Source organism: Rana temporaria, chromosome 1 (assembly GCF_905171775.1).
Source record: "Rana temporaria chromosome 1, aRanTem1.1, whole genome shotgun sequence".
NCBI classification, from domain to species: domain Eukaryota; kingdom Metazoa; phylum Chordata; class Amphibia; order Anura; family Ranidae; genus Rana; species Rana temporaria.
In genome coordinates this window covers 203456959-203592743 of record NC_053489.1, presented here as the reverse complement: position 1 = coordinate 203592743, position 135785 = coordinate 203456959, and the positions used below count along the sequence as shown (strand labels likewise).

General features: G+C 44.5%; 1 protein-coding gene across 4 annotated transcripts; it reads right to left on the bottom strand.

Annotated features, from left to right (window-relative positions):
- Nucleotides 1-22921: 22921 nt before the first annotated feature.
- Nucleotides 22922-80895, bottom strand: CHFR (checkpoint with forkhead and ring finger domains). Of its 4 annotated transcripts, none has more exons than XM_040347779.1 (18): nucleotides 80787-80895; nucleotides 75514-75646; nucleotides 70664-70763; nucleotides 66239-66348; nucleotides 62404-62463; nucleotides 59265-59432; nucleotides 56273-56431; nucleotides 50078-50228; nucleotides 48124-48278; nucleotides 43804-43966; nucleotides 37778-37917; nucleotides 36297-36416; nucleotides 35998-36081; nucleotides 32471-32541; nucleotides 30267-30354; nucleotides 27058-27165; nucleotides 25893-25965; nucleotides 22922-23327 (listed from the first exon to the last, which is right to left on the bottom strand). In XM_040347779.1, exons 2-18 carry the CDS (start codon nucleotides 75632-75634, stop codon nucleotides 23285-23287), a joined length of 1914 nt encoding a protein of 637 aa, XP_040203713.1. In that variant the 5' UTR covers nucleotides 75635-75646; nucleotides 80787-80895; the 3' UTR covers nucleotides 22922-23284. The 4 variants fall into 4 exon arrangements, with proteins under 4 accessions (XP_040203713.1, XP_040203718.1, XP_040203717.1 ...); XM_040347784.1 differs by having other exon boundaries at nucleotides 50078-50225; XM_040347783.1 differs by lacking the exon at nucleotides 80787-80895 and adding an exon at nucleotides 80135-80699.
- Between the last annotated feature and the right edge of the window lie 54890 nt (nucleotides 80896-135785).

Sequence of the window (135785 nt, the reverse complement as noted above, 5' to 3'; positions counted from 1 at the left end):
ACACTGAACAAATGACACCTTTACTACAATGTAAAGTAGTGAGTGTACAGCTTGTATTGCAGTGTAAATTTGCTGTCCCCTCAAAATAACTCAACACACAGCCATTAATGTCTAAACCGCTGGCAACTAAAGTCAGTACACCCCTAAGTGAAAATGTCCAAATTGGGCCCAATTTAGCAATTTTTCCTCCCCGATGTCATGCGACTCCTTAGTGTTACAAGGTCTCAGGTGGGAATGGGGAGCAGGTGTGTTACATTTGGTGTTATCACTCTCACTCATACTGGTCACTGGAAGTTTAACATGGCACCTCACGGCAAAGAACTCTGAGGATCTGAAAAAAAAGAATTGTTGCTCTACATAGCCTATGCTATAAGAAGATTGCCAAGACCCTGAAACTGAGCTGCAGCACGGTAACCAAGACTATACAGCAGTTTAACAGGGCAAGTTGCACTCAGAACAGGCCTCACCATGGTTGACCAAAGAAGTTGCATGCACATGCTCAGCATCCTATCCAGAGGAAATAGAAATATGAGTGCTGCAGAGGTTGAAGGGGTGGGGGGTCAGCCTGTCAGTGCTCAGACCATGCGCCACACACTGGTCTGCATGGCTGCCGTCCCAGAAGGAAGCCTTTTCTGAAGATGATGCACAAGAAAGCCCACAAACGGTTTGCTGAAGACAAACAAGGACATGGATTAATGGAACCATGTTCTATGGTCTGAGGAGACCAAGATAAACTTATTTGACTAAGATGGTGTCAAGCGTGTGTGGCGGCAACCAGGTGAGGAGTACAAAGACAAGTGCGTCTTGCTTACAGTCAAGCATGGTGGTGGGAGTGTCATGGTCTGGAGCTGCATGAGTGCTGCCAGCACTGGGGAGCTACATTTCGGGGGAACCATGAATGACAACATGTACTGTCACATACTGAAGCAGAGCATGATCCCCTCCCTTTGGAGACTGGGCCGCAGGTCAGTATTTCAACATAACGACCCCAAACACACCTTCAAGATGACCAGTGCCTTGCTAAAGAAGCCGAGGGTAAAGGTGATAGACTGGCCAAGCATGCCTCCAGACCTAAACCCTATTAAGCATCTGTGGGGCATCCTCAAACGGAAGGTGGGGGAGCGCAAGGTCTCTAACATCCACCAGCTCTGTGATATCGTCATTGAGGAGTGGAAGAGGACTCCAGTGGTAACATGTGAAGCTCTGGTGAACTTCATGCCCAAGAGGGTTAAGGCAGTGGTGGAAAATAATGGTGGCCACACAAAATATTGACACTTTGGGCACAATTTGGACATTTTCACTTAGGGGTGTACTCACTTTTATTGCCATAGGTTTAGACATTAATGGCTGTGTGTTGAGTTATTTTGAGGGGACAGCAAATTTACACTGTTATACAAGCTGTACACTCACTACTTTACATTGTAGCAAAGTGTCATTTCTTCCGTGTTGTCACATGAAAAGATATAATAAAATAATTACAATAATGTAACTCATTGTTGTGAGATAGTGTACATAACTAACTTTAGTGTAGGATTCCTCGCTGGTACAGTGACATATTGGGGGGGGGGGGACTCTTCTCCAATGCCCAAAGTGTAGCCAAGGTAAATTAGGGGTGGACTACTGCTGTTGACTCCTGCTTCTGAAAATGCTAGTTGCCTGGCTGTAATCTTCATACAGTGGCTTCAATATTCTCTCATTCGCTTACCCAAAACAAGTATGCAGGTCAGAATTTAGCTTGCTTCAGTCTTGAAGCTAGTATTTTCAGAAAGAGCTTCGTAATAACAGCTTCCTTAAAGCGGAGGTTCACCCGCACATGACCCTTTTTCCCCTTAGATGGATGCTCGTTTTGTCTAGGGGAATCGGCTAGTTGTTTTAAAATATGAGCCATACTTGCCGTTTACGAGATGCATCTTCTCCGCCGCTTCCGGGTATGGGCTGCGGGACTGGGCGTTCCTATTTTGATTGACAGTCTTCCGAGAGGCTTCCAACGGTCGCATCCATCGCGTCACGATTTCCCGAAAGAAGCCGAACGTCGGTGCGCAGGCGCAGTATAGAGCCGCACCGACGGTCGGCTTCTTTCGGCTACTAGTGACGCGATGGATGCGACCGTCGAAAAGCCTCTCGGAAGACTGTCAATCAAGAAGGAACGCCCGCTCCCGAAGACCCATACCCGGAAGCGACGGAGAAGATGCATCTTGAAAACGGTAAGTACGGCTCATATTTTAAAACAACTAGCCGATTCCCCTAGACAAAACGAGCATCCATCTAAGGGGAAAAGATAAAAAAATATATAATTGGGTGAACTCCCGCTTTAATTTTTTCAGCACAGGTTTCAATAAGAGGCATGTTTATAAAGCACTGAATGTTGCATTTGCACTGGTGAATCATTCCCTTAAAAAAAAAGGCATTTACCAGTAAGAGTCCCCTAGCACATTCACAGGATCAATTAACATTCACCAACATCTGTTCCTCAGTGGGAAAATAGTGCTTTTTACTATGCTGGTCACTGTTTTTTATAATGCTGTGAATGTGACATTCCTCAGAAAGATCCTTCATTTTATACATTCACTATTGTAAAGTGGTGATTGTGCATTTTGAAAAATATTTTCAGGAAGGAGCCAGGGGAACCAAGAAGCATATTCTGTTTTGCATTCTTTGAATTACATTATTGCTGCACAGAATACTTCAAAGCTCATGTAATAATGGCTTTTTAAAAATGTGTAGGTTGTTTAAAATATTCTAATTAATATATGGAAAGGTTTTTTTGTTGTTTTGTTGTTGAACAAAAGCATTATGATTTTAATTTTATAAATTCAATACAATTGCTTTAATGTAAAATTGAATATACACAGTGCCTTGAAAAAGTAACCTTTGATCTACATAGCTCCCAACTGTCCCTGATTTCGAGGGACTGTCCCTCATTTCTCCTCATTCGTCCCTCATTTTGGTTTGATCTATATAGATGTAAAAATCACTTTTTATCTATCAAAAAGTGTTTTCCAGTGCTAAACCTTTCATCTGAATTCTAAATTCTCCTTTAAGGGGGTCGTGGCAAGGGGTGTATCCTATGCCTACACACATTTGCTGATTGGTGTCCCTCATTCCAATCTCAAAAAGTTGGGAGGTATGGATCTACATCTGAACATGAATGGTTATGGAGAAAAGAAGACTGCAGATAAACAGGTACAACATGTGTAGGAGGATTTGTTTAATCTCTATGTATCACTTGGGGCCAGCCACTTCACTAGGTATACAGTGCCTTGAAAAATTATTCATCCCCCTTTTTCCACATTTTCTCATGTTACAACCAAAAACTTAAATTTATTTTATTGGGCTTTTATGTAATAGACCAACACAAAGTGGCACATAATTCTGAAGTGGAAGGAAAATTTTTTTTTATTTTTTTTACCAATATCTGAAAAGTGTGACGTGCATTTGTATTCGACCTCCCTGAGTCAATACTTTTGTAGATCTACCTTTCTTTGCAATTTTAGCAGCAAGTCTTTTTGGGGATGTCTCTACCAACTTCGTACATCCAGAGAGTGAAAATTTTGCCCATTCTTCTTTGCAAAATAGCTCAAGTTCTGTCAGATTAGATGGAGAGTGTATGTGATCAGCAATTTTCAAGTCTTGCCACAGATTCTTAATTGAATTTAAGTCTGGACTTTGGGCCATTCTAACACATGAATATTCTTTGATCTAAACCAGGGGTCTCAAACTGGCGGCCCTCCAGCTGTTGTGAAACTACATGTCCCATCAGGTCTCTGTCTGTGGGAGTCATGCTTGTAACAGTCAGCCTTGCAATGCCTCATGGAACTTGTAGTTTCACAACAGCTGGAAGGCCACCAGTTTGAGACCCCCCTGATCTAAACCATTCCATTGTAGATCTGGCTGTATGTTTAAAGTCGTTTGTCCTACTGGAAGGTGAACCTCTGTCCCTGTCTCACATCTTTTGGCAGACTCCAACGGGTTTTCCCGCTAAGATTGCCCTGTATTTGGCTCCATCCATCTTCCCATCAACTCTGACCAGCTTCCCTGTCCCTGCTAAAGAAAAGCATCCCCACAACATGATGGTGGGTTCAGGGTGATGTGCAGTGTTAGTTTTCCGCCACACATAGCGTTTTGCTTTTAGGCCAAAAAGTAAAATTTTGGTCTCATCTGACCAGAGCACCTTCTTCCACATGTTTTCTGCGTCCCCTACATGGCTTCTCGCAAACTGCAAATGGGACTTATTATGGCTTTCTTTCAACAATGGCTTTCTTCTTGCCACTCTTCCATAAAGGCCAGATTTGTGGAGTGCACGACTCAAGCCCCGTACACACGGCCGAGGAACTCGACGTGCCAAGCTCGTCGAGTTCTGGGATGAGGCCGCCTTCTCCCATAGAACAACGAGAAAATAGAGAACATGTTCTCTATTTTCTCGTCGAGCTCCTCGGCGGCTCCATCGAGCCAAAACTGTACAGACGACAGAGTTTCTCGGCAGAATCCGGGTTTTGACCGAGTTTCTCTGTGAATTCTGCCGAGAAACTCTGTCGTGTGTACGGGGCCTAATAGTTGTCCTGTGGACAGATTCTCCCACCTGAGTGAGCTCCCCAGTTACCATGGAACTTTTGGCTGCTTCTCTGGTTAATGTTCTTCTTGTCGGGCTGGTCAGTTTATGTGGACGGTCATGTCTTGGTAGGTTTGCAGTTGTGCCATACTCTTTCCATTTTGGCATGATGAATTGAACGTGAGATATTCAAAGCTTGGTGTGTGTGTGTGTGTATATATATGTGTGTATATATATATATATATATATATATATATATATATATATATATATACATACACATATATATAATTTTTTTTTCCTGACAGACTCCATGGCAGACTACGTGTGGGTTAACCCCGCCTCCTCTCCTACTATAGGACCCCCTACCCATAAATTTGAGCTCACCTCCATGGACGGTGTTCCTTTTTTGTCCTCCTCACAGGGACCACACTTCACATCTTCTCTGTGCATGTCGTTCGGATTGGTACCAGCTGTGCGGTGCACCCAGGGCCCAGCTATGAGCGGGCGAGCGGTTTGGGCGATAAGGAGTACCCCTATGGTGGAAGGGAGGTAGCCCAGGGTACCAGGAGGAACGCTTTGGTCGGCTGGCAAGGTCTGAAGTTTCATCTCTTTTCTCACATGGCAGACAAGTTTTTATATGTCCTTTTTTTGTGTCCCTTGTCTTGTCTGTGCCTGCCTGTTTACTATTGTCTTTTCCCCCACGCTTCTCTGGCGTCCTGTGGAGCGCTTCTGCGTTCCAGGACGCCATTGTACTTCCTGGTGGGCGGATTGCCGTACGTCCGCGCATGCGTGAAACCGAGGCTTGGTTTTCGCGCATGCGCAGTACGGCTGGTCTCTTCGGCGCAGGTGCGCATCTGAGGACCGGCCGTGACGTCATTCCGGCGGGGAATTTAAACCGCCGAGGTGCCCTAGACAGGTGGGATAACCTGTGGGCAAGTCGGCAGCATCCCGGAGCCTCAACGTCCTTAGGGCAAGGTAAGCCCTATACCATATGACACCTGCTGGTCCTCCTTCTTAAAGGAGACCTTTTAAAAAAAAAAAAAGTATATGGTGCTTGCGTATGTGTATGTATATATGTATGTATGCATGTGTGTGTGTGTGTGTATACATATGTGTATATATATATATATATCAATTTAAAGGGACGGTACATTTAAAAAAAAATTTGTCTGTTTTAGCCTAAGTGTCTGATATCATTGGATTATCTTGGTTCGTTGTATCATCATGGAATCATCTTCTCCGCCGTGTGGCCAGCCCTCCCGCACAAGGTATGTGCGGAAGGGGAGGGGGATGGTGCGGTGTTTTTTTTTTAAGGGTGATTACTAAAAATCTGTTTTGGCCCCCCCCCCCCTTTTTCTGTCTATACTATGTGTATTACAGCCCGGCTAGATCTGTTCATCGGTTACAAGATAGGGACCTTGCAGGCCGCAGCACCGTCATTCAGTATCCAGGACCAGACGTGACTCTCCGTCTGGATCCCACCATCACAGGGGACGCTCACATTCCCCCTCTAAGTATAGGAGATGTTCCCATTCCTCCTCAAGTCACCGCTACCACCACGGCGATAGTCGCTCTGACCATAGAGCATGCTGGGGATGTAAAACCAGAATCCCGGAGGGGAAATCGCTATGCGATCCATGTTATGCTCAAGCGGTCGGTGAGAAAGAGACTGAAAAACAAAATCTAGAGTCTCTTGTTAAACGTGTGGTGCAACAATCCATGAAAGATTTAGACACCCCCCACACGAGGAGCCAGTCCACCACCTTTTCTGGCTCCCTGGCTGACGAGGCCCAGGAGGATCCCAGTCAATTCCAGCCTCATGATGCCTCCCATGACTCCTCGCATAGCGAGACGGAGGGAGATGATTACTCTGTGGGTTTTGACTACGCTTTAGTCTCCCCATTAATTAAAGCGGTCGAAGAGACCCTAAAACTGGAGGATACTGCTGCTCCCCCAGAGAAACAGAGAAAACTGTTCAAACAACTGGGAAAAGAACGTTCCAATTTTCCACTTCCCTCCGAACTGAAAGATATGTTTGAGGAAGAATGGAGCAAAGGGGATAAAAGAGTTTCAATGTCAAATAAAACTTCAAAACTTTATCCTTTCAAAGCTGAGGATATTAAACACCTGGAAAATGCTCCCCTTGTGGATGCAGCAGTAATGCGCCTGGCGAAACATGTCACTCTTCCGCTAGAAGATTCAGTATCCTTTAAGGATGGCCTGGAGCGCAAAATAGATCAAGATCTTAAAAGGATCTATAACTTGGCCGGAACGGCCTGCAAACCAGCCTTGGCATTGGCAGTCACGTCCAAAGCTATGGAAGCCTGGATTGAAGATGTGGACTCAGTTCTGAAAGGAGTGTCAGAAGATCTAGCTCAAGGATCGGCAGTTCGAGCTTAAAATGGCAGTTGCCTTTTTGGGGGAGGCATCGATTGACCTTGTTCGCCTGTTGGCCAGAACTATGTTGTCGTCAGTCACGGCCAAGCGGGCTTTATGGTTGCGCCCCTGGCTTGCTGATCCAGCCTCTAAACAGGCATGGTGTAAAATTCCATTTGAAGGGGCATCATTGTTCGGTAACAAATTGGATAATGCCATTTCTAAGGCCACAGGTGGGAAGTCGGGGTTCCTCCCCCAGGACAGGCGTCCATTTAACCAAAGACGACCTCGACGTAGGCGCAGTACAGAGCGCTCGAGGGAAGCACGCTCCTATAGACCAGGCCGAAATTTCAGGAGAAACTGGAACTGGAATCGAGGACAATCTTCCTTTCAGAAGTCCGCCAACAAGCAAACATCTGGTGGGCGCGAGCCAACAAAATCTTTTTGAGATTGGGCCCGCCCAGGCGGGTCGGGTAGGGGCTCGCTTACATCAGTTCCGGCACGTCTGGGTGGCCTCAATCTCGGACTATTGGACCATCAAAACGGTCTCCACAGGCCACACTTGGTCCTTCGTCAAAATTCCTCCTCACAGACCAATGTCCACGAAACTATCAAGGTTGGAAGAAAAACGACAAGTTCTACTGTCCTACGTAGATACGTTGAAAAATCAAGGAGCAGTAGTGCCCGTTCCGAAGGAAGAAGAATTCCAGGAAGTATCCTCAACAAGTTCATAAGGCACGAAAATGGAGTCACTTTCGACCATCCAGAAGATAGTCCAACCAGGCGACTGGTTAATCTCCATAGACTTGAAGGACGCTTACTTCCATGTTCCAGTGGCGGAAGCTTTCCACAAGTTCCTTCGGGTTCAGGTTGGTCAAGAGCACCTACGGTTTTTGTATGCCTTCCATTCGGTCTGACAACCTCTCCAAGAGTTTTTTCCAAAGTCCTATTGGCGGTAGTGTCCCTTATCAGAACGAAAGGGGTGCGACTGTACCACTACCTGGACGACCTGCTAGTTCTATCTCAAGACAAGCAATTACTTCTAGTCCACAAGGAACAAGTAATCTCCACACTTTTGGAATTCGGATGGCTCCTAAACCTAGAGAAGAGCCAATTCGAACCAACCCAGTGCCTAATTTACCTCGGAGCTCAGTTCGACACCATAGAGAATACGATCTCTCTTCCAGAGGAAAAAATTCCAGTCATTCGGAAAAGAATCTCCTTAGCCCTAGATTCTTCACACCTGAGAGCTTCACAGTGTCTGAAGATAATCGGCACAATGGTGGCCACAGCCCCTATGGTCAAATGGGCAATGTGGAGGCTTCGTCCCTTCCAAACGGGCTTCCTTCAACAATGGAAGTCGGAAGACATGAATCAATGGATTCGGATTACTCTATTGATGAAGAACAGTCTTCTTTGGTGGCTCCAACGCAAAAACCTACGAACATGCCACTCAATTGTCCCCATCCAATGGGTGCCTGTCACTTCAGATGCCAGCAATGCGGGCTGGGGGGCCCATTGTGGTCAAGAACTGGCGCAAGGGAAATGGGATGCTCGGCTCCACATTCCAGGGTCAAATGTTCTAGAGCTTCGTGCGGCATGGTGTGCCCTTCAGTCGTTCCCTCATCTCCTGAAAGGGAAATCCATTCTACTCAAGATGGACAACACCACGGCTGTGGCGTATGTGAAGAGACAAGGGGGCACTCGGAGTTCCGCTCTTCTCCAAGAGGTCGAGCCCATCTTGACCTGGGCTCAAAAGAACCTGCTCAATCTGTCAGCGGTCTTTATTCCAGGAGAGCAGAACACTCAAGCGGACTTTTTGTCTCGCAACAGCCTAGACAACAACGAGTGGTCACTGCATCCACAGACATTCAAGTGGATCCTGTCATTGGGAATCGATCTCGAGGTGGATCTGTTTGCGTCTCCCTGCAACCACAAACTCAACAAGTATTACACTCGAGTCCGTTGCAGTCAGGCCTTCGGAATAGATGCCTTAACGAGCCAGTGGAACTTCAGCAGGGCGTATGCCTTTCCTCCGCCTCCGATCATCCTAAAATTCCTTCAGAGGCTTCAATTGGAGACGATCGAAGTGGTGACAATAGCACCCTACTGGCCGAGCAGGCCGTGGTTTCCCCTCCTGATCCAGATGAGCGTCAGGGACCCGTTGCCTCTCCCTCTCAGACCGGACCTTCTTTCTCAGGGGGCGACCCTGCACCCCTGTCCAGCGATACTGAGACTGATGGTCTGGTTCTTGAAAGGGAGAGGCTAGAGTCTCTCGGGTGTGCTTCGAGAGTTATTTCTACCCTCATGAGTTCCAGAAAGCCTAATACCAACAGAGTCTATAGTAGAATTTGGACTAAGTTCGTTAACTTCTCTACTTCTGCAGGAAGATCATGCAGAGATCCTGGGGTCCAAGACGTCCTCAGTTTTCTCCAGTCTGGCCTGGACCTTCCGTTATCCGTTAGTTCTCTCAGGGTGCAAGTTTCAGCTTTGTCAGCATTCTCAGGAACATCATGGGCAACTCACCCACTGATACGACAGTTCTTTCGAGGGGCGTCAGAGGAAACCTAGATTCCCCAAATGGGATCTTCCACTCGTCCTTGATGCATTGTCAACTCTCAACAACAAAGATCTTTCAGTTAAGGACTTGTCAATCAAACTGGCCTTCCTAGTGGCCATCACTTCGGCTAAAAGGGTATCAGAAATAAGCTTTTTGGGGTGTCAAGAACCCTTTCTGACTTTTTTTCCAGACCGGGTGGTCCTTATTCCCATGCTTGGGTCCAAGCCAAAAGTTACCTCCGTGTTTCACGAAAACCAGGAGATAGTGCTTCCCACTTTCAAATCTCCGGAATCCACAGAAGTACATCCTTTGGATGTGGGTGAAACTCTGAGAGAATACTTAAGAGTCACTTCATCTTTCAGATGTTCCAATCCTCTGTTCTTACTACATTCTGGCAGCAATAGAGGAAAACGTGCTTCTTCAAGAACAATAGCGGCCTGGATTGTTCAAGCTATTCAGCAAGCTTACAGGGCAAAGGGCTTGGCTCCTCCAGAGGCGGTGACGGCTCATTCCACCAGACGCATGGCGACCTCATGGGCAGCGGCTCGACATGTGGCTCCTGATGTGATATGCAAGGCAGCCTCGTGGTCTTCGATCAACACTTTCATGTCTCACTATTGTGTAGAGCCTGCTTCCCTTTCTTCTGTTAATTTTGGTCTAAGAATCCTGTCAGTTGACCGGAGAAATTAAAATATTTTGTTCAGCATACCCTCCCGTGTGGATTGGCTAGTTATTTCCCACACGTAGTCTGCCATGGAGTCTGTCAGGAAAACGGAAAATTTATTACCAAATACTTACCGTAATTTTCCTTTCCTGATAGACTCCATGGCAGACGGAGTTCCCACCCATGAGCTATAATATAAGATTGGACTAAGAGTCGGCTAGTTACGGAACACCGTCCATGGAGGTGAGCTCAAATTTATGGGTAGGGGGTCCTATAGTAGGAGAGGAGGCGGGGTTAACCCACACGTAGTCTGCCATGGAGTCTATCAGGAAAGGAAAATTACGGTAAGTATTTGGTAATAAATTTTCCGTTTTTTACAACCTAACCCGCTTAAAACTTCTCCACAACTTTATCCCTGACCTGTCTGGTGTATTATGAATAAGTGCAGCGTCGCTGTGTGAAACACATCTACCTGTACCTGTTTGCCTGTCCTGTGGTGTTATTCATGTTATGGATTTTACAATAAAGAGATTCATCACTACTTCGGTGTGCAGCAATCCATTCCTTTTATCCTGTCTGGTGTGTTCTTTGGCATTTGACTTAATTTTACCACAGGACGCCAAACTGCACACTGTGCTCTGCTGGACCGGTCTTATTCCATACAAGGTTCCAACATTCCACCGTTGCTGAAATGGATAGCACTAGCTAGACAGGACAGTCTATACAGTCAGTCTGCACTTCATTGTCAATCAAGAGGTACTTGACCTACTGCAAGCTGTGGGAAGACAGAAATGATAGGAGGAAGGCTGAGCCTGGGCTACCATTACTGAGGAGTGGTGAGAGACCCCAGGAACCTGTCTCCATACCTCCCCCTTCCCTCCCCCACTGGAGCGATATGTAGAGTCATTGCTAATCACTGTGGCTGCCAACGTGGTTTTGGAGTGTGTATACCACTTATTACTGTACCCCCCAACATATAGTACTCAATAGTCCACTACATCAGTCTGTATCAGCAACTGTGTTACCTGTGATTGGGCTTTGATCAGCATCTGGGCGCTAACCGCATACTAGGGGGGAGGGGGATCATCAATAGTTCCACTTCAGTCCTGACACAGACTTGCACCCCAATTTCAGGCTTCAACCTCGGTTCCATTTAAGAGGATATGTTCGAAAACGGACTGTACTGCCCATTTAGCCATCTATTCAGCTGCTATTCTTTATCAGTTAACAGCTAATTGTGTTTTCTTTCCATAATATTTATAGGCCTGTGAACCGTATTGATGGCAGTGTCTAAAGTATTTCAGAGATGAATAGTACCATAAGTTTACAATTTAGCCCTGACTGGGACAAGTAATGCCTGGTGCCAAACTATCATTTACCTAGATCCCTAGCTAAGATATATAAGTTTATTGTGGAATGTTTGCACATGTGAGCAATGTCCTGTGTGTATTGTAGTGACAATGTTGTCCCTTTTTAACCAATTTAAATGGTATTTGAAGGGTTGGGCCATTGAGCCTATTTGTAATTCATCTTTATGTATCAATAGAGTTCCATCACTGACTATATACCGTGTTTAGTCTTCCTTTACAACTCATGGGGTGGGATGCCTGGTTTGGTTCCCCCTACTTTTTACCCTCTGTTCCTAAATTTTTGATATTGTGGCGGTACCCTGTCCTGTGGCCGAATCAGTTGTAAGTATTGGTTGATTACCCAGTAGTCTGAGATCTACCTTTTTGCATGTCAGGAACCCGATCGCCGCCGGTGTCCTGCTAAAAAAAATGTGTCAGATGTATCCACCATAAAGTCACAAAAAAAATCACTGATCGCCAACATTACTAGTAAAAAAAAAAAAAAAAAAAAAAAAATATTAATAAAAATGCCATAAAGCTAGCCCCTATATTGTAAACACTATAACTTTTGCGCAAACCAATCAAACGCTTATTGCGATATTTTTTTTTTTTTTTACCAAAAATATGTAGAAGAATACGTATTGGCCGAAACTATTTTTGGGGGATATTTATTATAGCAAAAAGTAAAAAATATAGAATTTTTTTTAAATTGTCGCTCTATTTTTGTTTATAGCGCAAACAAAAAAAAACCGCAGAGGTGATCAAATACCACCAAAAGAAAGCTCTATTTGTGGGGAGAAAAAGGATGTAAATTTTGTTTGGGAGCCACATCGCCATGACTGCGCAATTGTCAGTTAAAGCGACGCAGTGCCGAATCGCAAAAAGGGGCCAGGTCCTTTACCTGCATAACGGTCCGGGACTTACGCGGTTAATTGGCAACAAGCCAGTAAGATTATTGGGTGTAAAATGATCCTAGCGAGTCAGTGTTACTCAGAAGTAAAGATGGGCAGAGGTTCAGCGATCTTTGAACAGCTGCATCTAAAAAAATTAAAAAATATTTAAAAATATTTTTTTTTCAAGGAAAAATGGCAAATTACTTTATATCATCTATAGTACATAATGGGGTCGATTCAATTAGGCCTCTTTTTTTCTTACAAATGGCTAATGAGTCATCGGTTGTTAAGGATGCAGCAGCCGGCTTTTCTGGCCCACTTTTTAGCAACCAGCTATTTTTCAAAAAACAGCCTAGGGTTCACCTGTATGTCTACTTGCTTTCCAGGACCTACACCAATCAACCAGTACATAACTACTGACATGTAAAGTGAATAACATTGATTATACTATTACAATCGCACCTTAAAGTTGGTGGTATATATTAGGCAGAAAGTGAACATATTGTCCCTGAAGTTGATGTGTTAAAGGCAGAACAAATGGCAACGTGTAAGGATTTGAGTGATTTTGTCAGGGACAAAATTGAAATGGCTAGACTACTGGGTCAGCGCAATGCCAAAACTGCAGCTCTTGTGGGATATTCCCAGTCTGCAATGGCCAGGACCTACCAAAAGTGTTCCAAGAAAAGAAAACTGGTAAACAAGTGGCCATGGCTCACATAGGGGAGGGAAGGTTGGCCTGTGTAGCTTAAATTGCTGAAAAAAAAAAAAAAGTTAATGCTGGTTTTGATAGAAAGGTGTTACAAAATGCATTGGCGTTTGTTGTGTATGTGGCTGTCTAGCTACAGACTGATCAGGGTGCCTATGCTGACCTGGAACTGGACCACTGAGTAATGGAAGAAGGTGGCCTGGTCTGATGAATCATGTGTTCTTTTACATCATGTGTGTATGTTGTGTGTGTTTACAGGGGGAAGAGATGGCACCGGGATATATTATGGCAGGGATCTGCAATTAGCGGACCTCCAGCTGTTGCAAAACTACAAGTCCCATCATGCCTCTGGGTGTCATGTTTGTGGCTGTCAGTCTTGCTATGCCTCATGGGACTTGTAGTTCTGCAACAGCTGGAGGTCCACTAATTACATACGCCTGTATTATGGGAAGAAGGCAAGTGTGGTGCTTTGTAAAGTGGAGCACATGCCTCGATGGGTCAGAGCTGTTTTGGTGGCAAAAGGGGACCTACTCAATATTAGGTGGGTGGTCATAATGCAGATCTGTGCATATATACTTTCGATGGATAGCAAGTGATTAAACTACAAACTTTCTGCACCGATTGATGACTAACCTGGTACAAGACTCTGCTACAGACATTGGCCCAGATTCAGAGAGCAATTGCGCCTGCGTAACCATAGTTACGCAGCGCAATTGCTGACTTGCTCCGGCGTTACGAAAGCTCCTGATTCAGGAACATCGTAACGCCGACTGCAGCCTAAAATCTGCGTGGCATAAGGCTCTTATGCCACGTAGATTTTAGGCTGCATTCTTGCGATGACCGCTAGGGGGCGCTCCCATTGTGCTCAGTGTATAGTATGCAAATTGCATACTAACACCGATTCACAAAGTTGCGCGGGCCCTGCGTACGCAAGTTACGGAGTTTCCGTACGGTAGGGGCAGCCAATGCTAAAGTATACCCGCCGTTCCTGCGTCGTGAAATTTGAATTTCACGCCGTTTGCGTAAGTGATTCGTGAATGGCGCTGGATGCCATTCACGTTCACTTGGAAGCAAATGACGTCCTTGCGACGTCATTTGCCGCAATGCACGTCGGGAAAGTTTCCCAACGGAGCATGCGCTCTACGCTCGGCGCGGGAGCGCGCCTAATTTAAATGATTCCCGCCTCCTACGTGATCATTTACATTAGGCGCCCTTACGCAGGGCAATTTTAAAGAGCGCACACGCAATTTACGGAGTTACTGCTCCGTGAATCCCGTGCAGCGCAGTAAATTTGCAGGGGCGCAGGGCAAAAACGCTGCCCTGTGCCTCCGTAAAAAAGGGGCAAATTCTACCTGAATCTGGGCCATTGTCTTGTGAATGCTAGTTGGAAGAGCATCAGATGCAACAAACGTTGCGCTGCTTTCTCAAATTCAGTTAAAGCAACACTTACTTTCCTTTGACAATGTTTACTGAAACCACATTCCAATGTAAACGATTCCACATACATACTCTTTGAACAAAAACTGTTCCAGTCTGTTTCCTGATACCTAGTCAATCCCCCTGTTGGGTGTTGCCAGCTTACCTCTAATACGGCAAAGAGAAAGTGAAGCCAGACTGTCAATCACAGTCTGTACATCAAAGACTAATAAGTCACGTGTCAAGGACCTCTGCAGGTAGAACACAACAAGTGTAACTATGGCAAAAATAAAAGAAATTACAATATTAACACAGCTGTCTTTGCTTTTCTCAGTCTTTCCTGTAACAATTTTATTACCTGGTGATTCTGATAGTAAGTCGGTTGTATTTCAATTTCCTTTAACAGCCCAAGCTGGTCAGCAAAAGTGGCAGTTCAGAGAGTTGAGACAAACCATTTTTCCACTGCCAGGGGTGCTTAAAATGGTATTTTTTTTTATTTATTCACGTAAAACCGAGTCTGGCATGTAATGGGGCACAGCGAGTCTGGCATGTAATGGGGCACAGCGAGTCTGGCATGTAATGGGGCACAGCGAGTCCGGCATGTAATGGGGCACAGCGAGTCCGGCATGTAATGGGGCACAGCGAGTCCGGCATGTAATGGGGCACAGCGAGTCCGGCATGTAATGGGGCACAGCGAGTCTGGCATGTAATGGGGCACAGCGAGTCATGTAATGGTGGCACCGTGAGGTGAGGCATGACTAGTAGGAAGGGGGTAGTCTTATACGGCGATTATATCCCAAAACCAACATTTTAGCTGGAAAATTAGGGGGTGGTCTTATACGCCCAGTCGTCTTATATGCCGGCAAATACGGTAGTTATGCTTTAACTTAAAAAGGCAAAATCTGGCTAGAAGTAACAGCACTTAATCTACCTAGGCTATACATTTTGAAGAAATCTGAATTGAGTTTGAAATAGCTAATGGAGGAAATGAAAAAGGTTTACATTCCTTCACTGTTAAAAAAAAAAAAAAAGTTTACAAAGGTTTACACTGTTGCTTGGGAAATGTAAGCCCCCTTCAGCTCCAGTCTTGGAGGGCATAGCTCTTTATATTGTGAACTGTTTCACAATTCAACAATTTCAAATGAACAGAAAAGAAAAATAAACAATTCCCTTCACAGAGGGGAATAATTGACAGTTCAAAGCTGAAAGAAATCAGAATATCAGCATGGGGGAAAAAAATTGCATTTCCATGTACACAAATCAATAAGATATTTGAAATGGAAATAAAGACCTGTGAATAAAAGGTCCATACATTGTATGTCAATTAAGATGTTATACAGCATGTCTTAGATTATCTACAGAAAGCCTGTATCTGTGTATTGCAACAAAAGGGAAGTGAAGAGGAGAATGTAACCTGTAGAAGAAAGTGGCAAAACATGGAACCCATGGGTACAATATCTGGCTACGGATTAGCAAGACCTTGGAGATTTCCATTTTCTCTACAAATTTCGTTTGGGTATTATTAACCACTTCCCGACGGCCGTACGACTTTATACGGCCGCAGGGTGGTTCTACTTCTCTGAGCCGCCGTGTTTTTACGGCCTCCGCTCCTCCTGGCCACTGGGGGGCGCGCGCGCGCCGCATCACTGTGATGCCGATGCGCGTGCCTGGCGCCGCGATGTCCGCCAGGCTCCCGCGATCGGCGGTTACAGAGAGAAGGACATGGATCTGTGTGTGTAAACACACAGATCCATGTCCTGTCAGGGAGAGAGGAGACCGATGCTGTGTCCCTTGTACATAGGGACACAGATCAGTCACCTTCCCCCACAGTTAGTAACACTATATAGGGTACACATGTAACTCCTTCCTCACCCCCTAGTGTTAACCCCTTCAATGCCAGTCACATTTATACAGTAATTAGTGCATATTTATAGCACTGATCGCAGTATAAATGTGAATGGTGCCAAAAATGTGTCAAAAGTGTCCAATGTGTCCGCCATAATGTCGCAGTACCGATAAAAATCACTGATCGCCGCCATTACTAGTAAAAAATAAAATAAAAAAAAATAATAATAATTCTGTCCCCTATTTTGTAGGCGCTATAACTGTTGCGCAAACCAGTCGCTTATTGCGATTTTTTTTTTTAACAAAAATATGTAGAATACGTATCGGCCTAGACTGAGAAAAAAAAAAAATTTTTTTTTTATTTTTAGCTATTTATTACAGCAACAAGTAAAACATATATATATTTTTTTCAAAATTGTCGCTCTATTTTTGTTTATAGCGCAAAAAATAAAAACCGCAGAGGTGATCAAATACCACCAAAAGAAAGCTCTATTTGTGGGAAAAAAAGGACGTCAATTTTGTTTGGGAGCCACTTTGCACGACCGCGCAATTGTCAGTTAAAGCGACGCAGTGCCGAATCGCAAAAAGTCCTCTGGTCAGGAAGGGGGTATATGTGCCCAGTAAGCAAGTGGTTAAGAGCGTCATGAATCATAATCCAGTTACATTTTTGTTTAACATAATCAGAGACCACTAGTTCTAGTTTGGTGAAATTGTGTTTCTGGCTGCCAGAATTATGTATGATACAAGTGTTTAGGAAGTTCAATATCCTCTATGTCAAATTTTTGAAAAAAAGGGCAACTTCTGGAGCTCTTGGTATGTTCACCCCTGTTACCAAGTGGATTAGATTAAATCATCTGAGCCAAAATCTAGTTACTTTAGGGCATTGCCACCAAACATAAAACATTGTATTGTTTTCCTGGCCAAATAGATACTAAGACATTTTCTGGGCACACTTTGGCAACCCTAATAAAGACCATGTACCATCTAAGTTATAATTACATTCAACCAAGGTTGTATTGGGGGAGGCGTTGGAGGTAGAGGTGTACTGGGGGAGGCGTTGGAGGTAGAGGTGTACTGGGGGAGGCGTTGGAGGTAGAGGTGTACTGGGGGAGGCGTTGGAGGTAGAGGTGTACTGGGGGAGGCAAAACAAAACTGAATACTGAATAAAGCATTAAACAGTGTAATTTCATGAGATAATTTACGAGGGCGTGTATAGGGGCGGAATTAGGGGTGGGACAAGGTAGGGTTTGGATCGGGAAGCTGGTGGCGAGTAACTTATAAGACCTGGCTAGTAGCTCAGGACTTGAAATTTTGAGCCCTGCTGTAGATGATCGATTATCATGGAAAGGAGATCAAATTGTTTGTGTGTGTGTATGTGTGTGTGTGTGTGTGTTGGGGGGGGGGGGTAACACTATTAATGAATTAAAATGGAGAAAGGAAGAAAAAATGCGGTAATGAAAGGGATAATAAAAAAAAACAGGCGCGCAAGTAGGAGAGACACTGCTTGAACCTAGTACATGGGGAATCCTCAATCAAGAGAAAACAGTTTGAAACCAGGTAGAGCGTGATAAAGAATATCCAGATACACCAAGTGGCCATGCATGTGGAGAATTTGTCATGATATTTTTCTACCAGCTCCTCTACACATTGTATACAAGTAAGTTGAGCAATCCATTCTGTGACTGTGGCAGCATCCACTGATTTCCATTGCCTGGCAATTACATTTCTGGCTGCAAGTAAAAAGAAATGTAGTAACCCTTTTTTGGCTGAGGAGATAGGGATGAGAATTTAACATCCAAATCCCTCTCCTATGCTCTAATATACTACAGGGGCCTGAGTCTAGTCTGGCTAGGGAAGTATGTAAAAGAGGAGAGAGGCATACAAGTGCCAGAAGTTCACTGGGATATGGATGCCAAGATATCGTATGGACTTCATGGCCCTGAGGAATGGGAAGGAGCTCCATAAGTGCAGAACCTTGCCTTACTAATCTCGAGTAAGTGAAATATTATGAACATGAGAAAGACAAAGTCCATCTTATTAATTGGTTAAAAAAAATATATATCTGCCAAATAAAAAAGAAAATAGAGATAGAATGACTTTGCCATTCACATGTTCACCTTATTTCCCTTATTATACAGGATTTATATAACGCCAACAGTTTGCACACATTGAGCACTTTATCAATACATATATTTATACCTTAGCGGGACTTTGAGGATTTATCCATAAAGATGTTTTTTTTTTTATCACAAATTTCTCAGCCTGTTAATATATAAATACAAATCCAAATATACTATCACATAGTTGAGGATCAATGCCATCTTCCTTTTGTCTCTGAAAAACCCCTTTAAAATTATGAACAATCTCAAGGCACCCCATTCTAAAATGTAAAACAAACCCCAACGAATAGGTTTACATAATGTAGCGGCCTCTACACGCATAGGATACCTAACATTTGAGGTGACAAAGCAATATATTGTTTGGGGTCAATATTTCTGCATGTCTCTTCTTCCTCATTTTCTCTCCCTCATTCAGCCAATGATGACAGAGGAGTAGGGGAGCGGCAAGCAAGGATGTCCTTAGGCCCCTGATGTACTCATCATCCTTTAATGACACTGGTTGTTAGGAAGCTGGCCACACAAGGTGCTCAAGGTTGTAATGTTGCACAATAAAACCTGTGGCTTTGTGCAACAAAAAAATGAGGGTAGGCCTGCAGCATGTTGACAATGTTGGGGGATTTGTCAATGCACCCCTGAAGAACCCAAAAGGCACCCTGGTGGAAAAAGGCTGTTACAGACCAACACCCTAACAATATATTTGAAGCAAGTAATAAGAAATATAACCAAAACCACACTTTGCCTTGAGGAAATCTTCGGTCTTGGACTGCTGTCACACGAGTCTTGCACTGTAGCAGGATAAAAGAAAATCTGTTTTGTACTCTGCATTCCAGAGCCTCAAGTAAAGGTTAAAGGGTCACTAAAGGAAAACATTTTTTTAGCTGAAATGACTGTTTACAGGACATAGAGACATAATAGTTAACTGATTCCTTTTAAAAATGATTAAAAATAGATAAAAAAACAATCATATAATGTGCCTGCAGTGTAGTTTCGTTTTTGCTGTTGTTTGCTGGTTCTCTGATGTACAGAGAGCCACTAGAGGGCAGTCAGCCAATAGAGAGCAGTGATACTTTGTCTAAAACTCCTCAGCACCAATCCAGTTTCGTTTTACACACAGCTCCTTGATTAGTGACCACCGTGAGAAATCTCCCAGTACTGTGGTTATCAGGAAACAGGCAACCAGGAAGTGTCCAGAACAGAGAGGATTTACAGCAACATCAAAGCAAAAACGAACAATGAGGACATGAAACCAGGACTGCAGTAAGGTAAAGGAAGCTATTTAGCAAAAAAAAAAAATTCCTTTAGTGACCCTTTAAATGGTGTTTAGTTCTGCTGATTGGGGATGATAGAATGAAAGAATTTTGACTTCACCCTGGTATTCATGAAATCACTCTTGGAAAGTGCGTTTTTGAATATGGAATATCGGGGGGGGGGGGGGGGTATTCTTAGGGTTCTTTAACTACTTCAGCTCTGGAAGGTTTTATCCCCCCCCCCCCCAAATGACCAGGCCGTTTTTTGCAACACGGCACTGCATCACTTTAACTGGCAATTGCACAGTTGTGTGACACTATAGCCAAACAAAATTGAGGTCCCTGCGGCGGCGGGTCGGCAAAAAGTTAAAGCACCCTCAGTTTGCTTGGCCATTATAGAACTATGCAGAGCAATAACTCAGACATTATCACCCCTACCAGATAGCCGTCTATATCATTATGATAAACATTTGGCATCATATACAGATATGCTCAAAAGTTTGCATACCCTGGCAGAAATTGTGAAGTTTTGGCATTAACCCCTTCCCATCTGCACTATAGCTGTATGACAGTTACAGCGCAGATCTACTTTGCCGGGAGGGCATCCACAGACATTGTCCTGTGCTCAAGCGGCCTGCGCACCCGCTGCAGAGCACGCTCTGATCGGAGTAAGGCGTTGATCCCGACTCCTTACCACATGGTCAGCCAATGACAGCTGATCAATGTGATGTAAACAGAGCCGTTAATCAGCTATTTTTCTCCTTGCAAAAAATAAAATAAAAAATGCAGTTCACTGGCAGATGTCAGTTGACACATGTTCGCAAACACCTGTCGCCATCCAATCCACCAAAAACAGACAGATGGTGGTCTTATTGCCCCCCCATCTGTCTAAGGGATCAGAACGGATAGAAATAGACACATGTTCGCAGACACCTGTCGCCATCCAATCCACCAAAAACAGACAGATGGTGGTCTTATTCCCCCCCATCTGTCTAAGGGATCAGAACGGATAGAAATAGACAGGCGGTCCATTTTCATCCGATTAGCCCATGGAGGAGAAAGACTGTATCCACGTCCACTCTGCATAGCGGAGCAGACACGGACCTGTCATCCACCGCTCAGCAGGAATCAGCGGAGAGATTCCGCACTGAGCAAGCAGATTCTGCTTCACAGGGGCCTTAGTGGAGTTCACCCCAAAAGATCATTGTACTCCCCCCTCCCCTTCGGTGCCACATTTGGCACCTTTCAGGGGGGCACAGGATACCTGTCTTTCACAGGTATGTTGCTCCCATTTCCAGGAGCCTCAGCCGTGGGTAGACGTCACTGCCAGACTCCCTCCTCCTTCCCCGGCCGCCGGGGCAGTAGGAGAGAGGAGCGGAACCTTGCGCATGCACAGTAGGGTTCCCAGCGTGAAGCCGTAAGGTTACACTGCTGGAATCCCTTACTCGCAATAGAGGGGCGGTAGCACCCGGCAGCTGATGGAAACATCAGCTGCAGTGCCGACGTCGCTGGACTCCAGGACAGGTAAGTGTCCGAATATTATAAGTCAGCAGCTGCAGTATGTGCAGCTGCTGGCTTTTAATTTTTGCAGCAGTGGGCAAACCTCCCCTTTAAGGGTTATTCCCATTAAATTTACTCTTGCAGCAGTGTGTTCATGCCTGTTTATGCTGTCATTGTTGAAGCCATGTCAAAAAATGTATTTACCTGCATTTCATGCAGAGTATTTGGACCTATGTGGAACTATAAAATAAAAATATGCAACTCCACAAAATTCTGACACCTCTTTCATAGATCATACACACTGCTAGTTGTCAGCATATTATCAATCCACTTTGTAGCTGAGCTTGTAATTTTATTTAATACATTTTTTTTTATGTGGGGATTCTGTTATTTTGTCAACCCCTGGTGTGACCAATTATAGGCTAGATCTAGTAAGTGTATATCACCAAGGTTGTGTGATTTACTATAGGCTCCCCTCTTATGGCCCGTACACACAACCCTCTTATGGCCGTACACACAACCCGAAAAGCGGACGGAAAACACCGCTTTCGATTGTACGATAATCAGATCATTAGTACAGAGCTTTCAAGAGCCGATCACGACAATTCATCCGATAGTATTTTAACGAACGAGTGCAAAACTTTTCCTTGTTTGATTCCAGATCGTACGATTTTCGTTCGTCAGTACAGTTGTCGTTCGAAAATACAATACAAATACACAACACGACATCACTTCCGTTTTTTTTTTTCTGTCGTACGAGAATTTTCGTGACTTTAGCAACCTATTCAATTTCTACTTGCGACTATTAAGCGAAAAAAGTCGGGCGATCTGTCGTCCTATTTTCGGATCGTGTGTATGGGCCATTAGGCTAGTCCTGCTTTGTGCACTCTAGTGAATCAATTGGCAATGCAATCTTTCTTTTTTGTTTTGTTTATTTAAACAGCAGTAGGGGCCACATCTGGTATGTTTTGCTCTTCGGGGCAAACATGTCACAGTTGACCCCTGCAGCAATTTAAATAAACAAATAAAATAAAGTTCCTGAAGCCTGCACAGTGTGGGGATTCATTTGGTTGCTGACTGCAGTCTAGAGCTACATGGCCAATTTTAATCTCTTGCTACCAAGATTAAAATTACCACTTGTTGACATTCATCTCATTAGCAGCACATGAAATTCAGTGAGCCGCAAATGAGATGACTGCCAACAAGTGGTTAAACTTTTCCAGAGCAAGAGATTAGAACCATCCATTTAACTCTAGCCTTACACAGCAAGTTTGTTCTCAATTGTAATAGAAATTAATCTATGCATTTCTGAAACTAGGAATTGCAACAGTGAATTAAAAAGTAAGGCATCAGAAGGAAAAAAAAAAAAAAAACGTATAAGCAGATCACACCACACACAGCTATCCATAAAGTGGACCTTTGGAGTCTAGCAGACTCATTCCACAAGCAACAACAATTTTCAGCCATGCAGGTCACATACACAGGAACCTCAGTACAGGCAGGATGTTTCTTCTCACTCAAGTCCCTATCGTTAAAAAAAAAAAAAAAGAAAGAAGAGTGGACTGATTTAATCATTATCATGTAACTAGTATGTAAATAGTATATTACTTGAAAAGACCACACAAGCAGACAGTACTGAAACTGAATAATGTAGCCAAAAAAGTATTATAAATAAGTAAACAAACAAAAAGCATCATGTACAACAGTATATTGTTTACCAACAATAGCAATGCACAACAAAAAGCTGTTAAACCATTATGTATATGCATTTAACTGGAAGAAAGGCATCTTGCATTGCATAAAGATAGCAGTTTCACTGCCTCCAAACCATCATAACTCAGCATTTATTGAGGTGACTCCACTCATGTGCTACAAGCATTTATCAGGAAACAATAAAAGTGGAAGCAGCCTAGCAATGTAACACTCAGAGCTGCAAATTACACCATGAGGTCACAAACTGTTGGCCAGGTGAGGCTCCTATTGCTCTGAGAAGGGGCACACAAGGCCAAATAGACTTTATTCTCCCAGATATCAAATTTATCTCCAAGTCAGATCTTCAGTTCTTGAACCTTGTTTGTTCACAAATGTGGTTGAATTTCCTAAAACAAATAAAATACATAAGCTATTAAACCACATAAAATGTAATTTTTTTTTTTAACGAACCAAATATAAAAAAGTACAATATTACAAAACTTCTTTGCCTAAAGCTTAAAGCAGTGCTATGCTCATCTTCTCTCCAGCAATGGGAATTCCCAGTGCGTTTTAAGTGGCCGGGCCAAGATGAACTGTACAGTGAGGACAGGTAGATATGCAACTTAAATGCAGAAGAGCAATGTCATGTCTCTTTTAGATTAAAAATCCTGTGTCAGCAATTTTATCCCCATTAAAGATCCACTTGAAATTCTAAAGCCAACTGCATCTTTTACCTGTGAGCGCACATTGGGCTAGTAGTGTCAGATGCAGTTGGAAAACATAATTCAAAAGAACTTGCCTTCTTTGCATATGATAAAATCAATACAACTTTTTTTGACATTTCAGTTTTGGATAGATGCTGTAAACTTAAAGTGTTACTAAACCCACAACAGTAAAATCAGTCTGTATATGCAGTAAAGCAAGCTGATTGTATTAACTGTGGAACCCAAGGGGTTAATCCTCTGCCTTGTGTATTAAGGCTGTTTGATCTGTCTTCTCTGATCCTCCCCTTCTTCCACTGTCCCCAAGCTATCTGCTGATAGAATGGAGGCACTCTACACATGCAGTTTGTTGTGTATTGCTAGATAGTTTTTTTTGTTTTCTTAAGAGGTTGCATGTGATCAGCACAGGGCCAATCAGCACTGTCCAGACAGAGGGTCAGGGGTCCAGCAGCCTCATAGGTCAATCAGGGGATGAAAACCCCTCCTACAAGCTCTAACCATACACTGATTGAAGTCACAAGACTGCTATATTCTGCCGATGAGAAAAGGTATTTATCAGATTAGATTTACTAAAATGAGTGCATTTCCATGTTGTGTGTACTGTGGGAGACCCGATATAGGGAATGCAGGGTCCCGAGTTTAGTAACCACCTAAAAGATACATGTGTCATTTTGGCACTTAAAATAAAAGTGTAAGCAAACCACTAAAGTTATAGTTGAAATAATTGAAAATGAATGTGAACTGTCCAGAAAGAAAATGTAATTCTGTTCCGTCAGTTTTCCAATGAGGACATTCTTGTCAGACAGCACAGCCAGGTTCTGACCACACTTTTATTTTCTACAGTTAAAGCAATATAGCTTGGTCAATGAGGACTTCTGCCTGCAACTGGATAGTGAAGGAGCTGCAACACACCAGTGAGAGGGAAGAGCACAGGGTTGGTCTCATCAGACAGCTCTGTGTATAGTTCTGTTCCTTCCCCTTCCAGTCTAAATTCTGCTGTAAAGAGAATTACAGGAAGTTGATTTAAATCAAACTACATATATAGGTCTTCTGTGGGCAAAAAAAAAAAACAAAAAAAAAAAAACACTACAACCTTGCACAGATGTTTTTCTTACAACTTTGCATTTCTTAGGATTTTTACAGGCCTTTGAGAGTTATAGTAAATAAACACATTTGCTAATTTTCCCTTTTTGATTCTATTTAGGGAGTGCAGTCATCCTGGCACACTGACAGTGTGTCAGAAATGTAAATGGAGCCGCACATGTTCAACTCTGTACATTTTGCAGAGGATTGCAAACAGGCAGGTAAATGTATTTTATTGCAGAAGAGATGCTGCAAGTCCACAATAAAGAACCTCAAAGTAGCAAAAAGCAGGGTGCGGAGGTTAACACCAAGTCCAAAAACACCTTTATTGAACGCAGCACACTAACATGTCAGAAATCAGCAATCCACCAGTGTTACTACAATGAACCAGTGTTACTACACAGCAGGTCGAGACACCAGAGCTGATCAGCAGAAGATACACAGAGACGATGGGTGGCTGCCAAGCATGCAGCATAGGCTCCAAAGCTCCAGCAGGTAGTGTGGACTGGCTGTGTCTCCAGCTGCACTGTTAAAATGACAGCTGGTAGAATCCTACGGTTATGTCAGGAGGGGAGAAGCATAACACGTTTCAAGGGACATGGCCCTCTTTATCAAATATTTTTTGTCTGTGTAGCCCAGAGCCTTTGCTTCTTGTGTCCCTCACCAGCGCTTCAGACCACTTCATCTTGCCGAGTGCCCCCACAGCAAGCAGTTTGCTATGGGGGCACCTGAGCCAAGCCTCTGCCGTTTTCATTCAAACGCGGAGCCGTGCCTCACCCCCACCCCTCTCTTCTCATTGGCTCACTGACTGAGTGACAGAAGCAGGAGCCAATGGGGCCTGCTGTGTGTCTCAGTCAATCAGGAGGGAGAGTTGGACAGCAGAGTCTCTCATGCAACATCGCTAGATCAAGATGGGGCTCAGGTAAGTATTAGAGGGGCTGATGCACACAGGTGAAGATGAAACAAAACTTGTTGCCTTTACAACCAGTTTAAGCCTTTAGTTCCACTTTACTTGAACAAGCCGAGATAGAATATAAATTGGTTACTATACACGGTTGCTCTAGATTGCGTCTGCTCCCGTTTTAGAAAACGACTTTCTTTGCCCCTATAACCACACCTCAGTACTAACACAACATATAACCAGATTCAGCATAAGGAAATACTCACATGGCGTGGTGGGCTTTCACCTGAGTTCTGCAGTTTCGTCCCCAGTAGCAATTCGGTCGTGATGTCACTGTCACTGTAAAGAGCACACAAACATAAATAGTAGTCATAGGGGGAAAAAAACAGTTACTCAAATGTGAAACAGCCAATGCTAGTGCTCATTCAAAGCTATACAATTTCCCATTACTACATTAATTCAAATGCATTTAAATCTCTTCCAGGGATTGGAGCAGTTCATACTTGGTGGCTTAGTTGTTAGCATTGCTGCCTTTTTTTTAGCACTAAAGGCACTACCTTGCATGAAGTTTGCATGAAGTATACCCCACTTCAACCTAAAGTGGAACTTTAGTCAGAAAATTAAGTCCTGCTAGGTCACTTCAGTTTGGCCTCTTTTGCAAGTATAACTATGTAACACACAATGCCTATACTGTTTAAAGCAGTAGTAAACTGCATACTAGCACATTATGACAGACTTATTTGAACATGAAGTCCTTCATTCCGTGTTCGCAGGCTTCCGTCCGAGCTGGCGATGTCACTCCAGCACATGCATGCAGGAGTTGATGTTCACGACATGGCCCTGTAGGAACGGCATGGGCATTTCATTCCTTCAGAGCGCATGCGACGGTGATGTTACCAGCTGCGTCTAAAGTAACTATCCCCTAAACAGTGCACATTTAGGAGACATTTCCTGTACCCTGTACCTACAGGTGAACATACATGGGAGTTTACTCCCGCTGTTTCACCCTGCTCTGCACATGCTCAGTTGCGTTCCATTTTTAGATTAGATTGGTGCTTGTAACTGCCCGCACAAATAGAGCCAACTGTCTTCAAGTCCACCGTTTTAATTGCCTGGCCATTAAACTGCTTCTCTGGCTTAATAGTTTCCGAGCCACTGACCTGGAGCAAGTATTTAGATAATTGAATACTTGTTTTGGGCGAGTGACTCAAAGCTGCTGAAGCTAGACAACTAGCATGTCAGCAATAGCAGTCTCCATGTTTCTCTCAGGAAAGGCAATTGTAAAGGAATCCTAGGAATTCTGAACCAAGAAACCTGCATGTATTGAGCTATAAGGAGGCTTTAATCACCGATCTTGAAGGCTGTATTTTCAGAACTAGAGAATTTCTATACATCAGTTGCATTACAGAATATCAAACTAGGAACAGCTACCTGGAAGCTCAGCAGGTGGTATGTTTTGCCTGTACTGGTAGGTTAGATCTCTAAAGTTACGCAGCCCACAGAAGTAGCAGAGAACAGTCGATCCATTAATCCGGTAATCTGTGTGCACAAGCATTCGAAAAGAAAAGCAAACACATTATGTAAAATGGTCAGTTTACTATAAATGAAGCTGTAAATATAAAGACCTAAATTATGCAAGATGCTGATCACCACATTGATTCTGACCATAATTGGTCAACAGAATTAAACCTTTTGCATTACTTTATAAAACTCTCAGAATACAAAGTGAGAAAACTTTTGAATTCTGTAAAATGTTTTGTTCAAAAATTAAATTCAGAACTCTGGGATCGGCCAAAAGAAAAAAGAAAAACAACAATAAGCACACCCCAAACAGGTATTATCCACTCCTCTCACTCCACTATAATGAAGTTTCACTTTCCATTGTACTTTGTAAATTGCAGTGAATGTGGAAGGGTACGCTAGGCCTGTACGTGTTAAATGTGAACAAGCCCACATCAACAAAAATCACCCCCTTCTGCAGCCAGCCAGCCACACAACTCACACAACAGGATAGGTAGGTTACAGCACTATAAATTCAAAGCATGTTTGTGCTCTCCCCCTCCAGCCACAACAGGAGATAAACATATTGCCCTAGCTTGCTTTATGTAATCGTTACCAAACTTTAGACACGTGCCCATAATTATATATTTTACCCACTGTACTCTGCTGTAATTCAGTATTAGAAAGATTCCTCCTCCTGCTGTAGCTTTGAGATCTTTCTAACAGCAATCAGTGCTTGTATGGTGTATATGAGCACATCCCTATCTGCAACACAGAAAGAAAGCCAGGCAATGCTGCTTTACATCAACATGTGGCACTGGTAAATATTGGCATGAGAGAAAAAAAAAAAAAAAAGGAAGGGCAGCGCTAATTTACTAATCAAGAACGAAAAAAAAAAAAAATGTTGAAACCCTCTAACCTATGGAAATCTCAAACTTCAATATCACCACAATACCGGTCTCTGTGATATGTAATGTCACATATATTACACATCAAGCTGAAAATAAGGAAAAAAACAACAACACTTTACAGGGATGGTGAAAACCCCTCCTACAGATATTTGGCAGTGGATGGAGTTAGTGCGGCAGTGGAAGGTGTCCAGTGCTCATCAGTGCAGCAGGGATCATTAGAAGAGCCGGTCGGATGACACAGAACGGGGATCTCTCGCTGTGACAGATATTGTAGGTGAAACGCTGGTTGCTGTAAAGTCCCGCCTCCTGAACCAGAATTGGACCAGTGTGCTTTCTATCACAGGAGGCGGGACTTTACAATGACCAGCGTTTCACCTACAAGATCTGTCGCAGTGGGAGATCCCCGCTCTGTGTCATCTGACTAACCATCCCTGGTAGATCAGCAACAAGGACATGGAAAAAAGTTTTTGCCTGGAGTTCCCCTTTACCATTAGCTATTAGGTGGGTTATTGTAGTGACCCTTGCAATGTACAGTGTCACAAAAAATAGACAAAATTAGGATAAAAATTATTATTGCTAAAAAATACATCTCAGAAGATGGCTGTTTAGATTAGAACGGAATGACCGTTTGGGGAATGGGCCAAAAATAATAGGTCTCTAATGATTCTGTACAAAATTTGCAGACGTATGTTCCCCTCAAATCTGAGTTCAAAGACAGAACAAAGAGCTACTTGCAAGCTATTCCCCGAGTACTGGCTGCTTTTGGGGGGGTGGGCTGCCTGGGACATGACTGAGATAGCTGTTGCCGATCACTGGGAACAGGAGATCTGACACATCCCCTGTCAGAACGGGAATCCACCTTGTTTACAATGGCAGATCCCCGTTCTGCCTCGGTGTACAGCGATCGCGGGTGGCCGCCAGACCCTATGGTGTGCTCCGGCGGAGCAATCTTACATGCACGGACCGACGTACATGTATGTCGGTTCACGCAGGAGAGACAACCAGTATAAGTGCGACAGCTGGTCAGAAAGTGGTTAAATCCTTTTAAGTAATGTTATTATATTTTCCACCAATCCAAAAGAACAACTTCTGCATGTATACATTTTACATTTGTGATACACCCTGCCTGAAGAAGTAGCCATGTGTCTGCAAAGAAACATGTTGCTGGATCTATTTTTGTCCACAATAAAGGTTATACTTGATGATGGCACCTACCTGACAATGCTTGACCTCAGACAATCTCTTAAAAAAATGATACTAAACACACACACTGTTTAATTTAAAATCCATCTTCTATTTCTGTATGTGGATGATGGATGGCACTGTAATTATTTTAATAAAAAAATAAAAATAAATCCAAGCACCATTTTTCCTAATCCATACACAGCCATCACATGACACACATCTTTCCCAGCCTGTCTGCAGGGAAACATAAGCAGGAGGAGCTTAGTTGCCACCACAGAGGCAAAATCCCTAGCTGAATTGGGGACATGAACAGAGGGTGGAGATGGAGGACAGCAGGATCAACCAGTTTTTTTGCAGAATACTAGAAACTAATCTGAATTATGAACAGCATGTAATACAGCATTTATTCATAGTTTATGAGACTCAGAGACTTTAACTCCATTAAACCCACCAGCACCAGACCTCTTCAAAAGAACACATGGGTTCTAGACCTCAACAAGCATCCAGTCTGACAAAATAGCAAACCAAAACGTTCTGCATGGAGCCAGATATATTCTCCATAAGTGCAATCTTAGGCTTAAGTCACTCAAACCAATTCTAGCAACATCTAGTAGAAGCAGGAAAAACAACGCTCTACTCTACAGTCAACCAGTGATCAGTAATTTATTAGTGCAGCAAGGATGAAGAGAAAGAGAAAAAGAAAAAGAAAGAAGGAAAAAAAAAAAAAAAGAGAAGAAGAAAAAAAAAAAGAATTTCTGTTCTGGCAGTTTTTTTTTAACAAAACTAGTTTTTAAAGTTCATACAGACATAATAAATGGTGTTAAAAAGTCTATTTGACGCTAAAAAGATCAAAACAAATCATAAAATTGACAAACCCATGTTTACACCTAAATGGAAAGAGGACACTTCCATCTGCATGATTTGCATAGTATGTAGCAGCTGTGAAGCTGCCGAAAATGGATATTAAAGCGGTAGCCCCATCTTGTGGTCATGTGCTGCAGTTACACAGTAAAAATAAATTCTATTAATATTTAGAAGACTTACCAGGAAGCATAAATACTCCTCTCTGAATTGCAGCAAGACTTTCATGTACCAAGTCTTTCCACGTTAAACCCCTGGATGCCAGGTAATTCTGAACACATGAAGAACACATGAGGTTAAAACACAAAATAATGTTTTGAATACTTATACTTTGCTTACACAGATAACGGAGGCCATTGCAAACAGAAAAAGCTTTTAAAAACTACAGGTGAAAATTTTTTTTTTGATGCCTAAATTTATACACCTGTACAGCTATATTATGGTGTTCAGTGAGCTTTTTATGTTAACTTTTAATATACAGGCTGTTTCATGGCCTTTCAATGGGTTTAGTTGAGTGCCATCTACTTTACATGACCTGAGCATAACACTCAGTTCAGTCAAATATAAAAAAATCCAGGATGTTATAAGCCGTCTGTGTTTCTGTTTGGGCGATTCACCCTCTCTATTTATCTGTCGTCTTTACCGTCATCACCAAGAGTGAAAGTAAAAAAAATCTCAAAATTTGGGGTTGTCCCCAGAACTGTAAGAGAAAATCTTTCAGTGGGGAAACTAGTTGTGACCCTGGTGAAAACCAGGGATTCTATATTTTTGGAGGGATTTCCACTCACTTCCTGTTTTGGCTATGGGACAGGAAGTGAAGGGAAAACTCTCCCCAAGGATGGAAAAAAAAAAAAGAAAGTCTCCTACACTCTATCCAAAAATAAATAATTTGCCTTCAGTTCTACTTTAAAGCTTCTTAAGCTATACTGCTTGCAAAGTATAATTTGAATAGATGTCACACTGCCATGCTTCTTCTGAAATATGTCCAACCACCTATCAGCTCCAAATATTAGAGTAGCAGTAGAGTGCAACAGTGGCGTAGCGGTGGGGTATCAGCTGGGTGCAGTCACATTTAGAGGGGCACAGACAGACCATTCTAGCACTTTGGCAGCGATTTTTACATCTGCCCCTGAATGTGCGTTATGGACACACTGTCTGTATGCTGGCCCAACAGTTGCTCCACCTCCCCTGTCTTCCTAAGCCAAAGGAGAACCGCACTGTAACCTGCCCCCTTCCTCAGCCCAACACATTTGACTCCAAGAGGAGGCGGCACCTGGAAACTGATGTGGAAGGAAGAGGATAAAAACCTGCAGTGCTGGGAGTCTGGGACCGACCTAATAATGCCACTGAAAAATGTAGAGCTAGATGCATGTAGTCAGCAGCAGGGCTTGTTAGGAGCACGAGACATGTAGCCATTGTCTCCCTCTGATGTTTAGGACAAAAAAATAAAAATAAAAAAAAGAGTGGCTGGGTGGCAGCTGAAGACAGAAGGAGTGGCTGTGGGGGAGAGAAAGAGCTGTGTATCTAATGTTCTGAACGTGAATAGGGAGATGCCATCTCCTGACACAGGAATGTCATGCCTAGCTTACATTGCTTGTCATTCTGTAGCTGTGCTGCTCCTATATTCTCTTAGCTGTGCCTGGCAATGGGAATTGCATTTTCTTGACTTTGTGCTGTAAAAAATGCATAGTGAGAGGCAATGCGAGTCTCAGAATTCCCTGTGAGAGTGATGTCACAGTGAGTCTCCTGGGTGAAGGGTCTGTGTAGGGAGTCTGGGAAGAAGACCTGCAGTGAACCCTGCTGAGTTATGGTTGTCAGTGTTGATATGTGAATTAAGGTGGCTACTCATGCTTCCTGGGCTGAGGGGGGAGGGAGCTCTACTTGTAGGGTTCATTAGCCAGCAGTAAAGCACAGCATTCCAATGATCAGCTGCAATACAGCATAAAAACTCAATCTGGGCACTAAACTGACTTGTGGATGTCCAAGAAACGTATACTTTATCTTCACTATGATGTTCAGTGCTTGCACTATTACTGCCTAAGCCTCCGTTTGGCTGCCCACAGCCTTTTATGATTAGTTGACTCAGAGAAGATATCTCTTTGGACTACTATAGTCAAAGATCTCAGATTCAACTAAAAATAAAAGGCTGTTACCAAAATATGGTTCAACATGTTACAAAAGGGGAACGTATCCTTTAATGTAGTTTTAAATTAGGAATCAACTGCATTTTGAGTAAAATAAAACACTAAAGGAGGCGAAGAAAAGTCAACAGGAGTTTCTCATTTGCATGGAAAATGTAAGAAGAAATCAAATCAGAGATAGGCATATAAAAAAGGAAGAAAAAAAGGAAGAGGGAAAGAAAAAAAATGAAAAACTTGTAAACTTACTTTTAGAATGTCAGACTCATAATTATTGTTGTTTAAAACAGAGTCTAAACATTTTTCTCCAAGATTTAACTCTGTGGAAAAAGAGCAAAACAATTAATGTACTTAATAAAGTATGCAAATTGTACAGCGAGCCGGTCACTAACAAGCATCTAAAAATCACAGAAGAATTCCAGGTACAGATATTTTTTAAAAAGGGAAAATTGGTCCAGCATAGATTATAAACTATGCATACACCATACCTGTGGGATCCCTCTAGAAGCTAGAAATCACTGTAGTCGTAACCCTTACTCCAGCGATCTCTGCTAGCTTCCTGGTCTTGTTCAAGTAGCTGTCCTGTTGCACTGTCAAGTCAGGAGGTCACTTTCTAGGCATGGGCAACCATTCAGAGAACGTTTCGCATTTTCTCAAGGAATGCTAAGCATTCTCTGATTGGACAAGGTGGAGAGCATATCATCCATCCAATCAGAGATCTCCTTACCTGACACGGAAAACCCTGCTAAATAGTGATATCTACAGCTCATGCTACATTACAATGATTAGCAAGTTGTAGATATAACAAAAAAGGAATGTGGCAAACCTAGCATAATTTGACAGCTTAGATAAATTAATTCTCTACTTTGAACCGCTTGCTTTCGATGGGATGATAAACACTTGTGCCATTATGATGGGATGATCTGAACCACCTTTTAATTCTATAGGCCCCATACTTCTCATCTCTCCCGCTGTCACTAAAAGGGATACCATGGGGAATCCACTGCCGGGATAGCAGATGCCAAATTGCCCACAGTAAAAAAAAAAAAAAAAAAAAATTACACGTGGGTTTATGGCAGCTAGCTGCTGCCATAACCCCAGTATTGAATGCCAAAGTAATGAGGTATATATACTGTGGGTGATCGGCAAGTGGATATACAGTTAGGTGGGACTTTTACAAATGTTCAAGTTGGTAATGCGTATGTGAATAGCAAAAAAGGTGCAAATTAGAAAAGAATGTCTAGCGGTAAAAGGGTTGAAAAATCTGTAGGAGCTGTTGAATGCAACAACAAATCCATAAATTACCCTGAAAAAAGCAAAAAAATAAATTGTAGTAGTTTTCTTTATAGCAATAGTAGTAAAGGCAAGGCATATTTACTGAGTGGAGTGGAGAAAGTTTGAATGGGTTTCAATACTCATTTTAATCAAGCAATCATGCGAGAAAGCAAATTCCTGTTTGCCAATTTCATTTGCACATGATTTGATAATTAAAAGTGAATATTCACAGAAATCAGTCTTAAATTTAAATGTGTAACTACTCACTACTTTTCATCCCTAAGAACTTGAATGTCACATCAACAGCTAAATAAACAATATAAAGAAATACATGTGTACTACTTTACTCAACCCAAGACATTTTAATTTCTACCAGCAAGTGATATACTGAACACATCTAACGAACAACAGATTGCAAAAGATAGGACAAACCCCCAATAATTCTTCAAATATATTAATAGTAAAAAAGGGTCAGGTCTGAGAACGTAAATGTGGAATTTGGCTGCAGTAGATGAGTGTGTTGTCTGTATCTAAGCTTTCCAATATTCATGTATGGTTGCCATACACCATTTTTACTTTATGTTTTGTGTATGTACATATGTGTACATTGTGTATTACAGTTTGTAATAAAATGTGATATTTTTATAATTCTTACTACCTCTTTGACTTTAATCTACTAGTCCCACCCCTTAAAGGATTTCTCCATTTCCGGTCTGAGCATGTAGGCCCTTTACAAAATAATCTAGAGTGGGTGACTGGGAACAAAGAGAAGGCAAATTTATTAAATACTTTCTTCAGCTCTTTAAAAAGGGATCAAAGTCTTTACCAAGTAACTATAGACCTGTTAGTTTAACTTCTATAGTCGGGAAGATACTGGAGAGGTTATCAAAAGACCACAGATGAGTTCTTGTTGGTACATAATAATTTCTGGTACAATTTTCTATTGAAATGTATGAAAAGCAAAAATAGCCAAGATGAGCCCACACATACACATTGAAAACATGTTTTGTAGAATGAACTGTCAAGCAATAACCTCCCGGGGAGTTCAGCTATGAGGAAAGATTAGAGGAACTGAATCTATTCCCTCTTGAGAAGAGGAGATTAAGGGGGAATATGATCAACATGCAGGGTCGTGTGAAGGAATTTGGGGGCCCCAAGCAAAATGTCTGCTTTGTAAATTTTTGCAAAAAGCATTAATACATATTACCTGATTCAAAAAATGGGTGATGACTGGCTCCCCCCTTACCCCCCCCCCCCATGTTCTTTTTACCCCCCTCCCTACCATGTACCGCGCGGCAGGAGACTCAGTTTGCTGTTCCCGGCCGCAAACTGAATGGAAGTGAGCACTTAGTGTGTGCACTTCCTGTCAGTCTGCCCGGGAACAGGAAACTGAATCTCCTGTACTGCGCATTACCCAGCCAGACTGCAGGAGGTGGGATTCAGGAAGAGGCGCTCGGCCACGCTACAGGCTGCAGCATTTATAGGAAGCGTTGGCGCGGCAAGGGCCTGCCCTGCTGGGGCCCCAAGCAATTGCTTGTTTTGCCTGTCCTGTCGCGACAGGCCTGTCAACATGTACAAATACACAAGTGGTACAAGCAAGGAACGTGGTGCCAAGTTATTCACTTTAAGGTCATCACAGAGGACAAGGGGTCACTCTTTGTGTCTAGAGGAAAAAAAGATTTAATCTCCAAATACGGAAAGGTTTCTTTACAGTAAGAACTGCGAAAATGTGGAATAGACTCCCTCCAGAGGAGTTTATGCTTTAAAAAAGGCCTGGATTCTTTACTAAATGTACATAATATAACTGGGTACTAACATTTATAAGTAAAGTTGATCCGGGGAAACTCTGATTGCCTCTCGGGGGACCAGGAAGGATTTTTTTCCCCCTGCTGTAGCAAATTGGAGCATGCTTTGCTGGGATTTTTTGCCTTCCTCTGGAACTGTGGATGAGAGATTGTATATATGGGAGTGCATTAAATATTTTTTTTTTGGGGTTGAACTGGATGGACTTGTGTCTTTTTTCAACCCGACTAGCTATGTAACATCTCTGCTAGTCAGAAAATCACAAGCATCCCAGCCACATTTTACAGTTTCTAGGGTCAGAAGTGGTTATGCAGATTCATTCATTCCACTGAGCAGGGTGGGGCAGAAAAATAACATAGGAAACTACACTACTGAACCAAAGAGCACAATTACCATACCAGAAAAATAAATGTGTCCCCTGCCTAGCCTTGCAGCGTGGCAAAGGTAAATAAACCACATGGCTGGCAAACAATTACAAATCCTATAGCAGGTAAAGCAATAACAACTGTATATTTAACCATTTGTGTGGAGTTCCCATTTAAATTTTAATTACTAACAATACACATTAATCGTGAATAAAAAATATTATATATATATATATATATATATATATATACATACATACATACATATACATACATATACATACACACACACATATACATATACACACACACACACAGCCGAAAGCTGCTTACCACAAAATGGAGCCAGACAACCAAAACAGCCAAGTCGGGTGCATCCCCAGTACATGTGACAGAAAGACTGCAAACATACAGTGCCTGTGAAAGCAAAACAGTGAGATGGAAAGTAGAAAGTTGGTGGAAATCAGGCTACAAGTAAAAGGGCATAGAGAATAATACAAATAGATTAGTGTGTTTTGGTGACAGGGCCAACCAAGGTATATTATGGAAACAATGGCACCCAACATGGAGCCGCTGAAATAGACACCTTTCCAAATTAAAACACGCCAATTTATTTAGAAGTTAGATCTTACATTGCTGAGGTGGCACATGAGGGGTCTGTTCCCGCTCACTCCTCCGATCAGGCATTGGCTGAAAACAGCATGTACAGATCACATGACTTCCTTGGGAAGAGCATACATATTCCTGTGTCACTAAAGAAAAAAACATAGGTGATAGTCAATAATTCCAGAACAGCTTTTACAAACTAAAAACACTTTTTTTTCTACACAAAAGAGCAGGGAAGGGTTTAAACCTATAAAATATATATATATATATATATATATATATATATATATATATATATATATATATATATATATATATATATATATATATATATATATATATATATAAAGTTCAAGATTTGCTGCACTTAAAATTGTTTTTTTTTTTCAAATCTTCTCGTAAAGGTTACATACCAGAGTATTCAGACATGGATAGTCAGAACATAACAGATATGTTCTGACTATCCATGTCTGAATACTCTGGTATGTAACCTTTACGAGAAGATTTGAAAAATAAAACGATTTTAAGTGCAGCAAATCTTGAACTTTTTCTCTTATATATATGGTCGGTGGGAAGACCTGTTTGCTGGCACTCGTTATATACCGTGTGCAGTTCTCCATTGACTTGTGAATATATATATATATATATATATATATATATATATATATATATATATATATATATATTTTTTTTTTTTTTTTAGAGTGGGAAGAGTTAGAATTTATCATGTTTTTTATTGCCCAGTAACACGCCTTTCTTATACTGGAATCACAGTCCAAAGCTATGAGAAATTTTTATTAACTACCTCCCACCTGCCTATAGACACATGCGGCACGCACGATGCTTTGTTGTTTTGGGACAAAGTCACCCCAGTCTCACTGTGCTTGCACGCCCGCAGCCCAGTGATCATGCCATGTCACTGGGACACGGCCCAACCCTAATCCCTGTAAAGAGCCAATGACATGACCCTTTACCCATGTGATCAGAGCGTGTCCAAGCTGGCAGAGTGACCGGACTTCTTTCCCGGAGCTCTGCTGGAGCATACTCTTGCATTTATCCTTACCTGGGTTGCTGTGACCTCCCGCGCTGCAATGACTGCGGCTGCCTTACAAATTCTCAGGTCATGGGAAAAGGCGTAAGAAACTTTGTTTATCCCAGGGAATATCTACTTCATCCAGCCCGGTCCTCGACCTAGCCCCGGTCGCTGCCCCGTGTATGTATTGCCCTGGCAGCTGCTACATCACTACGGTATCCAGTAGCGATGTAGAATCAAAACTGATCAAACTGGAAAAATGCATTTGACTTTTTATTGCCACTGTGAAAAGTGAAATAATTTCAAGATAATACAACAAATAAAAAAAAATAAGGTCTTGGGTTATCCTCCCACCCCACAAAAATAGAATGCATCCCAAATCTCAAGTTGCCAAATTGACAAGTTCATAGCTGCAATGTAAACATTTCTCTGACTCTAAAACAGCTGTGAGAGGTCAACTGGTAAAACACTAACCTGCAGGAAACGTAGCAGAGGTAGATGGAGCATCACCTGTAGACTGTGATGCATCAGTCTCAAGAGGTGGAGGATAAGGTGGGGGCTGCACATTGTGTCTACCATATCCTGGACATTGGCGGCAGACAGTGTAGGGTTGGCTGTAGGGTGAAAGCAAAGGCAAATTACTTGAAAGGCACCAAAAAGGAGAAGATAAACATGTATGGAAGCTGTGCTCCAAAATTCCAAGGAAAGGGTTGTGCGGTAATATTCAATACATGGTATTCCCTTATATTATGGAGGATCAATTAAAGAAATTAATGCTCAGCTTAAATTGTTGTGGATAATACTGATTTTTAAACAAACCATTTGCAGATATTACTGAAAGTGTACAGTATTAGATAAGCTGTAAAGGGTAATAATTTGACACATGGCTTAATATAGTCATGAACAGAACAATAGACCTATTCTAGTTTGGATGTCAACAGTGAGGTGAGCAGTGTTGTAAGTAACGGCGTTTAAATAAACGCCGTTACGTAACGATTGCCCTTCAAGGGGTAACTAGTAATCTACCTGATTACTATTACCCCATCGGCAACGCCGTTGCCATTACATTGGCGGCGTTACCGAGTTACTATGAGCGTGCGCGGGGGGCCGTCCGGGCAGACTCTCACTCAGGGCGGGATGGAGCTGGCCTGTGATTGGGTCACAGGCCAGGTCTTGGTCATGTGTCGACGTTGTGACACACTGACGCGATGCGTGACGCTGGCGCATGCACGCGCCTGAAGCCTTCCCCGCAGCAGCAGTGTATAGTGTGATGGGTCGGGACGGGAGGGGAGGGAGTGAGTCTGGCTCACCTCCCCACCGTCACCTCAGCCGCCAACATGGCGACATCTCCCAGTCCCCCGGCCGTCGCGGAGGCTCCACTCCACTCCACCACCAACGGTCCGGACTCCGGGGACACTCACCGTGCCAGCAGCAGTGCACCGACCGACCGTGGGCCGTGGCCCTGCGCAGGTGAGGAGGCGAGCGGCATCGGATTGGGAGTGGGGGGGCTGGTGGGGGGGGACAGATGATGGGACACTCCACCGGACCGCTCCACATGCCCAGGCAGGCCCAGTATCATCACACTCCAGTGCCCAGCAATACTGTACAATATAGATTCAGTGTGCAGTGTGAGTGACACTTCTGCAGTGCACACTGAATCTATATTGTACAGTATTGCTGCCTGGGCAGGTGGAGTGTGATGATGATGATGATGATGATATTAATAATTGTACACAGTATTGCATTTGCTGTGCCTGTCATATACTGTACTATACTATACTGTATAACTGCACTACAAAATTCCTTTACAAATAATGCATATTTTAAAATGTTATTACTAATAAGTTATTACTAATAACATTTTAAAATATGCATTATTTGTAAAGGAATTTTGTAGTGCTGTTATACAGTATAGTGTACAGTATATGGCAGGCCCAGCAAATGCAATACTGTGTACAATTATTAATATCATCATCATCATCACACTCCACCTGCCCAGGCAGCAATACTGTACAATATAGATTCAGTGTGCACTGCAGCAGTCACTCACACTGCACACTGAATCTATATTGTACAGTATTGCTGCCGCCTGGGCAGGTGGAGTGTGATGATGATATTAATAATTGTACACAGTACGAAATGTTCTAAACTACTGTATATAATGTTTTTATTCTTCAATAAGTTAATATAAACATCTTTGATATTAAAGATGTTATAGAACGTACTTGTATTGTAGAAAATCAAAAATAACATTCTCAGTTACTTTTCCGAGTAACTAGTTACTTTGCCTAAAAAGAGTCGCTAATTCACTTACTTTTTCGGTCAAGTAACTTGTAATTGTAACTAGTTACTTTTTAAAATGAAGATGAACAACACTGGAGGTGAGTGGATTCACATAGATTTTGAGTGTGTAGATGGGATCAACATTTTATCCATGTCAAGCTCAACTGACAGCCTAAGAATTCCACTCTTCCACTGCTGTCTAAGCACAGTAGAAATCGTGCTCCTGGGGGGTGTGTCCAGATGGCAGAGAGAGCAGACGTGCGAGACTTCAGCTCTGTCTTCCGAGTGGCATCCTGCAGGCATCCTATATCCGATTTGCACCAGACCAACTTCTAAATACTTCCCACAGTAGTAGGAACGTTCCAGGCTGGCATCCATGGTGAAATACGGCCACCCGCGCCAGTATCCGCAGTGGAAAAGCTGGCCAGATTCAGATGGCAAGATGGCTCCAGGACACAGGCAGAGCAGCATGGCATGCTGCTGCAGCCATCCATCTCCACTCCTCACAAGAAATCACAGGCTCTAGTGAGTGAATCTGCCCCTGCTCCCCACGGTGCACAGCCAGACCCCCTGCAGTCTCAGGACTCCACCATAGACAGTGAGGATGGCTCAGGCCCCGATTCCCCTCCTGCCGAGCCCACTCTGCATGCTATACAGGACTGCAAGGCCTCGCACACTGCACAGATTGCATCAGTCCGTATGGACTTCTCTCCTGAAGCATGATGTGCAAAATTTAAGGGACAGAGTTGGGGAGGCTGAAGAACGTATCAGCTCCCTTGAGGATATTGTCCACACCTTAGCTGTTACAGTGAGGGACCCAACGGGGGAAACGACTTCCACCCAGGAGAGGCTGAACCTGGCTGGGGCGACAAAGGGTAAGGTATACCTCACAATTCCAGTCCCGATCAGGTGAGAAAAAAAAAAAAGAATGCTGTGAGCTGGGTCTGTCTTTGATTTATAGTTAACCAGTCCTATCAGGTTGTGGAAGCAGAGTCACAACTCATGTGTATGCTAATGTACATAAAAGCAAAAGAAAGGGGTCATCGTCAGCATTCCAACTTTATAAAGAATGCAATAGAAAATGTAAGGATGCAATTAGGGCGGCTAAGATAGAACATGAAATGCAGATAGCAGAGGAGTGTAAAAATAATAATAACAAAAAAAAAAAATCTTTAAGTATAGAAAGCAAGGTCAGAACACATTCGCCCCATAAAGGGTTATGAAGGGAATCTGGTTACAAAAGACGGAGAGATGGTGAAGATTTTGAATATATTATTAGCCTCAACAGGGAAACGGGGGGATACAGTAACCAAGACAGTAATGTTAACCTTCATAAGACGTAACAGAGGAAAGAATTAGAAATATACATGAAAAACTTAACGTTAAGTCACCGGGACCAGATGGCTAGCAGAAACCAAAAAAGAAAATATTTGGAAAAGATTCCTGAATTGTCCTTTAATGGTAAAATGGAATACACTACATTCCACAGCAAAGGTGAAACAGGATACACAGCCGACGTATCGCAATGATACTCAGTGCTTACTCATAGCTGCGTATCAGTGCGAAACGTCAGCTGTGTATCCCGTTTTCACCTTTGCGGTGGATTGTAGTGTATTCCATTTTACCATTAAAGGACAATTCAGGAATCTTTTCCAGGAGTGCGGCTGTCCAAATAGTTTATTTTTTGTTTTCTGCTATATGCACTTCCAGCACCCGTGGTCTCTAGGAGGCGATTAATTAACCAAGCATTTCCATCTGGAGCGGTAATTCCCTTTCGACCAGATGGCTTGCACCTGAGGGTCCTTCAGGAACTCAGTCAAGCGATAGCCAGACCATTGTCCCTAATTTTTATTGACAGTTTCCAATCGGCTGGTACCATTCCAGTCAGTAGAAAAGCCAATGTAGCACCAATATTTAAAAAAGGGCCGAGATATAGCTCTTGGAACCACAGGCCAGTTAGCCCAACATCAATAGTCTACAAGCTCTCAGGAGGGAATAAGGGACTATATGCAAGATTTCAGTAATGAAAACTGTATCATTAGCAGTAATCAACATGGATTCATGAAGAATCGTTCTTGCCAGACCAATCTATTAACCTTCTATGAAGAAGTGAGCCGTCATCTAGATAAAGGAAAGCCTGTAGATGTGCTGTATCTTGATTTTGCAAAGGCATTTGATACAGTTCTCCATAAATGTTTAATATACAAACTAAGGTCTATCGTCATGGACCATAGGGCAAGTACATGGATTGAAAACTGGCTACAAGGGCATGGCCAAAAATGATAAGTGATAAATGGGGAGTACTCAAAATCGTCTGGTGTGGAAAGTGGGGTCCCCCAGGGTTCTGTCTTGGGACCTATCCTATTTAATTTATTCATAAACGATCCATAGGATGGTATAAACGGCTCAATCTCAGTATTCTGGGACAATGCAATGCTAAAGCAGGGCAATAACTTCTACGCAGGATGTGGAAACCTTGCAAGAAGACCTAAACAAATAAATGGGGTAGACAACTACATGGAAAATGAGGTTTAGTGTTGAAAATGCAAAGTACTGCATTTGAATGCAAAAAATATGAATGCAATTTACTCGCTAGGGGGAGAACCTCTGGGGAAATCTAGGATGGAAAAGGACCTGGGAGTCCTAGTAGATGACAGACTCAGCAATGGTATGCAATGCCAAGCAAAGCCAACAGAATATTGGCATGCATTAAAAATGGGTTCAACTCCAGAGATAAAAATATAATTCTCCCACTCTACAAGACTCTGGTCTGGCCTCACCTGGAGTATGCCATCCAGTTCTAGGCGCCAGTCCTCAGGAGGGATGTGCTGGAACTGGAGAGAGTTCAGAGAAGGGCAACAAAGCTAATAAAAGGGACTGGAGGATCTCATCTATGGGGAAAGACTACAAAAGCAATTGAACCTATTCTCTCTGGAGAAGAGATGCTTGAGAGGGGATATGATTTCAATGTAAAAATACCGTACTGGTGACCCTAGCATAGGGAAAAAACTTTTCCACAAATGAAAAAAAAAAAAGACATGCAGTCATTTTTTTAAATTAGAAGAGAAGCAGTTTAACCTTAACCACTTGACCACTGGGCACTTAAACCCCCTTAATAACCAGACCAATTTTCAGCTTTCGGTGCTCTCACATTTTGATTGACAATTACTCAGTAATACAACACTGTACCCATATGAAATTTTTGTCCTTTTTTTCCCACACAAATAGAGCTTTCTTTTGGTGGTATTTAATCACCGTTGTTTTTTTAAGTTAGGCCAATGTTTTTGCATAATGTGAAAGATTAGTAAATGGATACCCAACATGTCACCCTTCAAAATTGCTCGTGGAATGGCGCCAAACTTCGCTACTTAAAAATCCCCATAGACGAGGCTTTAAATATTTTTACTGGTTACATGTTTTGAGTTACAGAGGAGGGTCTGGGGCCAAAATTATTGCTCTTGCTCCAACGTTCACAGCGATACCTCACATGTGTGGTTTTAAACACGTTTTTCATATGTGGGCGGGACTTACATATGCGTTCGCTTCTGTATGCGAGCACACGAAAGAGGTGCTTTTAAAAAAAAAAAAATGTTATTGTTAATTTTAGTTTGACAAGTGATTTGACGGAGCGATCATGTTGTAAACGGCCACCATCAGCGGCCATTTACCATCATCCATGATGCGCCGGGTCCTCTAAACCCAGCGGTCACGGACACTCCCGCGTGCGCATGCCCCAGGGTGCGAGATTCTGGGAGGACGTCCTCCCAGAGTTAAGAAACCTCCCTGTAGCCGTCTTTCGGCTATGGGTCGGTTATAAAGTGGTTAAACGACATAGAGGGTTCTTTACTGTAAGAGCGGTAAGTCTCTTCCACAAACAGTGATTTTAGCTGGGAGCACCGATAATTAAAAATAAAAAAAAACAACGATTAAATGGGCACCTAAACAACCACAACATACAGGGGTATACAATGTACTATTACCATATAAGCACACACACACACACACACACACATGTTGAACTGGATGGACTTGTGTCTTTTTCCAACCTCGCTAACTATGTAACAGAGGGGAGAGATAGAGCTAGAGATCGAGATATCTCCATCTATTTTTAATTTCTTTTTTCTATTGGGCTGTTTTTTTATTTTCATCACAATTTTGCACTTTTAACATTATATGCAGCATAATGTCTAATTTTAGGGATATTTTCTGTTACAAACCTGATGTCTGAGGATTCACTATCGACATCTGATAGTTCAAGTAGGTCTTCTGAACTTCCCTCTTCATCAGAGAATGATCGTCGTACTTTAGGCTGTAGCATATCTTGAGTGATCTTATTGCGAGCATCCATGCTGCGTCTGTCTTCCTCACTGCGGCACTTTTCTGTATTTTGCAGCAAAAATACAAAACAAAAAATGATTACAGTGCCAAGAAAATTTCAAGATATAATGAATGAATGAATGAATGAATACATTTATATTGATAGTCAATGGCACTGTCTTGAGCTCTTCTATTTCTTTGTGCAGCTCCATTCAGTGCTATGGAACAAATATAACGGCACAGTTATATTCATGCATTTGAATGCAAACTTGCATACATTTACATCTTTGCATGTGTGTTGTAGCACGTATGGTAATGTATGTGCATATGTGCGATTGGGCCCCTATTAGTTTTCCCTTTTACCACAAAGAATGGGTCCTATATGCCATGGCAACCATTTTTAAAAATTGTGGGACACAGCGTTTCATTGGGGTACACAGTCAAATAATCGTCGACTAATAACTATAGCTGCCATCTCTGAATGGTTGAACACTAGGCAAAGGAAAGGGCACATCCCCTGCAACTATTTCCCTCAGTGTAAAAGTAGTTAGTAGTAATGGAAGAAAACCTGCCCGTCACCCCTAATGAACGTCTGGTTTAAATGATTTTACATTGAGTACAATGAATTGTATTTGTTGGGGTACACAGCCAGTCAATTTTCTGTTAATGGTACATTTAAAAGCAGTCTCTCAAAAAATAAGAAAGCGGAAAAACTAAAGGCAGCCTTAAGGACCACAGTTCTCAACACTGCTTGGAGCACCTTGCATCAGATGGTATTTGCCAGTGCCTTAAGAGTCACATGGTAAAACCGGAACTTGAATATGAGGGGGAAGGTCAAGTAGTTGCCTTGCATACCTAAGAAATAGATGCCTGGTTACAAAAAGCCTAGGATCGTAAAGTGGCATCCCTTCAGGGAAAAGTCTGTCAATCTGAAAATTCTTAAACTAGCAGAGCTAGGGCTGTCTCGGTGTGTGGGCGGGCAGCTCAGCCGCAAATGAGAGTGGGTGGTTAGCTTTGTGGGCGAGCGGGCGGCTGGCCAATCAACAAGCCGGAGGCTGGGGGAGCAGAGAGATGACATCTCTCATCGCCCCGCGCCCGCATCCCTGCAGTAACTTCCGCCCTCACTGTGCAGGCAGCAGAGAGATTACATCATCTCTCTGCTGCCTGACTCTGACAAGCAAAACACCACCTTAGCAAGTGACAATCCGCAACGTGTGGCAAGTGACAATCCGCAACGTGTGGCAAGTGACAAGCTGCATCTGGTGGCAAGTGACAAGCTGCATCTGGTGGCAAGTGACAAGCTGCATCTGGTGGCAAGTGACAAGCTGCATCTGGTGGCAAGTGACAAGCTGCATCTGGTGGCAAGTGACACACTCAGGGCTCCCACTGATTCTGCATTATGGCGAGTTGAACCATTTAATTTTAAATTACAGTAATATAATATAAATAATGCGCTTCAATCATCCTGACACCATAACAACCATGGTGCCGTGATGATTTAAGCGCTAACACCAGTCATTTCCCTGATAAATTGCCCTCCAAAAAAATATTTTCTGGTAGTGCCCCTCCCGAGAAAAGACTCTGGATCCACCCCTGATCCTACTTCGTAAAGAAAATGTTTCCCCATGTCTCTCCTGAAGGGGAGACAGGAATTTTAAAGTGCCCAGAAACAGTAGACCAATATGGTTAAAAATAAATAAATAAATAAATAATAATCACAGAATATAATTTTTTTACAAAATTATGAAAAACAAAAGAAAAGACTCTGCAAATAGTCAGACAGCTACAGGGGGTGCAGGGTTTCACAGAATATAGCCCGATCTGGGACAATCGGTCGTATGTGGAGCTGGTCAAGTTGCAACAGGGGCCCAGATGGCTTGCCCATGGTGTACCTCTGCTGTCCCACATATTTGCAAATGGTAGGCTGCTGACCTTCCCTGAATTGCGAGCCAAGTTTGACATCCCTGCTACCATGCATTACTACTACCTTCAGCATGCGGTTGAATGGGTTCAGTCACCCACCCCCATGTTTCATGTGTTGCTCACCAACACTGAAATTAAGGGATTCATCTCCCAATGCTACCAAATGCTGCTGGTGAAACACCTGCGAGCATTTCCTTGTGGGAGAGGGACCTTGGCCAACTTACGGGTGATCAGTGGGAGGAAGCCATGCAATCCGTAACCTTATGCACCCTAAATGTAGAGAAGAAAGCGTCCCAACTGTATATCTTGTTGAGAGTCAATTACACCCCAACAAAACTCCATAAGATGGGTAGGTTTCCGGACCCTTTGTGCAGCCGCTGTCGACGGCACAGCAGAGACCTCACATTCATCTCCTGTGGAGGTGTCCAAAGCTTCACAGATATTGGAATGAGGTGGTGGGTACACTTAACGGAGTGTTTCAAACAACAATCCCCGTAGACCCTCTGTGCTGTTTGCTGGGGGTCCTGGAGGATGCGATTCCTGAGGAATAAACCAGGATCGCAGTCTCTAGAGCATTATTTCAGGCCAGAAAGCTTTTATTGATGGGAGGAAATCAACCTTAAACACCTACCACCGCCTCATGGATAGCCCACATGGGGAATACTCTTATTATGGAAAAGTATATATACCAGCACAGGGGAAGCCCGGGCAGGTTTGAACGAATTTGGTCTCAATGGCTGGATACTCCCGGTTTGAGCCCCAGGAAGCCATTGTTGTCCGAAATTCTACAATGTCCATAAAACTAACCTATTCAGGTGTGCTGAGCTTTGAAGTGCAATGTTGTAGTGCTACACCTGGGCATTTATCTGGTGTTTGTCTGCGGAGTGAAATCTCTGCAAGTTTTTGTACAATGGAAACTGTTGTGATATATCTTATGTTCGATAAAAACCTTTTTTTGTATCAAAAAAAGACTCTACAAATGAGGGGTTCTTCAGGATCCGCCTTGCAGTAATAATAGAGTTTACAACAAAAATCAAATATATTATGTAGGTATATGCTAGATATCCAGTATCACACTTGATCAAAAAAATCTAAATATATGATAGATAGGTAGAAATAGAGAGACAAAATCGCCACCATAGTGCAAACTTTGGTAGGACCTCGATGTCAATGATTAAAGGGTCCAGTTAGGGGGTGGCTTGTACAGCCATGCCCCAAAAAACACCAAGTTTAGGTACACAGATGGTCTAAATCATGGGACAGAGACCACCAACACCCACAGCATGAGCACATGCCATTTGGAGGACACAAAATGGCGGCACCGAGACATCCTACTCCTCAGTACTTCAAAAGGTAAATTGAGCTTTTATACAGTATTATGCAGGTATGTAGATGGGTTGAGCCTTCTGCTTTACCTAGTTTCTAACCCACCTGGAGGCAGCAGCTATACCCATCAGTAGAACGTGTCCCCCAACAGACGCAAGCAGAAATAAAGTTTTGATTGTTTTCAAGCACTTAATATGGGTTTACAAAACATGAAAAAACAAACATAAAAAAAAAAACACAACACAAAAAAGGGGCTTAAAGGGGTTGTAAAGCTTTGTGTTTTTTCACTTTAATGCATCCAATGCATTAAGTCGTAAAAACAACCTTGCACTCCCCGGCCCCCCGTTTTACTTACCTAAACCCTGAATCTCCGTGGGCGCGATCCTGCATTGCTTTAACCAAGCTCTTGTGGGCACTTCATTGGATGATTGATAGCAGCGCAGCCATTGGCTTCCGCTGCTGTCAATCAAATCAATGATGCGGCGCACCAGGGGGCGGGGCCGAGTGATACACTCAGCGGCTATGGCCGCCGACTGTATCATACGGGAGTGCGCCTGCAAGCTAACTCCATTGGGAGAGCGCTTCCCAGAGGGTGGTTAGCTGTTGCAGGGAGGAGCGGAGACAGCCGCCGAGGGACCCCAGAAGACGAGGATCAGGGCCACTCTGGGCAAAACGAATGTTTGGTATGTTTTTATATATTTTTTTTTTAAATAACAAACATTTAAACCTTTACAATCCTTTTAAGACCGTAAACTGCTCCAAGTAGCTGGAAACTACCTATACACAAGAATGTGATTACAACTTGAAATGCACAAACATGAATAGGCTCTTACCTGCTCCAACAATACACATGTGTTAACAGGAACTCATTCTATGCATTTGTATGTCTTCTATTTCAGCTAGAAATTCCATCCCCTATCTTAATGAAATACAAGCACTGGTTTGGTAAACCACGTGTTCTTAAAACTTACCTGGATGCTGGAGTAGGTAGGCCTCCACTAGATTGTTAAGTATGTGGTTTTTACAGATACGTTCCACAGGACATCGGCAGGTAGGGCAGAGGGAAGAGCGCTCCATCCAGCCAGAATAGCAAGCAGCACAGAATGTGTGCATACAAGGCTGCAAACTAACAGAACAGAAACAACGATTCAGACACAATTAGGTTCCATATATAAGGCTCCATTTTTTCCCCTTATAGCGTGACAAACAGGCATTTTTGTGTGTTAAATTAAAAGAAATGTACTTTACCTCTTTTGTAATGATAAATGCAGCTCAGAAGCTAGAATTCTCATATGCCCTGCTAGACTGTTATATAGAATGTGGGAAGGACTGAGAAGGACACTTGCATCATTCCCCTAATAGTCTGCAGATAAAGCAATGTGCTGTCAACCTGAAGGCTGTGGACAGAGCTAGGCATAGCTCTTCACTGAATAGACTATTGTGGTTCTAACACCTAAGCAACCACAATAGCAGTAAGAGCGATGATGCTGCAGTGATTTTACTGCAGAAGGAAAAGTGCTAATCACACTATCAAAGAAAGTGCTACTACGGACAGGATCAAAAAGTATTTAGAAAATGTTCCAGGACATTTAGAAAAACAGGGCTCAATTCAGATATTTTAGCATTGAGTCTTCCTTAAAATCCATACCAGACCCAAAAGGGTCTGCTTGTGGGGGTAACCCCCCTTCTTTTTTTGCACACAAATAAGCTTAAGCCGACAATGTGCAGTCTGACTCAAATCATGGGACTGGCCCTGAAAGATGTAAGTGGAGTTTTTTGAGGGTACCATGTTGGCCCCCCTCTACAGCTGACATCCTTGGACTAGTTGTAGTGCCTTTTCCCACCATTTCATCCAGTCCTCTTTAGTGTTTCCATCACTGCTTCCATCTTTCCTGTTACCTAGTAGGGTTTCCCTTTAAAAAAGATGCGTCTCCTGGTTTTATGTCCTGCTCAAGTCACTATTTGGCAATGGCAATGTTATCATTGTTTTTCAAATTCTTTATTTACGTAAAGGGTGGTAGAGAATACATGATTACATCACATTCCAACTATTACAAATACATAATTTTTTTATAATTTTTTTATACTTCATTGCATTTTACCTAGGCATTCATAATTCATATAAATGGAATTAAGCTTTTGATGTTCTATCTAACATTTTTGGCTGCAGCAGCATTCACATGTTATTGATTTCAATATTATTTGTGGTATTGTTTCACTATCTAAATTAATTAATTCCACAACATTACTGACCAGCGCAGTATCACCCCATTACACTTTGCAATTCATAATTCATACTCTTATAATATACCGGAGATAAAATCCAAATACCACATTGTTTATTGCTAGGTTCTCACTCCTTACCTAAATTTCTAATCCTCCCTTTAATTATTTTTTTACTAAATATCCCAAAACCTACTAAACCAAAAAAAAAAAAAACGCCCCTCCCTCCGTCCCCTTTCCAGCGAGATGTAGGCGTTCTGTATTCCCTATGCAGGCGGGCCTCCCCCCCCCCCCGTTCTATCTTCCATCCTTCTCTTCCCTTCCTCTGAATATACGAATCGGTCCCATACCCATTTTATCATTTTTATTGCTTAAAAACTGTTTTACATGAACTAGTCTTGGCTAGGTATTAGTGAATCATGGTATACATTTTTTTTTTTATTATTTAAAATCTGTTTGATCAACTAAATAAGATGAATCAATGAAATTAATAAACAAACAATCTCTCAACTCCACAGCTTTCGACCTTGGTGACTGCTTCCTGTACTAGTCCTTGTCCATTGACAAAAAAATAAATAAAAATGCTGTACTTTTCTTCTATGCAGCCATTAGCAGAAAAGCAAAAAGATATAGTACTGGCTTTAAAATTGTTTCGGTCTAATAATATACAAAGTATACATATATTTCCTTATCTGTCATTACCTGACACAGTCATGAAGCAGCTCTTGACAAATTATGCACGTTAGCGTCTCTTCCATCTTGTCTGGTTTCACGCTAGATGGTTTAGCATCCTCTGACGTGCCCTTTACATTACTGGAAGGTGGAGGGGCATGACTACTTGGACAGTCAACTTCTTAAGAAAAAATATATTTTTTTAAAACTTATATACAATTATTCACTCCCCACAAAGTGCAAATTTCAGTTTTGGAGAAAAGAGGGGACAACTTGTGTTCAGATCCACTATATATTTCAAGTGTTTTTGTAATTGTTTTGACTGATTTTTCCTTTGTTTGTAGGGACTGCATTTGCTTGCTCTTTCAAAATGACCTTATCTTGGAGGACCTTGCTTTACTATATTTACGTGGGCAGTCTCCGAGGTGCAATACAACCCCATACCCAAAAAAGATGGGATGCTGTGTAAAATCTACATAAAAACAGAATGCAATAGATTTGCAAATCTCATAAACCCATATTTTATTCACAATAGAAAACATATCAAATGTTTGAACTGAGAAAAAAAGAAAAAGTAATTTTGAAATTGAAGTCAGCAATAAACCTCCAAAAAATGTGGGACAGGGCCATGTTTTACCACGGTGTAGCATCCTCTCTTCTTGTTAACACTCAGTAAATGTCTGGATACCGAGACCAGTTGCTAGAGTTTTGGTAGAGGAATTGTGCCCAATTCCTGTCTAATATAGGATTCAAACTGCTCAATCCTAGGTCATCTTTGTCAGATTTTTATTTTCAAGATGCGCCAAATATTTTCAATTGGTAAAAGCAACCAGACTCTTCTCCTATGAAGCTATGCTGTTTTCCTAGATGGAGTATGCGGTTTAGCATTGTACTGCTGAAATATGCATGGCCTTCCCTGAAAAAACGTTGTCCGGATAGGAGCCTATGCTGCTCTAAAACCTCTCATTAGCACTAATAGTACCTCTCCAGGTGTGCAAGCTGCCCATTCCATATGCACTAATGCATCCTCATCCCCAGAGATGCAGGCTTTTGAACGGAGCACTGATAACAAGCCAGCAGGCCCCTCTCCTCTTTATTCCAGAAAAGCAGCCCCCATGATTGCCAAAAAAAGAATGTCAAATTTTGATTCGTCTGACAGCAGACGGCTTTAACCACTTAAGGACCGCCGCCTGCACATATACGTCGGCAGAATGGCCCGTTCTTCACTGTGGCGGCAGTATCGATCGTGTCATCCCTTTTATAGGGGGACACAATCAATGACGTCACACCTACAGCCACACCCCCCTACAGTTGTAAACACACTTCAGGGAACACATAAACCCATCAGCGCTCCCTAGTGGTTAACTCCCAAACTGCAATTGTCATTTTCACAACAAACAATGCATTTTAAATGCATTTTTTACTGTGAAAATTACAATGGTCCCAAAAATGTGTCACAATTGTCTGAAGTGTCCGCCATAATGTCGCAGTCACGAAAAAAAATGCTGATCGCCGCCATTAGTAGTAAAAAAAAATAATAATTAATAAAAATATCCCCTATTTTGTAAACGCTATAAATTTTGAGCAAACCAACCGATAAATGCTTATTGTGATTTTGTTACCAAAAATAGGTAGAAGAATACGTATCGGCCTAAACTGAGGAATTTTTTTTTTAATATATATATATTTGGGAGATATTTATTATAGCAAAAAGTAAAAAATATTGCATTTTTTTCAAAATTGTCGCTCTATTTTTGTTTATATCGCAAAAAATAAAAAACCACAGAGGTGATCAAATACCACCAAAAGAAAGCTCTATTTCTGGGAAAAAAAGGACGCCAATTTTGTTTGGGAGCCATGTCGCACGACTGCGCAATTGTCAGTTAAAGTGACGCAGTGCCGAATCGCAAAAAGGGGCAAGGTCCTTTAGCTGCATTTTGGTCCGGGTCTTAAGTGGTTAAATGAGTTTTGGCCCAAAGAAGATGAAGGTGTTTCTGAATCATGTTCAGATACTGTATGGTTTCTTTTCAGAATAAAGATATAAAACTTGCATTTTTGAAAGGCATGCTGAACTGTGTTCACAGACAGGGATTTTTAGAAGTATTCCTGAGCCTGATGTAGTGATGTCCATCACAGAATCATGCCCATTTTAATGCAGTGCCGTCTGAGGGCCTGAAGATCACAGGCAACACAGATTGCATTTCCGCCTTGTCCCATACACACAGAGATTTCCCCAGATTCTCAAAATCTTTTGATATTATGTACTGTATATGATATACTTAAAGTCTTTGCAACTTTACATTGAGGAACATTATTCCTAAATTGTTCAACAGATAGGTGACCTTCTTAAACTTTAAAATGTAAATTTTTATACCCAATCATGTTACTGACCTGTTGCCAATTAGCCTAAATTTGTTGCAAAATGTTCTTCCAGCTCTTCCTTGTTAGGACCAATTTGCCAGCTTTTTGTTGCCCTATTCCAAGATGTGTTGCTGCTATCAATTTCAAAATGACCTTAATTTTTTTTCCAAAATTGTACATTTTCTCATTTTAAACATTTGTTATGTTTTCTATGGTGAATAAAATAAGGGTTTATGAATTCTCCAAATGATTTCTTTTTTTTTAGATTTTACACAGCATTCAAACTTTTTTGGGATTGTAAAAGCTGCACCACTGCCACTCCCTTATACATGCAAGTACTTTACTGGAGGTTGAACTCCCAGTATAGTAAACCTAAGATAAGGGTGCACTTCTCACACCTCGCTGGCCATAAGTGGACATCAAGCTATGTAAGATTTCTGAGAGACGCAGTAAACGAATTGTAGAAGGCATAGTGAAGGCTATTCTGAAAAAGCAAATGGAACACTAAATATGGCAATGAAGACAAATTACATTTTTCAGAAATGTATGGCAGGCAGCAGTTTACCATGGCTAGGCGGTTTTCAGCAGCATAACATTACAAAAATATCTAAAGAAGTTATATATTTTATGAACAGAACTAAACATTTCTCCTTTCAGATGAAATACATTAAGAAGCAGTTCAAGAATTCAGCAGCAAATCTTCAGCGCAATTACATCAAAAATGTATAGTGTCAGTTTAAGCAGGATATTACATTTAACAAAAAATTCACAGCTGAACAAAAAATATGAAAACATACAAAGCATGCTAGCAATCATAAGCATCATAAATTATTGGATGTTCTGGGTAAACTTTTCTGTCAATATCTAGTAGCAACTGACCCTTGGACAGCCACAAATAATCCTACCATAAGTGCCAGTAGCAGTTCAAATACTGCACCTCCCTGCTGACAACCCTTTCCTACCATAACGCCTGGATTTTTGAAAGTTTGGATACTGGGGTATCTCAGGATGTATATTGACTGGGGTTTATTCATCAAGTATAATAGGCTGTCCACTCACAATGTACAATGAGCTTCCTAAATAAAGTGAGCTGAGTACTAACAAAAAAATGCTATTTTTTATTTCCCATGCAAATAACTGGGTAAATGTGAGCCCAGTTACACCTTGAAGGTTAAAACTCTTGTTATCCCAACAAGAAATAAAAAAATAAAAGGGGGATCCTGTTCCTTTAACCACTTAAGCCCCAGACCAATATGCTGCCTAAAGACCCAGGGGTTTTTACAGTTCGGGACTGCGTCGCTTTAACAGACAATTGCGCGGTCGTGCGACGTGGCTCCCAAACAAAATTGGCGTCCTTTTTTCCCCCACAAATAGAGCTTTCTTTTGGTGGTATTTGATCACCTCTGCGGTTTTTATTTTTTGCGCTATAAACAAAAATAGAGCGACAATTTTGAAAAAAAATGCAATATTTTTAACTTTTTGCTATAATAAATATCCCCCAAAAACATATATATATATAAAAAAAAAATGTCCTCAGTTTAGGCCGATACGTATCGTTTATCGGTTGGTTTGAGCAAAATTTATAGCGTTTACAAAATAGGGGATAGTTTTATTGCATTTTTATTTTTTTTACTACTAATGGCGGCGATCAGCGATTTTTTTCGTGACTGCGACATTATGGCGGACACTTCGGACAATTTTGACACATTTTTGGGACCATTGCCATTTTCACAGCAAAAAATGCATTTAAATTGCATTCTTTATAGTGAAAATGACAGTTGCAGTTTGGGAGTTAAACACAGGGGGCGCTGCAACATTTAGTGTTCACTTAGTGTGTGTTTACAACTGTAGGGGGGTGTGGCTGTAGGACTGATGTGATCGATCGAGTCTCCCTTATATAAGGGATCACTCGATCGATGCGCCGCCATAGTGAAGCACGGGGAAGCCGTGTTTACACACGGCTCTCCCCGTTCTTCAGCTCCGGGGAGCGATCGCGACGGGGCGGCTATAAACGAATAGCCGCGCCGTCCCGGATCGCTCCCCGAGGCTTACCGACCGCCGCATGTAGCGGGGGGGTCCCGATCGGACCCCCGACCCACGTCAAGCAGAGGACGTACAGGTACGTACATGCGCCTGTCCGTGCCATTCTGCTGACGTATATCTACATGAGGAGGTCGGCAAGTGGGTAAAGCATGTTATACAGCACAGTGCTTGTGCTGTGTAATTTTGCCCCTTCGATCACCTGAAAGATCTGACTGATGCTGCCAGTTTCTGCCCTCCCCCCCTGTAAACTGACCATGGTTTATAATGGCTGCTGAGCCCTGACACCATGGTCAGTTTTCATGCCTCCGTCATCTGCAGCGCTCCCGTATTTCCTGTGTCCTCTCTAACCCCCCCCTTCCAGTCAGCTCTGCGTCAGTGCCCACCCCTCCCCTCCTGCTAATGAAGTTACATTTAAAGGTTTTATACCATCCTCTGTGTTTAAATAATCCTGGGTGCTCTCTGTCGGTTTTATAAAAAATAAGTTGTTCTTTACCTGTGTTGAGAGCCGCGCTCTCGTGACTGGCCGCCTCTCTACTCCTCCCCTCCCAACCAACGCCAGCGGGGGAATCTCGGCCTCGCACTCTTCAGCTGTCAGACGGGGGGGAGCAGAGAGGCGGTGGGCCATGTGAGTGCCGAGTGGCACTCTGAAAAACAGGTAAAGAATGGCTTATTTTTATAAAAACACAGACAGAGGGCACACAGGATTATTAAACACAGAGGATGGTATAAATTGCATATAGTGGCTTAACAACCACTTTAAGATCACCTTTATGTAAACAAAAATAAACACAGGTGCAATGTCAGGCTCCTGCAGACACTTTGTACATCTCTCCTTCCCTTACCGCTGTACTGGCAGACAGTTGCCGAGTTGCAGGAAGTGTCAATGGACTACGAGGCACTGATGAGAACTCTTATGCCGCGTACACACGACCGTTTTTCGGGTTCTAAAAAATTACGTTGTTAAGGATCTAGAAAAACCTACATTTTTTTTCAACCCGATCAATAAAAACGGCTTTGCCTACACACGGTTGTGAAAAAAAAATGCTCTAGCAAAGCGCAGTGACGTACAACACCTACGACGGCACTATAAAGGGGAAGTTCCATTCGGATGGCGCCACCCTTTGGGCTGCTTTAGCCGATTTTGTGTTAGTAAAGGACGCGCTTTTCTGTCTGTTACAGCGTGATGAATATGCTTACTCCATTACGAATGGTAGTTTTACCAGAACGAGCGCTCCTGTCTCATAACTTGCTTCTAAGCATGCGCGTTTTTTTCACGTCGTTAAAGCCCACACACGACAATTTTTTACAACCTTAAAAACGACAACGTTAAAACGTTGTGAAAAAATAGAGCATGTTCGGAAAAAAAATTGGTAATTTTTTAGAACCCGAAAAACGGTCGTGTGTACACAGAATTATTCCACGAGAACTACAAGTATGTCTGCTTCGCTGTGTCTGATCGCTGTGAACAAATGATGAGGCTGTGTGAGTGGAGCTCAATCCAATTGTGCCTATACTAGAAGGAGACAGCAGTAGACCATGCTGCGAAGAGAACTAAACCCAAGACAAAACTTCTGAGACAAAACTATTTGTTTTCTTTGTGGTACTAAAGACTATCCAGCCAGATAGATCATCTGGCTGGACAGCTACTACTCTTCTACATCTTATGAAAGACCAGCCTACCCAACTGTTCAGAGCCAAATTTTGCAAGCACCGTCATAAACGGCAAGTAAAAGGAAATTTGTTATGTTTTGTTTTTTCCTGCATCTTTAATATTTTCCATGTAAGGTTCCTGATGGAAACAGATATACAATGAACACTAACCATATTTTAGCTTCTTTTTAGGAGGCGGCTGACCATCTTGCTCTGCATCACTTGTGAGAGATGCAACGCTGGCTGTCTGAATGCTCGGTCCATCATCAAGACCTGTACTGGGATGCTGCTCAGGTTGATTCTTCATTGCAGTTACAGCAGAGATATTGTCTACAATACCATGGAGTGCATAGTTTGAAAGTGAAATACAAAGGTTTAACTGTATCCATTACCACATGCAAATATACCATATAATTAATGGAAAAGGCACCAATTTTATAAAGAAACACTAAATGCATTAGGTTGACAGTGAAGTATTGCAAGGTAAAAAAAGGTATCCATCAATCGCTCACATATAAAATGTACCAAATTTTTCACGGAGAAATCAGAAAATGAATTTCAAGAAATAAACCAAATTATCGATTTGCAAATTTTAAAAAGTTAGCCAACACACATTTATGAGGTACAGATTGCTTGATCAGAAATCAGTAAAATGTATCTGTCTGAATCTCAACTGTTTAGTCGTGATCACTTTCTGCAAACTATCCCCCATGACCAAAGTGCCAAGCAGCCAGTCTTATGCAATTAGATAGGCTTAATGGCAATGTACGCTTTAAAAATGTATGCATACGACATATAAATGACTCCATAGGTACAGTTGTGACAACAGCTCACATAAGAAACCGTAACAAGGGGTTATTCAATGTTGCACAGAATCATCTGTAAAAGTATGGTGGGTTTTCGAGTATAAGGAGGGAAAGTGACTGTAGGACAACTTCCTGGGTTATGGGTCAAGGTGGTTTTGGGGTACAGCAGGACAGTGAAAGGGCAAAGTCGGTCACATGGGCCCCTTCTGGCAGACCATTCTCTTGGGTAAAGAAGGGGGGGGGGGGGGAAATAAAAAAAAAAAAAAAAACATATTCCTGCTGCATTGTGAGCTCTCTGTATATCTGAATGCTCGCTTTGCCCGCTTGTGTCTGTGTGAACTCCAATTAACATGCACATAGAATTAGACTAGGAGGCCCAGGGAGTGTGTGGCATATGTCGTTTCTACACAGGAATATCACAGTTCTCACAAAACAGAGGTAATGCAACAACCTGTTCAGTGCCATGACCACATTCCATGTTTTACACAAAATAAACTGTTGACACATGAATGGGAAGATTTACTCTGTCTGTACGGGGGAAAAAAAATTACATCATGAAATTACCTACACAATGCACATCTTAAAATGTTTACAATGTAAAATATACATGTACTGTAGATGACCAGGCAATAAATATATATAAAAATACAGTACTGTGCAAACGTTTTAGACAGGTGTGAAAAAAATGCTGTAAAATCAAGAAAGCTTTCAGAAATAGAAAGTGTATTTTTATAATATAAGTGCCAAAGGGCCAGATTCAGGTAGAATCGCGGCGGCGTAACGTATCGTAGATACGTATCGTAGATACGTTACACCGCCGCAATTTTTCATCGCAAGTGCCTGATTCACCAAGCACTTGCGTGAAAAATTACGCCGGCGGCCTCCGGCGTAAGCCCGCGTAATTTATTTTTTTTCCCCAGTGTGGGAGTGTGCCATTTAAATTAGGCGCACTCCCGCGCCGGACCTACTGCGCATGCTCCGTTTCGAAATTCCTGCCGTGCTTTGCGCGCAGTGACGTAATTTTTTCGAACGGCGACGAGCGTAGTGTACTTTTGTATTCCCGGACGTCTTACGCAAACGACGTTGATTTTTAAATTTCGACGCGTGAACGAGGGCCATACTTTATACAGCAATACGTTTGCTGTGTAAAGTTAAGGCACCAAAAATGACAAATAACTTTGCGACGGCAAACTAGACTAGCGGCGACGTAGCAAACGCGAAAATCCGTCGTGGATGGCCGTAACTCCTAATTTGCATACCCGACGCTGGTTTACGACGCAAACTCCCCCCAGCGGCGGCCGCGGTACTGCATCCTAAGATCCGACAGTGTAAAACAATTACACCTGTCGGATCTTAGGGCTATCTATGCGTAACTGATTCTATGAATCAGTCGCATAGATACTCAGAAATACAACGGAGTATCTGAGATACTCCGTCGTATCTCCTTTGTGAATCTGGCCCAAAGTCCCCAGCTTGCAGTTTGGATACCAGGGCTTTAGATCATCCTTGGTTCTAAAATGTCTGATAGCTGGATTAACATAGCTTTACGCCGGCGTATCAGTAGATACGCCGACGTAACTCTGAATCTACGCCGTCCTAAATTTAAGCGTATTCTGGAAACCAGATACGCTTAAATTAGGCTGAGATACGAGCTGCGTAAGTCTCCTACGCTGTTGTATCTTAGGGTGCAATATTTACGCTGGCCGCTAGGTGGCGCTTCTGTTGAGTTTGGCGTAGAATATGCAAATGACTAGATACGCCAATTCAGAAACGTACGTGCGCCCGGCGCATTTTTTTTACGTCGTTTACGTACGGCTTTTTCCGGCGTAAAGTTAGTCGAACAAATAGCTGGCCTAGTCAATGTTAAGTATGGCCGTGGTTCCCGCGTCGAAATTTGAAATTTTTACGTTGTTTGCGTAAGTCGTCCGTGAATGGGGCTGGACGCAATTTACATTCACGTCAAAACCAATACGTCCTTTCGGCATACTTTGGAGCAATGCACACTGGGATATGTACACGGACGGCGCATGCGCCGTTCGTAAAAAACGTCAATCACGTTGGGTCACCAATCATTTACATAAAACACGCCCCCCTCATCCTCATTTAAATTAAGCGCTTATGCCGGCCCCATTTACGCTACTCCGTTGTAACTTAGGAGGCAAGTGCTTTGTGAATACAGCACTTGCCTCTCTGACTTATGGCGGCGTATCGTAAATACGATACGCCGCCTGAAAGATGCGCCGCCCTACCTGAATCTAGCTATGAAACTTTAGTAGTAAAAAAAAAAAAAAACACACAACTGTGCAATGCCAAAATACCATTTACAGCATATTTGTTTCTGATTTGATTGCTCTCACCATCAATGGATGACTGAACTTTCAAAGAAGAATCTGGCTCTTTAGCAGAGGTAGTGCGTGTGTTAAAGAGGCTGGATGTGGAAGTGGAAGGCTGAGGTTCCTCACAGGTAAAGGAAGAATCTTGAAGTGGAGATAAAACCTGTGTCTCATCTGCAATCCCTGAGGTATCTGTAGATGGAGCGGGGAGTAGAAAACCAACATATTATTTAAAATGTATGGCCTAGTCTTTAAAACATAGGTCAAATTGACAGAAGCAAGAGCTAATGGCTTCTGCAATAACTGGTCAGTGTATGATCACTATTATTGTTCCTGTTAGACAGGAAATGATGCAGACTTAAATAAAACAGGATTTTGCACTTGTTGCAAAATCTATTTCTTGTAGTTCTTTGATGGACACAGGATTTAAGATTTAGTCAGGTTATACACTACTGCTGGTTTGGACACGGACATACAGAAAACCAAGCCAACCTCCAGTATAATCCCTCCTATTTACAGCATGCCTCAGTGTTGTGTATAAAATGACGCAAAACATAAAATCCAGGAGCAGGTTAATAAAGTTATTTAGGCAATTCGTTTTTTTTTAGCTAGAAATTAAATGCAAAGCTGCTTAGGCTTCCCCTGCTGGTCGGGCCCGGTAAAACAGGGCTGGTTGTACTGCCCCATCAGCGGCCATGTCCCTATGCAACACTGGGGCCTACAGAAGAATGCAGCAGACACTGCTGCCTTACCCTGATCATAGCAATGATTCTATGGAGTTCCTGACCCCCCCCCCCCCCCAAGGTCTGGCAAAGCATTAAATGTCTTGGAGAAAGAGCCAGGAATCTAAGGCAAAGCACTAAAAGCACGTGTCTGACTAAAGCCAACCATAGACTGGTACTTTTTTGGTGGCTGAACGGAAGGGGAAAAAAAAGGGGGGGGGGGATTCTCTAGCCGCAGAAACGAGGTGGATTGAGGACTCCCCACACACAGGGACATTGTTTTCAGATAGTGGGACCTGCTGATGTCAGAACACACTGATCAGCAGCTGCTGATCAACAAAAGTTTCCCAGCATGTCTCTTCGAAAGACGATTAAACCATCAACTTCTGTTGAGTGGGGATGGCCACACTGAATATAATTTGTCCAGTCTCTGCTAAACCAATCTAATTTTGATCAGTCTTTGGTCAGCTTTAGAGCAGGCCAAGGGAAGGCATCTTGGGGACATTTACCAGAAAACAGCCGATATCCCTCAAGGAGGGACCACAGAACACTGTGGGAACCCTATATTCCCAGTAGTGACTACCTACAGAAGGTGATCTGCATGCTGAAAATCCAGGGAGGCACAGGGCTTTACTCGTCCAACCCGCAGGATCTAAAGCACAGCCCAGTGCACAAGCCTCTCCTCTCACTGCTAATGCTGCTAGCTCAGGAGAGCTAGTTTCCAAGGCAATGAAAGGTGGCCAACTCTAGAATTCAGCAAGGCCTGATCCAGCCAGATCTTACAAGAGTTATGTTTTGGAAGGTGTAAACTACAAGGATCCATAAAGCTCACTGCATCTAAATTCTGGAGAGGGAAACTGCCCAAGGACCCACCAAGATGCACAATCAGTCCTCTACTTGTAGAAATGGGGGTGCACACTTACGCAGATGACTTTCAGTAGGATTACTGACCTGTGAGTTTGAGCCATACGGGCCGATACTAGAAAATGGTAAAAGGTGGGATTCCGCTAACCTCTCTCTAGACCTCTTGGGGCAAGAGCACTCTGGCTTCTCTGGTGAAATTACTTAACGTTCTTAGATGGACGGTGTCAGTGTTTTTTTTTTTTTGTTTTTTTTTACAGTTTTACCTTTTAAATATTACAAGGTTTCCTTTTTTTTTATTTAATCCTGTTGGGGCTTTGGCGAGATGTCAGGGGTCTAAACAGACCCCGACATCTCCCCTTTGAGACAAGACAGGGAAAGGTACCGAGGACACAGATTCCCCAGTCCCTTTCTTTGCAGCCGCACTGAAGATGAATGGAGAGGAATCAGAGACCCCACCCCATTCATAAACTGAGACATCGTAAACACACAGGTTTACGATGCTTAGTTATAAATGGACAGAGCCATTCGGAAAAGGAAGGAGTCAGTAAATTACATATATACCAGCTCCTTCCTCCACTCTCCATCCTGACAGATCTGGGGCAGGGGAGGGTGAAGGAGCACAGAGGAGCGGACGGAGTAGGACACAGGGAGAAGCGCTTCCGTAGAAGCAAAGGGAGGAGCGCACTGAAGTGGACACAGGGGAACCGGAGGACCGCACGGAGGACACGGGGGAACTGGAGGACACAGAGGGGGACTGGACCACACAGAGGAGGACACAGGTGACCGTCAGAGGTGTGGTTGAAGCAAAGGGAGGAGCACACTGAAGAGGACACAGGGGAACTGGAGGACACCAACTGTTCAGGTATTGGGTCAAGCATTGGAGCACGTGCAAATGCTCGGTATCGGCACCGATACTAGTATTGGTATCGGTGCAACCCTACTGGACAATAGGTGTAGGAGCATTAAAAAAGACTCAAGGCTGGAGACAGCAGACTAATTCTTCAAAAGCATGCGTCACAGATGCAAATGAATACACTGTCCAACAGCCCCTGTAATTATGAGGTGACAACTGTAGACTACAGTGCTTCAAAAAGTCTGTAATGCAACTAGGCACAAAGTGTGAGAAAAGGCCATAGTTACTCACAAACCCAGGTAGCTGGTGTTGATGAAGACCAGGTGGTCGGAGGTGACTGTATTCAGGCAATCAGAAAGACTAAAAGACCAGACTTCCGCAAGGTGCTTGAAGTAGGAGCTGAAGTGGGATGGTGCTTCTATGCTGAATGGAGGGGAAATGAGTGCTAAGTGCACTTGACACTTTGTTCTGTCGATATCTATGTTATTGCAGCATAGCATCATTTTACTGTCTGGACTCCAGCCTGTCAAATAGTGTACAAACGCAAGTATAAGGTCTTATTTTTGTCTACAGTCGGGCAAGTTGGGGGGGGGGGGGTAGACTGCAGTTTTATTAGAAAACCTCTGAAATTTTTTGAATTCATGTTTATCTGATAGACATCTGAATGTTAGAGAATGTGCTGCAAATTTGTAAAAGACAACCATCTGCAGTCCAGCTGAAATACCTGCTAGTTCTTGCATATTGTCTTGTTCTGAATTCAAAGACTTATACAGATATGCAACATCTGGAAAGAAATAAACTATAAATTACCAACTGCATCATTTTACATTGAAAATAAACATTGCATTTTTTACGGTAATAAGCAAAATCTTTTGCAAAACAAAATATTGAGGCCTCTTGCACACTTTAAAAAAAAATAAAAGCCACATTTGTAGCCTTGTAAAGCTTTTCTTTTATGGCTCTAAGCACTAGTGCATGGGTGCTCAACCTGTGGCTCTCCAGCTGTTGCGGAACTACAATTCCCATGAGGCATTGCAAGCCGCTGACAGGTACAAGCATGTCTCCCAAAGGCTGAGGCATTATGGGAATTGTAGTTTTGCCACAGCTGGGGAGCCACAGGTTGAGCACCCATGCACTAGTGCATTGTGGTCTATAATAATAACTTAAAGTTAAACTAAAGTTTGAAAAATCAAAATTGCGACCAGACAGGCTTATCTACCCGTTTGCAATACCCTTAAAAATTTACCTAAGCATCTCAGTTTACATTCTGGCACACTGCCTGTATGTCAGGATGACTGTACTCCTCTGCATGCATGGGAGTAACATCATCCTGCACCAGCCAATCAAGACATTTAAAGACTGGCACCCAGAGAAAAGATATCAACACCAATGAGGGACCTCGCAGGCATCAGATATTTGAAACAAAGAAGTATGACTGCCTTTAGTTCAACTAAAGTTCCACTTTAAAATTAATACTTTTAGTTCCACTTTAAAAATGACCTGTAGGGGTATACAAAAATCACAAAAGAAATAAACTCTTATGCTGCGTACACACGACCATTTTTAATGGTCTAGAAAAAGCGACTTTTTTTCAACCCGATTCTTGTCGAGCCTGCCTTGCCTACACACGATCGTGAAAAAATTTTTTGAGCAAAGCGCAGCGACGTACAACACGTACGACGGCACTATAAAGGGGAAGTACCATTCGGATGGCGCCACACTTGGGGCTGCTTTTGCTGATTTCGTGTTAGTAAAAGTTTGGTGAGAGACGATTTGCGCTTTTCAGTCTGTTACAGCGTGACGAATGTGCCATCTCCATTACGAACGCTAGTTTTACCAGACTGAGCGCTCCCGTCTCATAACTTGCTTCTGAGCATGCACGTTTTTTTCACGTCGTTAAAGCCTACAAACGACGCAAAAAAATAGAGCATGTTCTAAATTTTTAATGCCCATTTTTCACGTCATGAAAAAATGCTCTGAAGCCCACACACGATCGTTTTTAATGACATCAAAAAATGAAATTTTTCACGTCATGAAAAACAGTTGTGTGTACGTGGCATAAGAAAGGCAGTGTTACACACACCTGTCTGTTGGTCAGTTTGCTAATCTTCATGCTGTAGAAGAGCCCCTGGGCACCAATCCAGTTCCACTCCTCAGGCCACTTAAACAATGGCGCCCTCCCCCAACCCCCTACAGTTCCTCCTGCTGGCCCCTAGTGATTGCAGGACACAATAGTAATGTAGGGAATCACTGGAAGGTTCCACAATGGCCAAAGGTGAATGTGCTTTACCAAACACAGATGCATGGAATGGGAGTGTTGCTAGGAAGTCTGCTAGAACGTGAAGTTTTTAAGCAAATGGGCCGATAGTTATGTAAAAAAGCGATTTTCTTTACAGGCTACTTATTTTGTAGACTTCTACCTAAGTTTTCATTTTTCAAATTAGCTAGATCCAAGGTAGCTCCCCAAGGACTCATGGGCACAGGCTCAACACAGGGTTTCAACTTCTGTGCAAGTTGACACTCATCTTGCTTAAGCTTGCTACCAGGAATAGTGGGTATATTGTATATTTTTTTGCCTTGGCCGTGTGTGTTTTGGGTCATTGTCATGCTGGAATACCCATCCACGACCCATTTTAAATGCCCTTGCTGAGGGACAGAGGTTCTCCCCCACAATTTGACGTTACATGGCCCTGTCCATCATCCCTTTAATGCAGTAAAGTTGTCCTGTGCCCTTTGCAGTAAAAAAACAACCCAAAAGCATAATGTTTCCACCTCCATGTTTGACAGTGGGGATGGTGTTCTTGGGGACTGAGGCAGCATTCCTCCTTCTCCAAACAGTCTTAATGCCAAAGTGCTTGATTTTGGTCTCATCTGACCAAAACATTTTCACCCAGTTCTCCTCTGAATCATTCAGATGTTCATTAGCAACCTTTAGGGGGGCCTATACATGTGCTTTTTTGAGCAGGGGGACCTTGCTGACACTGCAGGATTTTAGCCCTTCACGGTGTAGTGTGTTACCAATTGTTTTCTTGGCGACTATAGTCCCAACTGCATTAAGATCATTGACAAGATTCTCCTGTGTAGTTCTGGGTTGATTCCTCAACATTCTCATGATCATTGAAAGTGCACGAGGGGAGATCTTGCATGGAGCCCCAGACCGAGGGAGATTGGCAGTTATTTTGTGTTTCTTCCATTTCCGAATAATCACACCAACTGTTGTCAACCTCTCACCAAGATGCTTGGCGATGGTCTTGTAGCCCATTCCAGTCTTGAGTAGGTCTACAATCGTGTTCCAGACATCCTTGGACAGCTCTTTGGTCTTGGCCATGGTGGAGAGGGATTTGAATCCGACTGATCGATTGCTTCTGTGGACAGGTGACTTTTATACAGGCAACAAGCTGAGATTAGGAGCACTCCCTTTCAGAGTGTGCACCTAATCTCAGCTCGTTACCTGTATAGAAGACACCTGGGAACCAGAAATCTTGCTGATTGATAGGGGATCAAATACTTATTTCAAATCACTAAAATGTAAATAAAATGTATAACTTTATTGAAATGCATTTTTCTGGATTTTGTTTGTTGTTATTCTGTCTCTCACTGTTAAAATAAACCTACCATTAACATTAAAGACTGATCATTTCTTTGTCAGTGGTCAAATGTACAAAATCAGCAGGGGATCAAAAACTTTTTTTTCCCTCTGACTGTAGATCTGGAGGAAATACATAAAGAGCACCAGGGTCCCAAAGCATATACTGTACATGCGTCTTGTATTTGGAGATTTTTTTTTAGCCCAAAAGCTCCGCTTTACAAGCACATTTACGAGCTTTAGAATTATTCGTTTGGATACATTTTAGGCCATGGTATTTAGGAGACATACCATAGATTTTTTTTTTATTATTGTACTTTTATTAAGATTTTATTTTAAAACAAACCAAAAGTAGTATGGATGTACAGACTGCAAACATTTGTAATTGTACATTTTTTTGAATGCCCACTAATTCTTTAGAGTCTACAGTTCTAAACTCTTTAAAAAAAAAAAAAAAGATCACTTTTAACAAAAAATACACATATTTTTGCAGGTATAAAAATTTGCATTTATTATTTTTTTACAGGAGCCTGCAAGGTATTGTACCTGCAATCGGCAGATTACGAGTGCAATTTCAGGCTCATGCAGCTTTCTTGCCCATCATTCTGTACGGCTTTCCGTTTAAAAGCTGAAAAAGTGTCAATGGACTACGAGGGCTCTTATCAGCACTCTCAGTTCTTTTAGCTATCTGCTACATTGGAAGTAGGGATTTGTAGTTTATACATCACAGATCTATGTATGAATGATATGGCTTTGCAGGGGAGGGATTTTAAAATGTGACAGCTGCTGTGGGGCAGAGGAACCCCCCCCCCAACTGCTGTCACAAGGAAAAGGGGGGGGTGTGCTGAACTTGTTACACCCTAAATACAGGCAACATGCAACACATCCGGAAGGTGAACTAGGCCTTTAAATTCTTCATTAAGCTATCATAATAGCAATTATATTTTTTAGCGTTAAAAAACATGTAACTTACTGTTTTCTGGCTCATTTTTCTTATAAACAACATAGATAATATCACCATTCTTCAAGGGATATGTCTGTTTCTTTACCACCTTCTGCTGGTTGATCACAGTGCCATTTGTGCTGCAAAAAGTGCATAACAAGATTCACAGTCAAAATGTAATTACTGGAAAAACACATATAATAGTATTTGTAGTCCAATAACATACAAAAAAAATTAACAACTTGGCAGGCTGCTAATCAGGGAGAAAAATAAGATTAAAAAAAAAGTTTTGATACTGCATCTAACAGTATATGGCATTAGGTTTGCCTTGGATGGATCGCATGTGAACCCATGAAACTAAACTAGAGAGGTCATAAACACTGTTGTTCCCCAAAATGATCTTGGACACAGTTCCCAAAAAACAAGTTGCATTATACGTACCCCTCCAGCCCTGTACACACGATCAGTCCATCCGATGAGAACGGTCCGGAGGACCGTTCTCATCGGTTAACCGATGAAGCTGACTGATGGTCTAATATGCCTACACACCATCAGTTAAAAAAACGATCGAGTCCAACGCGGTGACGTAAAACACAACGACTTTCTGAGAAAAATGAAGTTCAATGCTTCCAAGCATGCGTCTACTTGATTCTGAGCATGCGCAGGCTTTTAACCGATGCTTCTGCATACTATCCTTCGGTTTTGACCGATCGGTTAGGCGTCCATCCGTTGAATTTTAAAGCAAGTTCTAAATTTTTCGACCGAAGGATAAACGGACCGATGGGGCACACCCACCATCGGTTTGGACCGATGAAACGGACCTTCAGTTCGTTTCCATCGGTTTTGACCAACTGTGTGTACAAGGCCTTAGGGTCCTTTTAGCATTTCTGACTACAGAACCGTCTCAGTTATCTAGTTTTTGGCACCATTCTCTGTAAAATCTAGAGAATGTTGTGTCTGACAACTGCAGGAACATCACCATCTCTGTACTACACAATTTTTTTATGTTTTAATTCCTTTAAAGACCCTGCAAGTAATAAACCTACTGATCTGAAAAAAAAAGTACTTGGCTAATAATCTTCTGCTGTGGGTTGACAACACTCATGGGTTTATAGACTGAAATCACAAGAAATCGCATCAGCCCTGCTCAGGTGCGTTTTCTAAACTAATGAATGCATCTCTCTCTCCACATCTCAACTACATAGAGAGTAAAGCCTCATACACACGATCGGATTCTTCCGACGGGAATTGTGTGTTGACAGCCTGTTGGCCAAAAATCCGACCGTTTGTACGCTCCATCGGATAATTGTTGTTGGATTTTCCATAGACAAATGTTGGATGGCAGGCTTTAAAATTTTCCGTGAACAATCCAGGCAGACGCCCTTCGGACACTAGTCTGACGCTTGTGAAAATCGGATCGTGTGTACAAGGCTTATGTGATCTGCCGTCCAATGTAAAAGGTGGCGACAAAATACATTTTAAGATGACACAGAGAGGAAACAAGTCTGCTCTGCATTTCTGGCAAAATCTAAAAAAGGTATAACAAAAGGCTTCCAATTGTAAATTTAAAGAAGTATCAACTCAATGTAAAGCTTCCCCTACCCCACTGTGTAAAATTGAAAATGTTAACCATAACATACAAGGCCATTCATGACATCACCCCCCATCTACATCACCAACCTCATCTGCAGATATCGCCCAAATCGTCCCCTCCGCTTCTCCCAGGACCTCCTGCTCTCTAGCTCCCTTGTTACCTCCTCCCATGCTCGCCTTCAAGACTTCTCCAAAGCCTCTCCCATCCTCTGGAACTCCCTGCCCCAATATGTCAGATCAGCCCCTACCCTGTCCACCTTCAGGAGATCCCTGAAAACTAATTTATTCAGGGAAGCCTATCACACACCCACCTAACAACTGTCCCCGAGCCACCCCCATGAAATCATTCTCTGCAGCTATTACCTTTTGTACCACCACCCCCTCCCTTTAGAATGTAAGCTCTACAAGCAGGGCCCTCCTGTACCTTTTGTATTGAACTGTACTGTAATTGTGTTGTGCACTCCATACATTGTAAAGCGCTGCGTAACCTGTTGGCGCTATATAAATCGTGTATAGTAAATTTATATACATCTCCCCTGGGGACCTGTCCTGTTCTGATCTCTGGCCCCATTGCAAATTATATGTTCAATTTTATTTTGGTTGGTACTGGATGTAGCTTCAACCCCAGATTGAAGTCCAAATTATGGGTGCTCCAATGAGGGAGTTACAGGCAGCACTGAAGAAACCAACCCCTCTCTGAATTCTCACTTAGCAAAATAAAATCGTAAAAGGTAGCACTGGATTACTGGCTGACTGTGTGGCAATCCCACAGGACCTGTCACTGACTGCAGATGAAGGTGGAATTATTGCACACAGCACCCCGACAGGGGTCAACATCCAATGCGACTTTACCGACTAGTACAGCAGCAGGCGACATGAAGATGGAGTCATAAAACCAATGAAACGCTCACTTATCTGAGCAAGCGTCTCTGTGACTCACAATAGAGTAAAATAAATCCCACAGGTCCATCAGTATCAACTTATCAGCTGAAAATTCACACAGCCCAGTCAACACCAACTTATTCCCCACTATTGTGAAAACAATGTGTTTACTAGCAGCTAGCCAAATCAGTGAGCGTTTTCCCTTACATTATCCTCATGTCGCCTGCTGCAAACCCAGCTGCATGGAGTCACCTGGAAGGCAGTTCCTTTGTCTAGGGGGCTGTGTTAATTAATGCTGTATACACCAGCAAGATAGAACAAGCAGCTTTGGAAAAAAGGGGAGCAGATAAGGGAAGTGTAATGTTGAGAGTTTACCTACACTTTAAAAGGCATCCCCCCCCCCCCCCCCATTTAGCATAGAGTAAGGGAGGGTTATAAACCGTTCCATTTTTTGTTTCGCCATCTGTGCCTCATAGGGGAGATTTGCCATCATTTCCTATCAGATTGCCAAACAGCAATTGAGAGAAAATCCCTCCAACGTGAGGGGAAACCAGAACTAGTGTGCCCATTAGAAGATTTTCTCTGTTACTGTTCTGACGTCAACCCAAAATGTGGGATTTTCTCTAATTTTTCACTTTTGATGAGAACAGTAAACTAGGAAAATAGAGAGAAACAATAAAAACTGACAGGTATTCAAATCTCTTTCCACTCTAGACAAAACTTTAAAAAAAAGTTTTGCCTTTAGTTACACTTTAAAGGAGTTGTAAAGAAAAACATTTTTTCACCTTAAAGCGGTAGTTCACCCTGACCCACATGATGTTACCATCGAGACAGGCATTGTAGCGCGAGCTACAGTATGCCTGTCCCGATTTTTTTAACCCCGTACTCACCTCGTAGTCGTCCATCGTAGATTCCGGCTCCCGCGGGGAATGGGCGTGCCTATGGAGAGGGAGGATGATTGACGGCCGGCCCTGGCACGTCACTCTCCCCGAAGACAGCCGGAGTAGGTCTCGGCTCTTCACGGCGCGTGCGCACAGGCTATGCGCACGCGTCGTGAAGACCAAGCCTATTTCGGCTATTTCCGGAGAAGCGTGACGCGCCAGAGCCGGCCGTCAATCATCCTCCGTCTCCAGAGGCACGCCCATTCCCCGGTATCTTCGATGGACGACTACAAGGTGAGTATGGGGGGAAAAAATTCGGGACAGGCATACTGTAGCTCGCGCTACAGTGCCTGATTTAAAGGTAAAAGAAAATTTTTTTTTTTTTTTCCTGTCGATAGGGTGAACCCCCGCTTTAATGAAATCTATGCATTAAGGTGAAAAAACATCTGATGATAAACCCCCCCCCCCCCTCGAAAGTCCCACGTTCGGTCCTGAGATCCTCTTCGCCGCTCAGCCTGGCCGCTGATTGACTAGAGTGGATGGATTGAGAGCAGCGCAGCCATTGGCTGGCGTTGCTGTCAATCACATCCAGTGACGCAGCGAGGGGCGGGGCCGAGTGATACAGTGAGCGGCTATGGCCGCTCACTGTATCACGGAAGCGCACCCACAAGGACTCATCACCATGCAAGCTCTCTCACATGAATGTGGTGAGTTCTTGCGGGGAGGACCAGAGACCGTTGCCGAGGGATCCCAAAAGACGTGGATCGCGGCCACTCTGTGCAAAACTAACTGCACAGTGGAGGTAAGTATGACATGTTTGTTATTTTAAAATCCTTTATTAACCCTTTAAGCAGGAAAACCCCATACAGTAGCTACTAAATGTATGTTTTAGTAGAGAAAACATATGCTTTGTCCATGTGAATGCTATAACCCACAGTGACCAAACAGCTATCTACTAAGAAGTGGAAAATTTAAACCAATATGACTGGAAACTGACCTACAAGATCATCATATACAGTACACTTCATAATAAAAAAAAATACCCAGTTTGGGTTTGGTTCAGTTGGCAGAGCCATGAAACAATTAAATGCGAAGTTACCTAGTGTCCTCTAGTGAAACAACGCCAGACTTTTCATCCACTATGATTTTACAGTGTTCTCCGGACACCAACTTGTTTCCAGGGAATGACAGATCACAGCCTGTAGGAACATATAATCAGATGAGACCTACCATACGATACAGAGCAGTGTTAGGAATACATAATTCAACTTTAAAATGACTTTCCCTTCAACAAATCACCTATTAATTCAGTTAACGAGGAGCAGCATATATGCCTAGCAGCAATAGTTCTTGTTCCATCTGTGGTAGACATTCCATAAAACATGGTTTGTTTACGACAAGAACCATTAAGTTACCCAAAGACATTAGGTGATGTTTACAATCAAATCTTACATCTATAGGTGCTGTGTATGACTGCTGCACATTCAAGAGGCGAGAGGAAAAAAAAATGGTCAAGCAAGTTGGAAAGGCTGGCATTTGTTTGTGACTTACTTTTTAGCAGGGGCATACGTTTAAAAAAACAAAAAAATAAATAAAATTACCTCGGAGCAATACAGGCATTTTAGGAGCACTATATAACCAAAAGTAGACTAATTTAGCATGAAAAAATTAGGGTTACATTTTCTGATTTGTCAACCGCATACAACAGTAATAATCTTAGCGTGACTGTAAAGCTTTAAAAAGGTTTTTTATTAAAATACTTATGTCATGCTTACCTGCTCTGTACAATGGTTTTGCACAGAGCAGTCCTAATCCTCCTCTTCTGGGGTCCTCTGTCTGCATTCTTGGCACCTCCCTTCCACCGAGTGCCCCTATTAGGAAGTATCTTCCTTTGGGGGCACGCTTACGTGCTTGATCCTGGGACGGCCTGTTTGCATCTATTCAGACACACAGTCTGCCTCAGCCACGCCCCCAAGTTTTGTCTAAAAGCAACAGGAGCCAATGGCTCCCGCTGCTCTTAGCCAAGCCTGTGAGACAAAGGAGAGGGGAGAAGAGCTACTGCAGATGTGTACAGCGTTGTATTGAGATCCAGCTCAGGTGAGTATTGGGGGGGGGGGGGAGGTGAACGGGGGAAGGGCAGAGATTGGGGCTACTAGTAAAAGGTTTTATCTTAATACAGAGAATGCATTAGGTTAAAAAAAAAAAAAAAAAAAAACACACACTTTACCTTTACAACCACTTAAATAAACAAGGCTTCATTAGCTACAATAAAAGGTCATTCAAAAGCCAGCAGTAGGGTTGGATTCCTGATAGGTAAAAGCAGTCAGAACCTTGATGTAATTCCTCCTAGACTGTCAGGTTCAGAGATGAGAAGCTTAAGAATGCAGGTGGGATGTTTAGGTATAATATACTTCATTCCTGTTGATTATCCCATTACCTGTGCAGAAAGGCTGTTGTCAGCCCTTGTTTCCTCTCTATCACAACTCTTGAGCAATGTTTACATAAAAGTTGTAAATACTTTCTGTAAAAATACACTATACATATTTTCGCTTTCTTCATCCATGCTTTCCCAATTGGGTGGAGGTCAGCCAATAAAAACAAAACTAGTTCCAGCCATTTGAGAAAGAAGGGATTGAGTAAATGGAGTAAGTAACTGAAGCAATGTTAAAAAAAAAAAAAGAATGTTTAAAATAGGAAAGTATATCATATTTGCTTATTCATTTACTAATGCCTGGTACACATAAGATTATCAGACGAATGATCATGTGTTTTTTTTTTTTTGCACCTGAAGAGTTTACTTAAAGCGGATCTCCACTCTAAAGTGGAGTCCCGCTGATCGGCACCCTCCCCCCCTCCGGTGTCACATTTGACACCTTTCAGGGGGGAGGGGGGTGCAGATACCTGTCTACAGACAGGTATCTGCACCCACTTCCGGCCCTACGATACGGGCAAAAGACGGGTTTTTTCTTCGCTTCCCGTCCGTCCCCCGTTGTATGCTGGGAACACTCGGCTCCCAGCACACAGCGGGAGCCAATCGGTGGGCGCAGCGCGACTCGCGCATGCGCCGTAGGGAACCGGGCAGTGAAGCCGGAGCGCTTCACTTCCTGGTTCCCTCACCGTGGATGGAGGGGGGAGCAGCAGGGTGACGAGCGATCATCTGCTGCGATCACCGCTGGACTCCAGGACAGGTAAGTGTCCTTATATTAAAAGTCAGCAGCTGCAGTATTTGTAGCGGCTGGCTTTTAATATATTTGTTTAGTGGCACATCCGCTTTAAGTCATGAAAATTCTTGTACGACAGAATAAAAATCCGGAACTGATGTAATGTGCTGTAGTGTATTTTTGTACTGCATTTTCGATCGACAACTGTACTGATTAAACTAAAAATTGTATGATCTGGTCAACGTACGAAAAAATACATGAATAAAAATGTGCATGTTGGATATACTGTCATTATCGGCTCTCCAGAGCTCTGTACCAACAATCAGATTGTTGTACGATTGCACAGAAAACTGCATTTTTCGTATAATTTTCTGATCGTGTGTGCAGGGCTTAATGCTAGCAGTATAATGCTCCATGCACACTGGACTTTAAAATAATGTTATAAAAATGCCAGTAGCTTTGCAGTGAATCTTTGAAAGTTTTTTTTCTTGAACATTTTTGCAACAGCGTTTTTTTAACGGATAAAAAACCCTGGTGAACCACGTTTTTTGGAGGTCAGAAAAACGACTCCTTAACGCGATTTTAGGGCGAATAGAAAACAGCCCATAAACTCCACTGCTGATAAACGTCCATGTGTGCATGGACACATAGGATAACATAGAGGGGAGTTTATGAGCTGTTAAACATAAAAAAAAAAAAAACTCCCAAAAACGCCCGTTTATGAGCTTCAGTGTGCATGGAGACTAAGGATTAAAAATAGTCAATGTTGACAGAGAGTGAAGTTCCACTTTAACTTATAAAAACTGATCTCAAGTCTGAGTTTTTACAGCCGCTCCAGAGTGATTGCTAAATACTGTATTTATTGGCGTATAACACTCACCTGAAAATAGAGGGTAAACTGTGCCTGCGTGTTATACGCAGGGGGCTATGGAAAGTTTTTTTCCCGAAATTTCCCTCTTAAAGTTAGGTGTGCGTGTTATACGTCGATAAAAACGGTAGTTGCGACATGAGAGGGTAGCATGAAAATCCTACAACAGACTGTATGTACAGATACTTGTTAAATGGGCCAGCAAAAGAATGATATAGCCAACTTAAAAAAAAAAAAAAAAACGCTTTGAGAAGCTAAAACATTGATCTGTCAATTATGTAATAAATAAAACAGGGTATTAAAGACCCTATATTAAAAAAAAAAAAATAATAAAATAAAGACTATAAAAACCTAGGGGCAGATCCACAGAGCGAGTACGCCGGCGTATCTACTGATACGCCGGCGTACTTTCAAATTACCCGCGTCGTATCTTTGGTTTGAATCCTCAAACCAAGATACGACGGCATCTGGGTTAGATCTGACAGGCGTACGCCTTCGGATCTTAGATGCAATACTTCGGTGTCCGCTAGGTGGAGTTCGCGTCGTTTTCCGCGTCGATTATGCAAATTAGCTATTTCCGACGATCCACGAACGTACGCGCGGCCCTCGCATTCTTTTACGTTGGCTTTTTCCGGCGTATAGTTAAAGCTGCTGTTTTGCGGCGTAGAGTTAGACTTGCCATGTTAAGTATGGCCGTCGTTCCCGCGTTTAATTTGATTTTTTTTTTTTTGTGTAAGTCGTCCGTGAATCGGGATGGACGTAATTCACGTCTATGTTAAAAAAAAATGACGTCCTTGCGACGTCATTTAGCGCAATGCACGGCGGAAAATTTAGGGACGGCGCATGCGCAGTTCATTCGGCGCGGGGACACGCTTCATTTAAATGAAACACGCCCCCTAATCGCCAATTTGAATTACGCGCCGTTACGCCGCCAGAGATAGACTACGCCGCCGTAACTTACGGCGCAAAATCTTTAAGGATTCGAACTAAAGCCAGGTAAGGTACGGCGGCGTAGCGTATCACTGATACGCTGCGCGGGTGAAGATCTCTGTGGATCTGCCCCAGAATCTTTAAAGTGGCCATCATCCAGTCTTAAAGAATAGGTTCACCTTTTGGACAAGAAAATAATAAAATGCACATAAAATAAAAGTCATGCATGTCTCCTGCAGACCTGTCAGTGTATTGGCTTGCTTGTACATCGCACGAGGAAGCCGATACATTTTGAGAGGATAACTCAATGAACTACAACAGCGCCATGGTAATTCACTGAAAACTACAAGCCTACCAGACCTTGTAGTTTTCCATTCACAGTAAATGAAAGACGCTGCCAGGTGGGCGCAGCCTCGCACGCCATTTATTTTTTTATTGTGGCAGCAGATACAGGGAGAAGATCCCCAGTCTGCTGTCACAGCAGGATTGGGGGGTATTCACCCTGAACATGGGTTTAACATGTAACCGGTTATGAAAAGTGAACTTATCCTTCAGGAACTCTGCTAAGCCCTGGGTGCATCTTGAATGAAGACAGCATAATCCCCATGCAATTTGAGAAAAGCAGCAACCCTTTGTATATAAAAAACCTGGGCGTAAGGATAACACTCAAAATACATGTGTAGGAATTCAAGGAACCATGGGTAAGGCCCCCCTTCTGCACGTCACAGCAGCTGTCAAGCACAGATCCAGCCCTGCAAGCAGGGAAGCGTAGCAGACAATTTATTCTGGTTGTCTAGTTTGAGAGATCAGCTAGTTTGCATATTAGCAGCCATCCCAGTTTCAGAAATGACATAATCGTTTTTATTAGGAAATAACCAGAGATCTGAACAGACAGCTATTAAACAATATACAAAGTTTTTTCATTGAATGTACACCATTTTATCTCTGGAATTTCCATTGAGCCTTGTGTTATATAGGTTACAGAATTACCTTTCTTTCTTCCAATTGTCCATTCCTTCTTGCACAGGAAAAGCTCGGAAGCAGCCTCCGTCTCCGCTCCAAGCAATCGGCTCAGCTTCCCCCAGGGCTTCTTCTCCCCTAAGCCTTCCATCTCAATTCACATCTGAAACAATCAGGAAAAAGCCACAATGAGTTGGGGGCAGGGAGAACCAAACTTATGCATCAGAGACGAGAGAGGTCCCCTCCCCACCAACCAGACACAACAGTAGCAACGGCTCAGACTAAAGTACATGCTATTATTCCATCGAGCTGACATCCAAGGTACTAGAGACGGGCATATTAGCATTAACCCTTACATCGCAAGCAACAGTGCCGCAAGCCTAACATAACAAAAGAGCAATATTGCGATATCTTTTGTGGATGCATCCCTGGCTGCAAATCAAGCACGGCAATGCAGATTTTCAGCACGATGCAGAATGTACAACACAGCCCCTGCTTCATTTGTGAAAGTTTCCTGTACCATTTTATTATATTACAATTAATTGGTATGGATGCACCTTCCATATTGTTTATTACCATCCCTGAGAAAATCAGCACTGACTAGAATCAAGTAGAGCGTAGTAAGAAGGCACACAACACAAGATGCCAGTGACACAAAGGATAGAATCGGGGGGTTATTTTTCCATGCTTTGTGCCACCAGTGACTACTACTAATAGGGTGGGATGTAAAAGGCAGCAGACATGCGAACACATTGTCTGTTGCGTTATTCTCAGAGGCTTTGCTATTCCAGTCTGAGAGTGGGGGTTGGTGGCAGCTGCCTGTGAACGTGGGAGTATGATTGGGTGATGAGGTGCCATGGAATTTGAGTCCATGGTGGGGAGGTGCAGGGTTTAGCGAGGCAATGTTCTTATGTATGTGGGAAAATTTCCTAATGAACACTCTGGTTCCTGCATAAAATAATAACGCCTTCCCAGAACAGAAACACGTAACCTCTGCACCTTGAATCACCATGCACAATAGAAGAATCGTTTACACACACACACATTAGTAGGCAATGCAAGGCTGCTTGTTCTGGATGGGGGTGAAAATCAGGAACTATGAGAAAAAAAAAAAAATACACAAACACTGAAAAAGCATCAAAATAAAGACAAGATGATAAATGCATAAAGCATTAAAAACATTATCTGTAGTGATCAAGGGAATGGGAAAAATCTGAAACCCATTATGAGTACTTCTGAAATTTCAGAAAGGAACATGATCCATTTAGATAGAACGGACTCTGCCAAACGGCACGTAATAAAGATCCCCCCACACAGTACAATTTCTCTGTACAACGACTATATTGCACCAGGCCCTGTCTGATTGGAAACAGATGGATTATAGGATACAGATTCATTCATATCATTACACAGTTTTAGGTCAATCTACTGGTGGCCATATAAAACTGAATGATTGGTCAAAAAACAATCAAATCGGACACTGATCGAGTGTCACGGGCCCAGCGATGAGCGACACTTTCAATCAATCCAAGTTGATCATTTGTGGCAGAACAATAATAAAATGTATTGCCTTGTACACACGACCGGTTTTCACGACGAGAAAACTGTTATTTTTTTTATATTGGTTGTGAAAACCGGTCGTGTGTATGCTCTCTAGCAGTTTTCTCGCCGAAAAAACTGCCCGCAAAAAAATTGAAACCAGCGCTCTTTTTTCTCGTTGTTTTTCCCGTCAGTCTTTTTCTCCTCGCGAAAAACGGTCGAGTTCATGCTTTTCCCGAGGGGAAAAAAAAACGTGCATGCTCAGAATCAAGTATGCAGCCCAAAGGGTGGCGCCATTTGAAAGGAACTTCCCCTTTATAGTCCCGTCGTACATCACCGTGCTTTGGTCAGACGTTTTTTTGCATGAACGTGTGTATGCAAGTCAGGCTGGAGAGGAATCACGTCAGGAAAAACGTTGTTTTTTTTAGTTCAGAGAAAAATGGTCGTGTGTACGAGGCATAAGGGTTCGATCAGTCATCTTTTTTACACCCTTACAATGTGGATTGATCATAAGCGATTCACGAGAAATGCCGTCAATCTATTTTCTTCCACCACAACTGACTTGGGTCAAATGAAACCATTACTCTCTGTGCGATTTTTGTCTTTCTTACTCAATAGACTGATGGCTACCAGAAAGTTGACTGTACAAAGATTCTACGGTCAGATTGTAAGGCTTCATGTACACTGAACATTATTCAACCTCTCCTAAACGATTTAACTTGACAGCTAGAAATCAGTGTGTAAAAACGGCCGTTTAGCCGCGTTTACATGCCGCGTTTCGGTCTACAAGCATTAAAAAAAGAAAGTTTTTTTTTTTGTTAAAATTAGAAATACCTGGAAACAAAATGCTGCTGAACGCGAGTTGCTGCGTCGTTTAGCCGTGTTTGTCACTTTAACTGCCTCTAAACACAGCTAAGATAAAGCCTCTAAATGCAACTGCCTAGAAATGACTATAAACAAACCAGTGTACATGTACTGATAAGATAACCAAGGAGAGTTCAGGAGCAGTTGGAAAAAAATGCCCAACTGCTCCTAAACGTCCGTTAACCAGCAGCAGTGTACATGAGGCCTAATGTGTATTGGTGACCTTAAAGTGGAACTTACCCCCCCCCCCCCCTATCTTTTACAGCCAAGGAAGATGCCATCTTGGCCTCTGATCTGCAGTTGCCATGGTGCTACATATGTGATCAGCTATGACGCCAGGCATTTGATGGCTTGACAGTTCAGCTGAGAGAAAACAACCGTTTTGGAAAGCAGTTAAAAGCAAGACTAAACCCTCCTATCGTTGTTTTTTTTTTAGCCAAAGAAGCTTCCATCTTGGCCTTTGATCAGCAATGGCCATCATGCTGCACAGGTTATCAGTTATGACAGTTTGCTTGAGAGCTCAACTAATGTGACAGATACATTCCGGAGATCGGAACTCTTTTGGAAACTGTAAATGGATGGGTTTAGTATATGTCTTCTTTAAAGGGGTGGTTCCCCCTAAAACACATTTCTAACAATAGATTCGTAAGACCCGTTACACTGCGGGTAGGCTGGCTTTTTTTTTTTTTTTTCGTACATACCGAGATCTCGGCGTCTCGTCCCTTGTCAGTGGGCGTTCCTAGTTGATTGACGTTCCTCGGACGGGCGCATACGTGACGTCACGACTTTCCGAAAGAAGCCGAACGTCGCTGCGCAGGTGCCGTATAGAGCCGACTCTATACGGCGCCTGCGCAATGACGTTCGGCTTCTGTCGGAAAGTCGTGACGTCACGTATGCGCCCGTCCGAGGAACGTCAATCAAATAGGAACGCCCACCGCCAAGGGACGAGACGCCGAGATCTCGGTATGTACGAAAAAAAAAAAAAAAAAAGCCAGCCTACCCGCAGTGTAACGGGTCTTACGAATCTATTGTTAGAAATGTGTTTTAGGGGGAACCACCGCTTTAAGGCTGGGTTCACACTGGTGCGATGTTAAACATCGCATGTGATTCGCAATGCACCGTTGTGCAGATCAAATGCGAGGTCTGTGTGATGCAAATTCAGCCATGCAGATCGTATGGCTGAATTCTCATTGCGTTCGCACAAAAATGGTACAGGACCCTTTTTTTGGTCTGCACTGGAATCGGACTGCATGGGTGTTGACACCTATACAATTCGAATCTTGCACCCTTTGACAGGTCGCACTGCGATATGCGAACCGATCTGGGGGTGTCAATAACTTTCTACTGACACCCGCAGCAGTTCGCATAGGGCAGTGTAAACTATGTCCTATGCGATGCGGGAACCGCCACTGGAATCGCGCTGGTTTCCTGCGTCGCAGTAGCATGAAACGGCACTAAAGCAGTAGCATATTATAGGCTTCCCTGTTGGTGAAAAATCAAAGTGGACTTTACTACTGCTTTAAAGTGATGCAACGTAAAAAAAATTCATGAGAGAAAAAAAAAAAAAAAGTTGCTTACCTTTACCGTGCAAAGGTATTGCACAGAGCAGTCTCCTTCCTCCTCCTCCTCTGGAATCCCCTGCTGGTGCTCTCCGCTCCTCTTCTCTGAGTGCGCCCAAAGCTAGCTGAGGGCTCGTGCAGGCGCACTCCAGAGCTGGGCTATGTGCGTCCATAGATGCACACAACACACATAGAATGCATTAAAGAGGAAGTAAACTTCTTCAGCCTATAATAAGGCTTACCTATAGGTAGTGTAAATACCTCTTAAACGTGCACCGCTTAGGAGATATTTACATAACATGCAGCAAGTGAAATCACTGGCGCTTGCGATCTGAAGGAACGCACTCATGTATCATTCCTTCCGAGCCCGGTGCCATGAACAGCGGCTCCCGCACGCATGATCCGGCCAGCTACAGAACCCACAAACCCGGAAGCAAGACGGGAAGATGGATGCGGCACTGGAACAGCTTTGTTTTAAGTGACGTTTAACATGCATACTAGCACATTATGACTTTACCTTGCAGGAAGAAAAAAAAAAGGAAATATCGTCCAGCGGTATACAACTACTTTAAGTAAAAAAATAAAAAAATGCTTGGCACAACTTTACAGTGTTTGGTCACCTTTACAGAGAAATAAAATGTAAGAGTAAACTAACACTGAACACCCCACCCCTGGTCCCCACTACTTACCCCCGGGGCTGCTGAGCTGTCAGCACCCCCTCAGCCACTCCAGCAGTCTGCAGATTAGAAATTTCCAGTACTTCCAGGATGGATCAGCTAGATTCTGATTAGTCAGCACTGTCAACAGCTAGGCAACCCCAAAGGTGAGTACAGTAGGGAATGAAGGGTGGGTGTCCGGAGTTAGTTTTCCTGTAAAGGTGGACTAACCCTTTAAATGGCTGGGTTGAGTTCTGCTCTATCTGCCACTGCTTTCAATCAAATGATGACAATTTAGGAATGGTTATAAGGAAAACATGGCAAGCCAAGACTGGGGCGATAATGGAAGATATGTGGGGAAGTCCAGACTTCCTAAGTTTACAGACATCAGACACTGAACTCCCTATAGTGTAGTAGGGGCACTGAGTGCAGCTACACATAGAACTTTGTAGTATGAGGTAGGAGCCAGGACAAAGGGGGCCTAAGGCAGCCAGGTGAGAGGGGACACTGGGACAGGAAGTGCTCAGCATAGGGCTCGCCTAGTCCCTGGCACTAGCATGGAAGGAGGAGGAGGCGCTCACTAGTATGCCTCCTGCCCTGGGCCTGTCATTTCCTCTTCTGCCTCCTTCACCACACAGACTCCAGCCGCACTCATGCCCCGGTTACAGCCCCGGGAAACCATTACCAGCTCTCCTGTCTTCTCCGCCGTCTCATCCGCGGCCGCCTCCCTGTCACAACACAAGCCAGGCAGCGTCAGCTGATCAGGGGGCGGGGCCTACCCGGAACGTGGCGTCTCCTGTGAAACCCCCCCCCCCCTCTCCCCGTCTTCTGGGCGGAGCCTAACGTGGATCCAGCAGGTCGTCCTACGTCTACCTGAACGGAAGTGCTGGAGGGTGACAGGGAGCTATGCAGGCTGTGGATATGATTCTTGGTTCACATCCCAATACTGGATCTCCCAGTTCTGAGTCACACAGCCAAGAGGAATTGTGACTTCACTTGCTGCATGCTGAGCTTGTACAGGGACTTCACAAGTACTGGAGCCACACAGAGCCAAGGACCTGCTTTTTTAAAGTGGCATCAAACCCACAAATGTCATACTGTATAGTGCAGCTTACCAATCAGAGGTGGTGGCTGCATTAGTTTTTTTTGTTGGGGAGGCTTTTCCCCCCTGGTGATCTGGCCAGTAAGGATGAGCTCTGGTGTGTTCGCATAGTACACGTGCAGAGCCCGCCAGGAAGTGTGCACGGCGCTGCGCTAATCACAGTCAGGGAGACATTGTCCCGATGCTTGGCTGCAGAGATCGGGAAATGTCTCCCTGGCTGTGAATTAGGGTTGCCACCTCATCCCTTTAAAACAGAACACATATGAATTACACAAATTCTGAGGCACCAAGTGAGTTTAATTACCTCCTTAATCAGCCACAGAACCTGTGTAATTAATATGTGTTCCGTTTTAAAGGGATGAGTTGGCAACCCTAGCTGTGATTAGCACAGCGCCGTGCACACTTCCTGGCGGGCTCTGCACGTGTACTATGCGAACACGCCAGAGCTCATCCTTACTGGCCAGTAGGGGTGCAACGGATCAAAAAACTCACGGTTCGGATCTTTCCTCGGATCAGGAGGATCGGATCAGCAAAAAGAAAAATGAAAAAAATCTCCCACACTGTAATATCCACATCTCCCTCCCCCACTATAATATCCACATCCCCCCCCCATTGTAATATCCACATCCCCCCCACTGTAATATCCACCCACCCCCCCCCCCCCCCCACTGTAATGGCATCACTAGGGTTGGTGTCACCCGGTGCCAAAAAAAAAATGGTGTCACCCCCCCACCCACTATGGTCCCCCCTCAGTACAGACCGCCCCCAGTAGTGCAGACCTCAGACGGTAACCCCCCAGTAGTGCAGACCTCAGACGGTAACCCCCCCAGTAGTGCAGACCTCAGACGGTAACCCCCCAGTAGTGCAGACCTCAGACGGTAACCCCCCAATGCAGACCTCAGACGGTAACCCCCCAGTAGTGCAGACCTCAGACAGTAACCCCCCAGTAGTGCCGACCTCAGACAGTAACCCCCCAGTAGTGCCGACCTCAGACAGTAACCCCCCAGTAGTGCCGACCTCAGACAGTAACCCCCTCAGGCAGTGGCGTGTGTGTCCTTCGAGCGCGGGTACCTCCTCCTCTGTGGGTGTAAACAGAGAGGAGGGCCGCCGCCGGGTGTACCAAGATGGCCGCGGCTCTGGAGCTAGGCCGAAGCCGCGGCCTTTTCTAATGCTATGGCCGCGGTGGCAATCCGTGGATCGCATAGCGTGCTGATCTGAAGGGGGTGACCCGTTCGGATCATGGATCAACGGTGATCCATTGCACCACTACTGGCAAGTAATACACCTCCTGTATTAGAGTGTCCCCACTCTGGATGAAGGAACACAGGGGATACATTTGGACATCAGCATTGTCAGTTCTAGGGAGAGGGGAGTGTTCAAGTAGAACTAAGGGCAAAACTTTTTTTTTTTTTTTTTGGATGGAGTAACCGAGGTGATTATTATTTATTTTTTGCAATCTCCCATTGCTGAGATTTCCCTTCACTTCCTGTCCCGTGGCCAAACAGGAAGTGAGAGGAAATCCCTGAAAATAAAGAGAATCCCTTGGGGACCCCTAGAGAAGATGTCTCTATTTTCTTTTCTGAGGACAACCGAATATTTTATTTCAGTGATAATGGTAAACGGGACAAATAGAGGGGGTGGAATCTACTTAACGGTGGCACAGACCGCAATAAAAACGGACAAGTGTTCCAATTCATCTCCCCTCTATCAAAAACTAAAAAAAGTTTTGCCTTTTATTATACTTTAAAGCAGGGATTTTTTTCAGCGGGAACGCAGTTCCGGCACCTCTAGCACTGAATGTATGTAATAGCAATGGATACTGGGGTATGCTGGCAGGAATCTATTTTTGTGTGGGTCTATTGTTGCTGGGAGAGGAATTGTTGAAGGAGAGGTCTATTGTCGCTGGCTTCAGGGAAATTTGTTGTTGTTCCTGGGGGTCTATTGTTGCAGGGGTGGATCTATTGACATTGGGGTGGTATTTTGTAACAGGCGGTATCTGTTATTGCTGGGGGGATTTATTGTTTCTGGGTTGCACTGTTGCCAACCTACCAGATTGAAATTTACTGGCACAGCCAAATTTTTACTGCCATTTTACAAAATTACAGTTTTAAGTGCAAATTTTAGTATTTAAGCTACAAACAAGTACACTATCCAAATAGCAATGCTGGTGTTCTCATATTAATCCCTACAGGCAGGGATCTGCTCATATTAATACCACAGGCAGGGGATCTGCACATATTTTCATGTGGTGTACTGTGTCCTCTGCACAGTGTGCACCTAAAGCTACGTCAATAGATTTGCTGATCTTCTCATAATAATACCACAGGCCGGGATCAGCAAGTATTATCAGTATTTGTGCTGCTACATCTCCCTGCAGGCCATTAGTATGTCTGGGTGGACAACAAGGAGAGGCAGAGAGTCACGAGCCGATAAAAGAGGGCAAGCAGGCTCTGCATCTAGAGGCAACAGTGCTGGTTGAGGACACGGTGCATCCTCATCAGCACGTGGCCATGGGACACGCTCGTCCTTTTTTTCGGCAGCTGGCTGTGTTGAGCCGCAACATGCCGAAGACTTGGTAGAGTGGATGACCAAGCCGTCCTCATCCTCTCTCACCCAGGCTCAGGGTACTTTGTTTGGCAAAGCAGCTGCCTACGCGGCCTCTTCCCTCTGCTTAATGGCATCAGTTACTCCTTCCCTAGCCCCACCATGTCCTCCTGAGGAGTCCCCCGCACTGTTTGACCACAGTGTTGGGTACATGCTACAGGAAGATGCACAGCGTTTTGAAGGCTCCGATGATGGTACATAGCTAGAGGAAGACAGTAACGTGAGCCCAGAGTGAGGGGGTGCCCAAGAATTACAGCAATCTGGCAGTCATGTTCCCCCAGCTGCAGAATACTGCCAGGTTTGTTGCAGTGATGAGTTGGGAGGGGAGCTGAGGTCACTGACTCCATGTGGGTGCCTGATAGGAGGAGGGAGGAGGAGGCACATCTCCAACGAGGCAGGATGCCCTCCAGGGGCCAGCTTAAGGGCAACGCAGAGCTACGCATGTGCAGGGCGCTGCTGTCTCTCAGCTTTATTCCAAAAGTTCTTTGGTCTGGGCCTTTTTTGAGACGAGTGCATCAGATCGCATCGCTGTTATTTGCAACATATGTCTCAAGCGTATCTCGTTTAGCCAAAACATCACCCACTTGGGGACCACATGCTTGACCAGATATATGTCGACCTACCATGCAGTTTGTTGGCAAGCGTACCTCAAAGTTCCACACGAAAGAACAAAGCGGACCTCTCCTTGCTCCTCATCAGCTGGGATCTCCAACCCCACTATACCCTCAGTCCTCTCTGATGCCTGCACTGATAGGACTGAAGGTGTAGAATTAGGTGTGTCACAGCCAAGTACTTGTGGGCAGTCTACTATCGGTACACCAACGTCAGATTGTACCAGCCAAATTTCCCTGCCCCAGATGCTGCAGCACCGAAAGAAGTTCTCTCCCAGCCATCCACATGCCCAGCGGTTAAATGCTAGTTTAGCTAAATTGCTAGCACTTTAACTGCTGCCTTTTCAGTTGGTAGATTCTGCCCCCTTCCATGAGTTTGTGGAATGTGCGGTACCTCAGTGGCAAGTTCCCAAATGCTTTTTCTCACGGAAGGCGATTCCGGCTCTCTACCGGCATGTGGAAGGCAATGTCCATGCCACGCTGGACAGGGTGGTCAGTGGTAAGGTGCATATTACTGCTGACTCATGGTCCAGCAGGCATGGACAGGGACGCTACCTATCTTTTACGGCGCATTGGGTGACTGCTGGCAGCTGGGAAGGATGCAGGACAAGGTACAGTAGTGTTGTGACACACCTCTCTTCTCCATCCCTTCCTCTGTGGCCTCTTTCTGTGCTGATGTGTCCTCGGAACCAGTGGTGCTCCGTAGGCGTTGAAGGGGCTACGCAGGCGAAGAAATGCCATGCGGTGCTTGAGCTGGTGTGTTTGGGGGACAGGAGCCACACTAGGGCAGAGGTTCTGTCAGCTCTGCAGGGGCAGGCTCAGAGGTGGTTGATGCCGCGCCAGCTTAAGCCAGGAATGGTGGTTTGCGACAATGGCACCAACCTCCTCTCCGCCCTCCGACAGGGAAAACTGACCCTTGTGCCCTGTTTTGCTCATGTCCTTAACTTGGTGGTGCAGCGGTTCTTGGGCAGGTACACAGGCTTACAGGATGTCCTGAAGCAGGCCAGGAAACTCTGTGTGCATTTCCGATGGTCATATAATGCCAGTGCTCGGCTGGCAGACCTCCAAAATGAATACAACCTGCCCAAGAACCGCCTAATCTGTTATATGCCCACCAGGTGGAACTCTACGTTGGCCATGCTGCAGTGGCTGCACATGCAGCAGAGGGCCATCAATGAGTATCTGTCAGGGGGGCTTGTTTTTTTTCCCCCCATGCCAGTGGGCCATGATCAGGGATCCATGCACTGTCCTGTCACCATTTGAGGAGGCCACGAGGAAGGTGAGCAGTGACAGTGCATACATCAGTGACACTGTCCCTCTTATCCACCTGTTGGAGCACACGCTGCGTGGAATAATGGACAGGGCCCTTGAGGCAGAACAGAGGCCCTCTTTATCCAGACAGTGTTGCTGCTTGCCTGCCTATCACACTAGAGGAGGAGGATTGTGTCAGCGTGGAGGTAGAGCCTAGCACTCAGCATCAGCAGCAGTCTTTAAGGGATCAATTACAGTCCCAAGAAACCCATGGACTTGTACGTGGCTGGGACGAGGTGGCTGAGGATCATGTCGTCCTCAGTGACCCAGAGGACTCTGCACTGAATGCCTCAGCAAACCTACACTGTATGGCCTCCCTGATCCTGCAAAGCCTGCGGAAGGATCCTCGTGTTCGTGCTATCAAGTAGAGGGATCATTACTGGCTGGCAACCCTTCTTGATCTACGTTACAAGGGTAAGGTTGCGGACCTTATCTTGTCGGGGCATAGGGAGCATAAGATTAAACATCTTCGGGAGGCCTTGCAGAAAGGTCTGTGCAACGCGTTCCCAGAGACTGGGAGGTTACAAAATCCTGGTCCTGGACAACGTGTTGCTGTGGCTTCAGTCAGTCAAAGGAGGAGCGGTGGAGAAGGTGGCCATCTGACTGATGCGTTCAAACAATTTTTTAGTCCGCAGCCCCAAGGTATGACCGGTTCCAGCAACCATCGCCAGCTTCTGTTTTACATGGTGCGGGAATACCTAGGGGCAAAATCAGACTTGGACAGCTTTCCCACCGAAAATCCTCTGGCTTACTGGGTCTTGAGGATGGATCACTGGCCAGAGCTTGCACAGTATGCAATTGAGGTACTGGCCTGCCCTGCATCCAGCGTTCTTTCGGAACACACATTCAGTGCTGCTGGAGGCTTGCACCTCTCCACAGACTCGGTCGATCGTCTGACCTTCATAAAAATGAATCAGGCTTGGATCACCACCAGCTACCAAGCACCTGATGCTGATGTAACTGAATATTTTTTTGGAAATGTCAGATTCCTTTAAGACTGCCTATGCAGATGCTGAGTGACTATCCTGTTATGCTGAGTGACTATCCCTTTCCTCCTCAATGATCATGCCGATAGCTTGTAAGAACATTTTTGGTTTTGGGCACCGCCACCAGTAGCTAAGGCCCAATTTTTCAGCCCCTGTTTAACAGGGGCTGGTAATTACAATTTTTGATGCAATACTTTGCAGCAGGGATCATTCCTGCGCAACAAGTATCTGTGAGGGGTTGCAGTGTTGTGGCACCAACACCATTGCCTAAGGCCCAATTTTTCTGCCCCTGTTAAACAGGGGCATGTAATTGCAATTCTTGATCTATTATTTCACAGAAGGGCCCATTCCTGCGCCCACCAAGAGTAACTGTGAGGGCTTACAGTGTTGTGGCACCAGCACCACCACCAACAAAGGCCCAATTTTTATGCCCCTGTTCAACAGGGGCATGTAATTACAATTCTTGATCTAATATTTCACAGCAGGGCCCATTCATGCACCCACCAAGAGTAACTGTGAGGACCTGCAGTGCTGAGTATATACGGCAGGCGCCTACTTTCAAACATCCAACTCACAAACGACTCCTGCTTGCAAACGGAAGGAGACAACAGGAAGTGAGAGAAAATCTACCCCTAGGAAGGGAAATTCTCTTCTGTACGAGGTGTCTCCTGTCCACTGATGCTTTATCACCAATCCATGTTTCACTAAAAAAACAAAATTTTCAACAAAAAAAATTGTCATTGGGACAGAAACTGAGGCGCAATCTTCTGAAGAGATGCGCACAGACAGCAAAACAAATGTTACAGGGGTGGTAACCCTTCTCTATATTTTCCGAAAAGCTTAAAAATAGATTTTTTGGCTGGAGCTACATTTAAAAAAAGTACCAATTCAAAATTACAAACAAAGTCTACTTAACAACAAACCTACAGTCCCTGTCTTGTTTGCACCGCCTGTATACTGCTGTTCAAAGTATATACAGTGGGGATCGAAAGTTTGGGCACCCCAGGTAAAAATTTGTATTAATGTGCATAACGAAGCCAAGGAAAGATGGAAAAATCTCCAAAAAGCATCAAATTACAGATTAGACATTCTTATATGTCAAAAAGTTATATTTTATTTCCATCATTTACACTTTCAAAATTACAGAAAACAAAAAAATGGCGTCTGCAAAAGTTTGGGCACCCTGCAGAGTTAATATCTTGTACTGCCCGCTTTGCCAAGTATCGCAGCTTGTAAACGCTTTTTGTAGCCAGCCAAGAGTCTTTCAATTCTTGTTTGAGGTATCTTTGCCCATTCTTCCTTCCTTACAAAAGTCTTCCAGTTCTTTGAGATTTCTGAGCTGTCTGTCACGCACTGCTCTTTTAAGGTCTATCCATAGATTTTAAATTATATTGAGGTCAGGAGATTGTGAAGGCCATGGCAAAACCTTCAGTTTACGCCTCTTGATGTAATCCCCTGTGGATTTTGAGGTGTGTTTAGGATCATTATCCATTTGTAGAAGCCATCCTCTCTTTAACTTAAGCTTTTTGACAGATGGCATCAAGTTACCATCCAAAATTTGCTGAAATTTTATTGAATCCATTCTTCCTTCTACTCGTGAAATGTTCCCTGTGCCACTGGCTGCAATACAACCCCAAAGTATGATTGATCCACCCCCATGCTTAACAGTTGGACAGAGGTTCTTTTCATTCAATTCTGTGCCCTTTCTTCTCCAAACGTACCTTTGCTCATTCCGGCCAAAAGGTTATATTTTAACCTCATCGGTCCACAGAACTTGTTTCCAAAATGCATCAGGCTTGTCTATGTGTTCATTTGCAAAGTTCAAACGCTGATTTTTGTGGTGAGGACGTAGAAGAGGTTTTCTTCTGATGACTCTTCCATGAAGTATCTCTTTATAGTGGAATAGTGTACCACAACTCCAGTGTCTGCCAGATCTTTCTGGAGGGATCATGCAGTCAAACGTGGGTTTTGAATTGCCTTTCTCACAATCCTGCAAGCTGTTCTGTCTGATATTTTTCTTGGTCTTCCAGATCTTGCTTTAACTTCCACTGTTCCTGATGACTGCCATTTCTTAATTACATTCCGAACAGAGGATATTGACATCTGAAAACGCTTTGCCATCTTCTTATAGCCTTCTCCAGCTTTGTGAGCGTCAACTATTTTCAGTTTCGGTTTTCTAGACAATTGCGACTAGAATTAGAGACCTGGTGCCTGGGGTAACCTGCGTCTCCGTCCCCCCGCCGCCGGGCGCGATCGCGGAGCGCCGCTCTGGCCGGTAATTGAGACCACAGCTTTACGGAGGAGGCGTAGAACAGAGAGGGGGCCAATCCCTGGCCACGTGTTCTACCCAATAGACACGCTTTCCCGTGTGCCTACAACACCGGGCATCCTCTAAGTCTGTAAAGGGTTGAGTGGAGGGGGTGGCGGCGTGATATACATATGAGAAGCATTGCATTAAGGGGTACGTACGGACGTGAGCTGTACGTGGCTGCAGGTTGCTAAGGAGCCGGTGCGGAGTGGCTGGTAAATGATCTTGTTCTAAGTAGTTCCGTTCAGCGTGTTTCTGGTTTTGGAATGTTGTCTGAGGGGTAATTGATGTGGCGGGCTGTGCGGCACGGGGGAGCGGGAATACTGCACCTTTTTATCACTGGGGAGGGGGGGGGGAATAACGCTCTCCTCTATTCCCAATCACACCACCCTATGTAATAACACTATATATATATATATATATATATATATATATATATATAATATATAGATCCAGGATAAGGATCGTGGGTTGATTCATCCACAAAAGCAGATTCCAGGTGCACCCATATGGAAGCCACATTATCGCCGTGAAGGGCAATCAACAGGGCAAATTGAGCTGCTTGGTAATACTTAAAGGGTCACTAAAGGAATTTTTTTTTTAGCTAAATAGCTAAAAATTTACCTTACTGCAGTCCTGGTTTCATGTCCTCATTGTTCGTTTTTGCTCTGATGTTGCTGTAATCCTTCTATGTTCTGAACAGTCTGTTTCCTGATAAAAAAAAGTCATGGTAGGGCGCGATCACAACTCAGAGTACTGTATGAGACCTCCGCATGCACGTATGCGGATAAGCTCGCTTTCCATCAATATAAGTTTCAAGATAAATGTGGTCGATCGCTGGCTCGCTCCCTACATCCAAAAGGATCTTCCGCTTTTGTGCCCCACATTCGGGGGGCGCGGGGAGAGTTGATCTCCTCACCGACTAAGATGGCTGAGGAATTCAGGGACTTCTATCAATCCCTATATAATATTCCTGCGACCCGATCGACTGGTTCGACTTGTTCTGGGGTGGATGACCAATTGTCCTATATCTCGGATACCGCACTTCCTACATTAGATGCTGACACCGTTTCAGATCTGGAAACCCCTATCACGGAGGATGAAGTCGCCAAAGCCATAGTGGGTACGCCGAGTGGAAAGAGCCCGGGCCCAGATGGCTTCACTCCCAAGTTCTATAAACTATTGTCTGCCCTTCTCGCACCCTTTCTTACTAAGGTGTTCAACTCTCTGACAGGGGGCTCAGTGTTTCCTCCACAAACACTTGAGGCCCACATCTCCCTCATTCCAAAGCCGGGCAAAGACAATACTCTTTGCGCTAAATATAGGCCGATTTCTTTGATTGGTGTCGATCTGAAAGTCTTTGCTAAAATACTGGCAAATAGGCTGCAACCACTGTTGCCAGGGATAATACACCTGGATCAGGTTGGCTTTGTGAGTGGGCATGAGGCTAGGGACAATACCCTAAAGACCCTTCTTTTAACTGATAATGCCCAGTCTCACGATGTCCCATTATGCCTCTTAACGGTCGATGCTGAGAAGGCATTCGACCGCGTAGACTGGCAGTTCCTTCGACTATCCCTGCAACAAATAGGCTTGGGACCTAATATGATAGCGAGGATAATGTCCCTTTACTGAGATAGGGGAGAGTGGGGAGAAGGGGGCAGTAGCTGTAACTACACCCAAATTATCTCCACTCTAAGGGATTTCCTGGACTATGTCGGTACTGGTAAAAATACAATGTAATACATATAAAAAGACGATTTATTGAAGAAATCAGATATACACTTAAATTTTAATAGTGTTAATTGTATATCTGATTTCTTCAATAAATCGTCTTTTTATATGTATTACATTGTATTTTTACCAGTACCGACATAGTCCAGGAAATCCCTTAGAGTGGAGATAATTTGGGTGTAGTTACAGCTACTGCCCCCTTCTCCCCACTCTCCCCTATCTCGCTTTAGTTATTTGGATGATGGTACGTTTTTATATACCCTTTTATGTTCTTTAAGTGAAGCCATACTCCACCTTTTTGCAATGTCCCTTTACTCTTCTCCATCTGCTAGGGTTAGAATGAATGGCTCGCTATCTCCGACCTTCTCTATATCTAACGGGACTCGACAGGGATGCCCGCTGTCCTCCCTCCTCTATGTTCTTACAATGGAACATCTAGCCATTGCTCTACGTAACAATCCCTCAGTCCAGGGCATAACAATCGGGCCCACCCATACTAAACTCGCCCTTTTTGCGGATGATCTGCTCTTGTTCGTGACACACCCGCATACATCCTTGCCCTCAGTGTTGCAGGAGTTTCAGAGATTTGGAGTGGTTAGCAATTTCAAAGTAAACTACACTAGATCCGAAATCCTTAACGTATCTTTGTCCAAGTCAGACCTACGGAGACTATCGACTACTTTTTCCTTCAAAACTGGTTCTACCTCCATCAGATACCTCGGAATTCAAATCCCGGCAGATCCATCCCAACTCTTTTTCCTGAACTTTACCCCCCTACTTCTTAGGACCCAAGCAGATTTAATCACTTATGCGTCCAAACGGCTCTCATGGCTAGGTAGAGTGAATGCCCTGAAAATGGATGTTCTCCCTAGGTTCCTATATTTGTTCCAAACCATTCCTATCCATATACCCAATTCGTACTTCAAGAAGCTGCGCCGGATGTTCTCCAAATTCATTTGGAATGCTGCCCATCCCAGAATACGATATGAAATATTATCTCTTCCAAAGGTTAGGGGAGGAGCTGGAGCCCCAGACGCCTCCTTGTACCATAAGGCTGTGGTGCTCACTCGTATACTGGACTGGTTCCATCACTCTTCAACCAAGCTCTGGGTTCAGTTGGAAAGCCTCATGAACCCAGTTGAACTCTCCGCTCTCCCATGGACCTCACCCACGGTTCGGCGGGGTTCGGGCCCTTTCGGCGACCTTACCCTTCAAACGATCCAGATTTGGGATCGCTTGCGATCCAGAAGGGGCTTGTCGAACCACATGGGGCCTATGACTCTCTTCTTTGGGACCCCGGCCTTTCCGCCGGCCATGTCCGTAACGAGATTCGGACCATGGCGAAAGGAGGATCATGGGAGACTTGCCCAGGTCCTTCGAGCAGACCCCACCTTGAGAACTGATACCCCGACCGATCCGACCTCCCGACACCCCATGCGGTGGCTTCAGAGGCAACAGATTACTTCTTACATTCAAACTTTCCCATCCATTCCGGACATCCTTGCTGAACCGACGGGGTTTGAGGCGCTGCTTCTGCAGGCGGAACCTCCAACGCATGTGGTATCTCAACTCTACTCCCTGTTGCTCAGTATCTTCTCCCCTGACCCTCCGCCGTTTACAGTGGCCTGGGAGACAGACCTTTGTCACTCTATATCCCTTATTGACTGGAAGAAGTGTTTTATCCTGACGCACAAGCTATCCTTGGCCACTAAGACCCAGGAGAAGGGGTTCAAGTTGCTAACGAGATGGTACAGATGCCCAACAACTATCCACCATTTCAATTTGGCAGTGCCGGATACCTGCTGGCAGTGTCTTAGATACCGGGGAACCATGCTCCACATCTGGTGGGAATGCCCTCCTGTACAGGGATTCTGGCAGCGGATTTTCAAACTATACTGCAAACTGATGGCGACCTCTATTCACCCTTCCCCTGAGATGGCTCTCTTATCTATACTTCCTGGCACGTTCAAATCCATCAAAAACGATGTACTACGACACTTTCTGGCGGCGGCCAGAGTGGTGATCCCCGTCATTGGAGATCGGCAACCATGCCTTCCCTGGGGGATTGGGCTGTTGAAGTGGACCGCATAAAGGACCTTGAGTGTCTGTTGTGGGTGGTAAAAGCAAGCAGTTTTCTCTCACCTGGACTTCATGGTCCATGTTCCGATACTCTTCTGAGTTTGTCTCTTGGGCCGAGGGTGGCCTGGATGATGTGACCCTGATGCCATGATGAAGTGATTCTTGTTCCTTGATTCCTGTCCCCTGTCTCTCTACCCCCCTTTTTTATCTTCTCCTTTTCTTGACTTCTAAATACTTCCTTAGGAATTCATTGAGCTAACCTTTTTATAGCCTTGACCCGCTTATTGTTACTGATTCGTTATGTGACCCCATATGCCTTATTCTACTTGCAGATTCAGGCATAATCTCTCCTAATATGCCGAGTGAGGTGCAACATTGACCCCCTCACTAATGTGAGGTTGGTGGATGCAATTCATGTTTTTTTTATATATCTGGGGATTGTTTAGTTGAACGGCCTTGTGGTGGTCCGCGTACACATGCTCTTGTTTTCTCACGTAACTTAGACATGATTTTATTATGTCAAACATGTTGCTTACTGTTGATGTAATTGTTTTCACTGTATGTAATGTTTGAGACATTATCTGTCTTTATGTCTCTTTCTTTTCCTCTTATGAATAAAATAAGATTGAATTAAAAAAAAAGTCATGGGAGCTTTCTCTCTGTGGTCACTAATCAAGGAGGTGTGATTACTGTGTGTCTAAAACCCCTCAACACCAATCAGTTTAGTTTTCCAAACCATCACTGCCCTGTATTGGCTTTTTGTCTCTGTTCATCACAGAAGCATGAAACGGCATGCAAAAACAAAACTGAAACTGTAGGTACATTATATGATTGATTTTTATCTATTTTTAATCATTTTTAAAAGGAATCAGTTAACTATTATGTCTCTATACCCTGTAAACAGTCATTTCAGCAAAAACATTTTTTTCCTTTACAACTCCTTTAAGGAAGTTGGGAATCCCTAGGCCACCTTGGCGTCTGTGGATGTACATGGTGGACCATGGTATACGTGACCTCTGAAAATCCCAGATAAAAGACATTACCTGAGTCTGAAAAAAACATAGAGCGAATGATGGGACTGGGACAGGTAGAGTGCGGAAAAGTTAGAGAAGTTTAGGTAGAATTGTAATTTTAACTAAATATAGGCAGATGGGACCAGGTGGACAATAGAGCCTTAAGATCACGGATGGTAGGGATATAATTGGCCGCATACAAATCTGAGTATTGACACAGAGCCGGTTATAATCTTAAAGCAAGGTTCTACCCAAAAATTGAACTTCCGCTTTTCTGGTTTTTCCCCCCCTTCGGTGTCGCATTTGGCACCTTTCAGGGGGGGAGCAGATACCTGTCTAATACAGGTATTTGCTCCCACTTTCGGTGATAGGTTGCCAAAGATTCCACAGCATTCTACGCCATGTCCGGGCCCCTAGTCCGCCCCTTGCTGTCTTCTGGGAGACACAGGGGTCCCAGAAGATAGCAGGGACCATGCACAGTATGGAACCAGGCTGTGAAGCCGCAAAGCTTCACTTCCTGGTTCCCTTACTGAAGATGCTGGTGCCTGCATCCGGGAGCCGAGGGACAGATCGGCTTCGGGTGAGAACATTGCAGGCGCCCTGGACAGGTAAGTGTCATAATATTAAAAGTCAGCAGCTGCCGTATTTGTAGCTGCTGACTATTTTTTTTTTTTTTTGCGGAACTCTGCTTTAACTATCTGGGTTATGCGCCACCTATAGGTGAATGGACACTGGCAGGTCAATAAAACAGGAAGTCCTCCTCTATATAACCCCTCCTAGAAGGAAGTACTTCTGTTTCGTAGCAAGCAATAAATTCCCAAAAACAGGGGAGGGGCCTCTGTGTCCTGTGATGTACTCTCAATCCAGGGTTTTACTGTACTTTGATTTTTGTTAAACACACACACACTGACTTTTTAACAATAGAGCAAAGTACTTTTCTTGTGTATTGTTTCATCTGATTAAATAGTGATTGTTTGTCTACATTAGGAGTTTCTGTTGTATTTGAAGTTGTCAGTAAAAAATGTGGTCCCTTAGGCCGGGTACACACGAACAAACATGTATGGTGAAAGCGGTCCGTCGGACCGTTTTCACCATACATGTCTGCCAGAGGGCTTCTGTACGATGGTTGTACACACCATCGTACAGAAGTCCGCGCGTAAACAATACGCGGGGCGTGTCCGCGTCGTCGCCGCGGCGATGACGCCGAGACGTGGGTGGGCCTGCCATTTAAAGACTTCCACGCATGCGTCGAAGTCATTCGACGCATGCGAGGGACGGCGGGCGCCTGGACATGTACGGTAGGTCTGTACTGACGACCGTACATGTCCGAGCGGGCAGGATTCCAGCGGACGGTTTTAAAACACGTCCAGGAATATTTGCCCGCTGGGAAAAGGCCCGGCGGGCAAATGTTTGCTGGAATTCGGCCCGCTCGCGCCCACACACGACCGAACATGTATGCTGAAACTGGCCCGCGGACCAGTTTCAGCATACATGTTTGGTCGTGTGTACGGGGCCTTAGTGATTTCTCTGTGTTATGATAATGTCAGTAAAAAAAAAGTTGTGGGAGAACCCTGTCCACTAATGGGTATTTTAATAACACCCGGTCATATATTCCCACTTGCCAAACTCTAAACTAGAGCTGCACGATTAATCGTTAAGAATCGTTATCGCAATCTTTTTCCCGTTGTGATTCTTTACACAGGGTTTCACAATCTTTGACATGAAAAGAATTTTCTCTCTGCACTTTGGTATGCAAAGAATTTCCTCTCTGCTCTCAGCCAAAAGTCAAAGTCTGGCCAATCTGCCAAGTCTGGGCAGCCTGCCAACTTTTGAAAACATTCTTTATCAGTGGAAAGTTAAGTCTAAACATTGTATCACATTGACTTCTGTATGTAAATTAGGAAAGTTTAACCACTTAAACACCAAAACTTTTTCTGACAGCTCTTTTCAAGTTAAAGTCATTTTTTTTTGCTAGAAAATTACTTAGAACCCCCAAACATTATATAATTTTTTAGTAGACACCCTAGAGAATAAAATGGCAGTTGTTGCAATATATTATGTTGCACTGTATTTGCGCAGCAGTCTTTTTAAATGCAATTTTTTTGGAAAAAAATACTTTAATGAATTAAAAAAAAAAAACTAGCCAGTAAAGTTAGCCCATTTTTTTTGTATAAATGTAAAATATTTTACGCCGTGAGAATCGTGATCTTCATTCTAAGCAAAAAAATCGTGATTCTCATTTTGGCCAGAATCGTGCAGCTCTACTCTAAACCAGACAAGTTCCGCCTTGTAGTTAGAAACAAATGCCTAATATGTCAACAGAAGGCTTGGATGATGTGCTGTTCTTATATGTTAGCTATTCAGCAAAGTGGTTGTAAAGGATAATGTTTTTTTTTTTCATAGACACACACACAGCGCAGCTTGGCACTGCCTCCTGCTCCCTCCTCACAGGATTTCATTGATAGCAGCAGAGGCCAATGGCTCCCACAGCTGCATCTGTGTCCTGTGAGGAGAGGAACAGAGACCATTGCTACTGCAGATGGGCACCGCACTGCATCGAGATAGGACTTATATAAGGGGGGCAGTACAGCTACTGGGACATTTTTTACCTTTAATGCAGGGAATACATTAAGGTAAAAAATGGCTTGCCTTTAGATCCACATTAATAACAGCCAGTGTTTTAGATCAGCTTTGCAGCTGATCTGTTAATTTAAGTTTTACAAACATTCAGCCCTGGTTCACACTGGGCTGCAGGAGTGAAGCCGTGCGAGTTCAGCTGAACTCGCACGATTTCACTCCCGCCGGCAGTCCCGATTTCGGCCGCGATTTAAGAGACATCTGTGCAGGTTTCTGCACAGATGTCTATGTAAATCGCGGCCCGAAATCGCAAAAAGTAGTACAGGAACTACTTTTTGAAATCGGTGCAGCGCCGCAGATGCGGCGTCGCACCGATTAGGACAGTGTCATTGCCGACAAATACCGCCGATTTGAGATGCGATTTCACATGTGAAATCGCATCTCAAATCAAAGGAAATCGTACCCAGTGTGAACCTGGGCTCAAGGCCATTTTGTTACCTGTGTTTCACATACATGTGTGTTGCCTGTAGTTTTTTGCTGTCTGTGTGTTGCACCAGTGGCGTCTCCAGCTTTCATATTTAGGGGGGGCACATGGGGGGACAGGGACAAAAGTAGGGGGGGCAACTATAAAATGCAATTATATATATATATATATATATATATATATACACATCCTGGGGCCCTTTACTACGATCCCACTATGGGCCCTTTCACATGTTCTGCAGTGAGCTCCCTTCCTACTATACTGGGGGCCCCCAGGGGGGCAGAAAACAAGAGATATATGTCACCAGCACACCAAGAAAATATAAGGGTCCAAAGCAGTGGGAGAACTATCATTGTTGCAAAGGTTGTCTTGCCACCGGGCCCTGGTGTTCTGCCACAGTGGGGATCCCCAGCTGTCATGTCCCTGCTATTTACAGCGCTGGTCTGGCATCTGTCTCCTTGGCAGCGGCGGCAGTCTATTAGGACCTAATGCTGGTGACATTATGGGTGCATGCAGGGGAAGGCTGGCACTATTGGTTATAGAGAGCTGAGCCCCCAGCTGGTCACCTAGCAGCAGTAATGCTGTATAACCTTCTCTGTTGACATGCTGATCGGCATGTGATCCAGGTGATGCTCCCAGTCAGATCTAATAAACACAGTATTTATTAGCATCAAGAGTACAACCACATAAATATAATCAACCGTATGATCACCAGCCATGTGGGCTCTATGCCTGTAAAGTGTGGGCTTTGATCAATAAAATCACTGATATTTATGACTAGGATTTGACTAAGAGCATCACCTGGATTGCATCCCGATCAGCATGTCAGAGAAGGGTCCACTGCTGCTAAGCAACCTGCAGGGAGATCAACTGTCTACAACCAATAGAGATGGGCTCGGGTGTGTTTGAAATCCCACATGCCCAATCACGCCAGGAAGCCGACACTCCACAGTGCTAATCAATGTATGGGCTAGCTAAGACCAGCCATAGACAGTTTAAATCACAGCTGGTTCAGCAGAAACTGGCTGAGATTTGAACCGTTAATGAGCAGATTCTCTTATGATTATCACTAGTGGTTGCTGTATAGTCACTAGTGATAATCACTGTTTGTCGGGAGAATATAATTGCTGGGCAGGAGGGATATTCCCCTGTCACCACTGTCTGTTGATGGGGGAATCATGCAAGTTTCTTTCCTGCAATCTGTGGATGCAGGAAAGAAATTTGCACCGTATATTATCTGCCTAACTGAAAGTGAAAGTAAATTGTGAATGTTTTGAAAGAACAGGAGAGGGGAGGGAGACAGATGGGGGGGGAGAGAAGGGATGGAGATAATGTAGTTCAGTGATTACAGTGTACTGCAGTCTGCAGTGCACACACTTAAACACTGTCCAGGCTAGAATATCTGGTTGTGTGAGCGCTCGCATTATGCAGTGTCGGCGAGCAGAGGGAGAGGGAGGAATCCCCCGCAGAGCTGACTGGGGACGCTCTCCCTCTCGGGGTGCAAAATACAAAAATTGCAAAAAAAAATAAAAATTTTTTTGGGGGGGGCACATGGTGGGACGCCTATGCAGGTAATCTGTAGGGAGATGTAGGATGGGTCCCCTTTTACACCTGCTGATCACATCTTTGAAAAGGACTTTGCTGTACCGACAATAGTTTATCTTTATAATATCAAATATCAATATGATAAATATGTTAAAGTACACAATAGAAAAACTGCACTTACAGCATGTTCCTGTCCTTCTTACTGACAAGCACCTTCTTTTCTTGAAGTACACTCTGGACAGCAGTTGCAAAAGTGCAAAGCATATAATACAATAAAGTATAACACAATACACAGTGCATTGTACGGTATACCTTGGAACATTTGTAAATCATTCTGAGCCAAGGGAATTAAAAATGCATTATCTCTTATGTTCTGTATATTTTCCCATTCTTGCTGCACAGAAAAAAATATACAACACATTTGGCTTTCATTTACTACAAATAAAAAATTTGAGTTTGATGCAGGTTGTAAATTCTAAAATTGCTCTGTGTAAAATTCACACCTTATAATTTCCCGGATGGTTCAGTCTTGCAGGTATAAGACTTTTTGTAACTGCTTGGATGTAAACCCACTCTCATCCTTTCTAAACTACTGCCATAGTGCTGATCTATAAGGATATACATGCCTCCTTCAGGTATCCTTACCAGTCAAATGTCTCCCCTGTCTGTTATTAGACCCGAAAAACTGCAGATTCTGTGGGTGGGTCTGTTGTCTGGTGCTCGGTGGGTGGAGTTGTGATGTCAGTAGACTCCCCACTCACCTCTACACTCCCCTTGTCAACATGCATTTTTTGCTGTGTATTTCTTACACTAAATTCTGCTATGATCACTAACATCCAATCAAAATCCAGAAAAGTAACCACATGACTTCAGAAAAGGAGTGGGGGTAGGAATTAAAAAATAATGCCTGTCTCAGGCTAGTGCTTGAGATATGTAAATAACCTGTCATTCACAGCAAGGGGGAAGAACGGACAAAAGTTTTCTCCTGTTTGTCCGTTTATCTCACTGAAAAAAAGAAAAGAGGATTGCTCAGAGCTGGATTAACTCTTTGTGGCAAGACTGGACACAGATGATAGGAAATCTTATACTCTACATTGTGACAGCAAAAAGATTACAGAGGGGAACACAGTAACAGGACCAGCCAGGTATTGTACAACATGGAAAGGGCCAAATGACACTGCAAAAGCAGTGTGCTATATATCGTGCCTTAAAAAGACAGGAACATTTTTTTTTTCTTTAGAGTTACAACCACTTTAAAGGTGGCTCATGATTTCTTCCTCACTTCCTTCCTGGTGATGGGGTCCCTTTTAAAGTTCTAAAGCAGAATACTTCCTATGCTGTCACTTTTCCCAGTTCAATAAATCTGCTGTCAAACCAGATTCCAAAGTGAATTGAGAGGCCATGCTTATGTTGCCAAATTTGTTTCTCCTTTCCCCAAGAAAGTTCAGCCCAAATGTTCTATTTACCTTACTAAGCATCAGGCAGAAGAATTGGACCCTGAAAGTCTAGCCTGATTTGTTCTAAGGATGAAACAGAAGCTGATCTGATACTTTAATTTTAACAAACATGTACGGTTATTATTTTACCCCTAGTTCCATGGACATGTGGGTGTATTTTGTTACCTGTAATTACACGAATATGTAGTCTTTTCTTGCCTGGCTATTCATTCCACTTGCTGATTCATATAGCAACTTCTCAGTCGGTCCCTGCCAATACTTCTAATGGTGCTTGCAAAAGGTCTGACAGGACTCTTTGAAACTATGCTAGGTGAGTCCTGTGCTCAAAGGATTGGTATACAAGCAGGTCACCCTGGCAAAAAAAACACAGGCTCACCTGAGGTGCAGAGTCTAAGTATTGACAGGTGTTTACCAGAGCTCCTGATGGTGGAGATGGGTTTAGCTGCATGTTTAGTACCAGGTCGTGGTCCTCGGGATCGCCCCACCAGGAGGTGAGCAAACCTGCCTCCAGTAGCGGATATAGCAGGTAAGGATCAAACAGAAGCAGTGGCGGCTGGTGTTTCAAAATTTTTTGGGGGGGCACAAACAAACTGAAAAAAAAAAAAACATCAATTGCAGCCTCACTGTGCCCATCAAACGCAGCTACTGTGCCCATTAATTGTAGCCACTGTGCCCATCAAATGCAGCCACTTTGCCCCCTCAAATACCGCCAGTTTGCCCCCTCAGATGCCGCCAGTTTGCCCCCTCAAATACCGCCAGTTTGCCCCCTCAAATACCGCCAGTTTGCCCCCAACCCGGCTCTTACATTTCTTGGGTTAGCCGTCCTCCTCCACGATCCCTTGATATCTCTGCTCGCCTGTCGTTTCAGCCAATCAGACCCAGTGCACCTGCTGAGAGGCGGGTCAGTGTTAGGGAAGCGATTCCCTAACACAGCACTGTTTAAACAGGGAACACACAGCTGTGCCCTCTGTTTAACTATTTGAAAACCGATTAGAGCCCACAGGCTCCAATCAGGAAGCATATTAGAGCCTCTGGCTCTAATCGGGCACTTCCAAAACACACCCACCGCTGTTATTCAGATGGCCGGTGTTCAACAGGGGGCCAGACACCTAAATAGTGGGCAGCAGCGGCGACAATACATAGATTCATGCAATGCATGAATCTATGTATTGTTCATTGACGGGGGCAGGAGAGAGGGGGGCGGCGCTCCTGCACCCACTATGGATGCACTGCCACTGAACAGAAGCATAAAGTAAACAAGCCAAAGGTCAGTAACGAGTAGTTGCAGGTTGGGATCAAGCTGAAGCATTGTCAAGGAACAAGACAAAGTTCCAGTAACGTGGTAGCAAAGATATGGACGGCAGCAGAAAAGACAAATGCGAGATACTGGCTGGAGAAAGCAAATTATCTGGTAAACAGGAAGTGCAGAGACATGGTTTGAATCAGTAGTTTTATGTGAGGAGCAAGGACAAACAAGGTTCAAGGAACTGTCCAGCATTCCAGTTGGTTCAGCAAGATAAGACATTGTCTGGCTCAGCAGAGGTTCTGGGTTCAAATCCAAGACCTGACACTGGTGCTGTTACTTTCTTTTACCCAGCTACCCCTTACAAAGAGATAAAATATTGACCCAGACTAACCCGACTACTCTCTTGTTTGCCACCAGCCTGGACTTGACTAGTCTTTTGCTGGACCCCTGGTGTATGGTCCCCACACCCTAGCCTGTCCACGCTCGCCTCTTGGTGTGGCAATCCTGAGGGCCGCAAACTGGTACTAGCCCGCATATTGGTGGGTGGTGAGCTACCTTGTACGTGGCCATAGCAAGCAGCCAAATCAACCCCAATGTGACAGTAATCTTTTGGGCAACACAGGACTTTGCCCAATGACTCTCCCCAATGTGTGGGTGGTGGGCAGCGACTGACCTCGAGCTACCCCTCTGACTGTGTGCTTCACCTCCTTCACTCCCAGGGGTTTCCAGACACTGGGCATCTTCCCAGGCCCGACAGCCAGGGACAGGAGCATAACTCAGGCTCACACTTTCCAAAGGAGCATGCTTACGAAATAATGGCTCCACAAGGCAGGATATGGTTAATGTTCTTTACCGAAGCCACAATTCATTATGACTTCCATAGAACAACTCAGTTCAGTGCAAACGGGCTCTTTTCCCAGGCCCTTGCGGTGGCTGCTCACGTCCCTGCAGTTAGATGGGCCTTCTTGAACTAGAATGGAGGGACAGACCAGCTCCATGGCTTGCTCTCTTCTCTTTCCTGGAATTAGGATGGGGAACCCCAGGACACCCTGCCTTACCCCGGGATGGGGGTGAGCAGGAAAATGCAGATGATGCTGCCTGTTGTTCTTCTCTAGTCTGACCCACCTCTCTCCTAGGTTCTGCCTTGTCTTCCAGCCTCCTACTGGGGGAGAAGAAACCTTAAAGGGGACCCCACTCTACTACCTTTCTACATGCAGCAATAGGCTCCAGGGACCATTAGGGTTCACAACCCATCTCCACCATCAGGAGAGCTGGTAAAGTAGCACCTGCACCTTTTTAAATGTTGAACTTCGCTCTTTTTACCATGTTTGACTACACGCTGAAATGTAATACATGTTGAACTCTTGTATACTTGCAATTTTGTACAACCTGAAACATTTTTTTATCAGAAGCCATATATAAGAGTATTGAGAAAACAGATCTATAAGGTTGAAAAGGTAAGTGTCTCTTATCTACAGGGGAATGTAACATATAGAACAGCATAAAAATACAGCAGTTTTGGGTATGTAGTGCATGGCACAGTGTACGGAGTACATATGTATATAATTTACAAAAAAGCACAGAGGATGCAGCAATTTATACTATATACAGAGCATAGTGGTCTGCTGCATGTAACACACAAATCAACGAGTAGTGATCTGCAGAGTGTGATATACAAATTGCAATGATCCATCCTGTGGGGGAGGTGGGAAGGAGAAGGAAAAAAATGTATAACTCTGGCTCAGACAAGAGTGAATTACTGACGGTTAGCAACATGATTTGTAGGAAGCTCTTTGCTGCTTCCTGTAGCCCTGCCTTCTTAAGCCAAGACCTATGTTTGCTATTCAGAAATGTGTCCCTGCCAGATGCATAATCCTACAAAATTAAGAACAATGAATTTGATCTGCCATTTAATGACTTATAGCTAATTTGTCAAGATTCTTCTTTAATGTCTCCTTATTCTACTGAGTTTTAATAATCGTATTCCCCTTCACGACCAGGCCATTATTTGCGATACGGCACTGCGTTACTTTAACTGACAATTGCATGGTCGTGCGACACTGTACCCAAGCAAAATGTATGTCCTTTTTTTCCCACAAATAGAGCTTTCTTTTGGTGGTATTTCATCAACTCTGCGGTTTTTATTTTTTGCGCTATAAACTAAAAAAGAGGGACAAAAAAAAAAAAAGAAGAAACAATATTTTTTACTTTCTGCTATAAGACATACCCAATATATTTTTTTTTTTTTTTAATCTAACTTCTTCATAAATTTAGGCGAATATGTATTCTGCTACATATTTTTAGTAAAAAAACTATTCCAATAAGCATATATTGCTTTATTGATTGGTTTGCGCAAACGCTATAGCGTCTACAAACTATGGGATATTTTTATTTCTTTTTACTAATAATGGTGGCAATCAGGGACCTACAGCAGGACTGCGATATTGCAGCGCAAAAATCAGACACCTAACTGACATTTTTGACAATATGAATTGTCTCTGTACTAATGACACTGGCAGGCAAAGGGTTAACTTCAGGGGTAATTAAAGTTTTAAATGTGTTCCTAGGGAGTGCTTACTAACAGTGGGGGAGGTGCTTTGGCTGGGGGAAGGTAAAGATCCGTGTTCCTGCTTAGCAGAAACACAAGATCAGTACATTTCCCTCTCACAGAATGGTGGTCTTTCTATGTAAACCCTTCTGCTTGTCTCCTGAACGATTTGTGGGTCCTGGTGGACATTGCGCCCGCTGTGTCCTCCCTCAGACCCGGAAGTGTCAGATCATCCAATAGGTACATGATCTGGCACAGAGCAGCAGCACTGCCACAGCATATGTGCGTGGGGCGGTCCGCAAGCCATTTACCTTGTGTCATCAGAAAAAGGAAAACATTACTGTAAAGACGTTCGAGTTTTAGAATTTTAGTGAGCGAAAATGCTGCAAAAATGCCACTGTCATGCTAACTATGGATCCAAACAAATCCAAAATGGTCTCAGTGTAACGTTGTGCTAACAATTTGTGAAAATTGTTAACTTCTGAATTATGTTGCCAGCGTAGCTTAAAAAGTAGAAACAATCAGGCCTGAATTAAAACGCGAAACGTATGTCTCTTTTAAATAAGACTGCACAAATGATGTTAAAGTTTAGTTGGACACAAATTACAGTAAAAAAAAAAAATTATGATCTCTTCTTGAATATAGTGTATATTAAAAAATATTCAAAAAAATTTAAATATACAGTGCCTTAAGAAAGTAAGCATACCCCTTGACATTTTCCACATTTTGTCATGTTACAACCAAAAACTTAAATGTATTTTATTTAGGGCTGTTACTGATCAACATTTTTATATTCGATTAATCGTTTTTTTTTTAATCGATTAATCGACTAATTTCGATTAATTATAAACACACATACAGATCCAACTACTGTTAGCTGATCTCCTTGCAGGCTGATTCCCAGTGCAGCTACCAACCACTGGAAAAATGGATAGCAGGATACAAAAAACACACAAAGGCAGCGCTCAATGGGAATAGCATTAAAACTTTTATAGTCTTCAAGTAGGTAACAAAATAAATATTGCACTGGAGATAAAATCGATGTAGCTACATAAACTGTAAAAATGGTGCGAGTAATACCAAACGGCAGCAAAAGCAGTCATAAAAACATGTAGCCAAGCATGATACTGGTATAAAAATGTGTACAATGATACCACTGCTGAATCCAGATGCGGAGAGGTTAACATCAGTCCGTCGGCATATAGATGTCCCGTGAAGGGAACTATCACAACTCCCAGTGGATGGTTGTAGAATCCCAGGTTGATAGTGTTGAAGTGTAACAGCCCTTGCGTGTGGCAGATAGTAAGGTCCCGCCGACATGCAGATATGAAGGCACAGCAAAGGAGCCCTTCAGATGGACACAGCAAGCCCCACCAGTGTCCGTGACGTCCCCGGATCTGCGACGGAACTCCCTGAAGCCGGCGGAGAGGTGAGTACCAATCAAAATAATTTTGATCGATCAAAAAAATTTTGAACGATCAAAAAAATTAAAGATTAATCGATGAATAGTTAATTTCCACAGCCCTAATTTTATTGGGATTTTATGTGATAGACCAACACAAAGTGGCACATAATTGTGAAGTGGAAGGAAAATGATAAATGGTTTAATTTTTTTTTGTTACAAATAAATATGTGAAAAGTGGCATGCATTTGTATTCAGCCCCCCTGAGGGCTCTGGCTGTAGGTTTAAGGTCGTTGTCCTGCTAAAAGGTGAACCTCTGCCCCAGTCTTAAGTCTTTTGCAGACTCTAAAGCCCTGTACACACGATCGGTTTGTCCGATGAAAACAGACCGATGGACTGTTTTCATCGGACAAACCGATTGTGTGTGGGTCCCATCGATTTGTTTTCCATCGGTGAAAAAAAATAGAACATGTTTGAAATTTTTCCTATGGATAAAAAAACGATCGTCTGTGTGGAAGTCCATCGGTCAAAAATCCACGCATGCTCAGAATCAAGTCGACGCATGCTCGGAAGCATTGAACTTCATTTTTCTCAGCACATCGTAGTGTTTTACATCACCGCGTTTTGGCACGGTCGGATTTTTGACTGATGGTGTGTAGGCAAGACTGATTAAAGTCAGCTTCATCGGATATCTTAGATTCCATCAGATATCTGATTGTGTCTATGAGGCTTAACAGGTTTTCTTCTAAGATTGCCCTGTATTTGGCTCCATCCATCTTCCTATTAACTCTGGCCAGCTTCCCTGCTGAAGAAAAACATCCCCACAACATGATGCTGCCACCACTATGTTTCACGGTGGGGATGGTGTGTTTAGGGTAATGTGCAGCAGGGCTCAAAATGTCAAGTCCTGAGCTAGTAGCCAAGCCTCAAGGGTTACTCGCCAACAGTTGCTCCACCCAACCCCTACCATGCCCAGCCCTAAACGCGCCCTCATAAATCATCTCATGAAATGACACTTAAAATGTTTTATGCAGAATTTAGTTCTAAAAATAAATATTAACAACTTTATCTGTGCCCACCAATGCAGCCTGCCCGTGTCCGCCGATGCTGCCAATCTGTGCCCATCATGCTGCCAATCTGTGCCCACCATGCTGCCTGTGCCCACCATGCTGCCTTTGCCCATCATGCTGCCAATCTGTGCCCACCATGCTGCCAATCTGTGCCCACCATGCTGCCTGTGACCACTATGCTGCCTGTGCCCTTCATTCTGCCAATCTGTGCCCACCATGATGCTAATCTGTGCCCACCATGCTGCCTGTGTCCTTCATTCTGCCAATCTGTGCCCACCATGCTGCCAATCTGTGCCCACCATGCTGCCAATCTGTGCCCACCATGCTGCCAATCTGTGCCCATCGTGCTGGCTATATTTGTCCCTAATGCAAGGAACAGAGGAGAGGAAGTTAATTACTGGGTGGATGATGGAACATCACAGCTTTCATTTCAATTGCCGCGTGTTCCCGGGCGTGCCGTCACATGCAGCCCCACCCCCTGGCCGGGGAACTTTGATACACGTTACTCGTGATTGGACGGGTGATCTGTCTATCAAGGTCCCGGGACCAGGGGGCGGGGTTGTGTGTAACAGCAAATACACACGGCAATTGTAATGAAAGCCACCAGTAATGTTCCCTGCGCTCTGATGATCCGGCCACTCGCTCTCCTCTCTTTCCCTACACGAGCGATGGGAGAAAGACTGCCGCATGACTGCCGCAGCCCTTCCTTGCCAGCCCTCAAAATCCACTCGCAAAATGCGAGCAGGCGAGTGGATTTTTTGAGGGCTGTGTGCAGTATTAGTTTTCCGCCACACATAGCATTTTGCTTTTAGGCCAAAATTTAATTTTGGTCTCATCTGACCAGAGCACCTTCTTCCACATGTTTGCTGTGTCCCACATGGCTTCTCGAAAACTGCAAATGGGACTTCTTATGGCTTTCTTTCAACAATGACTTTTTTCTTGCCACTCTTCCATAAAGGCCAGATTTGTGGATAGTTGTCCTGTGGACAGATTATTCCACCTGAGCTGTGGATCTCTCCTTCAGAGTTACTATGGCTGCTTCCCTGATAAATGCTCCTGATCAATGCTCTCTTGTTGCCTGGCCTGTCGGTTTAGGTGGACAACCATGTCTTGGTAGATTTGCAGTTGTGCCATACTCTTTCCATTTTTGGATGATGGATTGAACAGTGCTCCGTGAGATGTTCAAAACTTGGGATTTTTAGTTATATCCCAACCTTGCTTTAAACTTCTCCACAACGTTATCCCTGACCTGTCTGTTGTGTTCCTTGGCCTTCATGATGCTGTTTGTTCACTAAGGTTCTCTAACAAACCTCAGAGGGCTTCGCAGAACAGCTGTTTTGATACTGAGATTAAATTACACACAGGTGGACACTATTTACAAATTAGAGTAAAGGGGGCTGAATACAAACGCACACCACACTTTTCAGATATTTATTTGTAAAAAATGTTGAAAATCATTTATCATTTGTCTTCCACTTCACAATTATGTGCCACTTTGTGTTGGTCTATCACATAAAATCCCAATAAAATACATTTACGTTTTTGGTTGTAACATGGACAAAATCTGAAAAATTTCAAGGCATATGAATTTTCAAGTTATTGTAACACATTAGGGTAACCTACAAAAGGCATAAAGTGCAGAAGTGACTCAAGGGCAGTATAGTTAAAAAAAAAATGCTTAGCAACTAAAGAATGGTATTTCAAAGTAAAACTGCCACGAGAGGATCATGGAGGATGCTATAGCTGACTGTTCCTTCTGAAAATATAGAAGTTGCCTGGCTATCGTGCTGATGCATTGGCTTCAGTACTTTGGGTTACTGACCTTGACTAAGTATACAGATCGTAAATTGACATGTTTTTGAACATTTGTTTACAGAATGTATGATTTGTGTCCGGAATTTAAACTGTATTGACTCCAGCCAAAAGCAAAGGCACCATCAGTTCTTATGTGACAGTGTCACTTTAAGGAGGAACTTCAGTCTTCTGTCCGTTTGTTCCACCCCCATCTGTACATGCGCAAAATCCAGGAGGGGGTCTCAAGTGTCATACTTGCATAGGTGGGAAATGCGCAAGTGCTGCTTTTCAGCACAATAGATGTTTAAAATAAATAAGTAAATTGAAAAACAAAAAAACTATTCAGGACATGAGGACATTAGTTTTAGCATAACTTACTTTGAGCTGTTTTGTCAACCATATAGTGTATCCATCCAAGACCCTTGCGGCCTTAGTTATCCACTAACCAACAACCAGCATTTAGAAAGAAATAATACGATTTTTAAACACCGCTTACCTGTAAAAATCATTTTCTTGGAGTACATCACTGGACACAGAGCCATTGATAATTACATAGTGGGTTAGATAGCCACCACAGGTGATTGGACACTGGCAACCCTAATTACAAGGCGAGTTCCTCCCCTATATAACCCCTCCCATATGGAGAGTATCTCATTTTTTTGTAGCAAAGCAATAAGTGTCCCAACGTTTTCATCCCGAAGAGGGGCGGCAGCTCTGTGTCTCGTGATGTACTCCAAGAAAGGGATTTTATAGTTAAGCTGTATTTAAAAATCCTATTTTCTTGTTCATACATCACGGGACACAGAGCAATTGATAATTACATAGTGGGATGTCCCAATGCAATGCTTAAATTGAGGGGAGGGAGACACAGATCAGGAACATAGACCGCCATTGGGCCAGAGGATCTATACTGCTGCCTGCAGTACACTATGCCCGAAGGCAGCATCCTCATGCCCTCTCACATCTACCTGGTAGAATTTAGTGAATGTATGGACCGAAGACCAAGTAGCAGCCTTGCAGATCTGAGCCATGGAGGCCTGGTGATGCACTGCCCATGAAGCACCCACTGCTCTAGTTGAGTGCGCTTTCACCTGAAAAGGAGGAATCTTCTTTTCCAAAGCATAGGCCTGAATAATGACTTGTCAAATCCAACTTGCAATAGTGGATTTCGACGCTGCCTGGCCCATCCTTGAGCCCTGTGGCAGAATAAACAGGCAATCAGTCTTTCGTATCTGAGCCGCAGCTTGCAGATAAATTATTACCGCTCTTACAACATCTGCAGATCTGGAAAAAAAGGACGGCAGGACTACATCTTGATTCAGATGAATGATCCTGTAAAACAGACAAAACCAAATTTAAGTCCCATGGGCACACAGGAGACCTAATTGGTGGATTCAAGCGTAGCGCTCCCTGAACAAAGGCCTGGACCAGGGAATAAGAGGCCAGCGGCCTTTGAAAGAATACCGACAAAACCGAGATTTTGCCCTTGATAGTGCTCAAGGCCAACTTAATTTCTATGCCTAACTGAAGAAAAGCAAGAATCCTGCTAATGGCATACTTTCTAGGATGTCACCCCCTGGGTTCACACAAGGAAACATATGCCTTCCAGATTCTATAGTAGATGAGCCTGGAGGTCGGCTTCCTAGCATTAACCAGAGTGGATAGGACTGGACCTGAGAGCCCACGTCTCTGCAGAATGTGGGTCTCAATAGCCAAACCGTCAAATTTAGACTTTGTAAGGCAGGATGGAATATTAGACCTTGTGAGAGTAGGTCTGAGCGTAGAGGAAGAACCCAAGGCTTCCCCTCTGCCATATTTACTATTTCCGCATACCCGGATCTCCTGGGCCAAGCCGGGGTGACCAAAATCACCGGCTTTCCTTCCCTTTTGACTCGCTGAAGGAATCACGGGAGAAGCGGAACTGGAGGGAATGCATAAATCAGAGAATACTGATCCCATGGAACAGTCAGGGCATCCGACCCTTGAGCCAATGGATCCCTTGTCCTTGACACAAAGTTGTCCAGTTTTGTGTTGAACCTGGAAGCCAACAGGTCTACATCTGGGTACCCCATTTTGACACATGGCTTGAAATATGTTGGGGTGTAGAGACCATTCTCCTGGGCTCAGGAGATTTTCTACCCCTGGAATAAAGACCGCAGATAGGCAAGGAATATGCCTTTCTGCCCAAGAAAAAATCTGATTCACCTCTGTTTGGGCACCCAGACTTCTGGTGCCTCCTTGATGATTAACATAAGCCACTGCTGTGGCATTGTCGGACTGTACCCGAACAGGACACCCCTGCAGTCTGTAAGACCAGACCCTGAGGGCCAGATGAATTGCCTGAATCTCCAGAATGTTGATGGCCAGGAGCTTTTCGGCTCTGGACCACCTTCTCTGAGCAGAAGCCTCATCCAGAACTGCTCCCCAGCCTAAAAGGCTGGCGTCTGTGGTTACAATTTTCCAAGTAACCGGAATAAAGGAATTTCCTTTTAGCAGATTTTGTGGTAGTAACCAACAATTGATGCTCTGGCGAACCTGTGGGGCAAGGACCATTGGAAGGTCTAAGGCCTGGATTCTTCTGTTCCAAGTGGACAGGATGCTGCCCTGCAATGGCATTGAGTGAAACTGGGCATAAGGAACAGCCTCGAATGAGGCTACCATCTTTCCCAATAACCTCATTGTCAGGAAAGGTTCCATCCGCTGGTAATAATTATTATTTGGCTTGCAGTTCTGTGGTCCACCAGCAGGTGTCTCCTGGCAGTTTGGAACTGTCAGGAGAACTTCTCCCTGCTAGTGTTATATCAGCTTTGGGACGCAGTACTGATCTCCACCAGCGGATGGATCCTGGCAGTGTGGAGCGTACTGCTCTTTCTGCGCTCAGGTGTGACTTGAAGCCAATCATTGACATCCCTATTTATACCCGGCGAGTACAAGCACACCTCACCTTGGTATCTATCTCCCTGACCTTGAGCCTGCATCTTACCTGACCTGACACGGCCCGACCTGATCCCTATCACGAGCCCATCCTGTACCTGTCCCTCCTGTCCCCTGATTACCACAGATACCTGTCCTTCTGTTACCTGATTACTTTGGATCCCTAGTCTGCAGCTTTTCCATCCGTCCCCTCCCTGTTCCTGTTGGTTTTCCATCCTTACCCACCTGCTGATATCCCCTTGTGTATGACCTCGGCCTGGCTTTTACTACGATTCTGGCATGTCCCATTTTTGTACATATTGTCTATAGTTATTTTTGGGTCACTGTTTATTGGTTTCTGTGCTGTTCACTTATCTTAATAAATTATTATATTTTTACCTACATGTATTTTGGTCTCCTCTGTGCAGTCACACAGTCTGGTCTACTAGCTTCTCTGGGCCAAGTAGCCCCAAGTAGCCCCAGTTTGGGTCCTGTTTAAATAACGTCTCGAGACGTTATTTAAACAGGACCCAGTACTCTAGTTAACCATCCCCTGATGAAGTCACGTGATGTGACGAATACGCGTCGGGAACACAGAGTACACACCAGGAGCAGCATCTGACGGACGGTGGACGAGCGCGGTGTTCGTGGCTACGGGACCGCTTTTAGACTGCCCCATGTGAGTCTTTTACCTACCTATTTTTGTTTTAATAAATTTATTTGCTGCACGGTTTATGCTATGTGCCCCCCCCTCTCTCCTTCCATCCCTGCCTATACATCTCGTCATGAGCGGACGGCTCTATTGATGCTAAGGAGAAATTGGCAGCAGGAAGAAGATTGGGATACGAGTTCGGCGCTCGTGGAGATAGGCACACGCTCCTTATACACTCCTGTAAGTTGTGTAAGTGGACAATCAGCCACCCCTTACTTTGGGTACTTTGTCTCCTTGTTGCCTGTAAGAAGATAAAGCTACAACATCTATATCGCTGTCTTTACATGTATGCACCACGATTGAGACAAGCAGATATCCATTTAACAGCCAGCTGGTACAGTGACTGATTTGGGTCTGTATGTGAGTAGAGAGGTAAGCCATTTGATTCACTATCGGTGAAGGGTGCACGGTGTGTGGACTTACCTGATCTCACACCTTCATTCACCTGAGTTTGGCATTTCCTATACTCAATCACTCATCTACCTACCAGTCACTTTTTATTTGTTTGTTTTTTGGACTGCACTCCAATATTGTGTCTACAAGATTCCACCTTTTTTTCAAGTCTTACCAATTTTATATATGCTTATTCCCACCATTCACTTTAGGAGGTTTCTTGTTTGAACTGTTCACATACCATTGATATTTTGAAGACTTTGTTATGTGTTTTCTGTTTAACAGTTTAGGCTAGACCACACCTATTTTATTTTCCATTGTGGGTCACTTCCATTGTGTCAATACACCTACTATCCCACTGGTCCACGGATTTTTGTCCACTCACCCCTTCCCTTCCCTCCCCCATTCCAGGTTTTTCACAGCGCAGACACTTTCACATTTTACACACAACCGTTAGAGTGTCCTTAGTGACACATACAGGAACTGCAACATTAGGAGAAGCTGCAAAGCCTGACAGGTGTACATGTTCATCCTGTGAGGCTGCTATCAGTCTGTCGGGGGGGGGGGGTGATGATCTGCAGGCATGTACAGAACCCTTAGCACTAGGCGGGGATCTTTTAGAGCCTCTTTTATTTGCCCCTGACCCCCTCTTACTGGGAGACATAGCCCTTAAGGTGCAAAGCTGAGGTACTAGGATAAATCCAATCACTGCTGTGCCAAAAGTCTTACAATATATATATATATATATATATATATATATAATCAGCTCACTGCACAACCTGATGCCGTGTAGGTGTCTTAGGTTTGCCTGGTCTGATACCCTGGGATGCTTACAGCCCACAGCTCTGTTCCACACTGCTTACAGAAGGCTCTGGCACGCTGGGCTTTTAAATACAAGCCTCTTGACGTCTGCACATGGAGAGCCATGCATGCGCCCAAGCACTAGCAACTACGCCCCTAACCCTGTTCCCCCTGTCATCTGACAGCTTCAGAGCACACTCCCGGCGTGCGCGCGCCACCCACCAAGGCAGCAGCCAGGGGTGAAGGGGGAGAGAACAGACTACTGAGGATTTCTGGAGACCCCTCTTATGCGTATGTGGCAGAGCCTGCAGCGGAGGAGGTGAGTGGTGTTTAAAACAGATCGACTTCACTGAGCATGTCCCTGGATGGCATGTAATAGTACACCAGGTATGTAACTTACTCCCTCTGGTGGCGGAAACCAGGTAAGACATGCTTACTCACAGAAGATAACATTTTAAAACAAAATTATCTTCACTTACTTTATCCCTGCTGCAGGAAAGCTGATACAAATAGCAGATCCAGCCTTCACCCATCATGGCGGGTAGTGTTGTGCCAACCTTCAGGTTCATGGGTTCCCCTTACAGGATCCTCTTACCTGAACCTGTAGAAGACTCTGCCAGAACTTTTCGTGCCACTGTTGTATTAGTACATAAAAGCCTGGATCCCAGGGCCCAGACCTCCGAAGAGAGACATTACAGGCAAACCTTGTTTCTTCCTTACAAGAGGCCTGGGTACCATCCATCTTAGGCATTTTTAGTATTAGTCCAAGGTATGGATCTGGTTGTATAGCTCCTAGGTCTCCGCAGAAAACCATCAGAGCTTTCTTCTTAGCACATGTTCAACGTGACCAACCACATTGGCGAAAAAACTGAGGTACTCTCCATATGGGAGGGGTTATATAGGGGAGGAACTCGCCTTGTAATTAGGGTTGCCAGTGTCCAATCACCTGTGTTGACTATATAACCCACTGTGTATTTATCAATGGCTCTGTGTCCCGTGATGTATGAACAAGAAAAAGCGTTTGTAAACCGCTGGTGCTTAAAACAAACAAAAAACAAAAATTCCTGCAAGGCAATGTCATAATGTGCTAGTGTGAATTGCATACTAGCACATTACGAGAAACTTACCTTAGAACAAAGCCCTCCCGTGCAGCGATGTTACCGCTGAGGCGGCTGACATCTTCCCCTGGTCTTCCTTCCGGGTTCGCGGCCTCTGGCTACATGAGTAGCTGGGGGTGCGATGTCACTCCTGCGCATGCCCGCGTGAGGCACTGTAAGCCGGACCTTCAGAGTGCATGCACTGATGATGTAAATTGGCTGCATGCACTGTGCAAGTTTAGGAGATATTTACAGTACCTACAGGTAAGCCTTATTATAGTTTATATCTAGGTACAAGTGGTAGTACAGAGTTTACTACCACTTTAAAGGTCATGTTTGATCCATCATTTCCAAAAAGGCTTAATTCTCTCCCTTCTTCAACATAAAATGTTAAATGCAGAGACCAGCTCGTTCATTTACAGTGTTTATTGGTGTAATGTTGCTGCCATCTTGTGGGCTTTTAGTAAAATACACTTGAGTAAATGCTAATACAGGTAAATAAATATAGACTTTTTCTTGTGGAAAAGAAAAAAATGCACCCCGTTGAATTCTGAAACCCCTTTTTTGCACCTGACCAGTTGAACAGATCTATAAACATTATCAGAAAAAAGGGGTTTACTAATTGTATAGGGGTCACTTTTTTCCGTCTGTAGCATCAGCATTTTAAACTCAGTGAAGCTGATGCTGATGAAGAGGACAAGGCACAAATCGAGGTCATTGCCTCTAATCAGCAGCCCCCAAAGCACAGCATAATGGGTTTCCATTAACTAAGCAATAAATGTCATGATGTAAAAGATTGAGCGGAAACAGAAATATTTTATAGTTTTTCTTTGGCTTGGGTGCTGCAGCGCCACAGCCCAGCATTACTAGCAGTTTTTCGTTAGCACTGAAGATGATTGTAGCGGGGTATCACCCTTTTTGATGTGATATAAAAGACTACTATTGCTGATTGTAAAGGATCTCAGCTCCCTCCTGTGGTCGAGATGAGTTAAAGCCACCTGTTATTTACATTTTGTTCTGATACTGCAGAGAATGTTGAGGAATTGAGTACAGGCAGAGAATAGACTCCATTTGCCCTGGCCTGTAATAGACTACATTACCCAGAGAGCAGTTGTACAACCCCAGGATGCTTTGCCTTCCGCGCAGCCTGCTGGGGGAGGTAATTTAAGGGGGAGGACGTGTTTGGCGCGCTCTCTCTGGAGCACCTCTTCAACCCAGGAGGACACTGTCAGAAGTGTCTCCATGGGGAGTAGGCCGCAGTTGAGGCCTACATATGCGCGGGCGGAGTGCCTTTAAGAAGGAGAGACGGAACCTCTGACGGAGTGATCGGACGGGCTTCCAGTATCCCTGCGACCTGTCTGAGAACCGAAGGCGGCTGTCTAGCGAAACTGTGACCGGAGATCGTGGAACGGAGTACCACAGAGGGACGGGGCCTGGATCGGTTGGGTGAGACGGGCACCTGCCCAAGCGTACTGACTGTCTTGCAGGAGGGTGGATTTTTGATATTCATCAATTGTGGTTCGACTGTTCAGGAAGTTTTACCAGATACTATTTTTCTTCTCTTCCCTTTGGATTACAAATTGAGTTATTTTCCTTCTTTGCGCGCCAACGCATGCCAACGCATACGTGCACAAATTCTTGAGATAAATTATATTGAGGTTTGGCCTCAAAGACTACCTATTTAGTGTTGCATATTGTTGATGCTCATTTTTATACTCGTTGATCGAGTAATTGGTTCTATTACATTGTACAGTACTGTAGAGAGCTGGGTGAGGCTTGGCAAGGGGGTGATTCAATGTGTATGTCTTGTTGAGGGAATCCCCTTGCTGTGTGCTTGCACAGGTCTGTATGTTATTGTAGTTTAGCTTACACATACAGTATGTGTTACTATTGTTACTGATTCTGCAGGGCTCTGCAGATAGTTACCACTGTTTTACCCTTGTTCTTTTGTTTTGATCTCTCAAGTAAAGTACCACTTTGGTTACTCTGAGGTCTGTGTACAGTCTGTCTTTCATACTGCAGAATCCATTCCATCTAACCTCTAATTTGTATATTCTGTTGCAGTGTAACGGGATATTGTGCTCCCCATCGAGTTACTGGGGGCCACAACTCCCATATTACCAGTTGTGTCAAGGGAGGGTTTTGAGACACTTTCAGGGGTTGATCACAGAGCGTAGACCCAAAAAAAAAATAAAGCTCCTCCGGGAGTAGTGCTACACGATGAAAACAATTTTTTTTTTTTTGTAAATTCATAATTTAAATAGAGAATTATTTTATATTTTGCAGGGTACAGCAGCACCACAGCCGAGCATTCATACGCCTCTTTTTTGGGACAGAAAGATTAAAATTAAGAAGAATTAAATACAATTACATTTTGTAATATATAAAATTGTTTGGAAATTCCCAGAAACAAGCAACGGTAGTCATTTTTGGTTGGGGAAGAGCTGTCAGAGTCAATGCTGACAGCTCAACTGAAAAATGTGTTGTCAAAAGTATTGGGATGCTTGCCTTTACACGCACATGAACTTTAATGGCATCCAGTGTTAATTTCATCAACAAAAACATTTGTTACAATTTGTCAGCTGCATTTTTACAGTAACAAAAATGAAATGAAAAGTACACCATATTTTCGTCTACTGCTGAAAACGTTTATCCTCGTGAACCAACTTCCGGTTTCCACAGAGCCCAGCAAGAAAGCGACTGTGCAGCCAGCATTACAGGCCTCTGATCCTCAGACGACTGTTCAGAGCAGCACTGTACATTACAGGCCTCCCGAGTCCCAACGAGAGTCCCACTCTTGACTCACTGGTCACCACGACGATGGTCCAGAGCAGAGAGCACCCACTGTGAGTGCGTACATTACAATAACAGGCCTGAGGCCGCCCCTCAGCCCACCGTCTGTCTAAATCACTATGTGTGCATTACAGGCCTCCTCTGACCACAGGCACCCAGGGCACTGTGCATTACAGGCCATCAATCAGACCTGAGACCACCTTCCAGCACTGTGCAGCATTACAGGCCTCCTGTGACCACCAGTATCCAGAGCACTGTGCATTACAGGCCATCGCTCAGACCTGAGACCATCATCCAGCACTTTGCATGTCAGGTTTCGTGTGTGAGGTCAAGTTGCTGAGAGGGTGCCCTTTGTGGCTAAGTGCAATGCATCACTGGGAGTGGTACAGGGAGTGCAGTGCCCAAAGAAGCACAGTTTGCCAGTTACTGTTGTTGGTTGAGCTGGTTACCAGAGAGCGGCTGGGGTGCACTGGGTAAACCATGTTTGCAGCCGTGCTAGGTGATGTCACAGGTACCGGACAGCTGAGTGAACCAGGAACAGAGTCAGTGGCCAGGGGTCATACACAGTGGATCAGTCAGAGATTGGTACTGGAGCAAGCTAGGGTCATGCACAGTTAGTAGGAGATAGCCGAGTTGTGAGCCAAGCCAGGGTCAATCACGGTGGGACAGGCAGGAGCAGAGTCAAGTGGTAAGCCAGGGGTCAAGCCAGGAGTTCAGGATAATGGGAAACAACAAGTCGAGTCAGTAGCGGGAAGTCCAAGGATCAAGAAACACTGAGCAAAGGAGATACGGGAAGTTGAAGATAATCCAGCAATCTGCATGTGTCAGTGGCGGGTAAAATAGGCCAGAGGGCACCAACATCTGTCACGTTGTGCGTGTGCATCTGCATGCACCCACCGTCGCAAATCTACATCTGCGCATTTGCGCAGAGATCCGTCTGGCGTAGCAATGATGAAAGCTGTCAGGATTTCCCATTCTTCGGCCATTTCCCTGACAGTGCCCCCCCCCCCCCCCAAGGGGCAACCTCCGGATGCCCAAACTAGCCCATGTTTTGGGGTATCTGGCACAAAATCTTTGAAAAAGCCTAGGGGCATCTATATTGCCTGCAGGCTCCCAAGAATTTTCTTCTGTTGAGTACTCCTTCCAATTAATAAGAAATGTAATTGTCCTACCTCTTCTCCGACAGTCCAGGATGGCTTCCACTTCAAACTCTGTTTCATCTCCCACTGAGACTGGAGGCGGTGGAACTTCTTCTCTACCAGGGAATGGATTAGGTATAGCTGATTTGAGCAGGGGAACATGGAACACTGGATACATTTTATAAGAACTTGGTAATGCCAATTCAAATGTCACAGGTTAACTTCTCGTCTTATTTCGAATGGACCGAAAAATTTCCCAGCTTCCGGGCGGGACAAGAAGGGGGCCACACTTTGTCTGCAACTTTAAAGATAGGATTTCCGCTCTTCTTTTTGTCATATTGTTTCTTTTAGTCTTCTTGGGCCTTTTGCATGGTTACCTGGAGGGTTTGATAGTTGGCCTGAATAAAAATTATCCCGTCTTGAACTGCTGGAATGACATTAAGCAGGAATGAGGGATGGAACCCATACATGGCCCAGAAGGGTGACTGGTTAGTGGTTGCATGCACCAAAGTATTGTATACTAACTTCACACATGGGAGTAGAGAGATCCAATCGTCCTGGGAAAAAGAGCAGAAGCAACGTAGGTATTGCTCTAGGGCAGGGGTCTCCAAAGTACGGCCCGCGGGCCACATCCGGCCCGCTAGGACGTTTTGTCCGGCCTGCAGCTTCAGTCATCAGACTCACTGCAGGGACAGCTTGCTTTGCCTTCTGACCGGCATTGAGGGAGTGTGCCAACAAAGCCTACGTTATTTCAGTGCAGACTTGCTGCACCTCCCAGCTCCTCCCCCGGAGTTAGTTTCTTTTTAGCTGTAACAGATTGTCTGTGTAAAAGGGGCGGGAGCCGGGAAGTACAGCGTGTCTGCTCTAATGCCAGCTCTTCAGAAGCAGCACAGAACACGCTGAGCTGGGTGAGGCCTGGTGAAGAGGTGCTTCAGTACTGGATGTACTCTACTGAGGGAATCCCTTTGCCGTGTGCTTACACAGGTCTGTGTTAAGTACAATAATCAAACCTGTTAATATTTATTCATTATTATCATCGACTCTTACAGGGACCTGTAAACAGTCCACTACCTGTTTACTTTTGTTCATTTGCTTTTATTATCTTACCAAGTAAAGTTTCCTTGGTTAAGTGCAAACCTGTGTACAGTCTATTATCCTGTGGGACCAGTGCAACACAAGGTAACAACTTATCTGTAAATTTTACTGTGTGTTATTATTGTGTCCCCTTGCAACAAGAGGGGTCCACAATCCTTACTGATACCAGTTGTGCCAAGGGAGGGTTCGAGCCAGTTTCAGAGGTTGATAGCCAGAGTCTAGACCCAAAACTAACCAGCAGCTCTTTTGGGGGTAGTGCTACACATGGGGGCTTGTCCGTGATTTCTACGGCTCTGCAATCAACCTCCGCCTAGACGGAACCCTTGCCAATACCACAATGGATCCTGCTGCTGCCACCAGGTGGTGTAAGGAAGAGAACGCCTCTCCTGACACCTGCTTAGTGATCAAGATAAAAAGGGAAGCTTGGACAGAAGAGAAATTAACTCCAGTTCTGAGAGCACTGTCCCCAGACAAGAAGAAGGGTGATTGATATGAAGACAGACACCCTGAATCCACACACTTATGCACTGTGTGAATGGAAGAAGGAAATCTCTGACTATTTCAGAAAGAGTTTTTCCTGATACATCCAGAGATATCAGGAGATGGTCCTACATCCACTAGTCAAGCTGGCCCTAGTTCAGGTGGGGTCAGTCAAAAGGTGGGGCCCAAATCATCACCATTGACCACCATTGGTCCTGAACTATGTGCTGTCCTCTGTGAAATTGTCGCCAAATGCAAGAAAGATCCCACAGACTATGTGATGGCTGGATACCGGAAGCTTAGGATCTTCTCTGGAAGTCAGCCAGTGCCTTCAGCAGAAGATGGGTTCGAAGAGTGGTTAGATTACGCCACCCAGGCTCTGGAAGAATGGGAGGTCCCTGAACAGCAGAAGAAACAAAGGATCACAGAGAGTCTAAAGGGGCCTGCCTTCGAAGCCATACACAATTTAAAGCTCAGTAAAAAGAACTGTACTGCACAAGATTACCCGAGCATCCTCCAGGATGTATTCGGTCAATTGATAGAGATGATGTCCATCTTGACCGGCCAGGCAACTATGCTGCCCAGCAGAAACACTCCAGAAGAGCCCAAGAAGTCCCTTCCAACACTGATCCAGTGCATAAGCCAAAGAGATTACAGACTTGCTTCAACTGTGGAGGAGTCAGACATGTCAGGGAAGTGTGTCCAAGCCCGGAGAAAGCTGCAGCACAGTACCGCAAGCCGGCGGAAAACTTCAGAGGGCCCCGGTGAAGGAGTCAACCGGGTGCCCACCAGTCTCAGTTAACCCCCAAAAATTCAACGACACAAGGAGATAACGTCGGGGGGTACAGACCTTTACCAAACACCCCAGTTGTTGCCTCTGAGCGACTTAATGCCTTCCGTTCCACGACCCAAACTACTTGGCAATGGCGGATCGATGCACACCAGGCCCAACAGGGGTCCAGACTCAGTAAAAGTCCCAAATAGAAAGGAGTAAGAGTGCAGACAGCAGAGCCAAGCCAGAAGGCCTCTACACAAAAACTTCCGGCCAAGTTAGTGGGGCCCTCCCCAGTGGTCTCAATCCAAGTAGAAGGAATCTACACAAAGACCCTCCTTGATACTGGAGCCCAAGTGACTCTTCTATATAGAGACTTTTATGACAAACACCTGTAGCGCCCCCTTACTTTCAGTATGGGCACTACGCTAAAGTTAGTGGGGAATGGGAGGGTTAGTATACTCCCATTCACAATTTATTGAAATTTGGGCTGTTGTCAATTCAGAACTGTCCTGTAGGTCAGTCTGCGCTCCAGGGGTGTGTTACCACCCCTGGGCGACATTTGGCACTAGAGGGGTCCTGACAGACCCACCTTCCCCAGCAGCCAATCAGAGGAGTGGTTCCCTCGTTGGGCATGCTGGGGGGGTATATTTGTGGCAACCGCCATTAGCTGTTCTGTTCTGTGCGGGGCCGGAGTTCCAGGTGCGGCATCCACCTTCAGGGTGCGCGCATCCATGGGCCTCGCCACCGTGGCCTACTTGACCGAAGTTGCGCACCACGCGGAGCTTCACCCTGACATTGAGAGGGGCCCCAGCGTCTTGCTGGGTCCCAGACCTTCGCTGAGAGGATCCTAAGCTGAGAGCTGTACGGTGGGGGAACGGCTTGGGGAGAACCTAGAGATAGAGGTTGTCCAGGAGGCCTAGACGAAAAATCGAGGATCCGGTCACCACGTTGCATGACAGGTACACTAAAGCTGTCAATTGGTGACCCTTATTTAAACTAACTGGGAGGATTAACTCCATTCAATCCTTTATATCAAAAATCGTTAAGCCTGTGGCAGAGGCCTTGAGTCAGGCCTGTGGCAGAGGTCTGTTCCTCCCAGTGATTTGCAAGTGACACTCCAGCTGCCAGGCCTGTGGCAACCGCCTGTCCGGGGCACTTTACCCACTCTAGCTGGAGTGGCGACAAGCTGAGCTAAATTATTGCCGAGAGCAGGCTTGCTCTCCTTCATATCCAAGGCCTGATACTAAAGTGCCGTGTGCCGTGTTGATGTTGGCCGTGTCGGGCCTTGGAATAAAGCATTGAAAACTCAATTGATGTCTGGACACTCGCTGTATACCTACACTCACAAGTGTCACCCCTAGACCGAATAAGAGGGTAACTTAATACGCTGAGCCCAAACTATCCAGCGGCTCCTTCGGGGGTGAGCGATACACACCTCAAACATCTGCCGTTGCAAAAACTGGGAGAACTGGAAATATGGGGGTGCATTGGAACTCAAAACTTTCCTTACGATGGTTACCTGTCGATCAAACTAACCTTTGACCCCCTCAGTGGCAGGAGAGACAGAGACTTTCGACACCTTGGCAGTGGTCTGTCCTCCCCACCAGGAGCTGGCAAGAGTTCCCTCATCATAGGGACCAACACTGACTTAGTCAGGAGACTTTTGACACCTCTAGCTCAAGAACAGAGTACCTCATCCACAAGAGTACACCCTATGTTGAGGCAGGCCTACCAGCGCCTAGTATTGGAACAAAGGGCTCCAACCGAAGGAGTCGGCAAGATCTGGCGGCTGGACAAAAGGAGAAGGTACTACAGCCAGGAGAAGTGACCTGCTTGAAAGCCTCACCTGGAAGCAGCCAGGTTCCTTTTATTGTCCTTGAAGCGGACCCACAGAAGAGAGAAAAGGGGATAGAAGTAATCCCCAAAGTGGTCCCATTGAAGGCCCTGCGGAGAAACCACAGGAAGGTCTCAGTGAGCATCAGGAACACTATGACCACACCTGTGAAGGTACCGGCCAGAATGCTGTTAGGCCAGGTGAACCCTGCCACCCCAGTCGCCCCATCTGATTTGAAGAAGGAAGAGAGGGGTGAAGTTACAGTGGAGAAGCTCTGTTCGGAAGACACAACTCTCCCACTGGAATGAAAGGAGAAGGCCAAAGCCCAATTGGCTCGATGGCAGGCGATATTCTCCAAGAATGAATTCGATGTGGGGTGTGCGAAGAGTGCCATCCACATGATTCACCTGCAGGAAGACAAACCATTCAGAGAGAGAGTCCGAAGGGTTCCCCCTAGGTGATCTGGAAGATCTCCGTGAGCAATTGGCAGAACTTGAGAACGGGGATTATCCGAGAGTCCAAGAGCCCCTACGCCTCTCCAATAGTGGTAGTCCGGAAGAAGAATGGCTCTCTGAGGCTGTGTATTGACTACCGAACACTGAACAGAAGAACCATTCCTGATCAGTATACCACCCCTCGGATAGAAGACACCTTACAGAGTCTGTCAGGGGCCAAGTGGTTCAGTGTGATGGACCTAAAGAGCGCATATTACCAGATCCCCATGCACCCTGAGGATAGAGCGAAGACAGCCTTCATAACCCCAGTGGGGTTCTTTGAGTTCAACCACATGCCTCAGGGGCTGTCAGGAGCCCCAGCCACTTCCAAAGACTGATAGAGAGGACAGTAGGGGACATAAACCTAATAGAAGTACTAGTGTATCTAGACGATGTTATCGTGTTTGGCAGAACCCTGGAAGAACACGAAGAAAGTTTGGAGAAGGTCCTAAAGAGGCTCCACGAAGAAGGCCTGAAGCTTTTCCCAGAGAAGTGCCAATTTTACCAGTCTTCGGTCCACTACCTGGGCCACATCGTGTCTGCCAAAGGGGTGGCCACAGATCCGGAGAACTTGGATGCTGTCACCTCCTGGCCAAAGCCTACCAAAGTAACCAAGCTCCAATCATTCCTGGGCTTTTGCTCTTATTATAGAAGATTCATGGAGGGGTTTGCCAAGATAGCCAGACCCCTTAATGAATTGTTAAAAAGAGTGAAGGAGAAAATGATGCCTTGGAAGCAGACCAGCCGGTGAAGTCCACTATGGGGCCTAGGAAACCTAAAGAGTCTATCCAGGAACAGTGGACTCCTAAGTGTGAAGAGGCTTTCACTCAGCTAAAGGAAAGCCTAACCTCTGCCCCTGTTTTGGCCTATGCAGACCCCAAGAAGCCCTACGAACTGCACGTTGATGCCAGCCGAGATGGATTAGGCAGGGTGCTATATCAGGAGCACGATGGCCACCTGCGGCCTGTCGCCTATGTGAGTAGGAGTCTGGTCCCCACCGAAAAGAATTACCCCACGCACAAGCTTCAATTCCTGGCCTTAACATGGTCTGTGATAGACAAGTTAAGGGACTACTTGTATGGAGCCGAATTTGTGGTGAGAACTGACAACAATCCACTCACCTAGCTTCTCACCACCACCAAGCTGGATGCCACGGGACATCAATGGTTGGCTGCCCTTTCAGGATTGGAGTTTCGGCTGCTGGTGTACCCAAATGTTACTGTAACGTAACCCAGGTAGGAGAAGAAGGCCTACCCAAGCTGTCAAAGAAGGACTTAAGGAGAGATCAAGAGGAAGACACCCTGAGGAGACTAGTATTGAAGGCTTTAGAAGAACAATGTCCAGATATGTTTCTCACAGACTCTCCGAAGGAGGCTCAACTGTTAAACAAAGAATGGGACCGGTTGCAGTTACATCAAGGGGTGGTCTACTGATGGTCTGGAAGAGAAGTGGCAACTGTTCCCGCCCACTAAGCACAGGGAAACGGTCTAACTGCCCTTCACGACAATCATGGTCATCTAGGGCCTGAAAGAACCTTCCAGCTAGTGAGGGGCAGGTTTTACTGGCCCTACATGCGGGCTGAAGTTGAAGGTTACTGCCATTCCTGCATGCGGTGCATCCAGAGGAAGACCTTGCCACATCGAGCTGCTCCAATGGGCCATCTTCAAAGTCAGGGACCCATGGAGCTGGTGTGCATTGATTTCCTTTGCCTAGAGGCTGATCTGAGTGGACAGGGGAAAGTTCTAATAGTGACTGGTCACACACAGTGGCAAAGGTTTTAGTGGTGAAGTTTTTCGTCCATTATGGGTTGCCCCAACGTATACATTCAGATCAGGGGAGAGACTTTGAGAGCAACCTAATAAAAAAACTGTTGGATTTGTTGGGCATAAAAAAATCCAGAACCACTACTTATCACCCCCAGGGGGATGCTCAGCCGGAACGTTTTAATCGTTCCCTCCTAAACATGTTGGGAACTTTGAGCACAGAGAAAAAACAGCAGTGGAGTAAACATGTAGCTGCCATTGTGCATGCCTACAACAGTACCACAAATGATGCAACAGGGTACTCCCCTTACCGGCTGATGTTTGGAAGAGAGGCTCGGCTTCCAGTAGATCTGGCTTTTGGTATATCCCAGGGGGGAAGAGGAGGCGCCGGAAAAGGCATAGGTCGCCGAGGCGACCTATGCCCGGAAGTGGGAGCAAATACCTGGTTTACAGGATGAAGCTACCCCTTTTCGATGGTGTCTGGGGCACTCATCTGAGAGCTAGAGGCTACATCAGGATGAAGCGACCCCTTTTCGTTGGTAAGTGTCTAGGGCGCTCACCTGAGAGCTAGAAGCTATATCAGGATGAAGCAACCCCTTTTTGGTGGTGTCTGGGGCGCTCATCTGAAAGCTAAAAGCTACATCAGGATGAAGCGACCCCTTTTCAATGGTAATTGTCTGGGGCACTCACCTGAGAGCTAGAAGCTAGATCAGGATGAAGCGACCCTGTTTCGATGGTAATTGTCTGGGGTGCTCACCTGAGAGCTAGAAGCTACATCAGGATAAAGCGACCCCTTTTCGATGGAAATTGTCTGCAGCGCTCACCTGAGAGCTAGAAGCTACATCAGGATAAAGCAACCCCTTTTCGGTGGTAAGTGTCTGGGGCACTCACCTGAGAGCTAGAAGCTACATCAGGATGAAGCGACCCCTTTTCGATGGTAATTGTCTGGGGCGCTCACCTGAGAGCTAGAAGCTACATCAGAACTAAGCAACCCCTTTTCGATGGCAATTGTCTGGGGCGCTCACCTGAGAGCTAGAAGCTACATCAGGATGAAGCGACCCCTTTTTCGGTGGTAAATGTCTGGGGCGCTCAACTGAGAGCTAGAAGCTACCTCAGGATAACGCGACCCCTTTTCAGTGGTAATTGAGAGCTGAGAGGAACTGTCCCATCTGCCCCCTCCCCCCCCAGTGTTCACATATCTGCCCCCTCCCTCTTCAGTTTTCATTAATTTGCCCCCTCTCCCCCATGTTCACACATCTGCCCCCTCTCCTCCCCTTCAGTGTTCACACATCTGCCCCCTCTTCCCCCCTTCAGTGTTCACACATCTGCCCCATCTCCCCCCCCTTTAGTGTTTTCACACATCTGCCCTCTCTCCCCCCTTTCAGTGTTTACTCATCTGCCCCCTCTCCCCACCCCCCAGTTTTTACTCATCTGCCCCCTTAATTTTTTCCAAAGTAGCCTGGAGCTCATCTGTAAGACGGAGAACTAGCGATCATATGACCGCTGATCACTCAGTTCTCCGGCTCCTCAGAGAGGAGGGGTGGACACAGCTGGCTTCAGCTCTTAGCCGTGTACTGAGATTCAGAGCCAGCTGTCAATCGGGAAGCTGTGTGGATCCCAACAATATGGTCGGGATCCTTCCAGAGCCTGTAGCTGCTCTGCCACTTCAGCTGACAGCGATTGATAGCCCAATATAAGCCGACTCTGGTCACGGGAGTGCAAAAGTAAGTGCACTCCTGTTACCCACAAGAGAAGTATGGCCAGAAAAAGCTTTCATTGAATTGTAAAACAGCCAATTCATTGAACCGTGCTAAAATAATATTGTTTATCCTTTACACGTCCTAGTAGCATTGACACTGAAAATTTTTGGTAATGTGCTGCCACCTGGTGGATGTGGAAAATATCAGCTTTGATCTTTCCCTTTTAAAATGTTTGGCCTGGCTGTGATTTTGAATCCATGGCATTGGCATAGACTGTCATCCTTATTACTGTCTTCCTTGGTCACTGGAACAAGCATGCAGCAGGACCATTCAAAAAGCAGTGTGACTCGCACATTCACAAGAGCAAACAGGCTGTGAAGCCAGTCTATTGCATTAGGGTGTGGACCCCAAAGCTCAAATACACATGCTTGTGCGTGTGTATATATATATATCTATATCTATATCCACACTATGGCCCGGATTCACAAAGCACTTACGCCGACGTATCTCGAGATACTCCGCGTAAGTGTAAATATGCGCCGTCGTATCTATGCGCCGGACTCTGAAACCTAGATACGCCTGAAAATAGGCTTCATCCGACCAACGTAACTTTTCTACGCCGGCGTATCGTGGGCGCATATTTACGCTGGCCGCACGTGGCGCTCCCATTGATTTCCTATTCACATATGCTAATGAGGGAGGTACGTCGATTCACGAACGTACTTGCGCCCCGCGCATAATATACGCGGTTTACGTAAGTCGTACGCCCGGCGTAAAGTTATTCCCCATATATGAGGCGCAACTCATGCAAACGTATGGACCAGGGAACACAGCCGTCGTATTTTACGTCGTTTGCGTAGTACGTGAATAGGGCTGGGCGTAGGTTACGTTCCCGTCGTAGGCAGTGATCCGGCGTATCTTAGGGAGTAGTTTCGACGTGATTTTGAGCATGCACACTGGGATACGTCCACAGGACGGCGCATGCGCCATTCGTTTTAAGTACTTCTATGGCGCTTGGCCCATCATTTGAATGGGGTCACGCCTCATTGGCATGGCTCACGCCCACTTCCACCTACGCCGGCTTACGCCAAGGAAACCAAGCGTAGATTTAAGAGTGAGTGGGAGCAAGTTCTTTGTGAATACTGTGCTTGCCTCTCTGCGCTGTGTCGGCGTATCGTATATTCTATACGATACGCCGGCATAAATATGCGCCGATGTATGTGCATCCGGGCCAGTATTGTAAAAAGTATTGGGATGCCTGTCTTTTCACACACACATGAGCTTTAATGGCATCCCAGTCTTAGTCCATAGGGTTCAATATTGATTTGCCCACCCTTTGCAGCTATAACAGCTTCAACTCCTCTGGGAAGGGTATCCACAATATTTAGGAGTGTGTTTATGGGAATGTTTGACCATTCTTCCAGAAGCACATTTGTGGTGTCAGTCACTGATGTTGGACGAGAAGGCCTGGCTTGCAGTCTCCGCTCTAATTCATCCCAAAGGTGTTCTATTGGGTTGAGGTCAGGACTCTGTGCAGGCCAGTCAAGTTCCTCCACCCCAAATTCGCTCACACATGTCTTTATGGACTTTGCTTTGTGCACTGGTCCAAATCATTTGGTGGAGGGGGGTTATGGTGTGGGGTTGTTTTTCAGGGGTTGGGCTTGGCCCCTTGGTTCCAGTGAAGGGAACATTTAAGGTGTAACTTCAAGTGCAAAAACTCACATTATAATAGTAACTAAAACATATAAAATTAACTGTAACAATCTAAAAAATAAAAATTCCAAAGTGCTATAATGGTGGGAACCTCCCAACTAAAAAGTTGTTGCACCTAAAATTAATCTGTATAGTAAATTACTATAGGAGGGGTTTCCACCATCCCTGCTAAGTTTAATTTGTTACGTCTTATTTTCAGTTTGGTGTGTTTATATATGAAGTTACGTATCATAGAGACCGGTATTGTGGTAGTATTGAAGTTTATTGAGATTTCCATACATTGGAGGGTTCTACCATTATTAAGTTATTGATTAGTAAGTTAGTGCTGCACTTTTCTTTTTTCTTTTTTGTGTGGAAATACATAACTGTGCTTAGCGGCAGGCCTTTCACTGACACTTTTTTATTTCACCTCCAGTAGTTTATTTTAAATAGTAGTGTGGTGATTACCTAATATATGAAGTGCCAGTTCACACTACGCCCCAAGTCCCGCGACATGAGAAATTAAATTGAAGTGAATGAGAGTCGTCTTAATGTACACTACTGAAGTCGCTCCGACTTCAGAAAAGGTTCCTGTACTACTTCAAGGCGACTTCTAGACGACTTGTACCCAAAGATTTCAATGGATGTCGCCTTCAAAGTCGGATCACCCTCTTAACTGAAGCAACTTTACAGGGAAAAAAATAGTTTACTCAGGCAAACCCCTCCCTCCCACAGAGCTGATTATTCTGTGATTGGCCACTGGCAAAGTCGCCCGTCTTGGGGGCGACTTGAAGTCGCTCCAAGTCGCCTCGTAAAGTCGCGATGTAAGTCGTGTTTCCCCTGTGTGAACCGGCATGTGACATTAATAAACATCAACAGCTTTCAGTTTTGCCCCACCAGGCCGGCCCCCCCCATGGGAAATGTGACTGGCTGCTGGGTTCATCTCCCCATCCCTGCACTCAGTGCACTGATGGGAACTGATTGACAGCACTGATAGGTGCCAATGATTGGCACTGATAGGCACCATTGATTGACAGTACTGATGGCCACCAATAAGCAGGCCACTGATTGGCAGCACTGATAGACAGCAATGATTGGCAGCATTTAGTGGCACTGATTGGCAGCATTGATCTGCAATGATAGGCAGCACTGATAGTCAACACTGATTGGCAGCACCAATGGGCGGCACTGATTGGCAGTATTTATGGGATCTGATTGACAGAGACTTTATCCTACAATTGTCCGAGTGACACTCCGGCTGCCAGTTCAGTGAGAGGCCTATCCAGGTACACTAAACCCACTCTGGCGGGAGTGGTGCAAAGGAGTGTTACATTTGGGAGCAGGACTGTTTCCTATCATTACGCCTGAATCTGCTATTCTCCTATCTTCTTCAGCTTTACTTTCCTCACCACAAGTTTTACTGTTTTTACCCGGCTGGGTAATAAAGAGCACAGCAAAGAGCACCTGTCTGGACATTCCTTTACTTCTACTACGTGCAATACACATCATTCACCCCTTGGGATTTCGGAGGAGCCACGAGCTGCTCCACTGGGGGTAATGCTACATATATATTCTGAGTGTAACAAGATGTCCGGTGCTGCATTCTAACTATGCTTACTGAGGCGTGTATCAAGATGGTCACTTGTATACTCTTATCAATTTAAATGTTATCATGCCAGGCTGCCAGCAATTATTGGTGCTGCATTTCAGTGCCACTGCCTACTAAACAGTTCCACCTATCATTGTCCATAAGTGCTGCAAATCAGTGCCCATCAGTCAGTGCCACATATCAGTATTAAAAAGTATCTGTAATCGGTATCGGCGAGTACTTGAAACAAGTATTGATACTTTTTCCCACGTCTTAAAGGAACACTAAAGATAAAAAATAAATAAAAATAACAAACATGTTATACTTGCCTCCACTATGCAGCTCGTTTTGCACATAGTGGCCCCGAACCTGAACTTCTGGGGTCCCTCGGCGGCTGTCTCGGCTCCTCCCTGCAAGAACTAACCACCTTCATGCGAGCGAGTTTGCATGGTGGTTAGTTCTTGCGGGCGCGCTCTAGTGATACATCCGGTGGCTATAGCCGCTCACTGTATCACTCGGCCCCACTCCTTGTTATTGGATGTGATTGACAGCAGCGCGAGCCAATGGCTGCGCTGCTTTCAATCAACCAATGAATGAGTCGAGAAGCCTGCGCGTTCACGGCATGGGACTTTTGAGGGGTCAGGTAAGTAAACGGGGGGCTCGGGGGGGCGCTAATCCACAGATGTTTTTTCACCTTAATGCATAGAATGCATTAAGGTGAAAAACTTTTACCTTTACAACCCCTTTAAGATAGTTGTATCGGTGCAACCCTACTGCACAGTAGCACTTCTCTGTATGCTGGGTGTAATTCTCTATAATGCTGTTATTCTTTCTGGTCTCTACAAACATTGGTGTGGAACTAACTGCTTTCTTATGTTTTTGGAGTTTTTTCAGGACCCTCATGGAAGGAGGATTGCTGTGCCATATGAGTGTGGTGGACGTGCTAAAATGAAAATTTTATTTTATGTTATGATTAGAATCACTGAAATATTTCTCTTTCCTTAATTCCTTATACTGTTTGTTTTTATACGCATTATGCATATGTATGTATGGGCAGGGCTTTTTTTCTCAAAAAAATAGGTGCTGGAACTTAACCATGACCCCACAAAACCCCTCCCCTCAAAATCACATCAAATAGTGGGTGTGGTCAGTCAAATTTCACGAACAGTAGGAGGGTCTTAAAGGGGCATTAAATACCAGGATTGCATTACGCACAGTGGCCCAGATTCAAGAAGCACTTGCGCGGGAGCAAGTGTGATTTGCGCCGCGCAAGTACTGATTTGCTCCCAGGCAAATTTGCGGCTGATTCTGTAAACCAGTTAAGCCTGAAATTCTGCCATTTTCCCGCGCACGCAGCCTCGCTGCTCCGGCGCAATTATTGCGCAATTTTGCGCGGGGTGTAAGTTGCGCCTTCATGGAATTCCCTCAGCGAATATGCAAATTAGGTACTGCCGATGATTCAGAAACATGCGCGTGTGATGCGCATCTTGCGCTGGAAGCGTGCAAGCTTTTTTCCCCGGGCAAACTTGCTCCTGCTAAAAGCAGGGGCAAGTTAGCAAAAGATGGCCAAATGTCATCTGCAGGAGCGCGCAACTTCAGCAGCACCTAGACAGACGAGCTGAACAAGCAGAGCACCCACATTTTCGGGACCTCACATCTGTGCACCAACATGCCAGGGGCAGCTGTGGTTCTTGATATTCTATTGACTGAGCCGACTCGTAGGAGGGCACGGGAGAGGATTTACAGAGGGCGCTACAACCTTTTTGAGATGAGTGATAATGAGGTGTATCGCATGTTTCGCTTCAGCCCTGAAGTCATCCTTGAGTTGGTAACAATCCTGCAGGATGACATCAGCAGCCCGACCCATCGGGGACAGGCAGTGCAGCCACTGGTGAAGGTAGTGGCAACCCTTCATTTTTTGGCAAGTGGCTCATTTCAGCGCACAGGTGGAATGGTGGCGGGGATGTCCCAATCCAGCATGAGCAGGTGTGTGCACCAAGTGATCCCTGCAATACTCAGACGCATGGGCACACAATTTATCAAACCAACCACGGCTGACCTGCGGCAGAAGGCAATCAGTGATTTTTATGAAATAGCCAGATTCCCACGCACTGTGGGTGCAATAGATTGCAATAGATTGCAACATATCTACTGCAACAGGAAGCATTGGCATTCGATAAATGTGCAGGTGATTGTGGATGCACATGGCCTCATATGGCATGTCCGTGCCAAACACCCAGGGTCAAGCCATGACAGTTTTATTTACCGACACAGCCCCATCCCAACCGAGTTTGACCAGAACATGTATGGAGACAGCTGGCTGATTGGTGAGTGACATGGGTGTCAGGTATGACTGCCCCCCCCCATGATGCTGACATCACAAGGGGCACATGCACGACTAACATCCTCCTGTCTTTTCCCTTCCAGGTGACTCTGCATATGCCCTGGGACCTCACATGATGACCCCATTTCGTAACCCTCAAACACCAGGAGAGGAAAGATTTAACGAAGCCCATGCACGTACCCGTGCGGTGGTGGAGCGCACATTTGGCATCCTTAAATCTCGATTCAGATGTCTGGATAAATCAGGGGGGACCCTGTTGTATTCACCCAACTTTGTGTGCCAAATCGTCGGGGCATGTTGTATTCTCCACAATTTTGCTGAGAGAAGGGGCATGCACATTGAGCTACGCAATGACCTTACCCCCGAACCACGCAACCCCCCCCCCCCAATAAACACTACCGGATCTTCTGAGGGAAGAGCAATCCGGAATGGTCTTGTGGAACGTCTCTTTGCACATTAAACACACCCTGATCTTGTCACAAGTATAATGCATGTATGCACACCACTGTAGTCCCTAGCACACACACGACACATGCACCCCAAATTGGATTAGACCCAACAATACCCCATGGTATTAGGGAGCAGCAACGCCGCGTCAAGGCTCCAATTATGTTGCTGTCCATTTATACACCTTTCACATGGCAGAGGGTGACACCCCTTTTCCAGCAGGAGTGCCACCCCCCCCCCATTCACACACCAGTCACACTGTAGTATACACTCCTCACCGTGTGTAGGGACTACAAATAAATATAAAAGCTCATATTCTGAGCATCTAACAAAAAATAAAACTCATATTCTGAGCATATAATAATTGTTCAAATTATATCATTTTTTTGATTTCTTCTTTGGGCCAAGGGTGCCCCGGCTCTGGCTCCTCAATCTCCGTGGTGCGGAGGAGGCATGGGGTGGGGATGGAGGGGGGGGAGGAGCATCAACCCCTACTTCCAGACTCCTCGCAGGTGGTGGCTGCATGCCCTCCATGGCGTTGGCCAGGCGGGCGAGGATGGTGTTGGTCTGGGCCAACATCCGCATTTGGCGGGTGGTGGTGTTCCGCTGATGACGGCGGGTAACTCTCCCCTCCTCCCGCACTGCAGCGGTGTTGGCCTGCACAGCAGCGGTGTTGGCCTCCACCGCAGCTGCCATCCTGCTTAATAAAGCGGGGGCGTTCTCCTGAGCCACCAAGCAGGTGACTATGGCCTTGGAGTTGCCACTTATTTCAGCCAGGCTCTGTGAGACATGTTTGTCCCGGTCTGCATGCAGGGTGAGGGCATGCTGCACAGAGGTGGAGGTGGATGCCATGCTGTCCGCCAGACGTCTAACATCTCCCACCATGGCCCCTATATGGCGGGTCTGCAGGGCCTGCTCCTCCAGCAGACCGTCACGGAGGCTGGAGGATATATGCCTGGTTTTGGACAGAGCCTTCCTGGGAGGAGAGGCTCCGGCACGGACAGAGGGAGAAGGGGAGGGGTCCACAATGGAGGGGCTTGCCCTGGAGGGGGATGACGTGCTGGCCGGGGGGGTGGTGGGTTGATCAGGGATGGTGGTATCCTCCTGGAGGGAGCCAGAGTCCTCCTGGATGAGGAAAAAGGAATCCTCCTCCAAAACCACTTCCTCCACCATACTTGGCCCCGGTAGGATCTCCTCCTGGACCAGCATTGCCATAATGTCCATGGGGCCTGACTGGACCCCTGGCTCAGGTATGGATGGCGTGGGTCGCCCCGCAGCCGAAGACGGCCCAGCTTCATCATCCTCATCACCACCTGTGGATGACACCAAAACGAAAGATTTTGCTGGTGCAACACACTGCTCACATGTTCACTTCTACCCCCTCCCATGATGCACAGCAGATATGAATCAAAAATAATAGTTCCATCTTCACTTCTACCCACAAATATGTTCACTTCTACCCCCTCCCATGATGCACAGCAGATATGAATCAAAAATAATAGTTCCATCTTCACTTCTACCCACAAATATGTTCACTTCTACCCCCTCCCATGATGCACAGCAGATATGAATCAAAAATAATAGTTCCATCTTCACTTCTACCCACAAATATGTTCACTTCTACCCCCTCCCATGATGCACAGCAGATATGAAACAAAAATAACTTACCAGTCCCCAAGTTCCCAACAGTGGAGTCGTACCCTGCAAGTCCCTCCACCTGCTCCTGCACAAAAGTTTGGGCAATAAGCTCCTCCTCATGATTTAGGCGGATCTTACATCGTGGTCCACCTCCCGTGCCACCGGTATGTTTTCGGATAAGAGCCAGTTTATCCCGGACCCTGCGCCTCATATCATTCAGTTTTTTCTGGATGTCATCCCAGGAACGATCTTCATTACCCAGGGCATTGATGTCCAGGGCTATGGCTTCATAGATAGCCCTCCTTTGGGCAACGGTGGTGTTTGCCCGCTGGGCACCATATAGGTGTTCTTTATGTTACTGGAGTGCAGCAATTAGGATGTCCATCTCCGCAGCCACGAAGTTTGCCTTTCTTTTTTTAGTTCCTTTGGGAGGTGCCATCTCTTCAAAATGGGCTGAATTTCCTTGCTCAGGGGGTGTTGGAAAAAGCAGGATGAAATTCAGCAAAGAACCTGCGCAAGTCTGCTCCTATTTATTTGCTCAGTGCAAGCAGCTGAGCAGGATTTGCCCTGAAAGTATGCTAGGCGCAGTTTGACGCATGCGCAGACGGCAGCGCTCTAACTGCGCATGCCCGGCGCAAACCTCTGCTGAGCCGAAAAATGCTCATTTACATAGGGGCACACCCACTTTCACTTGCGCGGCCTTGCGCCCTCAGCTTTGCCTTAAACAGGAGCAAATTAAATGAACAAACGATTCCTGAATCAGGTGGCAATTTGGCAAAATTGCCCCAGCGCAGAGAAATTCAGCTGAGCAGCTCATGTGTAAGTAATGGGCAAATCTACCTGAATCTGGGCCACTGTGTAGAGCTGTCACTTGTAAACACATAAACCAGACTTCTGTGTTTACAAGTGATTGTGGTGAGCAGGCACCAAAGGGTCTGAGCCAGAGGTGGTGGAACTGAGTTCCACCAAGTTCCCCCTGAAAAAAAGCCCTGTGTATGGGTATGATCAATAAGTGTTTGTTTTCCTTAAAAGAGCTTATATCAGGAATACTATATGATGGTTTTTAAAGTTACCATTTGAAGTGGAGATACAAAGGAGAGCTGTTTGTTCAGAAGCCATTTCCTCTCCATTTGTCCCTCATGTTACAAATGTGTTGAGCCCTTCCCCCCCTATTGCATTCCTAGATGGCTTTTAGGGCTCTTTCACACGGAGCGGACCGTTTCCCGGTCCGCTCTGTGTGTCTCCGTCGGCTCAGCGGGGATCCCCGCTCAGCTGTCGGCGGATAGGGCAGTCCCCGCACACAGTGCAGGGACCGCCCTGTCTCTGCTCCGCTGTCCCCTATGGGGAACCTGATGCAGACGGACCGTCTGTCCGTCTGCATCAGTTCCACTCCGCCGAACGGAAGAAAAATAGGGTTTCTTCCGTTCAGAAAAGCGGATCCCGACTGACGCGGACGCTAGCGGATGCTCCATCCGCTAACGGACGCGTTCCCATAGGGATTCATTACAAGTCCGTTAACGGACTTGTAATGAGCGGACGAACGGTCCGCTAGTGTGAAAGGACCCTTATTCCAAAACCCCCTTCTCGTTCCTTGCTCTGTATGGAAGAGGAAAACCACCCCCCCCCCCCCCCGTGAGAAGCTTGTGGAGGAAACTTGCTGAGCTGACAATGGACTTTTTATGACACATGGATATTCAAGAAGAACATGGAATAGGAAACCATCCCTTATATGAACTGACCAATGAGAAGCTTCATGCCAAGGACAAGCCACACAGGGGAGGAGGGTAGAGTGGGTGTATGATGTGAACCAATCAATGCATGTTTTGTGATTCTATGCTTTTAATAAAGCTGTGGGGGCCATAGCTCAGGCCCTCTCTTGGCTGTTGAACGTTGGAAGGTGAGCATGTGAAATCTTTTTGTCTGTAGATTACATCAGAGTCTGCACACAGGCCCCCCTTACATCAGGAGGAGGAGAGGGGGTGGGGAGGAGGAGGAGATGGGGAGGAGGAGAGGGGGAGAGGGGGGTGAAGGAGGAGGAGAGGGGGGGTGGAGGAGGAGAGGGACCTTTACATTCAGGCAATGTGCTTGGTACGATCATGACATCACACATGTGAG

Coding starts and splice junctions, on each gene's coding strand:
- CHFR (XM_040347779.1), bottom strand. CDS start 75,634: ATGGAAGGCTTAGGGGAGAAGAAGCCCTGGGGGAAGCTGAGCCGATTG. Junction 36,417..37,777: donor CTCTGCTACGTTTCCTGCAG/GTTAGTGTTTTA, acceptor TTTTTTCTTTAG/TGACACAGGAATATGTATGC. Junction 25,966..27,057: donor ACCACCTGCTGAGCTTCCAG/GTAGCTGTTCCT, acceptor TGCTCTTTACAG/TGACAGTGACATCACGACCG.